This window comes from Coffea arabica, chromosome 8c (genome assembly GCF_036785885.1).
Source record: "Coffea arabica cultivar ET-39 chromosome 8c, Coffea Arabica ET-39 HiFi, whole genome shotgun sequence".
Classification (NCBI taxonomy): Eukaryota; Viridiplantae; Streptophyta; class Magnoliopsida; order Gentianales; family Rubiaceae; genus Coffea; species Coffea arabica.
This window is the reverse complement of record NC_092325.1, coordinates 41,630,020-41,750,014: the sequence shown is the minus strand read 5'-3', so window position 1 is coordinate 41,750,014 and position 119,995 is coordinate 41,630,020. Positions and strand designations below refer to the sequence as shown.

Below are 119,995 nucleotides of genomic sequence, written 5' to 3'. Positions count from 1 at the left end.
GAAATCCCACATCTTTGTTGAGGTTCAAATGTAACTGACAGTGCAGGCAGGGCTGTCTTTTGTTGGTGGGAATTGGACCAAAACTACTACTACTACGACCAAATTTCCACTTCGTGTATGGAAGTTAACCATCATAAGTTTGATTACATCGTGTTCTGTTGGAGTTAGGTGATGAAAATTTCGATATAAACAACAGTATGAATATTGCTCTTTTTCATATGAAAATGGACCAACTTCTTGATCAATTGTTTTTGTTCACGATCCAAAAGTCTTGTATAATTTTGAATTTTCAAGCAATTGAAAATCACTTTTGAGACAGAATAATTTATATTATACCATATAATCAATGGGGCCCCAAAATCAATTTGTTTTCCCTTAGCATGCATGACCTTTGTCTCAGACTCTCTCGCAGTAAGTATTTTAGTTTGTAAACATAATCAAAAGAGATTAAGAACAAAAGAAACATGATTGCTTCAAATTTATCCATTCCTCTAAGAATTGAAAAATTGGCTTCACGGAAACCAACATGTTTGAACCTCTCAAAACTAAAGCCTTGTTTGGATTGCTGTTTTCCATCGAAAAATTACGTTGTTTTCCGTGAACACGTTTTCCTATTACCTTTTCCCCTCACCACATCAAATCGTTACAGTAATTTTTCCATGAAAAATGATAAAAAATGCAATCCAAACGGGGTCTAAATCTTCATTAATAGCCGAACCTATCTAAGATCAAAAAATTATTTCATTTTCTCCTTGCGTTTCGAATTTCCATTCTCAAAATTCTTCTATTAAAAACTTCATGTTTTCTCTAGACCACTGTTTCCATCTCGTACATTCATCAATTCACCCACGAAAAAACACCTCGGGGTTTCCACCTATTCAAATGCAAAAATCTAAATAATGATTCTAATAAAATAGTTTGATGACCTTGTCCATTAGGCTTCCTTAAGGATAATATACATCTTGGCATGATTTGGCAGGATTTTGCAATTCTTACTATATCTATCAATCCAAGACCATGGCGATTCCGATGATGAGACTCTGAAGAGTTCCCGTTCCAATTTTCCAAGCTTGCTCCAAGCACAGAGGTACATGGAAATGGAGAAGGATAGTGAGAGTCTCATCACTGTAATAGTTTTCGGAAGGATCGTTTGAATTTGAATGGGACCGTTGGCTCCTTCCCGCCTCTTTGAGGTTAGGTACGGTTGTACGGCCCACCCGCCACTTTCCCTTAGCAGGTGAGGCTACAGGCAGGGGCAGGTATATTAAGTCAGACGGCGTCGTACGAAGGGAAACTATTCGCTACTTGTCTTTTCTTCTCGCCACATACGACGAAAATACAAATCAAAATGAGGAGATAAATACATCAAGCCCAAAAAAGAAAAAAAAATAAAAATTCAGCCTTCTATTTCATTCTTAAATTATCACGTTGATGAGTTCATAAAATATATTATTAATTCTATGAAAGAAAATAAATATTATTAATTCTAGAAAAATCATTACACCTGATAAAACCACATAGGACCTAAAATAAGAGTGACAAGCTACAAATTAAATTTTCTAGTTTTTTTTTTTTTGCTCAAAAAGAAACATATAATAATATTTGTGCTATTTTCAATATTAACCAAAATATGTTGCGTCTGAAAGGACCAGAATACGTAGGCAACACTAATAAAGCAGACACAGAACAAGAAGAACATATAAGACCTGAATCACTTCTTGCCAAAGGAAAAAGAGAAATCAAGAACTCATCACTAAAACAATTGCAGTAGCTGTTATTTCCAGAAGTGAAAACTCTTTTAACTCGTTTGTCTGTAAACAACCCATGTCAGCTAGGCATTCATAACATAAAAGCAAAAAGAGAAGAAAACAAAGAAAAGCATTTTCAGACATTTCCTCCCCTTGTTCAGTAAGCAACTTACAGAGACTAGTCTGACATTCAAACAGGACAGTTGAAGTTTTAACAGGCTAATTGACATACGTTGTGAATTAGCACCTGCACATTGGACATATCAATAACAGAAATTTGAAGTCATGAGAGTAGATCATATACCAGTTGAGAAATTGCCCCCGTGGTATCCCCTTCGTCATAAAGTCTTTAAGTTACAGTGCATGAAAAGATGGAGTTATATCACAATGTCAGGATTAAATCTCCAAAGTCACCAAATTTACCTTTTATGCAGAACTGTTAAAGTTAAAGCAATAACAAGAGGTTCTTCTAGCAAACCATCAATTACACCAAGATAGCTCGACAAAACACTAATGAGAAGTTATCTCTTGTTTCTGACTACAAATAAACCGAGTGTAGAAGGTCATCCTTGTGCCAATCAAAATCCCAAAGCACTGAACTTGAACCTCACTTTAAATGACAGATGATACATTCAACAGAACAACTCACATTAACATTAGCCCAACTACAAATTTCTATTCAACTACACATCTAAAAGTTTCAAATGCATGAAGCATAGACTTCAAATCCATCTAGGCTGCGGAAAAGTCATACCCTTCCTCTTTGCCGCCTCCAAGATATCTACATCTTCACTTGCATCATTCGCCTTTCCCAAAACAACTGCCACAGTATCCAAAAGCTCCTTCCAAGGTGGATTTTTCACGTCCAACTTACCAACCCTCTGCTTTCCTCCCACATCATCACCCTTCTCCCTCAATGATAATGGCAATTCACGCCTTCTTTGAACAACTTCCTTTGAGCACTGATTCCCATCATCGCCACTACCATGGTACCTGAACTGCTCAATTTTCCCCATGTTCCTACAAGCTAAGACTTTTTCACTACTTCTCTGCACCTCATCATTCCTATTGTTCCTATTCCCTTCCTCAGATGCCTCAACCACCAAATCTCCATTTACCAACGAACTTTTGTTACCGCCATCTAAACCAACATCCCTCTCCTTCCCTGGATCATCAACACCACTTTTACCCGTGTACTTGAACTTTTCAATTTCTTCTATGTTCTTACCACCAGAAACCCCCTCACCCTCCCGCAGCTCATCATTCCCATTCTCCCAGTGCCCTTCCTCAAATCCCTCCACCACCAGACCTCCATTTATCATCACATAATTTTCACCGTTATCTAAATCACCACCCTCCTCCTGCTCCCCCGGATTACCAACACCACCATCGTGACCACAGTGAACCTTCTCCATTTCTCTCTCACTATCATTCTGGCCATCAGAAATCTCCTCAACATTTTTCTGCATTTCAACATTTTGACGAGCCCCATCAATTCCCACAGATTCGTCACCCGAATCTAGATCAATTACAATTTTATCCTCATCAAGCCCTATCCCCTCATCATTCTCATCGACATCCAAATAAAAAGGCACCTGCTCATCGAGACCATCAACCTTCTCTGTAATTTCTGTCTCATCAATACACACAGTTTGCCTCTCCGAATCCCAATTCTCCTCCCAAACCCTACTTTTCTTCGACACGGGTTCATCTAATTCACCCTCAAAACCCCTAAATTTCTTCGATTCCCTCTCAATTCCTTCAATTTCCTCAACCTCTCCTTCCAATTCCTCCGTCTCCATAAGCCCTAGACTTTCCCCTCTTGCTCCTAATACAAAACTAGCCTCATTCTCACCACAACCAGCATCAATTGCCACCATCCCGACATCATCTGAGCCGTCAACTCTCTCATCAACGGTTGTCATGGGTGTAGCAAGTTTCTGGGGTTCTTCTTGCGAGGATGAGGCGGATATATTATGGTGCTCAGGAGGGGTTTGGAATTCTTCATTTTCTTGAGGATTACTATCGTAAATCGAAGCCTTGTCGTCATCCCCATCCTCGCCATCGGTTTCGGGAGGGGAGACCATAATAATTCCCGGAGGCTCCGACGCCGGAGGGTTTGGGGAATATTGTGACGGCAAAGAATCGACGGCGTCAGGGAACTTCTCGGATTCTAGAGCAAAAGGGCAGTTCTGTAATTTCAGTTCCTGGGAGGAAGTGATTTGGCAGAGCTTGATGAGCGAGCCGAAGGGGTCTTCTTCTCCTCGTCTTTCCATTTCTGCAACTAGAGCACTCTGTGTGTTGTGCTTTTACGGTTCATTTTGGGAGCTTAAAGCCAATATTCTCCCGCCATTGGAATTTGGAGTTTCATTTGTCTTGGTTTGTTCCAACTTCATTTGTAGCTTCTTCCAGAGTGATTTGAAAAATAAAACCAGCATATTTTCATATGAATTTAATTGCATTTCAGCAATGATAGGGGAAGTTTTTGGGGCCTATCTTGCATTTCTCTAGGTTTTTCTTAACCATTTTTGGCCATGTAAATTTATCTTACCGATAGTTCAATTTAGGGGTGCAAACGAGCTGAGCTCGAATCGAGATTTGATTAATCGAGCCGAACTCGAGTTAATTTTGTGAAGCTCGAACTCGAGCTCGAGTTCGACGAGTTCAAAATATCAAACTCGAGCTCGAGTTCGAGCTCGAGCTTAAAAAATAAAAAATAATTATTATTATTTTATTTTTAAAAAATAAAAAATAATTATTTATTTTTAAAAATAAATAAAATAATAATTTTTTTAATAAATAATAAAATATTAGGAATATATATGTAATTTTACTATTAAAATAAAAAATAAAAAATATATATAATTGAGCTCGCGAGCCAACGAGCTTAATGTTTTTGAACTCGCGAGCCAACGAGTTTAATGTTTTTGAACTCGATCTCGAGCTCGAGATCGACTTAATTAGCTCGAGCTCGAGTCGAGCTCGATATTGACGAGCTCGAGTCGAGCTCGTATTCGAGCCACTCACGAGCAGCTCGATTCGCGAAACACCCTTAGTTCAATCGGTTCAGTCGATTTTCCGCTACACTATGTGACCGACAGTTCAATATTTGGAAAGTTATTTTCCATCAAAAAATTTTTACGTTTTTCGTAAATACATATTTTAATTACCTTTTTACCTCACATATATCAAATTGTTATAGTATATTTTTTACAAAAACTTCAAAAAATTGCGTGGACGATTACTTTTGCGCTGGAAATGTTTTAATTGGTGGTGCCATCGTAAAAGGATTTAATTGGATACAAAATTTAAGTTAAAGATGTAGTAAATTGGGATAAAACAAAGTTAAGTGACTAAATCGACATAAGTAAAATGTTGAAGGACTAAATCGCTATTTTCCCTCTCGGCAATTTTATTATTATTATTTTTTTCCTAACGATAACAATCCTCTCGGCAATTACAGGAGAAGTTTATTGGGTCCTTCTTCCAAAAATGTAGCCCACATATCTGATGTTGCAACTGCCAACCAAGTACTACTACTTTTTTTTATTTTTTTTCATTTAATCCTTATATCTCATTTTAGACTTCATATCTACCTAAAATTTATGCAATGTCTATTTTTGTGTCATTTCACCTTTTAAAAATACAATTTAGCTCTAAATTGTTTAAAATTTCAAAATTTCTTACTAGATTCTGTATTTCTGCCTAAAAAATGTTATTACAATTATACAATTTATATTGTAGCTTTATTTTTATATAAACTTTTCAAACTTTATTCATAAATTCACAAATTTTTTTCATTTTTAATATTATTACAATTTCATGTTTTAGCACAGTTAGTTCTTTTTTAGTTTGTAATGGTCTATATAATAATAAAAAACATATTAATTAATTATGACATAGGTCAATAATGACTTAATCACAGTTAGTCCAATGGTTAACCTAGTAAGATTTCCGGTTCATTGAACGGTTTGAATTTTAAAATCTTGATCACTTGTGTGCCAAAGAAAATAAGAAATTTTTTAAAAAAACTTTGGGTGCAATTTCATGCCAAATATGCACATAAACTATTGGGTAAATATTTTTTAGGCTTCCAAAATCATAACACTAATTAATTAGCAATTGAATTCTAACTAATCGGACTTACCACTAACAAGGAAGTGTTTGATAAGTGCTTATGAGGGGCAAAAATAGGTGTCAAACTACTCAATGGTATCCATTTCTACTGCTTCGTAGTTCACTATAGAAATGATTAGGAACTCCGTTGTGTAATAATCTATTTAAGTTCATTAGGGCAGGGGGTAGCAAACCGTTCGAGATACTAAACAGCTACAGAAACCTTACATTCAGAGAAAAGACGGTCCATAAATTCCTTACCTCCTCTACAGGGTACACAAACAAATAGTCTAAATAAACATTCTTAGTCCTTCATCCTATTCCTAGTGTATAGCCGTCTTCCGCACAGCATCCAAATTATACCAAGGCATTGGACCAACCTGCCTAATTGCCTTCAAGGGAGTATCTGAAACAGTAAACTCTCCACTAGTGCTAGATAACAACAGAGTGGAAGCCTGCTCATCTACTAAAGGAATAGATTCACATGATGTGAGTTACTTCAAGTTCTTAACTTCAATAGTGCATTTCCTTCCTCCTGGCAAATTCCACTCATTCCCTTGAATACACTTAGCCACAGAATTAGAGAGGGACAATCCAAAACATCTGAGCAAGTTTCCAGTAAAGTGCAGATATAATGGCCCTACTGGATGCCATCAATCATACCAAAAAATTGTGTGTTAGTTCTATTTCGAATCACCTTCTTCGCAAGAGGCAGGGCCAGATGTCTTGTCTTGGGCAGTTTTCTCCACACCAATGAACAGTTAGCAAGCACTGAAACTGCCCATAGAGATTTTTGTTTAAGCTGAAACATGTGTATTGACTCGAGCCAAAGAGTGTCCTTCTTAGCATTTAGATTCCATAGAAGCTTGAGAACAAGACAAGTATTCCAAAGTGCCAAGTCATGCACACCCAAACCCCCTTTTTCGAAGGTTTACACATATCTTTCCAACTCACTCTAACCCCATAATGACTCATTATTTCACCAGTCCAATGAAAAGAAGACATAATGCTTTCAACCTTTCTAATCACAGGTTTAAGCAAAATAAAGGCAGGGGACTAGTATGGCTGAACATCACAAATTTAGTAAGCTGCAAACGGCCACTATAACTAAGCTTCTTGTTTGCCCAGCCATTCACTTTCTGCTGCAGTGTAGCAAACAAAGGCACATAGTCCTTGCAAGACAGGTTTAGGCAAAATATTATTGTAATAACCAAAACCTATATATATATAGTGGGAGAGATACTAATACAATCTAGCTACATCCTAAGGTCGGAATAGCAAGAGTGTCAACGAGTTTAATCAAGCATCAAAATCAAAATTCAATATAAAAGGTGTGGTCAAGCTCGAGACAAGTTTGCTCGAGACAATTGATTGAGTTAGAGTCTTTACTCGAGATTAGATCAAGCTCGGGCTGAGTGAAAGCTCATATGAAACCTTGAATCATTATTTCTAGATCAAACTAAATTATTCTACATGTGATGGTTAGAGTTTGAACGAAAACGGAGAAATATCATATCATGTTTATAAAAAGTTATAGTACTTTGAAGATTGGAAATACAGAAGTATAAATTCTTGAAGTGCCTGTTTGAATTGGGTACTTTTAGATAGAATTATGTTGATATTTTTTTTTTATAAAAAATCATACCTAAATGTGATTTTTCTAGAATAATTTTGGGGTAACTTTTAAATAGTTCAATTTTGCCCTAAATTGATTGAACGATAAATGTCGAACTGGGCTGTGAGCAATGAGAGGTTAGGGAGACTTGGCAGTTCAAATTGTTCTCCTAAGTTTGCCATGTAGAATACACAATGTAGTTGTATCTACAATGTTACAAACCATTTTTTCTTTTAAATTAAATCGACATCAGTGTTTAATTTAGATAAGTCCAATACTTTTGGTAATAGTCACCACTATCAATATAATATTTCATTCTTAAGGATGTCAATATAATTTGACAAAATTTGAGTTTGTATCTAAATATATAGAGGTAATTTACAGGGATGTAGGAGGCAATATAACTAAACAAAGCAATTCTATAAAGTTCTGGGGTCCAACTGCAAAACTAAAAATTTTGAGAGCTTTAAAGCCTATTACTTATCTAAGTTCATCAAACGTGACGGAGCAATTGCCCACCCTGAAGATTATTTGGCTCCGTCCTTCCTCTAAGTTTTTTCTCAATTTTCAAATCCTCAAAATTTCATCATGGATACTATTGGCATCATCGTTTTTTTTCTTACATTAGTTATAAATATTATGTATTTATGTCATCTTTTTGTCACAATGAAAAAGAATACATACCTCACCTAGAATATTCCGTTATTTTATAATTACAGTGGAATGATCACAATAGTCATAGATCAAAGGTGATGATCTTCATTGCAAATTTGCTTTATCATACTATTTGGGTAATTGTTGTCAGCATCTCAAGTCTAAATTTTAGAAGAGTTTCTCCCAATATTTTCACAAATTAATTTTGAATTGGACACAAATCGAATATCCATATAGCTAATCCAGTAAATTCGAATATCTAAATATGCGAATTTTTGTTCGGAAAACAAAATTTCTGATCTGCAAAATGTAGACTGGATCAATATTTTAGTTGGGGAATTAGATATCCAATTAGTGTGCACTCCTACCTAACATTTTTTTTTAATCGATTAGTACTTATCTACCATATACCTGCTCCTACTCTACTTTAGTCTATTCTAAAGGAAGGGTCCAATTTGACCTACCGAAAAATCGACGATGATTGAACCATTATCTAATCAAATGGATGCACTAGACACTAGTATGGATTTAAATCATTTAAAGTGACAAGTCACATGTAATGGCAAGTAGTGGGAGACAAAGCTAGAACCTTTAATCTCCTACCCATGAGGTGGTGTGAAAGAAAGAGGTGCTACACTACGAGATTGAAAGAGACATAATAAAGAGAAGGGGAAATCGTTCAAAACGTCTCTCACATTTTACAAGATGATTTTTTTCGTCCCTTATTTTTAAAAGTATAATTTTACGTCTCTTACAAATTCACATTGATCAAATTTGGTCCCTAACTAGGTTTTCGACTGGTTTTTGGCCGGAATCCACCACGTGACTTGCATATGATCATTTTTTAAGGGCAAAATTGTCAAATCAAATTTTTATATAATCTGATTCATAGTCCCTCACATTTCACAAAATAAATTTTTTCGTCCCTAACATTTTATAAAATGAATTGTTTCGTTCCACACATTTCAAAAAATGAATTTTTCCATTCCTCACATTTTTCAAAATGAATTTTTTCACCCCTCATTGATCATGTGTATGAATAGCTTTTTTTCTATAAACCCACGTATATGTCTATTTGATTTTATCTGAACAGTACGAATAACATATAATTATCTCTATTATATTTCATCTAAACATGCTAATCGTAGTTATACATAAGCTATTCAATAGATATATATAGGAGTTTTAAGCTAATAATTTTGTTTGAAACCCATGTATATATTTATATGATTTCACCATTTGAACCTATTCAATATTTGTGGCCTTTCTCTTTTGGTAATAATTTATTTATTGAGTTGTATAATAAGGTCATCTAATTAATGGGTCCTAACTTGAATTCTATAATTGTACTAACAAATTTCAGTTTCAATTTGAATTTCTACTCGACACTTTTAAGACCAACAGTTGAATTACTTGCCTTGTGATTGTCTTAAAATTTGAAAGTGCCAATCACTTATTTCTTTTTGTCATATTTTTCTTTTGTTTATTTTTCTGTCCAAATTTAATTTGATATAAACACTCGATAATATTTAAGATTAAATGTCTTCTTTATTTTCAAATTTTGAGTAAAAGAAAATGAATATAAGTGAAAAATTAACAATTTTTTTAAACCCATGTGTATATCTATTTGATTTCACCTGAACGGTATGAATAGCATGTGAAATCAAATAGATATATACATGGATTTAACAAAAATTATTCACACACATGATCAATAAAAGATGAAAAAATTCATTTTGAAAAATGTGAAGGATGAAAAAATTCATTTTGTGAAATGTAAGGGACGAAAAATTTATTTTATGAAATATGAGGGATTATAAATCGAATTATATCAAATTTAATTTGATAATTTTACCCTTAAAATATGATCACGCGCAAGGCACGTGGTGAATTTCGACAAAAAACTAATCGGAAACCTAAGTTGGGATCAAATTTGATCAATACGAATTTGTAAGGGACGTAAAATTATATTTTTAAAAGTGAGGGATGAAAAAAATTATTTTGTAAAATGTGAGGGACATTTTGAACGATTTTCCCTAAAGAGAATTTCGGATTGGGAAAGTGTGTTGTGCGCGCTCACCTCGGCCCTCCTCGGCTCTTCAGTGCAATAAGGGAGAAGGTTAAGGACAATGGGAATTAAGCAAGGATTAAGGAAAGGCGTAAAAAGGGAATGGTGATGGAGCGTGTATTGATATGTTTTGTTGTTGTTGTTGTTGTTTTTGGTTTTTTTTTTTTTTGGTGCTTTCAGGCCATTTTAACTGTATCTTAGGTATTTTTTAGTGTTATTTGCAAGTATATTTTTGAAAACAAATGAAACCAGATAGTCAACAGTTCTTGGACATAATCTTTCTTTTTGAACTTTGTATGCTTAAAATTGAAAATTAGGGAAAACTTAAAAATTTGGTAGGCCTTGCAAACAAATAGTTAACATTAAAGTCATTTAGTGTTTAATGTGTCTTCATATCCCTCTTTATACAAAGTGTGAATATTCTTTTGTGTTAAAATTTTTTATCACTTAAAGTGTCTAAAATATCCTTCTTCAGTACTTTAATTGATGCATCTCTCTTCCTTTTTTTTTTTACCCACTTCTCTACTTCTCAATTTTTTTTTGTCTTAGTGATATTTAGTATAAGTAGAAAACTTCCTTCAAACTGCTAAGACACACACAAAAATGAAAAACATTTTGCAAGCTTATACTAACATTATATGCATTAAACAAATATGTACATACATTGAGTGTGTCAAAAACACTAGTATTATCTGAGTCTCCACTTATATTGTTTGTATGCCTAAACTATCTCATATAAATTATAATTAGAAACCTCATCCTAATGGCATCCCAACTAAGGGATGGCAATGGGGTTAGGGATCCTTCCCTCGTCCTTGCCCCTGTTCCGTGCTTTAAAATCTTCCCTTATTCTTGTTCCATCCCTCGCCTGATAATCATCAATATTTATTTAAACAACTTACAATATGTTAAAAAAAAAATTGAAGTAAAGTAAAAACAATCAAATAATGACTTCTATCACATAAATTATGATACACAAGCATACATAATACGTACACACGTTATTGATATGTAGTTATAATGTGTATATGTACAAAACTATATAGATATTTATTTTTTTTAACTTTATATTAGTAATGAAGACGGGTGACGGTATCTATGTCTCCTGCCCTGTTTAAAATCGCGTCTACCTTATGACTCCTCCCGCCCCTCGTCCTCCCGTCCTTCGTCTCGTTTAAAATCGCACCCACCTTATAACTCCTCTTGCAGCGGAGCAGGCATTCGCCCCCGTTACAATCTCTATCCCAACTTAAACATTAATTTGGAGGCTTGTTTTGGGGATATTTTGAAATACTTTCACCAAATAATCATTTTATGGATCAAGATTATGTGAGATTAAATTAAATGAAGTTTTTAAAAAGCATACCATACAAAAATTATTATGTGCATCAAAGCTTGTACCTCCCATAACGTGTAGCTTCTTAGCATTTAAATCCGTAATCTATTGTTATGGTAGCGTTGACTCATGAGTGTACTTGAACTTTACACTCCGAGCTTAGGCCGCTGCCAACGATGTTGAACCGCCCTCTCCAAGCTCGTTCGCGCCACGACCGAACAAATTGGACACGTCTTCACTCTCCCCGTTCCGTTTCCCCAAATACCAATCTTTTTACTGTTCACAATTTCCAAAAGTAAGTCATAAAAAAAAACCAAAATCCTCCCAGAATTATTCTTTCATCTTCGTCACCTCACTCTTCTCTGCACACAGCCAAAAGAACACCGAAATGGAAAAAGCAGAAATGAAATTAACCGCTGCTAAATCAAATAGAATCCCAAAATACTAGCGCCTCCTACGAAAAATCCAAAATCCTCTATAGATTTCACATGAAAAGCTGAAGCGAAATCAAAGGTAACAGTTGTTACTTCGTCTTCTTCTTCTTCTTCTTTTCTAAGATTTCTAGATTTTGGGTGAGTGTTACATGCAAGGCTCAATTTGTGGAGATTTCTTCGTAAATTATGTATTCGTGAATTTTTTGGTGTAATAGTTTTTTTCTTTGTTATTAGTCCTATTTTATGACCTTTTATGTTGTCCCCTTGATTTGTTTCTCGACTGTTTTTGGCAGTTTTCTGACCAATTAACCGGTGGAAATCTCTTGGTGGGTAGCTCAATTTTGTGCTTAATCAGGTATTTTTGCCTTTTGTTTTCTAAATTTAGTTTAATCTCGTTTGCTTCAATTGTCTACTGCATGCATATGAAGCTGTAAATTGCTTTATTTCCTTTTTGTCTGTAGCTGTATATGTTATCTAACTTAGTAACTTTAATTATATTGGTCCCAAAATTGTGGATTTTTTGAAAAATACATTTACAGTTTTCTTAACTAGGTGGTAAACTGAAAGGGAAAATGGGGGGAAAAAAACCCTATTCGGTATTTGTTGGTTTTTTTTTTCCCCTTAATTGGTACTAATTTGAAGTATTGACCCTCTTTTGAGATACATTCTAGCATACAAGTTTTGTTGTCAGTGAATTGTCCCCTTTTGTTCTGAGCAAGGAATGGGTGGGGTTTAAGAAGGGCAAAGGGGGAAATTGAACCCTCTAATTCCTCAAGCCTCAACCTTTTTTTTTTTGTTTGGGTCCCGGGGGGAGGGAGTTGGTATATATTTGTTCCTTTTGAGCCCTAATTTTCGTACTCTTTCAATGTTATTGGGATTTTTATGTTATTCCTTTTGCTTGGTTTTTCTGCTTCAGAACTCAGAAGAGTGTTTCTTTTTTCTAGTGATTGAGATGGTGTGCTTGTTGAATGGTGGATTGTCTGACGGGAACCCAAACAAGCGGTCATTGGAGAGTGGGTATCACCCTTCGAACTCTGGAAATGCATCTAACTACAAGTCCAGGAAGGTTTCAGCTGTTCGGGATTTTCCTCCTATGTGTGGTCCAAATACTCAGCCTCATTTAGAAGCCAAAGACAATAGTGCGTTGCCAGTTAGTGATGTTGCTGTTGGAGAGCCTAATGGTGTTAAAATTGAAACTGAGGTCCAGAATCAACCTCATGAAAGGATGAAAAGTCCAGCTAGGGTGGATGCGAATGGAATTGGGACATCAACTAATGGCGTTCATAGTGAAACTAAGGTTGAGACTCAGGCTCATGAATTAATCAAGATTAAAAATGAGATGGAAACTGATCAATCTGGAAAGCTGTCCAATTTGGAAGATCTAGAAAATGGGGTTTTGGTGAGCAGTGATAATGCTCCTGCAGCTTTAGAGGCCAATTGTGTTAAAGATGAAAGTCAGGTGGATACTCAGTCTCATGAACTGGGAGGGGGTTTACATGGGGTGGAAGGGAATGGATCTCTGGATAAGTTGGTGGAAAAAGTGGTGGCTGGCTTTACTGATAGTTTGGATGATGGGGTCAAGAAAATGGCGTTGGATGTAAAGCCTGCAGGAATGGAGTTGATGAAGGAGGTTGAAAGGAAAACCATTTTGGTGGGACCCTCAAAGGGAGAGGTAAATGGAAGGGAGGCTGAGGCAGCAGTGATGGAATTGGACAAGAAAGATATTACGACTTTGGTGAGGAGCATAGGTGAAGATGTAGTAAAACCTACTGTTGAAATTGATCACGTGGTTCACAGGGAGGTTTCTATTAAAGATGGCTCTGTCCCGAGTCCAAAGAACAAATTCCGCACAAGAAGAGTTTCAGCTATTCGTGACTTTCCTCCATTCTGTGGAAGAAATGCTCCTGTACCGTCTATGCAGGAGAGCCTAAAAATTACTTCTGGGGAGAGTTTGCTGGGGATGGACAAGGTTAATATGGAAAAGAGGATGATGGAAGTGTCGAAGGATGGTGCGGATAGCAAGGCATTGAAGGATGGTGCAGATAGCAGGACATCTGTGGAGATATTGCCTGCTAAGGTACAAAAGGACACATTGGAAAAAGTGGAGACTGGTGTTGAAGTTGCTGCTCTAGAAGAATCAATCACTTTTGGTGGCAAACCAGCAAAAGGAAATGTTCAGGTTGATGATATCCGGGGAAGTCAAGCAAGAGGAGTGGTGTCTCTGCCCAAGGATGTTTCTGATGCTACAATCCTTAAGGAAGCCGCGGAAGGTCAAGGCTCTATAAGTAAGGCGCCTGATCTGTTTGAAGGTGAGAACACCCGTGATAGAATGGCTCTGGATGATAGCACTGGTTCAGGACATGAAGATGATCCTGCAACAGTGACTGGTCTGCATGCTGCACCACATTGTCCTTTGAGGCTGGGTAAAGTGCCCCTAAGTTCTAGTGTTGAAAAAACCCGAGGCAAGGATAATGAAGGCAATTTAACATGGCGAAGCAAGGCCAAAGCTTTTGCTAAGAAAACCATTGTCAATACTGAGTCTTCAGAAAGGTCATCTCTGAAGAAGGTTGCTGTTTCTGTTCGCAAGGGTGCAGATGGTAATTTTGGTGCAATTGTTAGGGATGAGGGAATTTATAGATCAGAAGATGATAAGTCACCTAAAGGTTCTACTACTGGTTCCAGGGTTGACGTGAATTTGCCTCCTTTTGGTCCAAGTTCAAGCAATGGTGATGCTCGTAATAGAGTTAGAGAGACCCTGCGCCTGTTTCAAGCATTGTGTAGAAAAATCTTGCAGGGAGAAGAGTCGAGGCCGGAAGAAGATGCAACATTGAAGCGGCCAGAGAAAACCAGGAGGATTGATCTTCTAGCAGCAAAGATTATAAAAGAGAAAGGAAAAGAAGTTAATACTGGCAAACAATATTTGGGGGCAGTTCCAGGAGTTGAAGTGGGTGACGAGTTCCAGTACAGAGTGGAGCTTGCCATTGTTGGGATTCATCGTTTATACCAGGCTGGCATAGATTACATGAAGCACAATGGAGTGCTTGTTGCAACTAGTATTGTTGCATCAGGGGCATATGATGATGATATGGAGAATGCTGATGTCCTAATATATTCTGGGCAAGGAGGAAATATAGTTGGCAAAGATAAGCAACCAGAGGACCAGAAGCTTGAAAGAGGTAACTTGGCATTGTGGAATTGTGTCTCCACTAAAAATCCTGTGCGTGTAATTCGTGGATCCAAAGAGAAGGCTTCTGATTCGCTGGACTCAAGGGCTAAGGTAGTCACGTCATACATTTATGATGGCTTGTATACTGTGGAGAAGTGTAGGAAAGAAACTGGGACATATGGTAAACTAGTGTTTATGTTTGAATTGAAGAGAATCCCAGGCCAGCCGGAGCTTGCATGGAAAGAGGTAAAGAAGTCCAAAAAATCTAGAGTGCGGCAGGGGGTTTGCATTGATGACATTGCAGGGGGACAGGAGACATTTCCCGTATGTGCTGTGAACACAATTGACAGTGAGAAACCCCAACAGTTTAATTACATTAGAAAGATGAAATATCCTGATTGGTTCCGGCTAGTTTCTCCTAAAGGCTGTGATTGTACTGGTAAATGCTCTGATTCTCGAAAATGCTATTGTGCACAAAGAAATGGAGGAGGGATCCCATATAATCGTAATGGGGCTATAGTAGAAGCAAAACCTCTTGTCTTTGAATGTGGACCTCATTGCAAATGCCCTCCTACATGCTATAACAGAGTCAGCCAGCATGGTATCAAAATTCAGCTTGAGATCTTCAAGACTAAGTCAAGGGGCTGGGGAGTAAGGTCCTTGTATTCTATTCCTTCAGGAAGTTTTATTTGTGAATATGCTGGGGAGCTTCTTGAGGACAAGGAAGCTGAACTAAGAGCAGGAAGTGACGAATATTTGTTTGACATTGGAAAGAATTACAGCGAGGGTTCAATCAATTCCGATGGATTAGGAAATTCAAGCGAAGCTGTAGAAGAAGGTGGCTATACCATTGATGCAGCAAAGTATGGCAATATCGGGAGGTTCATAAATCATAGTTGTTCACCCAACCTTTATGCTCAGGATGTGCTCTATGATCATGCTGACAAAAGAGTGCCCCACGTAATGCTTTTTGCGGCGGACAACATTCCTCCATTGCAGGAGCTAACTTACCATTACAATTATGGTGTGGGTCAGGTTCATGATTCCAAAGGAAATATCAAGGTAAAGAGTTGCTATTGTGGTTCTACAGAATGTATTGGTAGGATGTATTAGAAAGCTTCTAGTCGCAGAGAGTTGGGACTACAAAAACTGAATGACATTTTGCATGTATGAGCTCTCTTTATAAATTGTCGTTCTTCTGCCTTCAAATTTTGGAAACCTGAGTGGTGACCATCTTGATGACAAATTCAGCTTGATGTAATGTGCTTCTTTCACGCTCATATGGCGGAAATGATTGAGTAAGAAACTTAAATATTCCTATAAAATGATCAATTCTAATGTTGGTGCTTGTATACATTCTTCTAAAAAATGTTTATTGAAGTTGTATATATATATATATATATATATATATATTTTTTTTTTTTTTTCCGGCAATGATAATAATTGTATAATTTATTCTATTCTAATTTACAGGAAAAGGGAGTTTAAAGAGTTTTGTGTGTTAGGGACCAGTAGATATACAGATCTGACTAGATCAAGAAGGTGCTATAGCACTATCTTTGGATTTTTTTTTTGTTGCAGGTGGGATTTGAACCCTTGAATTTTTTAGGCCAAAAGGATGCTATGGCACCACTTTGAAGTTGTATATTTGACTCTGGTAGTTTTGTAGAAAAGTACCATATTTTGATGTATAAACAAACGTCTGGTACATTCTTCTTATGTACCATATTTTGGTGGGTAAACATCTAGTACAAGGCATAGTTGTCAAAATCGCGATTCGAATCGTAGGATCGTACGATCCTACGATCCGGATAACCAAAATCGATCCGGATCGTATGCAGAGTCGCAAATCATATTAATCTTTGCAGGATCGCATAGAATCGTAGCAGGATCGGTAGGATCGTAGGATCTTACGATTCTACGATCCGATCCTATGAAACTAAAATCGATCCTACGTAGGATCCCGATTTTACAAACCTTGGTACAAGGTTGCCGCAAGAAGTGCAACGACGCATTTATTTTTTAATTTTGCATTCTAGTCCCTAGGGACTGGCATGTGAATACATAATTTTTTAAAATTACCATTTATTTTTTATTTTTGATGGAATGCAAATACATTATTTTTTAAAAAATACATTATGACGTGTGCTGACACTGTAGTTTGTGACTTTTTTTTTCGCATTATTTCTAGAAATTGCCTTGGAGATTTTACTGGTCCTTTTTTTTTTCAAAGCTTGAGTAAAGCCGCACCAAGTACACCCAAAAAATTATATTATATGTTTCATGTTGAACTCACAAATCTTCTCTTTTCTCCCTCCCACTTGCAAGGTCTTCCCTGGGAGAAAAAATAAAGTAAAGTGTGGATTTACTGATATTGTGAAAGGAACACAATGGCTTTGATATATTATTAAACTAGCAATTTGAAGAGCCTCTTAATCACTGCATCTGCACTTCTGCGGGTTCTTGAAAAAATAGCGCCTGGGAGAAGGTGGAAATGAGACCATCGACTGAAGGGCTAACCTCTCTATCTGTCAGTGACGCGAATGAAGAAGAGTAACAGGGACAGATATATCTGTCATTATTTTTTCTTTGCAGGGAAAATGTGCTTGTTTGTGTTCTGTCCATTGGTTGTGCTTAGAATTAAGATTTGTGTTCCATCTATAAAATTTGATCACATGTTCAGATTGTATTACAGTGAATTACTCTGCAACACTCTGATCCTTACAGAAATCCATTTATGTGATGGATGATACGGTGTTGTTCAATACATTTGGTTACTTAGATCTAAGGAAGGTAGTATGGAATGAGGTTTCAGTTTGTCAAGATCAGCAGAACTGCAGAAGTGGTCAATGCTTTTGGCGTTTTAATTTAGCTGCATCATTCTGTTAAACCAAAATGTGAAGGATCTTTTATGGGGGAAAAAAAAAACGCCTTATTCATATATAATCGCCTCGGTACAAAGTTACAGATATTCCATCCTGAGCTGAGGCAGATACTGACTACTAAGACTATAGTAGCTTGATAGTAATAGATCTTATTCCTTATAAAATACGTGGATTCTAGATATATGTATATATATGTATGGTAGTTTCAGTTGAGCTGCACAGCCGTGTCAATGATAATCCCTGCCCTCCATTCACTGGGAATAACCTTTTTCGGCTCCACCCATTTTACTCCAGCGCTGCCACTTGCTTGGAACCTGAACGTAAGTGCACCTTTGGGTGGGTTAGATATGTCCCATACTGCTCCAAAGGCCCTCCTCATGGCCTTCCATTTCTTGCTGGATTCCTGCATCCAAAGGTATCGATCCATTTAGCTGAATACCTTATTTCATCTTCAAAGTGCGAGAGTGCAACTTGATTCATGCACCTTTTGCTCACTTGTTTTGCAGAACCCTTTTGATTGTGTTTGAATTTAAGTGTTACTTGGTAGATATTTATATAATATCCACTCTCAAAATTGTTCTTAATTGACAAAATCGTGGTGCCTAGTTGGCCAAACTGTTAATCCATCTGACAGGCTGTTGTGCTCAAATGAATGAAGAATCAAACAGAGCTTTTGTAATTTCAGTATTCAAGTGTTTTTATCATAGTCAGATAATTTAGTTTCATCTGATAATGTAACTGGAGTGGTACCTCATAGATTTCAACTGCTGTGATGTCACTTTCGCCGCCTTGATACAGGATGACAATGGCAAGGTAGTCAGGGTATCTGCTTTTCTCATGAACCTTCACCTTGACATTGGTCCCTGGGTATTGGCAAGGAACCCTTTTGTATTCTGCATCAATCACCCCAAGTGCTATCAGCAGTCTACCCATGTTTGTACGTGCCAATTTTACGAAGGCCTCAAAGCTTAGGACAAAATCTGTGCCGTGTCCTATTGCAAAGTCTGTCACCACCACCGTCGTTCCCTCTTCAGTGCAATATTGTGGATGTTTGCACCTCACCTACATTAATTGTTGTAAGCTACAAGCATTCAACAACTCGTACCCATTTGAGGCACAAGAAAGAAAGTAGTACTAATCAGCTTCACATTCAGCCTTACTAAGCCAAAATTTAGAAGGCAGTCCCATCTGAACCACACCCCTTTTTTCATCTTTCATGTTTTTGGTTTATCTATAACCTCGTCAATGATATGGTAACTGAGGAGCTAATCGATTGATGGTTACACAAGTGAGACTGAACTGGCTTTGAAGTTTAAAATTCACCTGATAGCATGCGCCACAGCCAGTTCCATTCTGGTATAGCTTGGAGACACCACAAACCTCACCATTGTTGACTGTTTTACCATATTCTCCAAAACCACAAGCTCCAGCTGATTAGTGGAACGAAAGAAACAAGGATTTAGGATCATAATTAACTGAAAAGAACATAAAAGTCCCGTAAAACGAGTGCTTGAATGTGGCAAAATCACAAGACAGTCATACTAAGTGGTGCTATTTCATACTCTAGAATTATATAAACTGCATATGCTTAGTAAGGACAGATGGAAATAAGTTACATACATGGAGTCCCCAAGGCACCAGCACTACCATAAAAAGTTGCCCGAGCGGATAAGAATACATCACCGCTGTAACAGGTAACTGGCAGTAGTACCAATATGCAGAGGAAAATGCAGCAGTGACTGAGTGCAAAAGTCATTTTTTCAATAATTATAGTATTGCTAACTGCAGAAAAATGGATTAATCTATACTACAGTATCAGCCAGGAAATGAGAATACGCTGAGTATGTATTGTGAAGTTGTGGGATGGACAAAAGGGTATTTATAGTAGGGGTCCTGACTCCTGAGGGCAGACGCAATGAGGAATGCTGCCACCTATATATCTTCCACTAGAGATTGTGGAAGCCAAGTGTGGATTAAGGAGCAGGTTACTTATTTTTCCAGAGAACTACTTTCGAATTCTAGAAACAGAATTGACTTCTGCGACTGGGGAAAATGATGATGAGGATTGGCGTGTTAATTAGTTTGTGGATTGATTCGTAATGCCTAATGGCTTTACAAATAGGTTTGCTCAATCTGTAGTACCTTTGCCATCTCTATCTTTCCACATGGAGCAAAATAAGCATTTCTTCCTCCAATTTAGGTATAATCTTGTTCCTAGTCCACGCGTGAACAAGTAAAGATGTGTGCACTTGATGGCCAAAGTATTTTTCTTTTCTCAAAAATACAGGAAAAAAGGTTTATACTTCAACCAAGCTTGTATATGGGGTCGGAAAAAATTTCATCTGACACAGAACCAGCAACTGATTGGCCTAATCAATCAATTGTTTCAGGTGAATCTCAATTTGAAGTCCAAGTGCAGTCGAGAATGTGCTACGTTGCATGTGGAAATTAGCATTTGCATTAATACAGATCGTGTTTTAAGGAATGTCCGCACTTGAGGACCTAAGATATGTAAAATCTTTGCTTGCTACAAATTTTACTCGTCAAAACTAATTTTCTCCCATAAAATTTAAGCCTTCTAGCGTTCAAATCTTCAGTAACCTTCCCTGTTAATTCAGTGTTTAGAGTTCATTTTTGCCTGTATGGCTTGTAATGTTAATTTCAACTTCTAGAAATTATCCACTCTAAAAATTGACAAAGTTTATCGTAGTATAAGCATTCATACCACCACCAGTAGAGAAAATAAACAACATAGACAGAATCTGACAACGAGCGATGACTATTGTGTATTATTTATTGGAATATACCTCGAAGAATTACTATCAAAACAAAAAATTTTTTAAAAAAAGCACGTTGTAATGGACGCAAGATCAGATTAATAGTACAATCTTCAGTCTCTCTTCTGCTGGAACTTCTGCCTAGCTTCCACCCTTAACTGCAGCAATTGGGCTCCTGACTGAGTATTTTGCCGATTTCCAGTTAAGAGATCCTTGAGACATGGTAATATTAGCCGATGCTGATGGGCTAAATGTGATTTCATATGTCAACTTCTCTTTCATCTTTGACAATCTGCAAGTGTACTTAGCTCCTGTCACATTAACAACTGCAGGTGGAATGATGTCAGGAGTGTATACTGAATTAGCCTCACCAACATTGGTTATCGTCCTACTATACTTACGAATTGCTGATCTATTGATTAATGGACGGGGATATAGAATATTATCCGTGGATGACACCCCAATGATGTAGATAAGCATGGAAATTAATCCCCAAAGATAGGATACATGAGTAGTTTATTATTGCAATATTTATGCATGCTAATACAGGTTTAGATAAGCAGCGACGATAAGACTTTTAATTAGTGCATTCTAATGCAGGTTGTGATAAGTAACGGCTATGAGACTTGCAACAACTGTTGTGCACTAGAAGTCCACGATATGTGTTTTGCTACGCGTATCTAATCAGATTAAGATTAAGACTCAAGAGACTTGACCAAGGTTATTATTAACTTCTTTTGGGCGATGATCGAGAATGATGCCATATCATGGCACCATAAAGTGCAAAATGAATTGACTATAAATGGTTATTGACTTTTTTATGTTTTGTCAATTAATTACTGTGGAATTCTCTAGTTGAGATGATGGAGGAGGAAATTTCTGATTTGCCTCCTAAAGGCTCTTCACTGGTTCATCCCCTCAATCCCCCATTTATATTGGTACTCAAAGAAAATTGAGAAAATCTGATTCAGTGATTCTTTGCTGTGCGTTTTGAGAGCGTTTGAACTCCAAATCCCAACATTAGGTTTCATCTGTTCTAGCCACGCCCTAGACAAGGATGTTGTTCTTGGTTCCCTGGCACCTTTTTTTTTTTTTCCAAAGATGGTTCCATGGCACTTGAAGATTAGCTTTGGCAGTTCACAAGAAAGCCCTTAGTTAAGATTGCATGAATATTTAACCTACTTCATGTAGTAACCAAAAAACTTCCTTGGGTTTTATCAGAAAGTTTTTCATTGTCACCAACTAAAAGCAAAGAACAAAGATGATGCATCAATTATAATCTGCTATGACTTTAGAAAAAAGGCAATTCAAGAACAACAGATTTTAAAGTAAATTAATGCCATACATTTTTACTCACCAGAACCATCTCATGATGATAATATACAAACTCCGACAGCGGTCCCTCATTGGCTGTCCATATCCTTTTGTAAACATGCGTCCTTGGAGCTGGTCCAACATACCTCTTGTCCTCCCAACCAAAAAGTTCTACAGCCTCATTGAACTCTTCAGCATTCTTCACATCAAATCCTCTCAGAAGAACAGCACTATTCTTGATGATCAATTGCTCAAACCACTCTTTGTTTTTCTTCAAAGCCCCTACTAATGATTCAAGACCATTCTTGCTTGCCTCTCGGGGTTGTAACATTAGTGGCATAGTTTCGCCATGTGCCAATTTTTGGCCCCACCTTAAACTCTTGGCTAGTGAACTCCATCTCTGGAAATTAAGGAAGGTATGCACACTTGATTTCTCACAGAATAAGCTAAATCCACAGCCGTGACTTTATGGCCCGCTTGCTCCAGCAAAGTCGCCAGCTTGTATCAACACCATGCTCCATGCCCGCCACACGGGATCCCTACACTTTTTCAGTGACAAGTCATGCCTTCATGCTCCATGCCCGCCAAGAGGAAGTGTAGGGTTATCCACGCGAGATCCTCAGTGTCACTTTTTCAGTGACAACTCAGTGTCACTTCTATATTTATGCCAAGTGTCCTATTTATTTAATTTGTCATGTGCTATTTATTTAAATTTCTTCTACCATCACGTGATAAGTGGTATTGGTACTGAATTTGGCACCGAGTAGTGGCATAGAGGATCCCAGCTGCGTTATGACTGCCTTTTTTTTTTTTTTTTTTCTCTCTCTCTTTCTGTATTACTGAATGTAATCTGATTTTCCAAAAATAACCCTCACCAATCAACGAGAGATGTAAAATTTGGTGGCGTTGCGGCGGAAGTCCTATATTAGAAAAGGAAAAATAGTTTAGAGACTGAATTGGTTAAACAAATATAAAGGACAAAATTGCTTTTCGATTAAAATTTCAGGGACAAAAATGGCGAATTTCCCTTGAATGTGCAATGAAGTAAGAATGGGGAAAGTAGGGATAATTTCAAAAATCTTTCTTGAAGTTTTGAAAATATCACAATAATTCAAACATTTTTGTAACATGTCAATCCTAATTTTAAAAAATTGAGAATAAAATATTAGTTTTAGGAAAGAGAATATATTTTAATCCCATAAATGCCCTTTAAACTTATAGTGTCATTAAATTTCTTCAAATCTTATCTTTGACTTAATTACCAATTATCCTTTTTGATTAGGGATTGATAGTAATCTGATCTATGTACTCGAGAAATACACACATACCTGGTGATGGCTAACAATCAAACACGTCGGGCAACCTTTAGCGTATGAAGGTTGTAAAATGATAATTATACGTTCAAGTAGTTAATTCTCGTCCTATCCTTGTGCTGCCAAACACTTGCAGTTTTCTTCATATTTCTTTTTTCTTTCTTCTGCGTCCACCACATATGCTCTTGTTTTCTTTTCTTTTCATGATAAATGTACAAAAGTTCACATTCCTAACCCAAGTTGTCCTCTTAGCTTTGACTAGATTAGCATGAAAATTACAGACTCAGGTATGACTGAATTGGTCGACGGGTTCACTTACTGACCATTTTTCTCTAAATAGTGGCAATTGCTATTTAGTATAATCACTCCCGAGTCCTTGTAGCATAGCATATGTATGGATATATAAAGTCATTGATTATCCCTTTCTCCGTTGCAGATAATACGCGAGAAGCCAAATCATGTTTGAATTAAATTATTTGTTCTAAATTGCCATCCTTCAAGACGGCGTTTCTTCCACTTTGCTTTCAATTACGTGCCCATATGGGTCGTATTAGTGTTGTTGCAGATAAATGCTTATTCTACTTTGTAAAGAATTTTGGACTGAAACGTGGTGGAAGCCCGTTAGTTGTTTTTTCCCCTTGATACTCTAGAATTTCTATTGATTTCAGTTTTTTTTCCCCTTACGAAGAGAAATCAGAAACCAAAAACCCAATTGATGAGATGGATTTGTTGAAATCTGAATGTCCGATGATCAACGTATTATTCATGGTACGTAGCTAAATTTACACCCAAATTATAAATATTACACTACGCTAAAAGCCATTTGCTTATTGACACTAATTGATGATGCAGCAAACACATATTTTTCGTATTTCTAGTGGCTTAATTGGGGGAGAGGAATTTGCTAAACTAGAAGATATCACATAACTAAAAGCGCTGGATAGCCAGTGATGATTTGCTCAAGTGAGCTGAATAGCTGTGTCATAAGCAACCCCAGCCTTCCATTCACTGGGGAGCACAGTGTTCGGCTGCACCCACTGCACCCCAGCACTGCCACTCACTTGGAACCTGAAGGCCAGTGTTCCCTTTGGAGGGTTAGCTATATCCCATACTGCGCCATATGCCCTTCGTAGACCCCTCCACTGCTTGCATGATTCCTGTATCAAACCAAAATATATATATATATATATATATATATGAGTTAAGTAGTAGCAAAAAAATAGTACTTTTGATTTGTACAGATTTAGCTGAGAAAGTTATATAAAATCCACAAATTTTACACTCTCAAACTGCTACGTGTACTTGTGACTTTGTGCGTCCTAGACTATAATCGTGACAAATTCATCAAAAGAGTCATCTCCAGAGTTGTGGGATCTGAATTGGATGCATCAAAAGAGAAAAGTAAAATGTAAATTTAGACATACTAAGTTAGTAACTATTAATTCGTTGCTCGAATTTTGTAGACGATATGTGTTGTATATACCTCATAGACTTCAACAGCGACGATGTCTGATGTACCACCCTGGTACAGTATTACTATGGCTAGGTAAAAGGGGTACTTGCTATGTTCATGAACTTTAACCAGGAGATTGTAGCCTGGATAACTGCAAGGAATTCTCCGATACTCGACTTCAATTACGCCGGCAGCAAACAGCTCTGCGACCACGTTTGGCTTGGCTAATTTGGCATAAGCCCGGACACTCAGGATGAAATCTGTGTCATGCCCTTGGCCATAGTCCGTCGCCACTACTTTGGTCCCCTCCTCACTGCAATATTGTGGATGCTTGCACCTAACCTGGAATGCAAATGTATCAGAGAGAAGTTACAGTCTAGTAGCAAATGAATTTCTTGACCATTTTTGCACGTAATGAATTCCTCAATTAACAAGAACTCAATTGACCATGTAGCCACGCTATTTCAGTTTTGTTTCTTTTTTATTTTTTCTGGTTATTTATTCACGTTTATTGCTGGAACATAGATGCCTACCTGATAGCATGCACCACAGCCACTGCCATTCCTGTACAGCCTAGAGACTCCACATACTTGAGCATTGTTTACCGTTCGCCCATATTCTCCGTATCCACAAGCTCCAACTGCAAATTAATCATGATATTATAATTAATTATCAATCTATTCTAGAGACCAATGTGTCCCTTAAATTGAAATGTACTTACATGGAGTCCCAAGGCAATCAGGGCTGCCATAATATGTTGCTCTGGTGGTTACATAGGCATCTTGGGCCAAGCACAATTCAGAGAGTAGTGCTAGCGTGAGTAAGAGAAGAAAATAGTGTTGAGGATTGAGAGCCATGCCTTTCCTTGAACAAAATCCTTAATAAAAGATGAATCAAGGTAGGAATCCTGAATGAAAAGGTCAACCAAGATGATCCACTATTTATACTTGAAGCGTCGTGTAGAGTCTTCCGGGAGGAGTATCCCACCAGGGCATTATCACTCGCCATTTATGCAAAATGGAATCCAGGTGGAGCTTGAGGAGAAGCAGTTGCTCAACTTTAGATGCATTACAGTAGTTTCCACATAAATTAGTGGCTGATTCATCCTAAGAATTTTGGACGAATAATCATTTCTTTCCTGGTGTAGATTTTGTTTCCCCAGCATGCAAGTTTAAGCAGGGCTTCCTCAACCGGATGTAGTGAGTTCAACTCACCCCAAAGAGAAAAAAAAAGAAGAGACTTTAGGGCTTCAGACTTTGGGCTCAAACTAACTACTTTAAAGTTCATACTCGAGTCACAAAATTAGTAAATTAAATTGGTTCAACCAAACGCATAATTATTTAGGTTTGATATTTGTGTACTATTATATAATTATCTATAAATTATCGATTTTTTTAAGTTATAATACGTATAAAATTACACACACAAACTCTCTCTCTCACACACACTCTTAAATACACAATTATTTAGGTTGGGTTTTAATTGAGCTGTGTTTACTAAGGTCCAGACTCGACTCATATTTAATTTGGGTCTAATATTTAGATCTAAATGCTATTCTATCTAGTTAAATATAAGACTCAATCTTATTGTTTCGGCCTGAATCTGAGATAGCCCAGCTCTGTTAACAATCCTAGATCATTTGAGTAGTTTCTAAGGTAAGGCAAATACTAAAATAACTAATATGTTAGAGCGCTTGTGAATAATAGTGTAATTCATGAAAAGATTTGAAATGGGGTACCAAATATTGGTTGAATTGGAATCAATTGACGATATCACAGCCTATATATTCGCCAAATAAATTGATTACATTAGAACACTCGTTTTAGTTTATTGCTATATATTTGGAACGACAGCACTCACGATAAAAATTTACTTGGACCAGAAAATTTGCAGTGAAATTGCATTTGGACCATGTATTAGATGTTTCTGTTTTGTAAATCAATATTGGTACTTTTCTGCATAAATATACAGCTTGAAGATACAATTTCTAGAAGAACGTAAACATGCAAGCAACAGTAGAATAGATCATTATTGGCAGACGAAACACTGGCAGATTAACACCTGTATTCATTGACCTCCCAACTGGTAATCTCTCAGGATTGCAGGTTTATTACGCACGCACTACAATTAGTGCTTTCGTTTTCAAACCAAAATGCTGTAAGGTTGTAAACAACTGGATCGGATTAACCTAGTAGCAAATCGTCTTTAATTTGACATATAATTGAACTGACTGACCAAGTGCTATAAAGATCAGGTAATGGCTGTAGATCGAACTGAAAGGAAAAAACTTTGCGAGTCTAAGTAAGAGCAAAGTGTTATTTCTGTACCAAAAAATGGCGTTTGGATATTTTCCTCAGTATTGGGTTGTTGCCTACTGATTTTTGCCGTCCATTTGGCCTTCTCAAGACCAAGTGCATTTTACAGTGCTCATCATTCAATTGCTAAGTGTCGAAGTATTGTGGTTCTGTATAGTCTATCCTGATTTCCACTTCTAGGTACTAGTGCTGCTATACACGGTAATTAACAAAATGGCCCAAAGGCACCTCAAACTCTCATGCTATTTGACTAATATTATCTTGTCAAAGGGTTCCGGACACCCGTAAAGATGTATTTCAAATGTTAATTTTTTTGAAAGGTAAAAATAATGAGGGAAAATATATAAATATAAGAAAGGATAGTAATTATGTGTATGTACTTAATAAATTAGGTGGAATATAGTTGAGTACCCAATTAAAAAGAAAACCCCTTGTTTAGAACAGCTATTCAATCAAAGAAAGGTAAAGAACAAAGGCCGCGAAGTGAAATTAAGTAGAGGGTGAATGACGAAGGGCCAAAGGGTATCTTGTGCTTAATTGTAGAGCTTGTATCTGCCAATCTAGCCATAATTCCAAATTCTTAGGCATAAAATAAAATACAAAGTTGTCGTTTAGATTTCGCATTCCGATATCTGAATTCTACATCTTATCAAGTGTTTGAATTTTTGTCATTCTACCTTAACTGTTTGGTTTGGACCATAATGGTTTCATTCAACTAATGAGTTACGTGAGGAATTATAGAGAGAAAAAATCTAATATTTTCATGCGATTAAATATAATTTCCATGGTAGTCTACCAAATTATAGGCATAGGCGTCATTGATTGTAATGCCCATTCTTGACCTTGAAACCCATTGAAGGATAAGTATGACGGATAAGTATACTATCTACACCTCACTCAACATTATAAATAACAACCAACGCTTTCAAGTGGAAGAGTACAACCTTGAATGTAAGTCATTTAGTCTCATAATGGTTTGTTGTCAACATCTTTCCTTACATTAATTCCAAATCAAGATGTGTAAGAGTACTCTTTGGGGTCTCATTAGCCATATTGAGTGGTATATGTGGAGAAAATTCTCGTACATGTGGGCACAACAATACTGAAGAAAGAAAAGATTGTGAGTGAGATAAATCATAAAAGAGAGATGGGTTCAACTTCAAGAAGCTTATTCTCATCAATCTTCCTTTCACTTGTTTTTCTCTTATATTGCTCTACTGTATTGGCAAAATCAAGTAAAAAGGGAACAAATGATCGGTGAATTCTCTCATCTACACTAAAAAAAAAAGGACAGAGTTTCTCTCTCTCTGTCTCTCTCTTTTTATGCTATTACAATGAACAGGCAACAGTAGGGGTAATGCAGACAAATTACGACTCAAACAAGATAAGAGTTTCTCCACTGCACTAATTTCTGTTGCTATCTTAAGTTATTAATTTCATTAAAAGAATGGCATGCTAAAAGGGATAATTCTAGACGTCTCCTCTGATATACATTAAGATTTCATTCAACACCTTGAGATTTTCAATATTGCACTTTCCTCTCTAATAAATTATTCTGTTCTATCAACGATTCCACCAAAGGAGCTCATATGTTGAAATTCAAGGGAAGAGAGCCAAGTAATTAACAGATGCGGTAATGAAAGCACTAAACCACGGTGGCTACTGAACTGTGCAGCTCATCAGCTTAACCATGGTATCATTGAGCAATTTTGCCAAAGGATATTTGACATAAGCATGATTTTAGATAATAAGTAATTTAAAGCACTAAACATTAACTAGATACTTCTCCACCGACCGGATATTCTAAGATTTTAGTGCTTTTTGCAAGTTCTTGGACAAAATATAAAGGAGTTGTTTGGTTCAACTTTCTTGCATTTCTCTACTCTAACAAGTAGCAGCTGAAGGTATTTGCTTAGACTCCCAAGCGTCTTCCTTTTATTTTAGTCCATGACCATTGCCTGATCTTTATAGCACTTGGCAATTTAATTCAATTATATGCCAAACAACTCCTTTAAGTAAAAGGGAGTCTAAGGTCCTATATGATAATTTAATTTAGCGGTTAAATTTATTGGGTTCAAATCTTAGCATGTTCCGATGCATTTGATAATAAAAAATAGAACATCTAACTTAATTAAGTAGTAATGAATTTTTCAGGCAAAACTTGCTTAAAAAAATTAGTGATAAGTTTAAAATGACATACACTCAAATGTATCAGATTTAGTACTTAATAATTCAATAACTTAATGAATTAAGATTTCAAATTTCGAATTTCAATTTTCAAATTTCAATTTTATTAAACACGTCCTAAGTTTGAAGCGGAAATTTTAGAAATACTAGTACTGGGTTTGTTTAGATAGGGTATTGTTTGAAATATTATTTGGAATAATTACTGTAGCACTTTTTGTGATGTGATGTATGTGAGATAAAAAGATAATTGGGAAGATAAAAAACTGTATTGAAAATTATAATGGTGATGTCAGCAAATATAGTTGACCAAATAATCTACTGCCCAAACAAACCCTAAGTTCACGTAATGGGGTACAAAATGTGAACTTAGTATTGATGGGATGGCCTCTTTTCTCTATTTCCGTGATTGCAAAGAATCTATGGGTTTGTTTCGATAGAGTATTATTTGAAATAATTACTGTAGCACTTTTTGTGATGTGATGTATGTGAGATAAAAAGATAATTGAAAATATAAAAAGGTGGATTGAGAAATGTGTTTATGATGCAAGTGAAAAGTATGTATGTACTTTATTCTCATTCTTTACAGCACTATAGTATATCATTTTTTCCTTTTAACAGATGCTCAGTAGATGTGCATTAGCACACTTAAATCATAACCAAATTACAATGTGAATATACACAATAACAATTATTACCTTACGCTATATTTATTCACTTACTCAACTTTCAATTTTCAAAATCTTAACACCTATTCATATTCTAACAATTAAAAGGTCAAAGTTATCCTATTATTCGTGAAACCTTTGGAAAGAAAATATAAGTTTAAGGGAAAGTTATCTATAAGTTTATATGGTAATAGATCTATGTACTTTATTCTCATTCTTTACAGGGCTATAGTATAATTTTTTTTCCTTTTAACGGGTGCTCAGTAGATGTGCACTGGCACATTTAAATCATAACCAAATTACAATGTGAATATACAAAATAACAATTATTACCTTACGCTATATTTATGCACTTACTCAACTTTCATTTTTCAAAATCTTTGAATTTTTTTTTTTACCTTTTAACGGGTGCTCAGTAGATGTGCATTAGCACATTTAAATCATAACCAAATTACAATGTGAATATATACAATAACAATTATTACCTTACGCTATATTTATTCACTTACTCAACTTTCATTTTTCAAAATCTTAACACCTACCCTCCATCTTAGGCACTTGGGCCCTAATCAATGTATGTATTTTATTTTCATTCATTACGCTATTCATGACACGCAACTAACTGCTATATGTTCTGCCTTTCCCAGAGCTAAAAGGGTGTAAAGATAAGGAGACCTACTCCTATAAATTGGACAGCCAGTTTTGTGCAAAAACAAGAATCGGCTATCATTTCCACAACAATTTTGTCTCAATGGCAAAATCAACTGCCATAAATCTTGGAACTATGTTTTTACTTCTGCATTTGGCAATTCTACCGAGCCAAGTCATGCCTTCTACACAATCTATTGGTAGGAATATCATTCTCCCTCTTTAGTTAAATGTATCGTAATTCTTATTCTAATGTTCTTTATCCCTTCTTGCCTATGATAGGGACTGGGCAATTTTGCCCAACTGAATTCAAGAAAGACGGTGGGTGCGGAACAACTGGCGATCAAGACTGTTTTAATATAGGGAAAGAGATTTTTCCACCGTTCCTTTATTTGCTTCGAGACTGTCATTGTGCACCTTATACGGCTAGCAAAAGCAGTTGTCATTGCAAAATAATTTGTCAACCAACTTAATTGCCAAAGCAATGGCAAGAGAATACTATTTGAAACTTCATTCCTTATAAAGTTTGTGGGCTTTTGTTCTTTACAGATTGTTTTGGTTTCGATGTGCAGTTGGGCTGAATATCTCGTTCATTCTTTTGTATGATTTCTTTTCCAACATGATTTCAAATCTTAGTATATGCAAACGCGTTTGATAATAAAAAATAAAACATCTGACTTAATTAAATGGTAATAAATTTTCTAAGCAAAACTTATTTTAAAAAATAAGTAATAAACTATTTACTTATCATTTAGTATGATATACACTTAAATGTATCAGATTAGTATTTAACAATTTAATAACTTAATGAATTCAGATTTTAGACTTTGAATTTCAGTTTTCAAATTTTAGTTGGGAAATTTGCCAAATTGGTCCCTAAAATTTTTCAAAAAAACTTTTTTAGTCCCTAACATTTAAATTCAGCTAAAATTGTTCCTAACATTTAAATTATGATCCATTTTGGTCTTAATGCTTGTATTTGCTAATTTTTCCGACTGAAAATAGCCTGCCTCTCTCATGTGGGCATATTTCAAGGGTAAAATCGAAAAACACACTTCATTTCTGGTTGAGTAAAGCTATCTTTTCTTCATATTTCCCTATTTGTGTCCTAATTACCTCACTAAAAGAACAAAATTGAAGAGGAAAAATGTAGCTGCAACTAGACGGCTGTGTAATGGAGGAAGAATAGCAAGAAAATCTAAAGAAGAAGCTGACATTTTGATCCAAGTACTTGTTGGCCAAATATGTCACACTTACCAGTAGGGCTGTCAACGGGCCGGGTCCGGGTCGAAATTCATTATTCCGGACCCGGACCCGAATTACTATACCGGATCCGGATTCGACCCGTTTATCCAACGGGTCTTTTATTCTATGTTCCGGATCCGGGTCTACCCGAACAAATTTACCAAAATTTATAATTTCTAATAAAAATGAGAAAAAAATATATTTGTAAACTAATTTCTAACTAATGCAAAGAAAAAACCAAATAAGAAAAGAAATCAAATTAACTTTATTAAAATACATCACCCTAATCAAATTATATTGATAAATATATATTTTTTAAATTATTAATTCATTTATATCCGGATCCGGGTCTAATACGGGTCGGAATACTATATTCCGTATCCGACCTGTTTTTTTGTTTGACAAAACGGATCCGGATCCGGGAAACGGAATTAAATCCCTACCCATACCCACAATAATTTCACGAATTCGATCCGGATCCGGGTTTAGACCCGACCCGTTGACAGGCCTACTTACCAGGCCAGTAGTAGAGACAATGTTCAAAGCTTTCTTCACTACCACCGCGAAATAACCACCAGCATCGACAGTCTCTACCCGCACCTCCCACCACCTCTAACTCCGCCGCATCACTTCCCACCCCTGTATCCTCATCTTCCTTCCTCCCTTCTCCCTCTTCATTTGCAATTCTTGTTCCGTCCCCACTAGCATGCAATTGACCTAGCCCCTGCTTTCTCAACCAATTTTCCAACTTCATTTGGCCCCGTCTTCTCAATCAACCTGGCCGCCCACCTAATCACCTCATAGGGCACTATCTAACCACCAATAAAACCATTGTCATAAAAAATCCAAGCTTTGGAGCCTTGGCTATACTTGCCTTTGCCTCCTAGGGCTCTAATTGAGCCTGACTCATATTACTAGCTGTAACAGTAGCGCCGCCCTCTTTCCCCTCTCCTGCCTCAAATTGAGAGTTATGTAATGAATTTTTTATTAGCAATGTGTTTAATATGTCAGCTTCTTCTTCATATTTTCACTGAGAAAATATGAAGGAAAACCGGAAATGAAGTGTGTTTTCAATATTTGCCCTTGAAAATATGCCCACATGAGAGAGGCGTGCTATTTTCAGTTGGAGAAATGAGTAAATACGAGCATTAGAACCAAAATGGATCATAATTTAAATGTTAGGGACAATTCTGACTGATTTTAAATATTAGAGACTAAAAAAGTTTTTTGGCAAATGTTAGGAACCAATTTGACAAATTTCCCATTTTAGTTTTATTAAATGCGTCCTAACTCCTAAGTTGGAAGTGGAAATTTTAGAAATACTAAGTTTACACAATGGAGTACGAAACGTGTAATTATGGACCTGGCCCATGCCCGCAGATGGATTGGAACTGATTTGGGTTCATTAACTGGGTTTGGGTTAGTATTAGCATATTACTCATACATGTCCACCTAAATTTTATAAATAGTCATTCTATTCCAAAATTTTTTTTCTGTTCATTTTTATGCTTCCTTTCGATAGAATTCAATGTAGGCTAAAATGGTATCCATGTAAACACAAGATTGTAAAATTTCTCCTAAATTACTTTTCTTTTGTTAATTTTTAATAATTTGATTTAATAATAAGTTCATTATCTATTAGTTTGCTTTAAAAAAAATTTTTGGTGGCAAAAAAATCAAACATTAAGTGCATTTATTTCCTAATAAATCTTCTTTATTATATGTTGACATGCCACCATTAATTAGAGTAAACATAATTGAATCATGGGATAAGATTCTATTGAAACTAATTATTAAGTTAATATGAATTAACTATTTTTAATCTATTGAATTTAAATATTTGTCTTACAGTTATTATATTAAATTTTATAAAATAGTATTTTTAGGTTATTTTATATCAATTTTTATTCAAAAAATAAAAACTTTAGAACATAAAAAGTGCCGTGTAAATGCCCGGGTGAAGCACTAGTATACTTAATTAAATTGGTATTTCTTTCTCTTATGTTGGACGAAGATATTCTTCTACTGTTTGGTTTGAGTACATCAATGGTTCATGCACAATGGCTTCGTTCTAGGAGGAATTTTTTTAAATTAAAATTCATAACTTTTGTTCTTAAAACCAGTTACGTTTTTTTTTCAGTTACTTGTAAAAGATACCAAAGACTTATTTTAGGAGACAAAATTTAATGAAACTCCTAATTTTCTTTTCTACATTGATGGGGCCACTTTTTTTTTTTTTCTATTTCTGTGAGTTTTGCGAGCCACAAAAAAGAAGGATTAGATTACTTACATGTACTATACAGATAGTGATTGGAAATCATCCGAGTTAAAAAGGAAGAAAGATTTTTGTTTTTTTAAAGATCGACACTCATTATTTCACTTAAATTACACATAATTTATTATGTGAATACATTCACTCATATTTAATCCGCCCGACAATTTTCTAAATTAATTTAACTTTTTGTCAAAAATTAATATGTAAGACCCTCTTAACGAATGTCCTAATGACGCCTGTTAGCCTAACCCAAAGAAGACAACTGCAAGTAGCTCCTCCAATTTACAAATTTACAATTTCAGCACCAAACAAATATTACAGAAAGAAATATATATGTGTAGCAAGAATAAATCTTGAATATCATGCTTCTACTTAATTAACAAAGTACAAGAACATGTTTAGTTATAGTAAAATGTTGAAGAAGCGCTTGATTATTTTGGATGGTGTTTGCATGCATAATTACACATAGAGTTCAATGTCATTGAGCTCTAATTAAGAGGAAATGCCAGTGTTATAAGTGAGTCCAGCTTCCCAGTCTGTTGGAAGCACATTATCTAGTTGCACCCAATAATTGTAGTCTGCAGAGACAGTCACTAGGAACCTCAAGGTCAAGGCTCCTAGTGGTGGATTTGTTATGTCATATACAGCTCCATAGGCTCTATGCATTGGTTTCCATTCATTGCTTTCCTCCTAACCCAAAAGGACAAAGCAAATTAAAAGTATGCAGGGATTAAAAGGGTAATGATCTATAGAAAATTAATCTTCAGTTTTTTTTTTTTTTTTAAATTGTAGATCTTTAACTGGAGAGACTTTTAGGATGTCGTAATTTTTGAAATTTTCCATGGGACAAAAGCACAGTAAGGGGCAACTGGCACATTTAATCCTAACAACCTTGTTGGACATGATGCATAATTGCATATTCCCATTGATACTCCATAATTTGATTCAAACTCTGTTGTTGATGAAAATTCTAGAATTTGTTGAAGAAATGCAAAACAAGTAAGATAAAACCTTTTTTCTTTTGAACTTTCTAAAGCGCAATCAAAATTTAGTGACATGCGTTAAGGTTTGAGTCAATTACAATAGTCCCACTTAGTTTATTCGAATTAAGATTGTGTAGTTTTCTTAAGCCTTAATTTTTACCTGCCAGACTTGGAATGCAGTGATATCATCTGCACCAGGCAAGAACAACAACAACACGGCCAAGTAAACAGGATACTTGCTAGTCTCGTGGACTTTTAGAAGCAAATCGGCATCATAGAGACATGGGATTCTATTGTATTCTACCCCAATTACTCCATATGAGAAGAGCTTTGAAGCCGTATCTGGAAGTGCCATTTCTGCAAATGCATTTTGACTCAAGACAAAGTCTGCAATATGTGCACCTTCACCATGATCTGTTACCACCACCGTGGTTCCATCCTCACTGCAGTAAAGTGGTACCTTGCACTTGACCTGAAACGAAAAAAAGGAAGTAGTAATTGGGAATATGTTTTAGGATTAAGAAATTGTCTGTTCTTGCTAGAGAAGATTAACCTGATAACATGCTCCGCAACCAGCTCCATTTCTGTAGAGCTTGGAAACTCCAGTAACTCGACCACCATTGATTTTACGCCCATATTCTCCATATCCACAAGCTCCAGCTGATTCATTCAACCACAGGACTAATACTTATTTTCTGTAACAACTGAGGTTTGTGGACAATGATCCGCAATGTAAATAATAGCATTCTGAAGCTGAAAATAAATTTCTGTACAATAACGTTATATATAAGGTGATTAAATGAGATGAAGCATACTTGGAGTTCCAAAGCCATCAGAGGACTTATAATAGGTTGCTCTTGAGACAATTCCTTGGCTGTGGGATTCTGCAACCAAAAGCAGCAGAATACTCGAAAACAAACAACTTTTGCAAAGAATGGATGAACCCATGTTACATTCCATATTAATTTGTCCAATCACAGTCTGGGTTCAATTAAAGCCAATTGTATTTGGGATGAAAGTTCAGAAATAAGAAGCCAACCCTTATACTTTAAAATTGAACTCTTCAGAGAAACTTAGCAATGTAACTAAACCTTATCTGAACATCAAAGCAAATTGGCCTTGGAAGGTGTTAACTTACCAGCATTGTAATTACGCTGCATAAAGCACTAAAATCTTAGAATATTGGGTTGGTGGAAAAGTACATTATCCACTTACTAGTGTTTAGTGCTTTGAATTGCAAAATATCTCAAATCATGATAGAATTTCATTTTGCAAACTGCTGAATGATGTCACCGTTACGCTGATGAGCTGCATATACACTTAAGTAATTATGATTGTTTCGTTTCCACTTGTTACTTGTCTCTTTCCCCACTTTCAATTTTACCAGATTTCTAACCAGCCACTGGACCATCCCATGCATTAAGCCGCTCAAACAATTTCTCATGATTCAAAGTTTTCTTTCTTTTATGAAAAGAAACAAATTTAACATGAATTAAGGTGTTAATTCTTATTGATTAGACACACAATGAGATATAGTGCTCTGCAGTAACACTGTGATTATGTACAGTTCGGGACAGCTAGATCTGATTTGAATTGAAATTCCTAGCAAACCCTTAAAAGTGGACCTCAGACCATTGCACTCAATGCATTTGGACAAGGCATATGACACGTATTTGTCCTCGAACTTAAATTATTTTAGGTCCTGATTACACAAATACGGTGTTCAATGTCATTGAGATTTAATCAAGAGAGGAAATGCCGGTATCATACGGAATTCCAGCATCCCAATTACTTGGGAGCACATTATTTAGTTGCACCTAGTAATTGTGGTCTGCAGAGGCAGTCACTTGGAACCTCAACGTCAGGGCTCCTGGATATGGGTTTGATATGTCAAATACAGCTCCATAGGCTCTGTTCATTGGCTTCCATTCAATAGTTTCCTCCTGAACCAAAAGCAGAGGCAAATATGAAAGTAGGTGAACATTAGTAGGGCAATTATATATAGAGAATTAACATTCAGTTTCTGATTTTGCTTTGTAGAACTTATATATCTTAGCTACTCTTACAATGTCTCGGTCTCGGCTGAGTCATCGTCGGAGTGGGACTTTCTATTCTGATACCAGGACGAGATGACTCCGACTTAATGGATCGCCGAGAACTCGATCGAGACGTCTCTGAGATGGATAGAAACGGTCGAGTCACCCGAGTTATCTCAAATCAACTCAAATTTTTATTAGTTTTGTTTATCATATTTTTTTTACAATTTTTAGAATATTAAATATTCCAAAAATTTACGTCTTATCGAAATCACGACCAATATGCTGAGATTAATGTAGAAAGGTCTGCACAACGACCGCGACTTTGAATTATGCTTACAACAGCTACTCTTACAATGTGATGACTTTCGCTAATTTCCTAAGACAAAAGGGCACAAAGGGCAACTGGCACTTTAATTACAACCATTGTAATTGTGAGACCTTTATTAATTTTTTTACTTAGGAATAAAGGGTCGGCACTAAAATACCATAATAGTGTTTGGTACGTTAAATTACTTAAATATCTACTGATGATTATGCTGTATAGTTCACTAATTATTCTTTGCCACTTGTAATCTGTCTCTGCCGGTGGAGTTCCTAAGATGAGGATTGTCACATTAAGCCACTTTAAGAAAGTTGTCTCATGACAAAGACTTTTCCGAAAAATGCAAAAGTAACAATTGTTTACCATTCATATTAATCACAAACACAATAATGTGATTGTAACACTTGTGATGATGCACTTCTATCAAGCAGCCTCTGTCATCAGTCAACTTTCCATTTCATAATCTTGCAGACTTTCGTGCAGCAAATTCACCTCCGGTCTCTACCCAAGTTCAACAGGATTGTCTTCTTTCATGGTCTGCATGCCCCACCTGCACCTCATTTTAAGATCAATTTTGCTGCTTCTGTTTCCACGTGCTCAAAGGTTTTTGGTCTTGGGAGTCCTCATTCTCAGCCACGAAGGTGCGTTCATTGCCAGTTTACTGTCTAAGAACTAAGCGACATGAGGGCCTTGTGAAAGCAGAACTAGTCGAAGCTTTATATATCTAAAGAAGCGGTCTATCTTGCCAAGACTCTTAAGGATTCCAATTTCCAAGCTTTATCTTGCAGGGTGACACGTCCTCGGCAATCAAGCTTATTAGCGATAAAGACGACATTCTATCTACTAGAATAGACTCGATAGGTGAATGGACTAAACCTGTCGTCGATATGTACAGAAATGGAAATGTTTGTTTTTTTTTTTCTTCCGCCCCCAAATGTAGAAGAACAACTTGACAATTTAAAGGGCCTAAGAGTATCTTATACTGAATTACACCAAGAAAAAGAAAAGCAACATGAATTACACGAAGAAATCCCTTGGCTCTCCTGCTCTTATATCTAAATTGCATTATATGAGATCAAAATCATTTACTACATAATGGGAAAAAGAGGTTAATTCTGACGTTCAAAAGCTGGGTTGATGCTTCCCATGTACTGCCCAGAAAACTTCATTTTTTTTTTTAAAAAAAATTCAATTTCATTCTTAGAAAAAGCATTAAAAATTATTTCATTCGTTACCTGGCCATTCGGTGCTTGGCAGGCATTCACAGAGAGTTTGAGGAGGGCGATTTTGATTTTGAATTTTTTTTGTGCTCTCAACTGTTTATTTAATTCTTGACTTTGATTTTTTTTTTTTTCTTGGTAGCCTAAAAAATTTGAAAATTAGAAATATCTATCTTTGGTGGTTTTTTTTTCTTAAAAAAAAAAAAATCCTGACTCAGTTTTTACATAATCAGGAGCATTTGAGAACAAGGTCATAGTACAGTAAAATAAAACACACTTAGTTATTTATAGAATCACTTCACAGATTAGATTTTATTTATGATATCCATGGTTACTAACAAAGACGTACAGCTGGGGAGATTTATACATGCCCTAAAAGAACCATATATATGTGAGGGGCATGGTCTCTGAAACAGCGTTACAAAACAGTACACAGTGAAAACATCCTGCAGCAATACCATATATGTATGAGGGTTATGGTCTCTGAAACAGCAGTACAAAACAGTACACAAGTGAAAACATCCAACAGCAATACTACGTACTACTCCAAAAGCAGCTCATAAGTTGTGGCTGCAGAGACGGATCATACGTACGATAATCCTGAGTTTCTGAGAGATTAAACTATCATGCTGGAATCTCAATCTCATACGCGTGTCCAGCTTTCCAGTCACTAGGGATCACTTCGTTCAATTGCACCCAAGACTCGGGATCTCCATAGTCCACAGATTTGTACCTCAAGGTTATTACACCCAATGGAGCATCTGTTATATCAAATACTGTTCCATAAGCCCTCCGCATTGGCCTCCATTCACCGCGATCCGCCTGCATCAAACTCAGCAAAATCAATCACAAGTCGTTTTCTTAATTAATCCAAACAAGCATCCCCGCATGCATGCTCTATATATGCTTGACAAATTTTATTGTTTCAAAGCGTTCAATGCATTGTGTGGGCTAATTTCTCTTGCAGTGTGAGTATAAAGTTTTTTTTTTTTTTTTTTTTTATCACTCTAGCCGTATTGGATATATGACATACATCCAAGCTTGTTAATGTAAAAAATAAAAAAATAAAAAAATTTTTTTTTTAATGTATGAAAGATTAATTTCTTGATGAATTTGCTTGCTGTTCAAATACTCGAATATTTACCTGGAATACTTCGATAGCAATAATGTCGAAAGTACCAGGTTGGTACAATGGTACAATGGCCAAATATGCGGGGTACCTGCTCTGTGGCAGGACTAGGAATATAAACCTTCGATAATACAGACAAGGAACTCTCTTGAATTCTACACCAACTACACCGTAGGCAAAAAGATGTTGAGCCTTGTAAGGACGAGCCAAACCTTCGAAGGCAGCTTGACTGAGGATGAAATCTGTCTTGTCTCCTTCACCATAGTCAGTCACTACTACCCTTGTTCCCTCTTCACTACAGTCTTCTGGAATGGTGCATCTTACCTGAAATTCTCCACGAACATATATATATATATATATATATATACTCTCGTTAATGACCTTAATCAACAGGAAGGAAAATTAAGGGAAGTTTGAAATGCATCGTCATTATTGAGGCATGGATCAGTTTACATATATCTACTTGGTTTGCCAATTCAAATCAATAAAGGAAAAAAGAAATTAATTTAAAAAAGGCCACATCACTTTCATGCACTCGTGAAATTAATTGCAATAATTGAACACATCAAATTGTATAATTAGATGCTGCTTTTTTAAGAGCAATGCATTTTTATTTGATTTCTAATCTAATTGGGTGAATTGCTTATTTATATAGGTGCCTGTTCTCCATACTTGATGGCTTATTATTGCCTTCAAACGTTAATGATGATACAAAATGGCTAGGAAGACTTTACCCGATAGCATGCACCACATCCAGAGCCACCCCTATAAAGCCTGGACACTGCAGTAACCCGACCATCGTTGACAAATCTCCCATATTCACCGAACCCACAAGCTCCAGCTGATTAAATTAGTCCAATTTAAACAATTAAATTTCAAATTGATGAACCATAAATTCTGATTTTGCTAGGGGAAAAAAATCCTTCACAAGAGTGTTCAATATATATAGAAACAGGTTTTGAACGCAGGACACAAGTAGCAATTTTGTAGTAACAAACATTCATGGCTTTTTTTTTTTTTTTTTAAAGGATGATTATTCAGAACTAGAGGGAAAACGGAGATAATGATGAATTAAGTAACTCTAACTGGTTTAGCTACATTAGATAGTATACACCATTTATCTATGATAAGCATGAGCAGAAAATATTTGTGATATAGCCTAGAGGGGCTGGCAAATCACAAATGAATAAAATTAAAGAAACACGTACTTGGTGTCCCTAAGAAATCAGGGCGGCCATAATAGGTTGCTCTAGAGTAGTCTCCACCGTAGTAGCATAGTGCTGCGGGTAAGAGCACTGTGGTGCAAAGAAATGCTGCGTAGTAATAATTCATACTACTTCTAAAGCCCATAAATTAAAAAGTATCTATCTACTATAGCAAATTGAACTCAGTAAGTATGGAATAGTAGAACTGATAGAGATGAGGAATGGGAAGCTTAGAAACGAGGAGTCCATATTTATAGACTTAGTTTTTTTTTTTTTTGGTTAGGTAAAAAGTTTCAAATCTGGAACGTCTTATTAACAATCTTTACCTCCGTAACACCCAACTCATCCCCTCTCTCTCTTAGGGTGTGTTTGATTAAAATGAAGTTTGAAAACTGAAATCTAAAGTCTATTCTATTAAGGTACGAAATTGTTAACTACTAAATCTAATACATTTGAGTATATATCACATTAAATACTAAGTGAATAACTGATGACTTCATTTTTATTTTTTTTTGGAACAAGTTTCATCTAAAAAATTCAGTGACAGTTATTTAGATGCTTTATTTTTAATTATCAAACGCATCTAAATAAATTAAGATCTAAATTCGTTAAATTTAAGTGCTGAATTGAGAAATTAAATAGGACCTAAAGTTGAATTGATCTTGGTAGGTAGGGTATGATTTTGTGATATTAATTTGAGGGTTTCTCTACTTGTTTTCTTTTTTCCTTCCTTCCACAATGGATTCTATGGGAATCCGAGTGTGTCAAGGATTGGATTGGGATTGGACGTGTACAACTCGGACCCGTCGTGGAGACCTTCTAACAATCTCCTTCTTCTATGATTTGTCTTCGTATATATAATTCGATATACCATGTGGAGTGATACTTTCAAGTGCGGGAAATACATGCATGCACTTTTACATTCTTACGTGCAATTAAAGTATGTACTGAAATCTTGCCCAATTTTGTTGTAATTCAGATTTTGCATATTTTGACAAATTTCTGGCATTTATAAAACGGTTAAGCAAGCTGGAAGAGAAATATGGATTTTGAGTCAAGTTAGCATTTGGCACAATTAACTGAGCATCAATTCTTGTACTTAAAACAATAACAAGGTGCAGACTAGCATGCAGTGTTTGGAAAAGTTCTAGGCTTCGAATCTTTTTCCTGCCTTATGAAATCCCTATCGAAGTTCTTTCGGATATATTTGACCCCCGATTAAAAGAAACAACATCATTAGTTTCTTCTATCCATTTTCCTTTTTACTGTGAAATCAGGAATTATAGAATTCTTTGCTTGCAGCAGTTTATTTGCCAGCAGTATTGCAATCTCAGCCAACGGCAACGGGTTGTTGAAAATCCTAGCATTCCATGCTTGTAGCTTACCCTTCTGTAGCCATCAACTTTTGGTTCCCCACAAACGTTATTTCATAATTCAGGTAAGTGAGAGGAAATTGCTGGGTAGTCTTAAGGCACCACTCACTCGGCCGCCGGCACTGGCGCATATTCACCGAGTCTTTTCCCTTCTTTTACTCCAATCGAAACGGTGCCTCAGATAGTTAACCTTCTGCTTTGTCAAGATGCAATAAATAATGGAGATATCTGTACCTGCTGATCCCATCATGGGCTAATCTTTTCTTTTAAAATCAAATGCAGTTTCAGCGCACTCTTTCGAGGAAGGTACTGTGATCCAATACGCACAAACTTAATTGGTCTGCGAAATGATTTAGCCATGGATCTTGACTGCTGACTAAGAAACTCTCCAATAAGTAACAAGTATTATGCGTAACTGGACATAGGTTCAGATCAACTTGCAGGAGCCTAGGACACTCATTCGCGATGGCTACCTGTGTATGTGCACGGGTCAAGGTTCCATGAACTGCCTTTTATGGTTGAGATGGGATATTTTAGAATTGGACAGTGGAAGTTAGATGGAGGACACTAATTTTAGTGGGTCAAACAATTTTATTGTATTTTTGATATATTAGTGTCTATATTTATTATATCAGTCTCTATATTTGTTATATCAGTGTTTAAGTCTCTTGAGTTAGTATTTGCTCTGTACCTGGTGGTGTCACAAGGAACCCTGATCCATAAATGCACTAGGTGTTACACCTGCATGTTTGGCTTAATTGCAAATTGCCCCCTTATAATGTTTGGCGAGTAGCAAGTTGCCACTTATAATTAGAAAACATGCAAATTGTACCTTGAAGATAAATGGTCGAACGCTTAGTTTATATTCTAGGTGTGAAAAAACAATTACGCTCTCACTTGCATAGTGCCTTGAGAGTTTCAGGTTAAGGGAATTATGTTATTATATTTTTCTTATTAAAAATCATTTTTTTTTATCTAGAAGATGAATACACAATTATAGACGTAAATAATTACAGACATTCCATGAAATATTTATACTGAATAAGTTTTTTAGTTACTTATGATAATTAATGTTATTTAAGTATTTTGTTCATTAGAAAATATTAATATGCATTGAAACACCGAAAGAAATTATTAATTGAAAGCAAAATGCTTTTATAAATATTTAATTTTCATTTGTAACAGAATACTTTTATACAAAAGGGGAATATACGTTAAACAGTTAAATGATATGAAGGTTATAAAATAATTCTATGCAACAGATGGTATCAGTTATCCCTGAATGAGTCGGAGGTGGGTTTGTAGTATTTCAGACTTGTTTATCCCTACAAAAAAAAAAAAAACTTTATTTTAGCAACTATATAACCCTACTCTCTCACTATAACATAATCCAAATTTTGGACTAATTTGTTCCAATTAATAATATAACAAAGTTTTGGGTTCATTTGCCCCTTCTAATAACACAACTAATTTGTCCCAGTTAATAACAAAACTAAATCTTGAATTAATTTGCCCCTACTAATAACAAAACTATATGTTTTTGACTAATATGCCCTACTCATAACATAACTAAATGGAATAATTTCAGAAATCTCCCTTGAGGTATTTAACAATTTCATTTAGCTTTTTCGAGCTTTTAAAAATTACACATACTTCCCTTATCATCTAAAATGACAATACTACTCTTAAATATTTTAATAAAATTCCCTTGTTTGGTATGCTTATACTTAGAATGACTTTTAAAATTATTTTTTGTTATTTTTTGTTCTTATTCATTTTTTTTTTGCCAATAAAATTGTAGAACTACTACTATTCCCTCTAGTTTCTATTGTAACCAAATGTCAAACTAGTAATTTTTTTGATGAGTTAACTTATATATAATCCAATGTTTTTACTAATCTTTTTTTCTATTTTTTTGGTATTAAAATTAACAATAAATCAAAAATAAATTGCCAAAAATCACTACTAAATTACGATAATCTCACTATTCAAAAAATTTATAAACTCTAAATGAATTATTTCAATATTTTCTTTTCTATCTTATAAATCTAAATCCATTATAAAATACCATCAAAAGTATCCTATCATAGTGATAAAATTATTATTAGAGTAAATCTGATATACACTGAAAGTGTATACACTATTACAATTGAATGCGTGATACATATGCAAAATTTGGGTTTCAAATTGAAATTTGAATAAATGATGAAAGTGTATACATTGTTAGTGTATAAAAGATTAATTCTTATTATTATAGTTATTTATCAAATAGTAGGTATGTACATGAAAATTTTGGCACATTTTTCTTATAATTATACTAGATAATCATATAATTGTACAGCAAAATGAATTAAAACTTATTAACAAGGACATTTTTTGGTATTCATTTAAAAATTTGACAAAAATTTGACCAAGTCAATATTATTTTAAGGCTTTGTTACTAAAACTATCAAATCAAGGGAGGTAGGTATAATTTGTCAAATCTTAGGGGAGATCAGTGAAATTATCAAAAACCTCAGGGGAGGTATCTGAAATTATCCCTAACTAAATTGCAAACTAATTTACCTCTATTAAAAGCAAAACTAATCTTTGGACTAATTTGCTCCTACTAATAACAAAATTAAATTTGGGATGAAAGGTCAAAAATAAGAAGCCAATCCTTATACTTGGAAAATTGAACTCTTTAGAGAAATTTAGCGATGTAACTAAACCTTATCTGAACATCAAAGCAATTGCCTTGGAAGATATCTGATTACCAGCAATGTGATTAACGTTGAATAAAGCATTAGCCCTGGAAGAATATGGGGTCCGTGGAAAAATACACTATCCACTTACTGGTGTTTAGTGCATCAAATTCCTCAACTCATGATTATGTGGAATTTCATTTAGCATATTGCTGAATGATCTCATGGTTACGCTGATGAGCTGCATATATAATGATGTCATAGCTGTTTCGTTACCACTTGTTACTGGTCTCTTCCCCCCTTGAATTTTACCAGATTCCTAACCAGCCATTTAAAACCTTTCTGATGCTGATGCTAAAAAGATGAGCAAATTCAGATATGATAGATGAGTCCTCGCTGGAGCAGTCTAGATAAAACAACTAAAGCTCTTGATCCAGCTGGAGGTGATAATATTGAACTTCTTTGAAGATGTACTCATTTTGATGAATATAGCCTGCAGCAGCAGGTGTTCAAATACCAAGTATAAATTCAAACAAACAACAGGACTTTTGTGCCTGGAGAAGGCTCTAATGCTTAAATCAGCACTGAGATCAGTATTTAGACTTCGGAAAATTGATTCAGATATATAAGTAGTAATTTGTATTAAGAGAGTGTAGAATGGAATAAATGACCTTGCATTTAACTATTTATGCTGGTATTAAAGCTAACGGATTTTTTTACTGAGTTTCGTCTCCAATAATGTTACCTGCTGCCGCGCAACATTTAAGTGCATCTAAAGAAAAAGACAAAGAGGTTGTCTAAATTGTAATTTTTTAAGAGATTCTGAGGAAATATTAGCGTAGCACATTTTAAAGTGTGATGTATATAAAATAAAAAGTGGTTGAAAAATATACAAAAGAAATATTCTCAGAAAATGTAAAATTTTTTTGCCAATAGGTAGCTAAGCCCTTCAACTGCCTTGCTCTAGCACGACATTCTGGATCTACAGGTAAAATTGTAGGACCTCTGGACACTTCGAGTTTGAATCCTTGTTGCGAGGTGGAGCACGTTAAACCTTTGTTTCTTGCAAGTTGAGCTTGTAATCACTCAAGCTCTCTTGCACGTTAAACCAATAGCCAAGAACATGGAAGCTTCCTATCCGTCGGGGAGAAAACGAGACTTATTAAACTGAACATCCTAGTGTTTAAATTTGTTCGATTATTTTAACGAGTTTAAAATTTTGTTTAAATTTGATTTGTTTCTTTACCAAATCGATTTTGAACAAGCTTTTTTAATCAATTTAAATATTATTGAACATAAATGCTATTCAAGTTTAATTTGACTAATTAGCAAATCAAACTTAAATGAGTTTTTATCAAAACGAACTCTATTCAAGTATTAACTAGTATGATTCATTTTTCAGTTCTATCTACCCGTTGCACAACGCGTCATTCTTAATAACATTTATGGGGACTTGGAAGTTAGATGTCCACTTATTAATATTGCTGATGTGATAAGTAACATTGAATGCATATTTAGGTGATGTTTGGTAAATGAGTTTCAATTTCAATTTTAGCATGGACGGCTTACTTTCTGAATCAACATGACTGCACGTAACTGTACCTCTGATAAATTCAAGGATCTCATCCTCAAATACTTGTCTAATCTCATCTGAATTATGTGGCGTGAAATTCCAAAGTAGAAGATTATGGGTACAATTAGGCATAAACAAACATTATTTATGAATATTATTGAATTTGAAACCCATTTACCAAACACCCCCTAAATATGCATTCAATGTTATGTGCTACATCAACAGTATTAATAAATGGAACTACATAGTTTTGTATTGAACAAGAAAAATAGATAGATATAATGGACAGAGAATCTCGTCTGATCTAAAAGTAGCATATACTATAAGCTAAGGGTAACATTTCGACACATTTTCATACGCTGTAATAAAGATCATATATAAACTATTTTCATTTGCAATAGAGAATCTATCTTTTACCATAATCGGTTTTTTAGAGCTCTCGCCTTTACAGGCTCCACCATTCTTTCTTTTCTTATCACCTTTCTCCTCTATCTCTCTCTTCTTTTCCTCTCTTGATCATCTGCTTCAGCATGTTCTTCAACTCTCTGAAAGAGGTTCTTGAAAGTTTTGGGAGTCTTGTGATTTATCTTCTCGGAGAATTTTCTTGCTTTGGTATTGAAACGCCATAATTTGCATATCCTCATTGGCTCTAGCATGTGCTTATAGTTTCATTCTTGAACCCAACATACTCTAGAAGGGTTTCTTCCTCTCTCTGTTTCAATGTCATCAAATGAATACAAGTCCTCCAAATGCGTTTTTGATTTTCAAAGTTAGTGAGAAAAAGATCAAATGGTTGATCCAAACTTTTGTTGTTTCCCTTCTTATACTTGCGAAACCAATTGGAAGCTGCACCTTTCAACGTGCCCGGGAATGGGAAACCTCGACAAAAGATAGCATCTCTTGTGCGGTTAGCAATATCGGCTGATTTGGCCGAGTCGTAACCGAAATAGATGAACCGGTACGATACTGATTCTCGAATTGCGGATATTACTATATCCGCGGCAACTCGTTCTGAGTAATCGATATTGGTCGATTTGAATAGGTGATGCATAATTTTGGCCAATATATCCGAGTCAACTCGGATATTTTTTCAGATTGTGCCTTTTTGGCATTTTCTAATTTTAGTAATTTTTCAGATTTTTAAAAAAATTTTGTGTGCTATAATGTACGTAGCACCCTATATTCAACTGATATGCTGCAATGGATGTGGTACAACCGAAACCACGATGTAATCTCGATCTGTGATGCCGAGCCATGCTTGTGCCTTAGAAGCACATCTTGGAGCATATGCATCCAATATTCTCATGCATCTGTCGTACCATCATAAGAATTGAAGAGATTCCAACATGATTTCAATATGCGAAAGGCATAGAGTTGGATAGCAAATTATTTACATAAAACTATCTGCTTGTATCATAAACATATCCCATTGCATGACAAACCATTTCTTTTCCAACAAAAGCTCCAACCAATCGAAGCTTTCTTAGGTTGAGAAAACTTTTTATTTCTTATATATCACATCAAAAAATTATTTTATTATTTTTTTTTAAAAAAAATTTCCCAAAAAATCTCCTATCCAATCACACTAGTTTGTCCCCTTTCTTATCATTTATCTTGTCTGCTCGAGCTTTAAACTTGTCAAGTTTCATCATTACATCCTCCTCCTGAGCGGGTTCACTATGAGAAACAGCAGTTCTCATCGATTCACGCGGGGTAGAAGCATCTCCTGCTCTTCATCTCATTGGCCTAATGGTGGGGGGCTTCCTATTTAAAACTCCTGCTCTCCCATTTTTGTTTTGTCCTGTTGAGTCCCATTTGAGGTTTCTTTTCCTTAGTTTTCAAAGTGCTGTCTTTGATCCTGAATCCATTAATTAACAATCATACCTGTGAGCACTTCCACTTGCTGCTTGAACCTGTGCATCTCGACGTCTTTGTCTTGGTTTTGGGAACCGGAATCCCTCTCGCTTGCCCCTAGATCAGTAAGCGGTTTGATCGAGAGACTTTGCTATGGACCAAATTTATCTCTGTGAGAATTATTACAATTGGTAGGAGGAGTACTAAGCGCCATTTCAGGTAGCTAATAATCAATCCCCACAGAAGACATCAAATGTTCTTGCAAAATTGAGCAAATTCCAAAATGACAAATAAATTCTCGCTAGAGCCGGAGTCGATGTATAGTAACTGAGGTTCTTGGTCTGACTGAAACGATAATATTCTAAACTTTTTCACATAAACAATGGGCACTTTATTTTCAAGGGAGCCTCCGACTCAAGTTTTGGAGAGAATAATTCAAATTTCAAAATACTAAATTGCATTAAGAGAGTCTACAATGAAATAATTAACCTTGTATTTTAACTATTTATACCGGAGAGCAAACGCGTTTTTTTTTTTTTTTTTACTGAGCGAGCCATACTAGGTTTTGTGGGCTAGGCTTGTAGTCAATTGAGTTGATCGAATAAATTTAGTGTTTGTATCCTTCAATTGCATTTGATATGTTTAATTGGCCACATATCTTTTACACAACCACCCCAGATTTGAAGTTCTCTTTCCTTTTCAACAACAAAAAAAAAAAAAAAAAAAAACAAATTTACCATGAATCAACGTGCTAATTTCAATTAATTGAACACATAAGGACACATGGTAATTTGCATATGACCGGACGATGTACAGTTCGGCCCTGCTAGATCTTCTTTCGAATTGAAATTTCCAAGCAAACCCTTGAAGGTGAATTTCAGATTACTGCATTCAATACTTTTGGACTGCGCATATGAAAATCGTACTCCCAATGAAATTTAACCCAGTCTTGATGCACTTTTTTTCTTGTTTTGCCATGCGGTTTTCAAGTGGGACAAAGCAATTCTGCTCAAACAAATGCAAATTTACAAAGTTCTTGCGGTACTTGATTAATTCTCCTTGAAATTTGAATGGTCTTCTTCCCCCCTTTGCTTCTTATTCACAAAGATTATAAACATGGAGCAAATGGAAATTATTCAATTTCATTATTGTTTGTTACAGTTTTCCTATCTGTATTTACTAAAATGTTCAAAATTCATCTATATCTCTTGATCCTCTATGCAACAAGGTAATAACACAAAGGGAAGAACTATATACTTTAAGCCAAAGAAAAAAGAAGAAAAAAAAATAGAATCTTTGGGGGCAAGATTAAAAATGGATGCCAGCAATAAAGTTGCATGTGCTTAATTAATGTACAATATTTTAATTAATCAGCAATAAAAGTGTAAACAGTCTAGTACTTTACAATCAAGTAATTTGTAGGGTGATTAAGCATACATAAAATTCCAAAGCCATCCGGGGACGACTTATGGTGGGTTGCACTTGAGACAATTTCTTGGCTGAGGGATTCTGCAGACAAAACCTACCAAAAACGGATGAATTCATGGTACAGTTGAGATTAAATTTGAACTGATGGTAGAGTCAAGAGTGTCTCTTATTAAAGCGTAATCATATATGGGGTGATTGCTTAGAAATCATAAGCCAAGTTTTATACTCGGAAAATTGATCTACTTGGAGGAATTCAATTAAGCGAGTTGGCCCTGAAAGGTGAAAGCATTGCAAAAACACCATATGGTAAATTAAATTACTTAAATATCTCCTCAACTCATGATTGCGCTGCGTAGTTCACTAATTGTTCTTTGCCACTTGTAATCTCTCTGCCAGTGGAGTTCCTCAGAAGTGGATTGTCATAGTAAGCCACTTTAAATAAATTGTCTCATGATTGAGAGTAAAGACTTTTCCGAAATCTGCAGAAGTAACAATTTTTTTGGTTTACCATTTTAATGTAAATTCATATCAATCACATAGGCACAATTTACATCGACTTTTCCTAGTCAACATGGAACTGGGATCACTGCATTCAGTACTTTGGGCATCAGCATCTGATCCATACTTAACCTGGAACCACTTTCATCAATGTAAGAGTTTGCACCGCCACTGTGACTTCTGTGGGCTAAAAGTTGAATCATTCAGATTATCAGTTCATAGTCATTGAGAGTTAAATGAGCTTTTCAAGAATGGCTACCATATCAGTTTGCCATCGAGGCCGAAACAATTGAAAGTAAATGACTAAATGCCGACTGCCACCACAATAATTAATGGTAGAAAGAACTAAGTATTGTGCAGTACATGAGTACATTTAGGTCCTCATAATCAAATTCAACATTTCAATTTTATTTAAGGAGTTTAGCTTTTAACATATTCAGACGTGTTTAACATCTTAACTAATTAATTAAATGACTCTGAATTACCTATGCAAAATCAAAAATAATAAGTGATAAGCCATTCACTTTTTATTTAAAGTTGAATATGCTCAAATGTCAGTACTTAACAATTCATTAATTTAACAAATTCAAATTTTAGATTTTAGATTTTAAAATTCAATTTTATCATGTGAGCCCTTAAATACGCTTCAATTATTTTTATAGAATCACTTGACAGAATAGACTTTATTTATGAAATCCATGGTTACAATAAAGAAAGTTGAGGAGACTATATATGTCCTAAAAGAACCATGTCTATGAGGGGCATTGTCTCTCAAACAGCAATACAAAAACAGCACAAGTTAAAACATCCTACAGCAATACATCGTACTACTCCACAAGCAGCTCATACTTGTGGCCGCAGAATACTTTGGATCATATTATAATCTTGAGTTTGGGAGAGATTAATCATTAATCCATCATGCTGAAATGCCAGTGTCATATGTGTATCCAGCCTTCCACTCACTAGGGATCACATTAGTTAATTGCACCCAAAAGTTGGAATCTCCGTAGCCATACACAGTCCCTTGGAACCTCAAGGTAAGTGCACCCAATGGAGGATCCGTCATATCAAATACTGCACCAGAGGGCCTCCGCATTGGCCTCCATTGCTTGCAATCCTCCTGCATCAAACAAAGGGACATAAATCACAAGTCATATCTTTTTTGTTAATTCAAACAAGACTTCCATTTACATGCTCTATGCTTCACAGACTTTTACTATTTCACAGGCTCAATTTATTGTATGAATTAATTTATCTTACATTTTCAGTGTAAAGTTTTTTTCTCTTGTACTAATGCATTTGGTTGCATGACACGTAATATTTATTTTACTTTTACACATGCGACACGGATTCAAATGAGTTAGTATGAAAAATACTTCAATGTTCGACGTAGAAAAGATTAATTTTATCGATATAATTGCCTGCTTGTTAATGCTCAATACTTTACCTGCCACACTTCAATAGCAGTAATGTCATAAGCACCAGGTTGGTATAACGGTACGAGTGCCAAATATCCGGGGTACCTGCTGTGTGCCTGGACTAGGAATAAAAGGTTGTAACTATATTTGCAAGGAATTCTCTTGAATTCTACATCAACTACACCATAGGCAAAAAGATGTTCAGCCATGTAAGGACGAGCCAATCTTCCATAGGCAGCTGTGCTGAGGACGAAATCTGTTTTGTCTCCTTCACCATAGTCAGTCACTACTACCTTGGTTCCCTCCTCAGTGCAGTGCTCTGGAATGGTGCATCTTACCTGAAATTCTTAATCAATAGTCATCATGGATGAACTTAGTGAACAAGGAAGATATGCAATGCCAACGTCGAGGCAAGGATTAATGTGGTCTAATTTTGAAGAAAAAGAATTACAGTTTTCATATACCCGATTGCAATTCAAATCAAAAATTGGAAAGGAAAATTAATCAAATAAAAAAAAACCCTGCAAGTGGATGTCACTTTCATTCTTTCTGAAAGTGCAATGATATTGTCTAATTAAATTTTGAACGTTATCTACCAATAGTTTTTTTTTCTTCAGGAGCAGTGCATGTTTATTTTATTATCAATCCAATTTTTTTTTTTTGTCGAAATATTATCAATCCAATTAGGTGATGATAATACTTGGAAAGTTTACCTGATAGCATGCCCCACATCCAGAGCCACCCCTGTAAAGGCTGGAGACTCCAGAAACTTGACCATCGTTGACAGTTCTTCCATATTCACCGAACCCGCAAGCTCCGGCTGAGTAATTGTTCATTAGCCCAATTCGAACAGTTAACTTACAAACTAAAGTATATATTCAGATTTTGCTAAGCACCAGAAAAAACCCTTAACAAGATAGTTGAATATTACACGTTTTTGTAAAACTCAAGGGTCAATTTTTCTAGCAACAATTTTTTTTTTTTTTTTTTTACTTCTAATGTTTGTTTAAAAGTAGAGCGAAATGAACATGATGATGACCTAACAACTCTCAATTCTGCGATCTACATAAGAAACGATGCCACATTTGCATGTAATTGCATGTGTAGAGAGAACACGTGAAATATAGACTACAGTAAGAAGGGGTAGGCAAATGAATAGAAAACGAGAGCAAACGTACTTGGAGTTCCTAAGCAATCAGGGCTACCATAATAGGTTGCTCTCGAGGAGTAATAATCTCCCCCGTGGCATAGTGCAGGCAAGAGCACAATGATGCAAAGAAATGCTACGCAATAAGAATTCATGAAACCCATAAGTTATAAACTATCTATCTTCTATTGCAAATTAACTATGGAGTAGTGGAGTTGATAGGGATGAGGAATGCGAAGCTCAGTAATGCGTAGGCCATACTTATAGTGGAAGTTTTGATAGGGAGAATAGGGCTGTATGATATTTGAGGGTTCTCCATACTTGTTGCCTTTTTGCTTTCCTTCCACTATGGAATTTATGGGGGGCCAAGTCGACTCAAGGATTGGATTTGGTTGGACATGTGTACACCGAAGACCCGTAATTGACTCTTGGAGACCTTTCAATAATCTTGTATTTCTTTTATATTATAATGTGATTCAACATAAATACATGTATGTACCTTTACATTCTTACGTGCAATTAAAGTATCAAATGAAATCTTGTCCCATTTTCTGTAAATTCAGATTTTGCACATTAATTTTGACAAATTTCTGGCACTCGAAGAACGGTTTAGGAATGCTGGAAGAGAAAAATATAGATTTTGGCCTACTACTTGCGAGTACTTTGTAGTTTAGCAAACTACTTTCATTTTTATGAAAAATGAACACCTTAGACCTCTCTTAGTAGGCGTTTAGAGTGCCATTTAACTGACTAAATAAAATAGAAGTTTGTGTATACTTTGCTGTGCACTAAATTTTTTTATTAAGTGGCTATAATGTTCGTCGGACATTATTTCTTAGCATGCCCTCCAAAGTCCAAATCTTGGTTCCACCGGTGCTTGTATGTGAAATGTTTTAGATTTAAATCTTTTTCTATAATTTAAAATTCCGATGGACGCTACAACCCACAACCACCACCCACCATTGCCACCACCTCCTCCCTCCTCCTTTCTCATCTCCATCCCTCTTCATTCTCCTCCTCTCTTTTTTAGTGACTAGAGGCCTTGATCTGGTCGAGGCCAGATCGAAGGAGAGGGGAAGGGCAGGGGGTGGTGGGAGAGAGGAGGGAGGAGAAGAGGGGAGGGTGTAGGAGAGGAAGGAGGAAACAGATGGGGGCAGTGGCGGGTAGGAGTGGTGGTGGTGGTGGGTGGTGGTGATAGGTGGTGGTTGTTGTAGAATTTATTTTTTAAAATTTTTTTATATTTATGAGTTGTTTTTTATATAATGTAGGAATGAGATATTTTTGAAATTATTTTTGTTTTTGTATTACTATAATACTGTATTTCAAAAACTAATTTTTGAAAAATAAGCCAATCCGAACAGATGGATTGTTGAAAATAAGGAATCATAAAACTCTTTCCAGCGGCTACCATCGAGCTAGCAGCCTTGCAGGACCTGCTCTATTTGCCTGTAGTATTGCAATCTCAGGCAATGGGTTGTTGAAAATCCTAGCATTCCATGCTTATAGCTTACCCTTTGGAGCCCTCAACTTTTGGTTTCCCAAAATCAAAGGAATTGTAGGCAAATCGGCCTCCATGCAAATAATGACCTTAACATTCTGCTTGATTTGTCAAGAAGTAATGAATAATCAAGATATCTGTCGATCCTATCACAAGATATGGGTTAATGTTTTCTTTTAAAATGAAATGCAATTTCAATGCACTCTTTTTAAGATGAAAGTGTGATCCAATAGGCACAGATTTAATTGGTTTATGAAATGATTAGCCATGGCTCTTGACCGTTGACAAAGAAAAACTTTCCAATAAGAAACAAGTATTAGACGAATTGATTTTGGCTTCTCATCAACTAGTTGGAGCCTTGGACGCTGATCCTACACAGAAGACAGTGTTTTCCATTTTTTTTTTTTTTCCTAATGAGTAACCTACAGATAAGTGACAACTTTTACAGAAACAGTAGAATCCATGATGGAAATCTGGGCAGTACATCGTCATGCATCATGAAAAAATATATACTCCCTGCATAGACAAACACAAATATAGAGACTCTAGTTGGTGATTTTCCAACAGATAAATCCCTTAAAAGATGAACCTCCCAGAAGACAATTTTAATTTAGAGCTCATTTCTGGTTTCAGATCCTGCCTTGTTTGGTAACTCAAAATTAGTTGTTTTTTTGTTTCCCCTTTGAGCTAAAGCTTATTACGTTCCTCTGGATCATTCTATGTATACGACATTCGGATGGGAATTCCTGTTAGGGCCCTGCCCAATTGCCTATAATTTTACCACAAGATATGCAGAAGATTCACCCACAAATTGCACAAGCTCTATGAAAGCAAGTCAGATGATAGTTCTTAGGGGATGTTTGATTCAAGAATGGATTCCACTCCCTTATCCCAATGATCTTCTCAATGAATTTTCTTGATTTATATGTTATATTACATTTCTGACGATCGACTTATGAATAGCAAATAAACATGATACTATTGTTGCATTTTGTTAGAATTTTGCTAAGCCCTCTTTTCTTCTTGAAATGCACAATTAATTGAGTGATACAAAGCTTTGTGGAAAGAAAAAGATACTTCTATAATTTTCCCAAAAGACTAGAAACATAAGGAAGTGTTTCAAACAGGATGGTGATACATTTCTTAACTTGCTAATTAAATCATGTGTTAGTACCCTCTATCACATATAAAGTAGAGGCTAGTTAAAGACAAAACAAAACTAGAGGCCATTTCAGCGACTGAATTATACCCACAAGGTGAGGTTGGGTCTGATTGCACTATAAAGTTCGTCAAAGCAAACAGACGACATTCATTCTGTATATGTCACTTGTTCAATCTGGTGCAAAAGCACTTGTGAATTTTTTTTTTTTTTTTTAAATTTTGACTCATAATTACATTCACATGGCTCCATTCAAGTACTCTAATATTGAAACTAAGACCGGCCTGAAAGTATGCCTTTTGAAACCAAGTCTACATGAGTTGTGGTTGGTGGCTTCCAATCTTGCCCGTTCATCCGCAAATTCGCTTTATGCTTATCTTAAGCCCTAAAAACTAGCATCATCATGACGATGCAACAAGGAGAGCTTAAACAGGCAAGAGTAAGAGTTTTGATCCAAAATATCATCACTAGGACATGTGCTTGTTCTTATGGTGACGGTCTAGAGATTTCTTCACATTAGCGGGTTTGAAAACACGTTAATTTTAGGGGTTGATCTTAACTTTCGTTTGATTTATCAAGGAGATTATCTGCACTAAACCCATAATACTAGGACGTCCATGCATCCCAATATGTCGCCAAAACCATTCAAGAGAAAATTTGAACGTATTTCTCGACATATTTGTCAATGTCAAATTTTTGTCGATCTGACAAGGCAGCTTGGCTGGTCGGACGAACGCCCCCATGTATACAGAGGGACAGGTTCCTGATGCACTGAACAAAGAAGTCGCAATCGGCTTAAAAGCAAAACAATAAGAGAACGAACAATCAGTGGGCTGAAGATGGTGGAAGCATGCTCTTTCATTTTCTGGGTCCAGACCACTTGGAAGTTAGAATAGGAATGATGGATGGACAGAGTTTGAAGTTTATGTTAGGCAATTCTATGATTAGCAGCAGCGGAAGTGGAAGTGTGGAACCACTGCAATCTCCTTGCTACACTTGTACAAAGGCCGAAGAATGTGGGGGAAGTGCAAGCCAAGCATCAAGAAAATTAACATTACACCAACAAACCAGCAGCTCTAACTGATAAACCAAAAAAGGGGCGTGCAAAAAGTGATCACAAACACAACATATTGTCAAATCACCTATGTCCGAAACTTTCCAGATGTCCCAGTGACATAAATCTGGGAAAAGTAGTAATTCAGGATAGTGGACTACAGCTCTTACGCAATCTCCATATAGCGCCTATCATGACAATCAGCTCCAATAAGGCAACAAGTACTTCAACAAAAGCCACAGGCGAATATGGAGATGCGGAGTGAATATGCTCAGTAGAGAGAGAAACTACTGAAAGTGCCAAAACAGTAGGCTTTCTTGTGTCTATAATTACAGACCCTCAGTGTTGATATGATCATATGAAGTACTTTTTGCATCATCAATAAGATAATTGTATCATTAAGGTACCTTAAGTTTTAAAGCTCTACAAGGACACAGCATCATATTTCTGGAATGCTCAAGTGAAGGACTGAAGTACACAAATTCTCTGAACTCCAGGCAAACATCTGAAGGAATGTTGACAATAATTTTTTGAAACCGAGCTGTAAAATCCTTTGTAACCAAGTGATCGGCTTACCGAATCACAAGCAACAGGAAAGCAGAACCACATTAATGATACAGCGAAACTAAGTATAAGCATGACAAAGGAGTTCATCCAGAGAAATAGCCTTGTTCATGAATTGCCGGAAAAAGGTGAATGCCAGAAGTAACTGTCACTGCAGAACAGGTGTGCTATCCGTGTATGAAATTTTCATATATTCTTCACTAGAAAATTTACACCCTGAAGGCAACTTGAAGCTACCAACTGTTTCACCGATCCTTTTTACAATGGCTTCAAATAAGTTGTGCCTTCCTCAAGTCAGATACAACTCCTCTATCTTCGCTGCCCCTTTCATTGTAAAGAACCTTCACAATAAAACGAGATAATGTACTATTAGTTGCCCGAAAGCTAAAAAACGAATTACATTAAAAGTCAATTGGTTTTCTCGAGTACCTTATCAATAATTCCATATTCAACAGCCTCACTTGGACTGAAGTACTTCGGCCGCCTTATGTCAGCTTCAATCTGCTCAAGCGATTTTCCTGTGTGCTTTGAATATAGTTTGACCTTCACAAAAAGGTAAAAGGGACAGCATGTTCAGCCGCAAGAATGTAGTCTAATGAAAAACCATGAAGGTAGGCACCATGTTGCCATCACATATGTCAGTCTGCTGGAATTAAAAACATCGTGATATGGAGAGTATAAAGAAAGAGCAACACGTAATAACTATCTATACAAGTGCAAAGATAGAAAGGAAGAAAGCTGGACATCAGGCTAGCTTATTCAACTTTCTGCATTAGAGATCTCAGATGACACAGTAAACATGAGCTTGCCAAAATAATGGTACTAGAGAAGACACTCATAAAGGCATGCCGTTTTGGCACACAAGTGAGGAAGTACCGCAAAGTAGTCCCGTCCAAAGGTGTCCAATATGTAATAACAGACAAACAGGAGAAACAATGACATAAATGAGAGTCTATTTACCAGCTCCGCCTTCACATTCTTTACTTCTTTCCTCATAAGGTCAACATCTGTTGCTTGACCTTGAAATCTACCAATTGGCTGCAAACAAAGATTAAAATATCTTAATTTCATCCAAAAGGAAGTATAACCAAGCTAAACTATTACTACCAATAACAAGGCTGATAACCATTTCGATGACACTCGGGCACAAAATATAATGTACTAATTTTGCAGCTACAATCTCAGAATAAAATCTTTTCTCTTTTTCTGTGTCTTACAGATATATCAATCAGGAAGCACCACCTAGAGCTATGACAATTAATATTAATAAGATAAGGATGATGACAACGACTATCTGCATGTTGGCACAGGAAAGTATTTACTCATTATTCATGCTACAATCTCAAACTAATTTCCTGTTCTTGTTACTCTTTTCACATAGATACATTTCGTATATAATTACACAGAAAGACAGAGACAGACGCAAAGGTAAAGCTAGAATGTAACAATAGAAAAATGAGGAAAGAAGAAAAAAGGGGTACGGAAGCCATTAAAATCTGAATACCTGCTTTATCATTATAGTTGATGAGGGCAAGGCAGAACGATTTCCCTTTGCACCAGCAGCCAAGAGCAATGCAGCCTCTCCCCAAGCATTGCCAACACAGAGGGTGAAAATTGGTGGCTTCACATACCTGTGCAGAAAATTCAGACCTGCCTAAGAATCTAAAGGAGACATGTACGTTCAATCAGAAAAGTTTCTCCAATCCCCATTTGGTACTAATATAGAAACTTTGGGTAACTTTGTACAGTCTCACTTGTTTCATAAAAATAACAAAACTCCACATATGCAAAATCACCATTTCTTAAATTTAAATGAGTTACATTGAATGCCCAGCACAAGAAATAAGCATGGGCTTTGAGTGCAATGGCAGGATCAGATGCCACAACTACACCCATGGCTATCAATTACTCATTAAGTAGCAGCAAGAGTATTGAATTAGTTAATACTCTTTTGCACTAATTATTGACATACTATTTACTGTCTTATAATTGAAACCCATATGTTGCATTAAGTTGTGCTCTGCAGAAGGCATTTCTGAAACGCATGCAAATTTAAAAACTCATTACAACCTTATCAGAACATTTTGTCAATTAGGAGCAGCTAATGATTTCATTACCCCATGACATCATAAATTGCAAAAGCCTCTGTTTCATATCCCAGCTTCTCTCCATCCTGCAACAGAAAGCACACACTTTCAGTCACATTGCATATTTCTTCCCTGCATTTTCATTTCCAACTTTTACATGAGTGTGCTAAATTTCAGCGAGCCCAAAAGTTCCCAGATCCTTCAAGCCCAAGTTCGTCATAAATGCATATTAGTCAAGCAAATTACATTTTTACAGAATGGGATAAAGAATCCATCCAGAAATGGCCTAAAATAGAAAAACTTTCAGATTCCGAACCCTCCAAGAAGAGTCTGAGTTTTACTAAGGTCCAATCATAAATTTAAAAGTATGTATAAATTTTTTAAGATAGTAGGTACATCAGGTTCTAACCTTGGTTGTCCCCGTTGAGTTTATGTAAAGATAAATTGGCTTTTGCTCATCTTCATACTGAAGGTAAAGAAATTCTGCTAATATAAGTTCAGTGACAGATGGAACCAACGACATGCCCAAGTAGACAATACGATTCTTATACAAGTAAGATGCTAAATCTGGTGGAGGTTGCTCCCATGCACTTCCCCTTGAAAATGGAATGACCTATATGAAGAAATAAGACAGGGTAAGCATACAAAAGAGCTAAGACACTAACATGGAGATCAAATGCTTTGTTGCTTAAATAGCTATTAAAGGTGACAACAAAAATTCAATAATTCAACCTAAGGATCTGAAGCTATCAAATCACCACAATAACCATAGATGGTGTATTCGATCAACAACTTGGATGCAAAAAGACTTGGCCATCTCACAGAAAGAGGCTACAGCATAACTTCTTTTCAAATCATGTCATGGTTCCGCCACTTTACTCTTGTTTGTGTAAAAGTTTCTCAATTTCTCTGATTCTACATTTTAAATCAAATTTCTTGAAAATTTCCGTAACAACTAATTGTCAAATAATAAAAATTTCTACAATTTGAAACGTGCATATTTCATTCAAAAATCCACAATTCCTGTTCAAACACCTTTTTAACATCTCCTCAAACCTATGCCATGTAAAAAGTAAACAACAGAAGTAAAATGCTGCAAGTTCAAACCAACAATTCATTTTCAGATACATAATTCACGAATAGTGGAAATAATTACCTTTTACTACTTTTCCAAATTGTGCCAAAAAATTCACATATTCCACCTTCTCAAAACTTAAAATTATGCTAAAAATGAAGACCACCTTCAACAGCATTAGAGTTTCTGATCAATGCCACGTTAGCAACTACAGCATAAAAAAATAGATAAATAAATAAATAACAATTTAGAAGAATACATAGGGAAACAGAAGGGAAAAACTTACCATGGTCACGACGCCGCGTTTGCCCCCGCGAGAGTAGGAGGGTGAATAAGGGTTGAGAGAAGCGGGACGGATCCTAAGGCCGGAGAAGGCGGCGGAGACGGAGCCGCCGATAGAGGAAGAGGAGAGAAAGGGAGTAGATGGAAGAGAGGGTTTAGTAAGACAAGAGGAAGAAGAAGTTGGAGCGCGTGAAGAGCACGTTTGCGATAGCTTCAATCTTGCGAGTGGGAACGAATGAGAAGCCATGGTAGCGACCTCCATAGCAGTAGCAGCCGAGAAAGAGGGAAGCAAAGTTGTGGAAGTCTACATTTGGGCATTTTATGGCCCGATTTGGCAATTAATTCGGGTGGGTCGTTACCCTATATGATATCTGCCCCCCGATTAATGGCCCAATTGCGCATTTTGGCCTTTAGTCAAACTTTTCAATTAAGCCTCTAAAAAAAGTAAGAAATTTAACTTAGCCCTCTAAAAAGTAAGTGTGTGTCTATATATATATATATATATATTGGCCTATTTAATCTAATGTTTTCACCATTTAATGTTTAAATCATTTAGGAAGAAACTGAAACCTGGTGAGAAAAAGGTTCAAAGGTACTATTTTAGCAATTTTTAGTGCCATTTTTTTTGGCTTGCGTGATTTTCCAAGATAAAAATATTAACTTACAAGATTTTTAATTTGACCTTTTTCTTTTTCTTGAGCCTGGAAAATATTAGTAATAGATAGTCGTGAATGTGGTCTATGCTTTGCGTTACAACTTACAAATGTCTTGCTCTTAAGTTTTTCTTGTAAATTTCCATTGCCTGTAGATTGACAGGCGTTGAAGCTAGCGCTTTTAATGAGCCAAATTGAGCGGAATATTTAGTGTTTAGACTCTATTTGTATATTATATGAATAGGGTTTGAGTTCGACTTGAATATTAAATAAATTATAAGTGTTATTTGAATTTAATTCATTTATTTGTATAAATATGTGAATTCCAGTTCGAGCTTAGCTCGTTCAACTAAACAAGCCGAATTCGACCTTAAACTCGAGTTTGAATTTGAGTTTGGAAATGATTTAATTATAATTTTTAATAAATAATATTTCTTTCATCCCATTGAATGTATCGTGTTTTTCTTTTTTATCTATCCCAAATAAGTGACAATGAAAACTTTCACACATTTCTGTTCCATACCCTTCAACGTGGCAGCCTTTTTTATCTTTTAGTGGGCCCAATTATGCACTTACCAAGAACAAACACTGCACTTAATAGTGCATGACTCCCACGTAAAATGCAAAATAACAATCGTGCATGACACTTTCCTCTAAAGCAATTAGCAATCCCACATCGGTATTGGGGGGGAGGGTTGGGGTTTAGGTTTATAAGTCCCTCACAGGACTCCAAAAGTTGCCGGCTTTTGGAGTTACTGTGGGGAGTTAGATTTGTTTGCCAAAAATTCTTACTTTCGTAAGAAAATGTCAGAAAAAAATTAGCAATCTAGAGACATTTTATTCTTTTGAAGCTCACATGTCTTATCATCATTCATATAAATATATTGAAAGTCAAGCGAGGTATTATTGGAACTTAAACCCGAATCACTTAAAAGTCTGTAGTTTTGATAATAATTGCAAGTCCCGTAGTGCAACATACATTCTGAAACAAGGGGAGTAGTACATTATTTACAATAAGTTTAATTATATTTTTTGGTTTTTAAAAAATAAATAATACTATTATTTATTTTATGTATAATTATTTTTTTAGAAAAATATAATATCTATATTTAATAATATTAAATTTATTTATATTTATATTTATTTATTTATATAATTATATATGTGTTCACAAAATATTCAAATAGCTCGCAAACAAGTTTGTATTCAACTCAATTATTAAATGAGTCTAATATTATGTTTGAATTCCATTCGTTTATGAAACAATCGACCTTTTTTTAAAAAAAAAATTCGAACTAATCGAATATCAACATCTTCGTGAATAGCCCTATTAGTTGAAAGCTCAAATTGAAGCCATGTACATTTCTAACGTTGCTAGCTTGACTTAAATTCTCTTCCCAACCCATGTACTTGCTCAAATTTGAGGGTTGTAAGTAATGATAATATTTTCAAACAAATGACATTTTAGGACAAAAGTCCTCAATAAGAAACTCATGAAATTGTGGTAAAAATAAAAATGTATCCAAATGGCATGAAGATACATAAAGAGTGATAAAGTACGCTTTCTCTTAGTCTGCTTCAACTATTCGATCCTGCTGTTCCACTCGACTTTGTCGGTATATATTACTTAACTGTGTTCCACTCAAAGTCAATCACTCGACTTTTGTCGGAACAAAGTATGTGTTCCGGACAAGCCATAAAAAGGTAACTAAACCACTCCATCCGGTAAATTGTTCATTAGTAAACCAGTTTTGGTGAAAGTTACGCCTCATGTAGTTTATCTTGCGCAAAAAATTATGGATCCGTTTGGATTGGTGTTTTTGCGCTTGTTTTTGAAAAACTGTTTTTCACATTCCAAATGCTACAGTAAATGGGTATTTCAAAAACAACTTAAAAAACACCATATCCAAACAATATATCAAAAACAACTCCAAATATATTTCAATTATGCATATTTAATTTGTATATTTTAATAAGTATATTTCAAATTGTATATTTTAATTATGTATTTTAATATGTATATTTCAATTATATTTTAATATATTTTAATATGTATATTTCAATTATGTATTTTAATATGTATATTTCAATTATGTATATTATATATATATATATTATATTAATATAAATATATTTATTTCAATTATGTATAATATTATATATATTATGTCAATTGAAATAAATATTATATATTTATATAAATACATTTATTTACATATAAATTTATAAATATATTTATGCAATTTTGTTTTATAATATATATTAATATGTATATTTCAATTATGTATATTATAAACAAATTATATTAATATTAATGTATATTATATATATTATACATTTCTAATATTATATATTTATACATACATATTATAAATATTTTATTTTATTTAAAATATATTTTTATATATTTATAATATATTTACATAAATATTATATGTTATATAAATTATATATAATATAATATATTATATATTATACATTTATATAAATGTACATTTATACATAATATATAAATATTTATGTATATTTATAATATACATTTATATTATGTATTATATATAATATAATACATTTATAATACATTTATACATTTATATTAATATACATAATATTAATTTTACATTTATACATAATATTAATACATGTATACATTTATATTAATTATATTAATACATTTCAACATAATATTAAAACATATTTATAATATATTAATTTATACATTTATATTAAATATATTTATAAATTTATATGTAAATAAATGTATTTATATAAATATATAATATTTATTTCAATTGACATAATATATATAATATTATACATAATTGAAATAAATATATTTATATTAATATAATATATATATATATAATATACATAATTGAAATATACATATTAAAATACATAATTGAAATATACATATTAAAATATATTAAAATATAATTGAAATATACATATTAAAATACATAATTAAAATATACAATTTGAAATATACTTATTAAAATATACAAATTAAATATGCATAATTGAAATATATTTGGAGTTGTTTTAGATATATTGTTTGGATATGGTGTTTTTTAAGTTGTTTTTGAAATACACATTTACTGTAGCATTTGGAATGTGAAAAACAGTTTTTCAAAAACAAGCGCAAAAACACCAATCCAAACGGATCCCAAAACTTTGATACTAATATCTTTCGCATGATGGACCCAGTTACCTCGTGCTGCTATGTTTAGATTATAGTTTTATGACAAAAAATTTTTTATATTTTTTATGAATATATTTTTCAATCACCATTTTTTATTTCACATACATCAAATTGTTATAGTAGTATTTTTTTTCCTACGAAACTCTAAAAAAATAGCAATCCACATCATTTCAAACGAAGATTTAGCATAACATTCCTCTAATTTGAAACTGGTATGGAATTGATTCAATTATGGAATCATGAATAGTTATTGGTTCAATTAGTGCATATACATCATGCTCTATACTTTTTTTTTTTTTATAGATAGATATAGATCAATAAAGATTTTTCTAAAGAAGTTTTAGTAAGACCTCTATCAAAGAGTCCATTTAACTTCTAAGGGATCATTAAAAATATTTATAATTTTAAAAAGCATTCATAATTAAAAAAAGCTCATATCATTATTTGAATAAAATTGACAAAAAATACCACATTTGATCATCGTAGAAAAGATAAGTCCTTCTTATGGAGTTTTTCAGTTCATTTCCAAATTACTAGACAAGGTACCTATGTACTAAGCTTGGTTTTTAATGAAAACAGATGACTCTTATGTACAGCATACAAAACATGCTGATTACATGGTTTCTCTAAAAAGTTTCTCAATTTCTCTGATTCTACATTTTAAATCAAATTTCTTGAAAATTTCCGTAACAACTAATTGTCAAATAATAAAAATTTCTACAATTTGAAACGTGCATATTTCATTAAAAAATCCACAATTCTTGTTTAAACACCTTTTTAACATCTCCTCAAACCCATGCCATGTAAAAAGTAAGCAACAGAAGTAAAATGCTGCATGTTCAAACCAACAGTTCAAGCTCATTTTCAGATACATAATTCACGAATAGTGGAAATAATTACCTTTTATTAATTTTCCAAATTGTGCCAAAAAATTTACATATTCCACCTTCTCAAAACTTAAAATTATGCTAAAAATGAAGACCACTTTCATCAACATTGGAGTTTCTTATCTATGCCACGTTAGCAACTACAGCATAAAAAAAAATAGATAAATAAATAAAAAACAACTTTTAGAAGAATACATAGGGAAACAGAAGGGAAAATTTTACCATGGTCACGACGCCACGTTTGCCCCCGCGAGAGTAGGAGGGTGAATAAGGGTTGAGAGAAGCGGGACGGATTCTAAGGCCGGAGAAGGCGGCGGAGACGGAGCCGCCTAGGGGTGAGCAATTACGGTAATTACCGAATTACCGACCGAAATCGATTTCAATTTGGTAATTCGAATTCGGTAATTCGGTAATTAGGTCGGTAAATCGGTGGTATCGAATTAGTAAGAATCGAATTATGGTCGAATTTGGTTTTGGGGTTTTTGAATTCGGATTTACAGAATTCGAATTTAATTCGGTAAAACGGTAAAATATTACCATTTTCAAATTCGAAATTCCGAATAATATTATACCTCAAGCTTTTGTCGGATGTTCCAATTTCAGACTTTCAGTACCCTAAATTAGCATTCGTTGTAATTTCACTATTTCTGCTCTCCTCTTTCTCTCGTTCCTTTGCGCCGTCGCCCACTGAAGTCTAAGCCAAGCTGTTTGCCTGTTTCTGAGTTTCTTCTCTCCTCAACTGAAGATACTTTCTCAGTTTGACAGCTTCTCCTTTCCTCTCCTCAACTACAGAAGCCTCCTCCAGCCGGTTCTCTCCAGTCTCCATACTCACTCCTCCAGCCTCCTCCAGTCTCCAGTCTCCAGTCTCCTTAGCATTCGTTCCAAGATTTAGGGTTTGTTTCCTCTCCCTCTCTCTCTTTCTCACACATTTCTTTTGGGGCTCGGCTTGTTTTGTCCATTTTGCTATTTTTTCCTCTATTAAAATGGAAACTAACAAATGAATTCTGCGTGTAAATTTACCTTTGTATCGAATTATTCTTCCTGGCTGTTCCTTTTGTTCTATTGAACTGATTTTTTATGGTTTTTTCTTCCTGGCTGATGCTCCACTATTGTGTCGGATTAATCATTTATGGCTTTTTTTTTAATTTTTGAAGTGAGAGAATTTAGTTAATTACTTAATTTACAGTTACATCGTCCATCAAGTGCACGACCTTACAAATCGAACTGCCATCACTGAGTAGTAGATTCTGATTGTATGCAGCCTATCTATTGATTCGACAGTAAGGCCCCAAATTAGATTTTTCCCCTCTTTCAATGGTGATTCTTCTCTCATAATCAGATGTAATGTAATATGCTTCGGAAAAAAAAAACTGGTCTGAAAGTTGCAATTTCACAAAGTAGTTCTGAGCTATGGTCGTTGTGCAGTTCTGGTTGAGTATGTTGATTAATGTCTGAAACTTTGTTCTGGTTTTAGCTTACTGAACTCATCTGATGCATGAAACCAATGATGGTTCAGAATCATGTAGTATTACATATTTATCTAATAGGTTTAAGATGAACACATAAATTTTGATGGATTAGTATACTTTTAGAGATTATTCCTACTTTTCCACTTTGAATATGTGAATAATAGATTTCAGGGTCGTATTATTCTTTAGAAGCTATGAGCAAATTTTCTCAAAATATCTTGGATTGGATATGAAATTAGACCTACTGAGGTCAGTGAGAAAAAGCAATTATATACCTTTTCTGACTTGTGAAATCTTTGTGCTGTGTCCTTGTTCTGGCCAAAGGTTTCAAGTGCTGGCACACTGAAGCTATGTCTACTACTGAGGGTGAGAGTAATCCAAGTTGCAATGAGCTGGAACAAGAAGGATCATCTGGAACTCTTCCTCCTAGTCCTACTACACAAAGCTGCGAAGAATCTGGTTTTGCCAAGAAAAGAGGAGAGTACAAGAAGAGGTCCAAAGCTTGGGATCATTTTCATGTAAAGCATGTGAATGGAGTTCGTCATGCAATTTGCAAGTACTGTGACAAGGACATAGCTGCGGATCCCAAAAGTCATGGTACGACTCCCCTTAATACTCATGTAGCTAAATGTCCTCTAAATCCTAAAAATAAGCACACTGGCCAGGCTACTTTGTGTTTGGGTGAAACTGAAACCTTAGCGGGAGAGGTTAAAGGGGCACTCATAAGTTGGAAATTTGATGCGGAAGCGATTAGAAAAAGCTTAGCTTATATGGTAATTGTTGATGAGTTGCCATTTAAACATGTAGAGGGTAGAGGCTTTCAATATATGATGCGGACTGCTTGTCCATCATTTAAAATTCCTTCGAGATTGACTATTTCTAGAGATTGCTATCAGCTGTATTTAGATGAAAAAACTAAGTTGAAACAACTCTTGAAGAATAACAGTGGCAGAATTTGTCTAACCACAGATTCTTGGACATCCATTCAAAGGATAAACTATATGTGCCTCACTGCCCATTTCATAGATAATGATTGGAAACTGAACAAAAAGATCCTAAATTTCTGTCCTATTGCTAGTCACAAGGGAACTGAAGTTGGTAAGGCCATAGAAAAGTGTCTACTAGAATGGGGAGTTGATGATATCCTAACTGTCACAGTTGACAATGCAAGTTCCAATGATGTAGCTGTCCACTATTTACGAGGAAAGCTTCAAAATTGGGGAAAAGTTGTGTTAGGGGGGAAATGGACTCATGTGAGGTGTGTAGCTCACATAGTGAATCTAATTGTTAATGATGGCATCAAAAAATTTGGGGATTCAGTTGATTGTATCAGGGCAGCAGTTAGATATGTTAGACAGTCACCTTCTAGATTGAAAAAATTCAAGGAGTGTGTTGAAATTGAAAAAATTGAATGCAAAAGATTGCTCTGTTTAGATGTACCTACTAGGTGGAATTCTACATATCTAATGCTAGACACAGCTCAAAGGTTTGAGCGAGCTTTTGAGAGGTTTGAGGAGCAGGATCCTTATATGCTTCAAGAGTTAGAAAATCTGCCAACAAAATCTGATTGGACAAAAGCTAGATTCTTGGTGATTTTTTTGGAAAACTTTTATCAGCTAACTGTGAAGGTTTCCGGTTCCAAATATGTGACTTCAAATAATTTTTTCACTGATATTAGTCACATTCATGGCATTTTAATTGAAATGACAGCAAGTGATAATGATGAATTGAGTTCAATGGCAAGATCAATGAAGGAGAAATATGATAAGTATTGGGGAAAGATTGAAAAGATGAATATGCTGATTTTTATTTCCTCCATTCTTGATCCTCGAACTAAACTTGAATACCTTGAATTTGTGGTTTGTCAAATGTATGGTGAGTCCGATGGTACAACAATAGCTGGCCTTGCAAAAGATGCAATGTTTGAGCTGTTTAATGAATACAAGATGCTCAACACACCCGCCTCTCATGCTTCTTCACTTTCAAGTGATTCTCCAACGAGTAAAATTACATTTCATGGACATGGGAATGCCTCTAAAACAATCACTGATAGGTACAAGTTGGAGTTTAAGAAGAGAAAAATGGAACTTGGGGGTAGGGATGCAAAATCTGAATTAGAGAAGTATTTGAATGAGGATTGTGAGGAAGATGATGAGAGATTTGATATCTTGTTATGGTGGAAGACCAATAGCCTTAGATTCCCAATCCTTTCCAAAGTTGCTCGTGATGTGTTAGCAGTCCCAATTTCTACCGTGGCCTCCGAATCTGCTTTTAGTACCGGAGGTCGTGTTCTTGATACATTTAGGAGTTCTTTGACTCCTAGAATTGTGCAAGGTTTAATATGTGCTCAAGATTGGCTTCGGTCCTCCAAGACAGAATTAAATGTAGAAGAAAATCTGGAAGAGCTTGAAGCCTTCGAATCTGGTAAGCTATCAAAATTTTTATTGCAGAATTTGAAGTATTTCTTTCTTTCTAATAATTGTCTTTATGATACTTTATGAATTTTATTTGTTCTTGCAGAGTTGCTGAAGACTGGAGCTGAACCAACTATAATTGACCTTTGAGAGGTCACAAATGCTGAAGTTTGCATTTTGAGGGTTGAACCAACTCTTGTTGCAAGTTGCAGTTTCAGCGTAATTGGCTTTCTGTATTGCAACTCTTCTTGTGGCTTTCTGGATTCTGGATTGTGGATTGCAGTTTCTGGATTCTGGATTGTGGATTGGAGTTTCTGTATTGCAACTCTTCTTGTGGCTGAAGTTGCAGTTTCTGAATTGCAGTTTCTGGATTGTGGATTGCAGTTTGTGGCTTTGTGGCTTTCTAGATTGTGGAATGTGGATTGTGATTTTTGGACAAGTTAATTTAGACTTTTATTTTTGTTTCATTATGATTTCTAGATTGATTTATGATTGTGGATCAGTGGAATTTCTGATTTGTAGCACCAGGGCAACAGTGTGATTTCTGGACTTGTGATTTGTGATGTCTGGATTTGTTTGTCATTTGTGATTTGTTTGTGGATCAGTGTAATTTGTTTGTGGATTTGTTTATGATTTCTGAATTTTAATGATCAATGTGAATTGTGTGTTGTTTTGATTTCGAATTTCTGGAGTGATTTGTGATCAGTTACATTCGAACAATTTGTAAGTTGTGGCTCAGTTCAATAGCATTGCTATTTGCTGATGAAAAATGGGCCGAAGAAGCAGTTTTCTGAATTCGGTAATTCGGTATTTTTTTTGTTTACCGAATTGAATTCGGGTTGAATTCGAATTCGGTAGTCTCTAATTCGAATGCGAATTAGGTCGAATATTTCCAGAACCATTTACCGAAAATTACCGATTTCAAGCTACCGAATTACCGAATTCGAATTCGCTGCTCACCCCTAGAGCCGCCGATAGAGGAAGAGGAGAGAAAGGGAGTAGATGGAAGAGAGGGTTTAGTAAGACAAGAGGAAGAAGAAGTTGGAGCGCGTGAAGAGCACGTTTGCGATAGCTTCAATCTTGCGAGCGGGAACGAATGAGAAGCCATGGTAGCGACCTCCATAGCAGTAGCAGCTGCGAAAGAGGGAAGCAAAGATGTGGAAGTCTACATTTGGGCATATTATGGCCCGATTTGGCAATTAATTCGGGTGGGTCGTTACCCTATATGATATCTGCCCCGATTAATGGCCCAGTTGCGCTTTTTGGCCTTTCAAAGTAGTCAGACTTTTCAATTAAGCCTCTAAAAAAGTAAGAAATTTAAACTTAGCCCTCCAAAAAGTATATATGTGTGTGTCCGTATATATGTGTGTGTGTATATATAAATTTTGGCCTATTTAATCTAATGTTTTCAACATATAATGTTTAAATCATTTAGGAAGAAACTGGAACCTGGTGAGAAAAAGGTTCAAAGGTACTATTTTAGCAATTTTTAATGCCTTTTTTTTTTTTGCTCGCGTAACTTTCAAAGATAAAAATATTAACTCACAAGACTTTTAATTTGACATTATTCTTTTTCTTGAGCATGCAAAATATTACTAGTAAATTAGTAATAGATAGTCATGAATGTGGCCTATGCTTTGTGTTACAAATGTCTTGCTCTTAAGTTTTTCTTGTAAATTTCCACTGCTTGTAGATTGATAGGCATTGAAGCTAGAGCTTTTAATGAGTCAAATTGAACCGAATTTAGTGTTTAGACTCTATTTGTATATTATATGAATAAGGTTCGAATTTGACTTGAATATTAGACGAATTTCAAGTGTTATTTGAATTCGATTATTTATTTATATAAATATGTGAATTCGAGTTTGAACTGAGCTTGTTCAACTAAACGAGTCAAATTCGACCTCAACCTCAAACTCAAGCTTGAATTTGAGTTTGGAGATGACTTAATTATAATTTTTAATAAATAATACTCCCTTGTCCAATTTAAAGTGTTGTACTTTTTTTTTTTCCTTTTTTATCTGTTTCAAAATGATTGTCACTTACCAAATTTGGCAACGAAAACTTTCACACATTTTTGTTTCATACCTTTAATGTGCCCACTCTTTTTAATCTTTTAAAGGGCTCAATCATGCACTTACCAAGTACAAACATTGCACTTAACAGTACATAACTCCCACATGAAATGCAAATAACAATCGTACATAACACTTCCCTCTAAAGTAGGAGACATTTCATTCTTTTGGGTCCCACATGTCTTATCACAACTAGTGACCTTTTTATCATTCAACCACATATGAATACATTATTGAATGTTAAGCAGCGTATTACCGGAACTTAAATCCGAATCATTTAAAAGTTTGCACTATTGATAATAATTGCAAGTCCCGAAATGCAATACTGACTCGATCCCAAAACTACATACAGAGGGAAGGAGCATAGGAAGAGAAAAGAGCCGTTAGGCTCAAAAAATGCACAGCCAATCATCCAAAAATTACACGCACTCACACACTAATCAAAACAACCAGAAACACAAAATGCATCATTACTACTTAAGACCTAAGAGATGGGTTTTAGTGTGAAATTTGATGGTATTTGACCGTTAATATTTCACAGAAGAGAATTTCAGCAAAACAAAAACTTTGGTTGAGTTTTTTTGGAGGGAGGGAAACGAGAGAAGTACAAAGAGGCATGTGACAATAAAGACTGAGACAATGTACTTTCTCGGACGGAAGGAGTAGTACATTATTTAGAATAAGCTTAATTGTATTTCTTGGTTTTAAGAAAATAAGTAATACTACTATATATTTTATGTATAATTACTTGTTTTAGTAAAATATAATATATATATATATATAATAATATTAAATGTATTTATATTTTTATAATTATATATGTATTCACGAACTATTCAAATAACTCATGAGCAAATTTGTATTCAACTCAACTATTAAATGAGTCTAATATTATGTTTGCATTCCATTCGTTTGTTAAACGATCAACCTATTTTTCAAAAAAAATTCGAACTAATCGAATATCAACATCTTCGTGAATAGCTCTATTTGTTGAAAGCTCAAATTGAAGCCATGTACATTTCTAACGTTGCTAGCTTGCCTTAAATTCTCTTCCCCAACCCATGTACTTGCTCAAATTTGAGGGTTGTATGTAATGATAATATTTTCAAACAAATGACGACATTTTACGACAAAAGTCCTCAATAAGAAACTCATGAAATTGTGTTAAAAACAAAAATGTATCCAAATGGCATGAAGATACATAAAGTACGCTTTCTCTTAATCTGCTTCAACTATTCGATCCTGCAGTTCCAAGATTCGTATATATTACTTAACTGTGTTCCACTCAAAGTCAATTACTCGACTTTTGTCGGAATAAAGTATGTGTTCCGAACAAGCCATAAAAAGGTGACTAAACCACTCCGTCTGGTAAATTGCTCATTAGTAAACCAGTTTTAGAGAAAGTTACGCCTCATGTAGTTTATCTTGCGCAAAAAATTAGATAATTAGCATTGCGAGCAAACGTTTTGACATATCAGAATTGCTCATAGCTGCTAAAAAAGCAATGGCAATTTGCATGGCATGACAGGAACAGTAACAATGAAAACCAAAACTATGGCACGACCAACAAAAATGAAAACCAAAACTTTGATACTAATATCTTTCGCATGATGGTCCCAATTACCTCGTGCTGCTATGTTTGGATTATAGTTTTCTATCAAAAAATTTTTACATTTTTCATAAATATATTTTTCAATTATTTTTTTTTTATTTCACATACATCAAATTGTCATAATGGTATTTTTTTTTCCTACGAAACTCTGAAAAATAGCAATCCACATCGTTTCAAACGAAGTTTTAGCATAACATTTCTCTAGTTTGAAACCGGTATGAAATTGATTGAATTATAGAAATCATGAATAATCATTGTTTCAATTAGTGCACATGTACCTCGTACTTTATGCTCTTTTTATAGATAGATATAGATCAATAAAGATTTTTCTAAAGAAGTTTTAGTAAGACCTCTATCAAAGAGTCCATTTAACTTCTAAGGAATCATTAAAAATATTCATAATGTTAAAAAACATTCATAATTTAAAAAAAGCTCAATCATTATTTGAATAAAATTGACAATAAGTACCACATTTGATCATAGTAGAAAAGATAAGTCCTTCATATGGAGTTTTTCAGTTCATTTCCAAATTACTAGACAAGGTACTTACGTACTAAGCTTGGTTTTTAATGAAAACAGATGACTCTTACGTACAGCATACAAAACATGCATGCGCCGCAAGTGATTGCTTTATTCTATCAATCCGTACCGTTATCTTTATCTTTATCCATATCACACGCATGTGTAATATTCTATTATGAACAGGTACTATAAATATACAACTTCTAATCAATGTATAGAGCGTCTCCAAACAGATATCACCAGTTTTATAAGTATACTTTGCTGCTCCTTAATTTGAAACTATTGTACTACAGCCTAGTCATAATTCCATATCTGGCCATTCTTTTTCTAGACAAGATATAGAAGCCCATATTTAGAAAGAGTGGAATATTCATGGAGGAAGCTCTTAACGCTGCTCGCGGAGAAGCTCTTAACACTGCTAGTAGAGAGGGCAACGTTGATGCCTTGTATGATCTGATTCAGCAGGCTCCTGATTTCTTGAGCAGCCCTTTGCACGAAGCTGCAAGAGCGGGGCAAACTAAGTTTGCCATTGAACTGATGGCATTGATGCCGTCATTTGCCAAGCAGCTGAACCCTCAAGGGCTAAGCCCTCTTCATCTGGCAGTAATGTCAGAAGCACATGAACTCGCTGAAGAAAGGGCCAGGAAAAACAAAACTGCGATGGCGCTGATAAAGCTAGACGCCGAGCTGGTCCGAGTAAAAGGGAGGGAAATGATGACTCCTTTGCATTATGCAGTCAGAGAAAATAATCTGGAACTTTTGGCTGAGTTCTTGTGTGCTTGTCCGAAATCCATCAGTGATTTGACGAATGAGCACCAGTCTGCTGTTCATATTGCTGTACAACAGCGAAAGTTCGATGCATTTAAAGTCCTCCTGGGATGGCTCTCGAGAAGGAACAAAGAAGAGGTGCTCCGTTTCAAGGACAGTGATGGAAATACTGCATTGCATATTGCAGTAGCAACGGAACAGTTTGAGGTATACATGTTTCTTGTTTTTTCCTATAGCATCCAAGTATGTAAAATCGATCATGCAGCAACCACTAAAATTATGTGCCTACCAGAAAACATGTTCATGTATTGTAGCAGCCTCAGAACCCTTTAGCTGAGTAGCATTTAGCAATATATGTATACTCAATTCCAACAGTACTGCAATCTAATTTGAATAGGGTGGGTAGAGACCTCATTTCATTAGGTAAAAATATTACTGGATGCAAAAGGCTTTGACTATGCGGGGACAAAATACATAGCTATGGTCATAGGCTGGTATTATCGGCTTCTGTTTATATAACGTTATTAGGCCTAATAGATGAAATTACTTTTCCTTGTACAGGTTGTGAAGAAGTTAATTTCAAAAGTCAAAATAAATTCACTGAATTCAAAAGGATGGACGGCTTGGGACATCGCACATCATAATGGCTCTGATAACATAAAAGAGTTCTTGAAACATCGAGGAGGTAGATCTAAAAATACGCTCCCTGAGAAGGAAGCCCTCCACGAGTTTCTGAAATTAAAACAGGGTTACTTTGAGAGACCAATCGGATTCCTAATTTACGTGGACAAGGAAATGTCCCTGGAAATGCGCAGCTTTATCTTAGTTGTAGCAGTGTTAATTGTCACAGCTACTTTCCAGGCAGCACTCCAGCCTCCAGGTGCGTTTTGGCAAGGGGATGGAGGCACGAGTCAAAAAGTCTCGACATTCAATCGATCTAATAACAGTGCCAAATTCGGCCTACATAATTTTCGAAAACAACAACACAATATGACACGTGTGGTTGGACAAGTTGTCATGAGCCCCAGAAATTTCAGGGCCTTTATGGGAGGAAATACTGTGGCTTTCGTTTCTGCAACTGTGCTGATTTTATTGGTACTCCCTGCTCGGTCTTATATATATAGTCTTCATCTTTCTCTGCTTTTTCTGACCTACACCTATCTCACTGCGGTCGACATCATAGCAGGCCACACTTTGCTTACTAAGTGCTTCATCATTGTTGCCTGGTTATTCATTTGTGGTGTACTTACGTTGAGATTTTACATGCACATTGCCAAGTCAATATTCAATGATGCATGGTGGCTGCCCTGGTTGTATGTACTAGCTACAAAAATTTTCTACCATGTTCCTCCAAACCCGGTGGCTAGAAGTCTTAGTCATTTCGCTAATCGGCTTATGATGCGCCGTAAAGTGAGCGGATTAGAACTGAAGTAATTGACTGAGATGGCAACCAGTGAACCAGGGGATGGACAAAGAGTGGATATTTGATCGTAACATCATGAGTTCCAAGTTCGAAAATTTCCATTCCAGCAGTGTCTCCAGCCAGTGGATGTGTGGGTAGTTTGGTATGTACAACCCTTAATTTGCTTGATGAAATAAGAGGAGAGTGCGATCACTCTTTTAGTTGATTTGTCATCATTAATGTAACAATGCTAAGAAGTGAAATAAGAAATAGGATTAATATATGGATTGTATTTGCAGACTTGATTTGTATCCTCTTCTATATCAATAAAATGCTGGAAAAAGAGTTGGTGTTAACACTCTAAAACAAGATTGAGAATAAAAGAAATTAAGAATGACAGAAAGAAAAAGAAAATTATGACTTGAGCAAAAGTGCAATTATAACACTCTAAAACGAGTATAGTTTACTATTATTGTTACAATCAGGGTTAATTACACTGTGCCCCCTGTAGTATGAAACTTGTTTCATTTTGGCACCTTGAAAAATTTTATCATCACTTGCCCCCTATAGCGAGTGGTCAAAAGGAAATGTTAGTGTAAGTCAAACAACAAGACTAAAATAACCTCCAATCTTTAGTTGAATATTATGTTACCATTCTGGAGTCAAAGGAAAATATTTATGTTGTATTATTACCTTTCTATTTGAGAAACTAGTAACATATGAGCTAGGTGGGAAAAAAAAAAGAACATAGTATTTTTGCATGATTGGATCAAAACATGAGCCACGACGAATTAAACTTTATTCCTCAAATCTTGCTCCAAAGTATTGTGATTCCCTTGCAAGCCTCTTTAGCAAAGAGATGCAGACATATCTGATCAGTTAGAAAAGGAATTGCTGAAATGACAAGCTTATATCATACTCTGCCCCTGCATTTGATAATCTAGTTTGTTGTCTCAAGTTTTACAAGTTCTCTTTTCTTTTTCTTTCTTTTTGACGTGTGTTGTAATAGTTTTTTTATGGTGTAATGTATATAATTTTAAAAAGTTGTTGAAAATGACCGATGATTTCCAAAAAAAAAAGAAAAGAAGGGAGAATATAAAATATAGTGCTAGAATGACACCTATGACATGATTGATTTGTGTAATTTTTATTACATTTGGTGTAAAATTATACATTTATTGGGTAATCACTAATTTAGTTATAAGAGTTGACAAATCCAAGTTTTCATTCAAAGTTGTCCAAGTTCCAAAAATTATAAAAGAATTACATGAACGGATTTGATTGGGAAAAACTCAACTTGTGAGGGCATGATCCATGGACCATGAGTTATGACTTTGACAAAGTAATTTTAATCGGCCAACCTTTTACAGCTCTATTATTGTCTTTATCCCTCCCACAAGCAAGTTTAATATTCTATTACGAACCAGATACTAGCAATAGTTGTGGAACACTACTATTTCTTTCCTATACTTTGCTGCTTTTTCTAAACCATACTACTGATCTATCATACTTAAATTAGGCTAAGCAACATCTATAGAAGCCCGAAGTAGTTAGGAAGAGAGAAATAATTCATGGAGGAAGCTCTCAAGGCTGCCAGTGGAGAGGGAAACATTGATGCCTTGTATAAGCTCATTGAGAAGGATCCTGAAATTTTGGACAGCTTCAACAAAGTCCAATTTGTTCACACTCCTTTCCACGAAGCTGCAAAAGCAGGCCAAGTCGATTTGCCATTGAACTAATGACATTGATGCCATCATTTGGCAGGAAGCTGAACCTTCAAGGCTTGGTTCGCCATCGCGGGTCCTGGTCACATTGCGATCGTGGTTGTTCCACATCCGTCACGGTATATCGGTCATATATCAAGTGATACGCACGTTATAGTACATAAAATTTTCAAAAAAACTAGCAAAATTATTTAAAAAATAGAAAATAACGTAACAAGCACAATTATCAAATTAGATTTGATGAATATCCATATTATCATATATATACAAACTAATATTGAGAAAAAATGATGCTAGTGTAGCCATGGTCTCGTAGCATTAAAAGTAATAATTATAGTAGCAAAAGCACCTTGTACCCCAATTATCATTAACAAATTAGCATTAAATAAAACACCAAATGTAGAGTTTAAGATGAATCTAGTTAGCAAGGATGAAATTGACAGGAGGAAAAAGTGATCATAAAAAATATACCTACGTTGTAATATAGTTTAAGGAACTTTTGGGGCAGATTCATAATTTTAAAAAGATTGATGACAGGTTGTCAGGCTGTGCAATAATAAAAACATGCTCAACTGAAATCAATTTTTGTAAATAGTGGTAAGTAGGGTCGAATCCATAGGGATTGGGTGTAACTGTTTCTTTTCAAATTCACAGTAACAAAGGGGGTGTTTTTGTGCAGAAGGTGACAATCAAAGAAATTCAAATAAAATCTAAGAACCTACTAAAAATTAAATAACAAATTACTAAAATAAAATGAGTGATAATTAAGAGTCTAGCCGAGAAATAACTTCAGTAATGGTTCACCTAATTGATCATCGATGCAAAGCCAATTCCAATTATTTACTAATAAATAGGTTATAACTACCAAACAAGCGATGACAGTGAACCCCTCCTTACTGTGTCGGTGATTAAGGTACGCCCGTTAATCATTACTCTAATTGAGAAATAATCCTAGGTACGCCCGTAAGATTTAATTTTCCAATTGCCTTACGTATTAGAGGAGCCTTATTCTAACCAAATAACACACTACCAGGGTTATTTCAGATTAGCCCGCATATCCCCCTGACACAAACCCAATCATGCGAGCTGTCACTATTTCAAGGCAATTAAACAATTACGAATTTAATGTCCTAATTGACAATAGATTACCAAATTAACTAATTTTCTAGATCCAAGACAATCAATTAATTAAATAATCATAAACACTACAATCAAGGAATATGCGAATACCAATAAATAAAAGAAAAAGATAAAATTATATCGATCTTACAATTTTAGCCTATCCAAAGCCTCCGTTGTCCTTGACTAGACAATGGAAATTAGTTCATTCTTGATAAACAAAACCCACGCAAAATTGCGGCAATAGTTGCGGCTTTCGTATCCATGAATTGGACAAATTCAATTCGCTCTAATAAGAAAAGCAAGCTATAGGAATTGATTGATTGCTTTTACTCTTGTCTGACATACGAAGGAAAACAAGAAACTACTAAGAGCTAAAAGAAAGTAAAGTCAAAAGCTCTAAAACTAAAGGTAGTGCTGTCTAATTCCTATCTAAGACTACCTACTCCTACTGTGCGGCGTCCGCTGCCTGAAGAAGAAGAAGCCGACTCAGCCCTTCATTTCTTTCCTCCTTTTATTCTATCTTCCACAAATTATCAAAAAGGACTTGTATCTCTTTGTTTAAAAAATATCCCTGAAGACCTTCTATTTGAATTCTTTTTCGATGACTGTCGATTGTGATATTTTTGTTCTACTTCCTGAAATAAATGTAAATTATGAAAAGTGAGTAGAATCTAATAATTAGTCCATATCAGGTCGGATAATAGAAAAAATTAATAATAAAATAAATGATAAAATTGCAACCTATCAATTGAGGAGCAACTTATAACTCTTTTTCTTTTCTTTTCTTCTTCCTCAACGTCACTCCTCATACTACTACCATTGTTGTTGTTTCTATTTATTTCCTCCATAACCATTGCCAACCACCACAAAGGCCGGTGGTCTCTTCCCTTTTTATTCTTTTTTTACCCTCTCTCTTTTACATACGCCCACATTAACTCTCACAATAGAACTACTCTTCTCTCATTTCTTCATCTCCCTGTTAGCTGCAGCTTTTGTCCCTCTACAGCCAAAAATTTTTTTGGTTCCATTTTCAATACAACTCAATCTGACTCGCCGATTTCTCAACGATACATAGCAAAACCGTCACAACTCAAACGATATCGGCCGAGTTATTACGAGTCATCTCGGATATAGTTAAATGTGCGATTCGGGGATTGGTATTGTATTGATCCCATTGTTCCAGTCATGTACCGGCTTCATGTGGCAGTTATAGATGAAGCAGAAGAACCTGAAGAGAGGAGGAGAAGGAAAAATGAAACTGCACTAGCCTTAATAAAATTAGACGCTGAGCTCATCCGAGTAAAAGGGAGGGAAAGGATGACTCCTCTGCATCATGCAGTAAAAGAAAATAATTTGGAACTTTTAGCTGAATTCCTGAGTGTTTGCCCAAATGCAATTGATGATTTGACGAATAAGTTCCAATTGCTGTAAAAGAGAGAAAGCTCGAGGCACTTGACGTCCTTCTGGGATGGCTGTTGAGAAGGAACAGGGAAGATGTGTTCGGTTTCAAGGATGAGCACAGAAATACTGCATTGTATATTGCAGTTGAAACTGAACAGGCTGAGGTATTCTTCTTGTTTCTTCCTTTATCGATTATCTAATTATTTAGCTCTTAGTATCTCTTTCTTGCCCATATATATAGGTTCACCACATCACAGTGATATAAATCGAATAGTATTGAATGTCATTTCATTAGATAAAATTATAGGATACGAAAGGATTTTAAAAATAGGTAATAGAATATATGGGTATGGTAGGCTAGTTAAATGCAGACAACCTTACTATCTGCACCAGGCATTTTTTGTGCACACAGGTTAGGGACTCTCGGCAGGCAAAGCTGCGGTTTTGTTACGGACATGCCATGTTGCATTTTGTACATAATCTCATGTTGCATTTTGAATGTGGCCTATGCTTTGTGTTACAAATGTCTTGCTTTTAAGTTTTTCTTGTAAATTTCCATTGCTTGTAGATTGATAGGCTTTGAAGCTAGAGCTTTTAACGAGTCAAATGGAGCCGAATATTTAGTGTTTAGACTCTATTTGTATATTATACGAATAAGGTTCGAATTTGACTTGAATATTAGATGAATTTCAAGTGTTATTCAAATTCAATTTATTTATTTGTATAAATATGTGAATTCGAGTTTGAACTGAGCTTGTTCAACTAAACGAGTCGAATTCGACCTCAACCTCAAACTCAAGCTTGAATTTGAGTTTGGAGATGACTTAATTATAATTTTTAATAAATAATACTCCCTCGTCCTATTAAAGTGTTGTACTTTTTTTTTCCCTTTTTTATCTGTTCCAGAATGATTGTCACTTACCAAAATTAGCAATGAAAACTTTCACACATTTCTGTTTCATACCCTTTAATGTGCCCACTCTTTTTAATCTTTTAGGGGGCTCAATCATGCACTTACCAAGTACAAACATTGCACTTAATAGTGCATGACTCCCACATGAAATGCAAATAACAATGGTACATGACACTTCCCTCTAAAGCAGTCGGGAGACATTTCATTCTTTTGGGTCCCACATGTCTTATCACAACTAGTGACCTTTTTATCATTCAACCACATATGAATACATTATTGAATGTTAAGCAGCGTATTACCGGAACTTAAATCCGAATCATTTAAAAGTTTGCACTATTGATAATAATTGCAAGTCCCGAAATGCAATGTACTTTCTAGGACGGAAGGAGTAGTACATTATTTAGAATAAGATTAATTGTATTTCTTGGTTTTAAGAAAATAAATAATACTACTATATATTTTATGTATAATTACTCTTTTAGTAAAATATAATATATATATTTAATAATATTAAATGTATTTATATTTTTATAATTATATATGTATATATTCACGAAGTATTCAAATAACTCGTGAGCAAGTTTGTATTCAACTCAATTATTAAATGAGTCTAATATTATGTTTGCATAAAGTACGCTTTCTCTTAATCTGCTTCAACTATTCGATCCTGCTGTTCCAAGATTCGTATATATTATTTAACTGTGTTCCACTCAAAGTCAATCGCTCGACTTTTGTCGGTATATATTACTTAACTGGTGTTCCACTCAAAGTCAATCACTCGACTTTTGCGGGAATAAAGCCATAAAAAGGTAATTAAACCGCTCCATCTGGTAAACTGTTCATTAGTAAACCAGTTTTAGAGAAAGTTACGCCTCATTTAGTTTATCTATAATTAGCATTGCGAGCGACGTTTTGACATATCAGAATTGCTCATAGCTGCTAAAAAAGAAATGGCAATTTGCATGGCATGACAGGAACAGTAACAATAATGAAAACCAAAACTATGATAAAATCTTTCACCAAAACTATGACACGACAAACAAAATGAAAACCAATACTTTGATACTAATATCTTTCGCATGATGGACCCAATTACCTCGTGCTGCTCTGTTTGGATTATAGTTTTTTAACAAAAAATTTTTACATTTTTCATGAATATATTTTTCAATTACTTTTTTCATTTGACATACATCAAATTATTTTTCCTGTGAAACTCTAAAAAATAGCAATCCACATCGTTTCAAACCAAGTTTTAGCATAACATTCCTCTAGCTGAAAACCAGTATGGAATTGATTCAATTATAGAAGTTGTTTCTAAAGAAGTTTTAGTAAGACCTCAATCAAAGAGTCCATTTAACTTCTAAGGAATCATTAAAAATATTCATAATTAAAAAAAGCTCATATCATTATTTGAATAAAATTGACAATAAGAACCACATTTGATCGTCGTAGAAAAGATAAGCCCTTCTTATGGAGTTTTTCAGTTCATTTCCAAATTACTAGACAAGGTACTTACGTACTAAGCTTGGTTTTTAACGAAAACAGATGACTCTTACGTACAGCATACAAAACATGCATGCGCCGCAAGTGATTGCTTTATTCTATCAATCCGTACCGTTATCTTTATCTTTATCTATATCACACGCCTGTGTAATATTCTATTATGAACAGTACTATAAATATACAACTTCTGATCAATGTATAGCGTGTCTCCAAACATATATCACCAGTTTTATACGTTTATACTTTGCTGCTCCTTAATTTGAAACTATCGTACAGCCTAGTCATAATTCCATTTCTGGCCATTCTTTTTCTAGACAAGATATAGAAGCCCATGTTTAGAAAGAGTGGAATTTTCATGGAGGAAGCTCTTAACGCTGGTCGTAGAGATCTTAACGCTGCTAGTAGAGAGGGCAATGTTGATGCGTTGTATAAGCTCATTGAGAAGGATCCTGAAATTTTGGAAAGCGTCAACAAAGTCCAAGTTGTTCACACTCCTTTGCACGAAGCTGCAGGAGCTGGGCAAACTGAGTTTGCCATTGAACTGATGACATTGATGCCGTCATTGGCCAAGAAGCTGAACCCTCAAGGGCTAAGCCCTCTTCATCTGGCAGTATTGTCAGAAGCAGATGAACTCACTGAAGAGAGGGCGCTGAAAAACGAAACTGCGATGGCGCTGATAAAGCTAGACGCCGAGCTGGTCCGAGTAAAAGGGAGGGCAAGGATGACTCCTTTGCATTATGCAGTCACAGAAAATAAACTGGAACTTTTGGCTGAGTTCTTGTGTGCTTGTCCGAAATCCATCAATGATTTGACGAATAAGCACCAGTCTGCTGTTCATATTGCTGTACAAGAGCGAAAGTTCGATGCACTTGAAGTCCTCCTGGGATGGCTCTCGAGAAGGAACAAAGAAGGGGTGCTCCGTTTCAAGGACAATGATCGAAATACTGCACTGCATATTGCAGTAGAAACGGAACAGTTTGAGGTATATGTGTTTCTTGTTTTTTCCTATAGCATCCAAGTATGTAAAATCGATCATGCAGCAGCCACTAAAATTACGTGCGTACCAGAAAACATGTTCATGCATTGTAGTAGCCTCAGAACCCTTTAGCTGAGTGACATTTAGCAATATATGTATACTCAAATCTAGCAGTACTACAATCTAATTTGAATAGGGTGGGTAGAGACTTCATTTCATTAGGTAAAAGTATTACTGGATGCAAAAGGCTTTGACTATTAGGCCTAATAGATGAAATTACTTTTCCTTGTACAGGTTGTGAAGAAGTTAATTTCAAAAGTCAACAGGAATTCACTGAATTCAAAAGGATTGACGGCTCGGGACATCGCAGAGCATAATGGCTTTGATCACATAAAAGAGTTCTTGGAACATCGAGGAGGTAGATCTGCAGAATCGCTCCCTGAGAAGGAACCCCTCCACGAGTTTTTGAAATCAAAACAGGGTCCCTTTGAGAAAGAAACCAATCGGATACCTAATTTACGTGGACAAGGAAATGTCCCTGGAAATGCGCAACATTATCTTAGTTGTAGCAGTTTTAATTATCACAGCTACTTTCCAGGGAGCACTCCAGTCTCCTGGTGGGTTTTGGCAAGGGAATGGAGAACCGAGTAGAAAAGTCTCGACATTCAATCGATCTGGTAACAGCACCAAATTCCATGTGGTTGGAAAACAACACAATACGACACATGTGGTTGGAAAAGTTATCATGAGCTCCAGCAATTTCAGGAACTTTATGGGAGGAAATACTGTGGCTTTCGTTTTTGCAACTGTGGTGATTTTCTGGGCACTCCCTGCTCGGCCTTATATATATTGTCTTCATATTTCTCTGTTTTTTCTGACGTACACCTATCTCAGTGCGGTCGATGTCATATCAGACCAGAATTTGCTTACTAAGTCCCTCATCATTGTTGCCGGGTTATTCATTTGTGGTGTACTTGTGTTGAGATTTTACATGCACATTGCCAAGTCAATATTCAATGATGCATGGTGGCTGCCCAAGTTGTATGTACTAGCTACAAATACTTTCTACCATATTCCTCCAAACCCGGTGGCTAAAAGTCTTAATCGATTCGCTAATCGGCTTATGCTGCACCATAAAGTGAGCAGGTTAGAAACTGAAGAAAGGGACTGGATGGACAAATAGTAGATATTTGATCGTACCATCATGAGTTCAAGTTAGAAAATTTCCATTCCAGCAGTGTCTCCAGCCAGTGGATGTGTGGGTGGTTAGGTATGTACAACCCTTAATTTGCTTGATGAAATAAGAGGAGAGTGTGATCACTCTTTCAGTTGATTTGTCATCATTAATGTAACAATGCTAAGAAGTGAAATAAGAAATAGGATTAATATTTGCAGACTTGATTTGTATCAATAAAATGCTGGAAAAAGTTGGTTACTATTTTTTCTTAAAGAATGGTTTCCCAATCACCAAAAACCCTGATTGAGAATAAAAGAAATTAAGAATGACAGAAATAAAAAGAAAATTATGAGTCGAGCAAAAGTGCTTTCATAACACTCTAAAACGAGATGGTTTACTATTATTGTTACAATCAGGGTTAATTACACTGTGCCCCCTATGGTATGAAGCTTGTTTCATTTTGGCACCTTGAAATATTTTATCATCACTTGCCCCCTATAAATAGTGGTCAAAAGGAAATGTTAGTGTAAGTCAAACAAAAAGACTAAAATAACGTCCAATCTTTAGTTACCATTCTGGCGTCAGAAGAAAATATTTATGTTGTATTATTACCTTTCTATTTTGGAAACTAGTAACATATGAGCGAGGTGGGAAAAAAAAAAAGAGAACATAGATTTAATTTGTACCCCAAAAGAAGAAATACAAATAAAAGAAAAACACTAATGCTTTCATCTAGCTCAATTTTAAGCCTTTGGTCATCACACCGTTGCATCTTTAGTTAAAGACGGTGGCAGTAAAAGTTTCATGTTCATTTGCGCCCTTGAATTTTGAAGTAAAATTCATGAATCCAAAAAACTATTTTATTAATCTTACTTTTGAGTGTTGTTTTTCCTTTTATATAACAAATTCATATTTCTTAAGATCATTAAACCCGAGGACTTAAATGAGAAATCCACTATGTACACTTGTGGAATGATACTTGAAGTTTATGCAAAATGTTTAACTTGGGTTGGAATAAGTAACTTCTTTAATTTACAAGTGATCTCTTGGGTAAATTCTTAGTAAATTCTTTTCTAATAAGACTTAAAGTAAATCTTCCATACCTTATTAGTGTAAATTCTTTTCTAATCAAGCAGCTTTACACAAGTAGTAAAAATCATGAGTTCATATTACACCCGTGGTGAATGCTTAACCATATCATATCAGTAAACGTGATATATACAAAATCAACTCTACGAATTTTTCTCTTTGGAAATAATTATTCATAGAGTAATGTAGTTTTTAACGTTATCTTGACATCATAAAACTAGTAGTAATAAACTTCCATAAGAACACTAAATGGTACTTCATTTAGTATGGAAGATTTAATTTGAGTCTTATTTATCTCTATTCTACTCAAAGTCAATTATTTGGAATTTTGGATCACTAAAAAGTAAATGCCGAATGACTCATTAGTATTTTGATTTTGGAACACTGTTTTCACATATTATACTTGCTCATAGCTGCTACACAAACGGTTGTTTGCATGATAGGATCAAAACATGAGCCACGACGAATTAAACTTTATTCCTCAAGTCTTGCTCCAAAGTGTTGTGATTCCCTTGCAAGCCTCTTTAGCAAAGAGATGCAGACATATCTGATCAGTTAGAAAAGGAATTGCTGAAATGACAAGCTTATATCATACTCTGCCCCTGCATTTGATAAGCTAGTTTGTTGTCTCAAGTTTTACATGTTCTCTTTTCTTTTTCTTTCTTTTTGACATGTGTTGTAATAGTTTTTTTACGGTGTAATGTATATAATTTAAAAAAGTAGTTGAAAATGACCGATGATTTCCTTAAAAAAAAAAAAAGGGAGAATATAAAATATAGTACTAGAATGACACCTATGGCATAGTTGAATCCTATGCAGCAAGGGATAAGGGGCTTGCACAAGTTGAATTCTATCCAATCCAGATTGATTTGTGTAATTTTTATTACATTTGGTGTAAAATTATACATTTATTGTGTAATCACTAATTTAGTTATAAGAGTTGACAAATCCAAGTTTTCATTCAAGTTGTCCAAGTTCCAAAAATTATAAAAATTACATGAACGGATTTGATTCGGAAAAAGCACAACTTGTGAGGGCATGATCCATGGACCATGAGTTATGACTTTGACAGAGTAATTTTATTCGGCCAACCTTTTTCAGCTTATTATTGTCTTTATCCCCCCCACAAGCAAGTTTAATATTCTATTACGAACTAGATACTAGCAATAGTTGTGGAACACTACTATTTCTTTCCTATACTTTGCTGCTTTTTCTAAACCATACTACTGATCTATCATACTTAAATTAGGCTAAGCAACATCTATAGAAGCCCGAAGTAGTTAGGAAGAGAGAAATAATTCATGGAGGAAGCTCTCAAGGTTGCCAGTGGAGAGGGAAACATTGATGCCTTGTATAAGCTCATTGAGAAGGATCCTGAAATTTTGGACAGCTTCAACAAAGTCCAATTTGTTCACACTCCTTTGCACGAAGCTGCAAAAGCAGGCCAAGTCGATTTTGCCATTGAACTAATGACATTGATGCCATCATTGGGTAGGAAGCTGAACCCTCAAGGGCTAAGCCCTCTTCATGTGGCAATTATAGATGAAGCAGATGAACCTGAAGAGAGGAGGAGGAGGAAAAATGAAACTGCACTAGCCTTAATAAAATTAGACGCTGAGCTCATCCGAGTAAAAGGGAGGGAAAGGATGACTCCTCTGCATCATGCAGTAAAAGAAAATAATTTGGAACTTTTGGCTGAATTCCTGTGTGTTTGCCCAAATGCAATTGATGATTTGACGAATAAGTTCCAATCTGCAGTCCATATTGCTGTAAAAGAGAGAAAGCTCGAGGCACTTGACGTCCTTCTGGGATGGCTGTTGAGAAGGAACAGGGAAGATGTGCTCGGTTTCAAGGATGAGCACAGAAATACTGCATTGCATATTGCAGTTGAAACTGAACAGGCTGAGGTATTCTCCTTGTTTCTTCCTTTATCGATTATCTAACTATTTAGCTCTTAGTATCTCTTTCTTGTCCATACAATGATATAAATCGAATAGCATTGACTGTCATTTCATTAGTTAAAATTATAGGATCCGAAAGGATTTTAAAAATAGGCAATGGAATATATGGGTATGGTAGGCTAGTTAAATGCAGACAACCTTACTATCTACATCAGGCATTTTTTGTGCACACAGGTTAGGGACTCTCGGCAGGCAAGGCTGCGGTTTTGTTACGGTCATGCCATGTTGCATTTTATACATAATCTCATGTATACTCGTATAATTTTATTTGTGCACACCAATTCCTTTCATGAGTGCAATCGATCGTGTCTATAAGAGAAATATCAAATTTTAAGGAAAGTACAACTACAACAATTGCACCAGCCAACTCTATGTACCTGTCCCATCCCAGATGCTGTAAACCCCTTGTCAATATTCAATGCTTTATAAATGAATCTGGCATAATTTGCTTTCTTGAAGAGAACCGAAATGGTACATCTTTCCTAGCGCAGGTTGTGAAGAAGTTAATTCACAAAGTCAAAACAAATTCGTTGAATTCAAAAAATTTAACAGCTTTGGACATCGCCGTGCAAAAGCAAAACCTTCAGATTAAAGAAATCTTGCAACGCGGTGGAGGCAGATCTGCAGCCCTCATCCCACCAATGGAAGTTCTTCCTCAGTTTTTGAGATCGAGAGAGGGTTTTGCTGAGAGACCACTCAGGCTACTAATTTACATGGAAAAGGAAATGTCCTTCGACATGCGCAATGTTATACTAGTTGTTGCAGTTTTAATTGTCACAGCTGCTTTCCAGGGAATACTCCAGCCTCCTGGTGGATTTTGGCAAGGGAATGCAGAAATCACCAATCAAACAGTCTCTAGAATCAATTCCGCTAATAACAGAGCCAATCTTGACGTATATGATCTCCGAAAACAATTCCAGGCGAAACAAGTGGCTGGAAAAGTAGTTATGAGCTACCACAATTTCAATGAGTTCATAGCTGGCAATACCGTGGCTTTCGTTTTTGCAACTATGGTAATTTTCTCGGTGCTCCCAGGTCGGCCTTATATATTAGGTCTTCACATTTCTCTAGTTTTTCTAACCTACAGCTATCTCAATGCAATTCAGATCATAGCAGAGCTGAGTAAGAGTACTAAGTTCTTGATCATTATTTCCTGGTCTGTCATTTCTGTTGCATTTGGAGTGAGGATTTTTCTGTTTATTGCAAAAGCTTTATTCTATGATGCTTGGTGGCTGCCCAGGCTGTCTCTGCTAGCTACAAACTCCCTTTACCAAATCCCCATCAAGGGGGTAGAAAGAATTATCCAGTTTGGTTACCGGCTTAAAATGCAACACAGAGTAAGCAGATTATGAACTGAATAGTAGATCAAATCATCCGGTCATTAGGAGCTCAAGCTAGAGAATCTTCCAATCCACCAGTGTCTCCATGGCAGCGGAAATGTGGCCAATGCATAACATGAATCAGCTTCGTGGAATGCATGATGACTCTGTCATGGTTTTGCATTTTGTTCTAAATTTGGAATTACATTTTGGTGTAACCTAGTTTTGCTCAATTGATTTCATATAATTAAATCAATGTTTATCAGAAGGAAGACGTTGCACGTTTAACCAGATTAAGAGAAAGCAATTCCAACTCTTGAAAACGCGAGTTTGTTTTTAGTCATTACGCCTTCATGCTTTCGGTGGTAAAGTCGTGAATTGCCAAAACCATAAACTATCCAACAAATCATGCTTCCTTGTTTCCATTGTTAAAGGCCCTACTGGAACTCTTGCAGAAAGAGATTTTATTATTATTATTATTATTATTTAACCCTCCCACCCCTTCCCAGAACTCTCGTATAAAGTTAATTCTCATGCCATCCTTTATTTTGGGTAAAAAAAATTTAGGTAATTTTTGCTCCGATTCGAGTATGTGTCAAGGCATATTTCAAAACAAAATGTCCCTTACAAGTACTTAAAAATTATTATCAATGTAATCTTCATATTGACAACGAAAGGAAGTGATTCTTACCAACCAAACTACGAGTGTTGATTCTGATGTCATTTTTGCTCGTTTGTCTTCCTCCTTTAATTGTCTCTATATACTTTATGATCGTCTTGTAACAAATTGCCTCTAATTTGTTGCCAAGCCCTAAGCTCCAAGTCGGGTCCATACAGGCAAGTAGCGTCCAGGATTGTTTGCTTCCTCCTTGCTGGCAGACAAAGAAATTCAAAATCCAATGAAGTCGCAAACTGGAGGACATAAATTATATATCATACAGTTCTTGGAAAGAAATCATAAATGGCACCTAAAGTTTATGTCGTACTGTTAAATGAACAGAGCTGTTAGGTAGCTAAACTTGTTTAGACTCTTTCATGTTCGATAATGGTTGGTTCGAAATTTTATATGAGTCGAGTTAAATAAATATTCTAACTCGATAAGTAATCGAACAAATATGAGCTCGTTCGTAAATTTAAACGATCGTTTGCGAATATGGGTTTAATTATCATTTCACTAAATTTAGGGTTCGTACTGTATTCCTAATTCCTATTCCAGGCTTTCCAACCTATGTATGTCTCAAACATGATATTCCTTGATAGTTAATGCTATAGACAAGCAGATTGAATCAAATTTGTGAGAGAAAGAATCTGGGTTTGAACTTCTAAAACTTGTTCGCGAACAATTCGTTTATGTTAAATGAGATGAATTTGAACTTGAATTCGAATTAGAATTTTAGTTAATGAACCGAACCTAACATAGATTTGGAGCTCCAATATTATTGAACAACCGTGAGTCTTATTCGAGTATTTTAACCAATAGAGTTCAAATATGAGATACTCGATTCCACTTGACTCATTTACAACTCTAAATTTACGCAAATTTTCATTATGATCGATGAAGTTTAACTTGGATAAAAAAAATAAAAAAATTTTCTTTTTACAGTTCTTGGAAAGAAATCATAAATGGCACCTGAAGTTTATGCAAAATTTCACTATCTTGATAAAGTTTAACTCGGATAAAAGAAAATATTTTTTTTTTGTGCAAATTCGAAACTTTCCATTTACACTCCCTTCTCCCGTACCATTCAATTCATCTCTTTCCCCCACAAATAAATAACTTCTTTTATTGCATCATCAAGTTTCTTAGGATCCAAAAACTCCACATAGTGGTTTTCCTTTCGTGCTCTTATCTCAAACATTGGCCATATACTACTCATGTCTAAAATGTATAAAATCTAACTTCTCAGTTTTTTTACCAAGCCAAGAGCCGAGATGTCTTCAAGTCACCAAGTTTCATTTCATAGATAATTGTTTTTATCATGATAATGGTCAATAAAAAGGAAAACAAATGTCGATTTTTTGTGTTAAATCCAATCAGACTTACAAGTAAACCTTATATATTTTATCTGAAATAATACCAGAGTTTTTTTTTATAATGTGATGTACGTAACATAAAAAGATGATTCAAAATTGCATTTATAATATAAACAAAAAATATATATATATATATTTTTACAAATTTTGATAACCAAACAGACCCAGAGTACTACGAGCTATGAGTTCTTTTTTATATGAAAAACTAGTAGTAATAATAAACGTCAATAAGTATATAAAATGGGACTTTAAAGTCTATTATTCTATTGCTACCTAGAGTAGGAAAGGAAATACTACTGCTACCAGCTGGTAGCAAAAGCCAAGATATAAAACTCCCAAAATTCTGCGGCTAAGGATATCCCATAGATCACAATGTTCTGAACTCACAACTATCCCCTTTTCCCATTTCCCTCTGCAAAACTTGCTTCCACCGTTCTGTTCATCGTTATTAACAATGTCCATCGCCTTATTCTCATCTCCGCCCGCAACCCACCTTCCATCTCCCTCCTCACCACATTCTACTGCCAAAACCCAATTGGCCCTGAGGCATTTTATCTCTTGGAGACCCAAAAAGCAGCCCCCTTTTTGGGTATTTGCTGAAAATGGAGCTGGTTCAACTTCTACTGCTGCAATTGTAGAGGAGGATAAGGCTGCTGCTGCTGAAGAGAAGGTTTCTGAGGATAAAAAGGAGGAGTCTTTGGGGTCCAATGGGTCGGTGGCAGTGGATGCAGCCGCTGCTCCGGCGCCGGTGACTGCTTTTCAAGACCCCAGATGGATTGGTGGGACTTGGGACTTAACCCAATTTCAGAAAGATGGGAAAACTGATTGGGATGCTGTAATTGATGCTGGTGAATTTCTTACCTCAAATGTGTGTTTTTGCAGGCAGGGGTGCTTGGCTGATGATAATTATCAATTGATTTTTCTTATGAGTTTTATAAATGATTCTCTGTCTAACAAATGTTGAATTTGGGAGGTTGTTTCTTGTTGGATGTAGAAAATGTGTTAGTTTTATATAGTAGAAAATAGAACAAATGAATTTAAGAATTGTACTATTAGTTTTTGGATGTTTGCTTTAGTCTGAGTTTATATGATGCATTTTTAGCGGACAGGTCATACAGGCAATTACAGAATTGAACCCGTAGACAAAATATTTGTATTTGGTCATTTGAATTTTCTGTGATCATCCGAGGAAATAGCTTCACTAATTCAGTTACTATTCTGGTTCATACGATAAATTAAGATGAAGTAATGTGATGTTGTTTTTCAAAGTTATATCCTGCCAAAGTGCGTGTAGAGAAGATGGCAATTTTGTGAAGTATACTAACAAAAGTATCATTCTTTGCAATTTTATCCTGAAAATATTCTGGTGCATTTATGATAATTATGATGTACGTTTTATAACTTAATACAGTGGAAATCTCCATGTATATTACGTGGTATAGAAAGATAACAGAGCAATAAGGGGGAATGAGGTAAAATGACCAAAGTTTTCTAGGGGGAATGAGGTAAAGGACCATTGTTTTCACTGCATCTTGCCTAGTTTTTGAAGATTTAAAGTGGTAAAACTTTGAAGCTCAAGATGTCAGGATTTCTTCCTCTTGCATTCTTTTTGTTTGCTATTGGATAATGAGAAAGACTACCTTTCAAAAAAAAATATTCATGGTTTGAGTGCAATCTCGCTTGGTGCTGGTATTATGATTGCCATTTTTCAATCCATTCTGTCTTGAGAAATTTTATATACTTATGGATGCCCTATGAGAAATAAGCTTGGATGAGGAAAAAGAAATTGATCTGTGAGAAGAAGATATGATCTCCTATGTGCAAATGCATTAACATGCTTTTAACAAATTTTAATTATTAGCAGGTAACCGTGGAAGTGACAAATATTTGAAAGATAGCTTGTATAATGCTTTAGTGGGCTATTCTAAAGTGCCGCACTTTTTTCTCATATCGAGTTACAAATGCACTTTCTTAAGAGCACAAGGAAAATCATCGAATCTGCCAACCAAATGAACCCTGGTACTGTGGGCAATGCTTTTTTTTTTTTTTCTTTGAGTCTACATTTGGCAAATTCTTTGCAGTGTTTGACTATTTGGATGTTTTACAAGATCATCATAAATAATTCTAACCAGCTTTTGTATACAGTACTGTCTTTGCAAGAAAAAGAAACAAAGTTTGGATGTGTTTTCCACTTTAAAGTCATGCTTTTGATTTACCTGGTTACAGGTTGCAAATCAAATGTTTTTATTTAACTTCTTTTTTCCTATACAAGTTAATCTACTTTTTCAACCGCAAGAGGTCCATGATATATGTGTGAGCTGTTGACATTTCACTTTATTTGGTGTATCCTCCAACCAACTTTTGCTCCATGTAGTCTCAAAGGGAAGGAAATATTTTCCTACTTTTATGGTGGCACCTGCTGGGGTTCTTTTGCTCCGTGTTCTTCTTCAAATTGTTTTACTAATCTTCTGCAGAGGCTAGGAGAAGAAAATGGCTACAAGATAACCCAGAATCATCAAACAATGATAACCCTATAGTTTTTGATACTTCCATTATTCCGTGGTGGGCATGGATTAAGCGGTACCATCTTCCTGAAGCTGAACTGCTTAATGGTGATTAGTCTCCATTGTACACCTATCTTCTGAGTTTTGATAATTACACAGAAATCAAAGCATACTAGTTGACTGTACTTATAACTGATGGTGCTGTACAAAATTCTTGCAGGTCGTGCGGCAATGATTGGGTTCTTTATGGCTTACGTGGTGGATAGTTTAACAGGGGTAGGACTTGTCGACCAAATGGGCAATTTCTTCTGCAAAACATTGTTATTTGTAGCTGTAGTTGGTGTTCTTGTGATCCGAAAGAATGAGGACATAGAAACAGTTAAAAAGCTACTGGAAGAATCAACATTCTATGACAAGCAATGGCAAGCAACTTGGCAAGATGAGACCTCAAGCAGTTCTATGAAAGACTAGTTGATGTTTCTGATAGCTTTCTCCTTTTGGCATCGCTTTTGTCCGGCATTTTGCGTCTTTATGTGCTGATGGAGAACCGAAGTTCTGTTCTCCCCATTTTGTTGTAGGTAATCTGTAATGTCTAAAAATTGCTGCACTTTCCCAATATAAGAACCTTGATATTCTCATTGTGTAACATTTTTATTTTTAGCGAGTTAATCCTTCACTATATCTTGGCTTGAAACGCCTCAAAACCTGTCAGATTGTGACCTCTAATCTTAATCCTAATATGGAGAAGTAAAGAGTGCTTACTCAAATCTGGGATTTACTACCAAATTCAATCACAGCCATTGAATTCCAAAAAAAAAAAAAAAATACACCCAACCCTTGAAGGGCACAGTAAAGTTCCGCCGGCAATTGTAATGGTCGCTTATCCACCAGGCGGATGCCTAACTTTTCCTGTTTCCTCAATTTTTTGACCATGCATTTATCATTTTATCATGTTGCCAAAGGGTTGTTTAAAAATTTTTAGTTAAATTAAACAGTAATATGTATAAAGAATATTTTTCATGTTTGAAAGCAAAAATGTTGGTGTCGGCAAATAATTTTTGAAATGGTTCCAAAAAATTTGGGTGGAGCATTTTAGAAAACAGAAATGTCAATGGCATTCCGTTTTTATGGAGTTGTAATTCAAGAGGAATGCCATCAACAGTTCCCTCTAGAATACACAAAAACTCACTTAATTTTCAACATTTGGTAAGATGTGATGGAGTTTCAGCCCCTTGCACAAAATGAGAATAGCATTTTACCTATATTTCCAAACAAAAACTAAAGTCTATACTTCATATTCATAGGCAATACAAAAGTTTTCTATATGTTGAAAGGTGACTTGCCATCCAAATCATCAATGCAGGTGAAAAGGTAAAATAATGGTGGCATGTAATATTACAACCCTTTAGAAGGAACACTATGCACAGTCATGAGTAGAAATCTTTCTCTATCTCTATCCTTGATAATCTTGCATTGAAAGGAAAAGAATTGTGTGTGTTTAAAGGCTTGAAAGGAATTTAACACACAATATGTTAGACAAGATACTTCAAATTTTATTTTCGAGAATAGATCAGGCAGATGATCTAATTCAAAGTTCTTGGTAAGAGATGTGATGTTCAATCACATAATTTTGTCGGCAGAGAGACCTCGTAATACCAGCATTGCATATTGAAGTTCAGAGTTCATCCAAAAATAATCATGATCATGTGTAAAGAGGGTCCAACTGTGGTCAAGAGAAATCAAATTCTTGAACTTCTTTTTCTTCTTTTCCAAATATTTGGCAATAAATTCTAGTAACATGGGATTAGTAGAAATAAGGTGTCAATTTTCATTCCAGTAACTTAAAATATATGCAATAAAAAATTTACAGGTGAGGGGCAACAATGTTGCTGGAGGTGATTTGTCTGACAACAACAAAATGACGTGTGGAGTTTGCTAATGATGATTGGCAACAAAAGCACAAATATAATATGGTAGCAAATATTGAGCAGGTCAAATATTCGCATTTAAAAAATATTCATCCTCTTGTTTTAGGGTTGCTTTCGTTGATTCCACTTTCTTTATATGCTTCAACTTTCTATTAAAGTTTTCTGATTTCAAACGTTTTCTATTAAAGTTTGGCTCTCATGTTTGGAGGAACAGATAAAGAAACATCTGCATTCGGTTAGATATGAATCAATTAGGTTGGCATTATCACTAGGCCTGCAGGGTTTTTCCATATAATCCAATTCTTATTTCTCATTCTTTGCACCATCTCTTCCTACAAAGCATAATTTCTTCATCAAACCATTCCTCCGATCCTCCTATCCCATCTCTCTATGGTAAGTTATATGATCCCTTCTTTTTATTTTTTCATCATGAATCTAATTCTCTGAGATGTTGCAATGAGAATCTTTTGATCATGTTTTGCACTACAATTTCTGTAGGCAACATTTGGCAGACAGAAAGGAGTTTGGGTGGCAGTATATGTAGAGAGGCCTAGATCAAGGAGAAGATTGTTATCAAATAGCCGCCAGCCTCAGCACCATCATCATCATCACCAACACCTTCACCTTCATCAGGATTGTAATACTAGAGGATACAATAGGAAAGCTCAGCTTCTCGAGTACTCAAGGCAACTTAGAGAATCGGCTCGATCTCAGGCATCTTCTCCCTTGTTGCATCCAAAGCCTGTTGCCAATCATAACCACCACCGACAACCTATGACTCAGGTGACACGTGAAACTTTAATTTTATTCAATCATCATGCTGCTAAAGCATAGGAAACATCAAGCTCCAAAAAAAGATGTAAAAAGACAGCATTCTTGGAGTTGATAAAGCCAAAGACTGTTTCTAGAAAAGTATAGGGAAGGTTCTTTAAAAAGAAAGACAGGTGGATACTGAGATCTCATGATAATCTTTAATTATTTCCAGATGGCAAACGTATAATCTTCCAAGAAATGCATGATAGAGAGTGTAATTCTTATACTAATTTCCATGACAAACTACTTTCTTTCACTAGCATTTTCTTTTTCAAATTTCTATCACGTAATCCTTGAAATGGCAGGTTATCACTAAAAATCAACTAAGCTGCAACCATCTGTCACTTCCCCAGTGGTATTTTGTATCTTATCTCGTTAGAAGCTCTTTGAGTTCCATTTATGTACATATAGGTGGAGATATAAATGTCAACCATTGTGATTTCTTGACAGATGATTGCTGTTCAAAAGATGAGAAGACATGCAGTAACTCCAACTTGCATGGGAAACTGGAAATTGCTGGTACCTGGCTTTTTTAGATCGTTGTTGATGCCGCACAACAAGAAACCAAAGAACAAAAGGAAGAGAACAAACAATCGATCCACGGCTACCAAGATAAAAGCTATTATGAAGAGCTTTCAGGTATTTGACCATCAAAGGAACATTTTATCAGCTTGTTAGTTTCTTAAAAGCCATCGAATTTTGGGAAGTTGGCATTTGGAATTCTGGAAAATATTGAGCTGTTAATATCCACCCATGGTTGTCTATAACTCTATATTCAACTTAGAAGGTAAACAGAAGTTGCTCACTTGGGCAATAGATTATTGTTCGGCAAATTATAGGATTTCCCCAAAATGTGAGGACTAAGCCTCACTTTCTCAGTGCCTTCCGGTTACAGGTGAACAGGAGAAAGGGTTTTACGTCAAAAATGTTTGCAACACTACGGAAACGTCGCTAGAAATATTCTTCAGCAATGGAAGTGTCAATTGTAGCTTTCAATAAATATCTATTCTCAAAAGTGTTCTTTTCTTGCTTTGTGATATTTCTCCTCCCAACGTCGATGTATGACTCTTTCTACCTCCTCCAATCCAGACCATTCATTTTTATTTAACCCCTCATGGATTGTGAGGGAGGGGTTTAATGGGAAGGTACAGCGTTATAGAAGCTTGATCTGTAATAGTTCGATCCAATAATTTCAATTTGGATGAATGAAATTTTACACAATTTTCTTGTACTCTCGTTCCCAGAATTCAATTGATTACAGAAAGTGAAAAGTTCTGCATCTGAGATACATTTTGCTGATAAGCATTAAAACACAGTCTAACAGGAATGTTCTTACAATCTTATTCATTGTAAGGAAAGGACAGTCAGAATGGTTAACTGGTACTAAAGGATAAAGGGAATTGGATAATTGGCTTTTGAGGTAATAATTTTCCTAATACTATGTGTATAAGGGGATTGACTTCATCATCCTATAGTGCTACTTACATAGACAGCCATAGGCACTCTTACAACATGCTTCTTTTCTCCCAGCATCAGTATTTCACCAAATGTGTAAGCATTTGTTGCCTCAGTTGCATTAAACTGAATTGTAATACGTCTTGAAGCATTGACACTGATCTTAAAAACCTGTGGTATCACTGTAACTTTCACCCCTAAAGGCTCTTTTACTATCAGCATATACTTCTCATCTGCATTACCAACATTAGTTACCTTTCTGAGAATCCTCCTTGATCCAATCAACTTGGAAACTGTAACACTCGGTGTATTCAGATCTGAGCACCATGTCTTCTGAATTGGACATGAAACGCCAACTGTTTGTCTAACAGACATGTCATCAACGCCTGGAACTGAGCATAAAAACTTTACATATTGCATGAAGTTGATGTTGAAAACAAGTCCAGGATCAATTGCTCGAGAGGGGTTGATAGCACCACCTCCGAAGTCAAAGGGGGTTGCAGCAGATATCCGATTGGTTTTTTGGGCTAGTATAGGAGCACCTGTTTGATCAGCTATATCCGCTGTTGTCGTCATTGCTGATATAATAGCTGAAGGATTCCAGTGTGGGTGTTTTTGCTTAATTAGAGCTGCAATACCAGCAATATGTGGAGTAGCCATGCTTGTCCCGGACAATAGTGCAAAATTTTGACCTGGAAAGAGGATCACAATTGTAGCATGTCACGTGTCTTGTTAAAAGACTAGTTTACATAGACCAAATTAGGTTGCCTGTTTATCTATACCATTTTGCAGTTCTAATTGCCAGGTGTGTTTTAATAAATGAAAGGAAGGCATATTATACAAGTTAAACCATTGGTTACAAGTTTTTATCTGAAATAAGTAGGCTGTCCATTACCTAGTTTCAGCTTCGAACTTAGCTAAAAGAGTTGAGAATACTGGACTTCTGCATACCTTTGATGTGAACATCTCCTTCACTGTTTGGGCTCCAGGCAGCCCATATTGAGGAGCCCGGAGCCATGATATTTGGTTTGAGGACATCAGCATTCTCTAAGAGTTCATTATTGACATCAGGTCCTCTTGATGAATATGATGCCACTATTGGAGCCTGCCCTGTGTAAATTGCTCGCCTCCCATCCAAAATTCTTGCTGTGGCTCTGAAGCCAATGGCTCTTCCATTTCTGCTTCTTATTGTATTTGCATTGTAGTACTCCCAGAGTGCCTGTAATACAAGATGTCTTTATACAACTTCTGCAAATCATAAATTCACTATTGCCAAATTACTTCAGTAAACAAATAAGTCCCGGATTGACTCACACATTGCAAGAGAAGAAAGAATATGTTTTCCTTTTCTTCTTGTAAAATATATGTCAACAGATTCAATTCCATCTAAAAATTTTTGAGAATGGAAGAAGGTCTTCATTTAAAATCAGATGCATTACAATGATAAGAAATGCAATTTTATGCAATAAACTGGGCTTTAATGTATGTCGGATCATCCTTTACGCTTGTGAGTTGTCAGATGCTAGAGTAACGAAACGTTTTCCATACAAGTACAGAAAGTATACTTCAGTATTATAAACAAATGTTGATTGAAGTACCGAAGAGGCTTCCATATTGTTCAAGATGACTCCAGGAACTTGTAAGGTTACTGCAGCACCCTTAATCTGCTCAAAACCAATATCAGGGTTCCTTGTTAGTATGAAGCCAGCAGCGCCAACTTTACTCATGGTGTCTGCAACTGTAGCAATACTAGATGCCTCAGAGTCGAAATCAAGTGTATATGTGCAAATAACTATCTTCCCCTGAACTAAGGAGTGGACAAATTGCTCCGAGCTTTGACAGCTATCAATCGTCAGAAGACCATCAGTGGAGTTTATTTGCCCAACATCTGCTGCTGCAGCTAGAGGGAAGAACACTTCTCCAACTGTTGGAGCTGCTAAAATGAAAATCAGTGAGCACATCTCCTTGTTAAAATTGCTAGAGGATGCAATAGTAAAGATTCATCATTTTAGATAGTGTAGACAAGCAAATACACAACATTAACCATTAACAACAAACCTACGTGCAAGTCCTGTGCCAGAAAAGCTTTGTCCATTGCCCAACCTAACTGATGAGTTGTATCTGCGATCAGTTATAGAGGCAGCGACACTTGTGATCCATGGGCTAAAAGAAAGCATAGAACTGGAAGAAGGCCCTCCATTTCCAGCAGCTTGAACAACAAGAACACCAGCTTTTGTGGCAAATAAAAGCTCCATCTCTAACAGGTTCAGAAAAGCAGAAGGTCCAGATGGCACTTTTGATGGCCCTATAGAAAGATTCAGTATGTCAACTCCATCTTCCACAGCCTGCACAAGACAATAACATTACAAGTTACTTTAAAGTTGTTTGATCAAAGTTCCATGTCAAATTAATTGAGAAACAAATCAATTATCTATAAGAATTTCGTCATGTGCATTGACTCCTAAAGTAGAAACCTGATCAACAGCAGCCACAACATCAGACATATACCCTCCAAAAGCATACAGAGCTTTATAAATAGCAATCCTGTATAAGCAAAAGAGAAGACTTGCATATTACATATACATTTATAGAATTTGAATAAAAGGGAACCTTTAGGATTTCCTTTCTTTCAAAATTTTTATAAGAGAACTGTATCAAAGCAGATATTTTTTACCTGGCTCCTGGAGCCATGCCACTGGCATAACCATAATTGAAGTCATTTGCTATTACAGGAATTTGGTGGTTTCCTGCTGCTGTTGCAGCTGTATGGCTGCTTAATTTGCACCATTTCCAATGAGTTAAGAGTACAGGACTAGTATTGTTATATAACTGGACAATTCAAATATTAGAAACCCGAAATATGCACCTAGTAACAGATTCTGCTTGAGCAAAAAATAATGACTTTAAGTAAAAATCATGTCAAGATCCAATAAATATGCAGATAATCCTCTATTGTAGTACTTGCCTCCCATGACCATCAGCATCAAAAGGGGAGGCATAGTCACGGGTAGCATTGAATTCACCGGCAGCAACTGCAGCTCTTGCAAAATATTGCGCCCCTACTATCTTACCATTGCATGCTGTTGGAGGGAATTGCTCCCCAGATGCACATTTCCCTTTATATTTTGTAGGTTTTGAATATATTCCCCTACTCGTATCTGTTGATGATTGAATCATGAAGCTTGGATGGAAAGGATTTATCCCCGTGTCAATGAAACCTATCACCACTCCATCCCCTGATGTCCGAGCTCCTCCAAGTGTTGGCCAAACCCCAGTAGGAATCCCTAAAAAGTCAGGCGTATGTGTTGTCATCTTCTCCATTTTCACATCTTCATGGATTGTCCTAACTCCTTCAGCATTCCGTAGGGTGTCAATGTCCTAGGGAATATTTACATGTTTTAGTATTGAATTATTGAGCAAGTCATGTCAAACAAAACCAAAAAAAAATAAAATTAATGCAATTATTCTATCCCATAATGAACAGCTTTTTCTATTGGCAGCATAGTTTCAAATTTCCACATAAACAGATGATACGACTGCTCTTCTTCACACATCTGCATTCATGGTTCGCATATATCACATAGTCATCAAAACAATTGAACATGATGTACGTATGTCTTGCTGAATAAGAAATGGTAGAGCAAGAGTGTCCCATCTATATGTATTAAGTATACATACTATTAATATATATATATATATATACACACATAAAAGCATGCCTATCCAAACTCAGCTATGGCCTCAGATTACAGACCTCCTTAGATGACACCTCGATCGCAAATCCATTGAGGAGATGGGTGTAGCTGTACAGTTTCGTATAGGCACTTCTGGATAACAGAGATTCAAGGAAAGCGTCATGCTCTTGTGCCATCTTCTCTTTGAAACTGGCTATTTTTTTCTGATTCCTACCATGAAGTTCAGCAGATGATTTGACTAAGAAGTGAAGCAGAACATCCCATAACTAGCAACAGAAAGAAAAATGAAAAGAAAGAGATTTCTTGTCTATGCTTTTGAGCAGATCATTTGGTACCTCAACAATAATTTTGTGTTCTTGGAGGAGCCACCAGAAGCTTTGTCCAGTAAAACCATGTAAACCTTGGCCTCACTTGTAAAGGTCATAAAAGCATTCATAAAGAGGACGAGTAAAATGAAAACGCTAAATGAGTCCATAGTTCTACAGAAGTAAAGGAAATGCTTGATGAACTGACACATACGATGGTATCTTAAAGATGCAAAGCATGGTTCCTAGTCTTTTCTCTGCCCCAGTCTACCGTGTACCTTCTATGATCAATTAGGTAATCGATTTCATGCCTTCAGCAAGACCATGCACACCTTTCTCATTTTTAAACAACCGCATTCATGCAATTGGCTCCTATTTTCATCCCCTTGACCACAATGGATGACTGAGACTTAGCTTACATCAGTGAAATATTTGCGAAGTGACATTCTTTCAGGATCCTGTTAGGAAGCATCAGCTGAGCTCATTGTCTAGAAACAAAAGTAAACATGGTGGTATTCTCCGTTTGCCCGTAATTTCCTTTATTCGACAATCATGTCTACACAGATAATTAGCAAACCAGAGAATCGCAGACACTAGTATAAAAGCAAAGAGATTTGAATTCAAATGATAAGATCCTTCTTCAAGTATCTCCACTCCTTCAGCCAATTGAAAGAGAAATTCATGATATGCATTGCACAACGGTATTCATCTGCTTCTATCAATTCTAAGAATAGTATAACTAAAACTAACGTTGCCTACATGAAATAGAGATGAAAGATCACAGAACACGTTCCGGCACTGTACACTTTTGTGCAAGTATAGCAAGTGGCCATACTGTAACCAATATATATCATCAATGTACAAAATGGATCTGTAAAGGAACATGAGAGCACTGGCACCAGACTACTGGTCAGTTACTCCACCTGAATGAATACAAAAAGGCTCGTAGTGATCAACACCATATATACACAAAGAAATTCCGCTGTCTAAATCCTATCCTACCATGCAAATTTCTTCCACAAAGCAGTGAGCTTCAATCCCTTTCATTTAGATATCATACCCACTTAGGCAAGCAAGATCAATGGGACCTTTGCTGTCGGGTATACTCCCACAATGCAATCGCACCACTGACGTGGACATTGAGTGACCTAATTACTCCCATCTGTGGGATCTCAATGCAAGCATCCAAAACATGGATTATCTCTGCAGGAATACCCTCCTTCTCCCGGCCAAGGACTAAAACAGTCCTTTTAGGAAAGGCATAATGGTCGAGAGGTTTGCTGTTTGCAGTCTGCTCCAGACCTAGGATGGCAAAACCCTCTTTCTTTTTCTTTTCCAGGAAATTTTTCATGCTACTAACTGGAACTTCTATTATTGGAACCCACTTCTCTGCCGTTACACTGATAAGTTGGAATTGCTTGTCACTCAATATATTTTTGTCTGCTATTGCCAGTCCTGCTGCTCTAAATACTTCACATGTCCGTGCCAATCCAGCAAGGTTTGGGATTCGATCAACCAATGACGCTACAAGGATAAACTGCTGTCGTCTTGCTTTTAATTTTTGCATCGCTAGATTTCTTGAATGTAGCAGCTGATCAAGTAGTTCATCTTCCTTCTCAATAGCAGCAAGCAATTTCAACGACTTGCTGTTGTCTATTGAAAAAACAGCAGTAGTTTGTGTTTCCTGATCAGACAGGGTAAACTTCTTCTGGAAATCCAATGACACATCTTCCTGCAGATGGAAGGAAGGTTGTTCTTGATTGGAATTTTTTGCTTCTTTAGGAGAATTGCTATAATCACCAGAAGGTAAGCCCTCATATTTGATAACAGCTGCATCCCTGGCCATTGAACATCTGAGTTCATCACGCGTATCATTTAAAAAGCAGGTCACTTGATCCATTAGAGTCTTTGGGACACATTCAAATTCCTGTTCCTCCACCCGGCTTGCAAAAATCCCAGCTGGTGTGACAGAACTTTTTGGATCAAAAGCATCAAGATAACCCTCCATTGATGCTCTTAGCCGTGCACAGTCTGGGTTTTCTGTCAAGTACGACTTCAAATCCTCCAGGCACCTTTTCTCCAGTGGCATGACAATGGAGGGACCAGCATCAATGCCAGGCAATAATTTATGGAGAACTTGATACACTAGTAACTGTGTAAACCCACGCAAAGTATGATGATGTGAAGTAAGCAAAGGCATTGTAGGAGGTAGTAATTCATCAAGATGCCCGGACTGATACTCTTCACCAGCATGCAGAATAACATTAGCCGCTATGAATACATATGAAGATAAAGCCTGAGGACGCACATCATAATTATGGAGCTGAGGAACTAACTGTTGGCCAACAAGTGAAGGAAACTTCAAGTATATATGGATTGCAAATGTTTCCTGGTACTGACGAACTGAGGGCAAATTGTTTCTTTGAAGTGCTTTATGCAAGCTACACATAACTTCCTCAGCAATATCTTCATAAACAAATCGTGACAAAATGCAAATCATCTGCCATGCACGAATTTTTCGTCTGTGAATTGAACTATGCTTCTTATACAACTCTTTAGCTAGGTCCTTGTCATTTAGCACAGACTGAAGAAGCTCTAGCAAAAAGATTTTGCCAGATGCAAGGGCTGCCAGGCTGTTTCTGCCTCCATTACAAAAACCAACCATATCAGCCATGTCTGCAAGTTTGTAAAACAAAACGGCAACAGAGACACGTGCATACAGCTCTGTATTGATAAATTCTTCAGTTAGCTCAGGATCTGGGCTTTGGGCTAACATTGATACTTCACTTTTTGCATCCTGATTTTCGGTCAGTTCGGCTTCAAAATCTTCATCAAATGCAACAGACCCATACAAGGTTAAGAGCTTCAGCTCTCTCAAATAGTATTTTATGGTCATGGGATTTGCAAGCAACAGCCCTGTTAAATGTAATGCGGCAAGACGAATTGTGCGTGGACTTTTCGTCCCTTCCTCAAGAATTTTCTCAATGAACCACTTAAAAGGCCCAGGTGCACCATCAATTTCATGCATGCATTCATCACCAAAAACTGAGTAATGCAGAACAGAAGATAAAAGAGCAGCAATCGGAGCAACCCGCCTTTTATTGCAACTCACATGCAATATCCAAGAGGACTTGACCAAATCCCACATCATCCGGGTATTCATGCCATCAGAGGAGGTAACAACTAAACCCTTTCTGTCTGAAGCAAACAGCTCCATAATCAATCTAACTGATCTTAGCAGGGGCAGTACAGACACTTCTCCAGCATTTTCAAGGCTATCAACAAGATCACTAAAGATCCAGTTTGCTGTAACATCTGATAGGAAAATATTGCAGCTTCTAAGATAAACTCCTTTCTCAAGCACATACTTAGGAATTAATAACAGGCATTCTATGCAGATCCATTTCCAGTTAATCAAAATTGCCCGCCGAGTTCGTACCAAGTTTCCAGTTTCAATGAGATTATTGACACACTGTAGAAAAGTTTGAACCAAGGTATCTAAAGTGGGTCTATCATCTGCTTCTGACACACAAGATTTTCCATCATCCACGACAACATCGAAAGACAAAGGAGAGAATACAGACACCAATTCTTTTAGGATATGGGCCAATGCTTCATATGACCCTAGTCGTATCTCTGCCTCTGTTTCTGATCTACCTGATGGAGTGGTAATTATTTTCCAGCAGAAGCTCCACAGAAAGGTAAGAGCAGAATTAAGTGACGTAGCAGGTGTAAATTGTGCACACCACCTTGAAATGGATGCCACAGACTTCAAAGATATTATAGCTTGCAAAACAGAAGTAGCAATACTAGATGATAACCGGCGTAGACTTGGGCCGCCAAGTCTCCCTCTAATTGAACTGGGAAGAATGCAGTCGTATTCCACCTGATTGGACCAGAAAATGGAGCATGAGGATTTGGCAAATGAGATGAGCTCCTCCAATATGAGCAAAAAACATTTGGCAAACTTCTGAAGAAAACTTGATTCCACAAGGAAATCTGTATAAGCAGCTGTCCCAGGAAGGTGAATGTTGGCCTTGATTCTTTCCCTGATGGGACCTTCAACTGTTCTATCTTGGTTTATTTGAAGTTCCTGAACCAAGCTAGAGACCAGAATAAGATATTTCACAGGTACCCATTCCAAAAGGTTTTGCTGCTTGCAGACATTTTTTCCATGGTCCCGCAGAAAGGTAAATAAAGTTTCCAAATTTTCCTGTTTACTCAGAAGAAAAATCACCCTCACCCATCTCTTTGCTTCATATTCCCATTTGTCAATGTCAGCATCATCAAAAGTAAAACGTGCTTCTACTGGATAACTATAGGTAAATTTTTTGGGGAAGCCATCAAGAGCTGTCAAAAGTTCCAGATTCGGAATGCGACAACTGGCAGTATAATGTTTGTCATCAGACTTAATGAGCCATTTTTGTATTTTGAATCTCAAGGGCCCTGGATTCAGAAAATAGTATGTTAGTAGGCATAAAGGAAAGAACAAGCGAAGAAATTAGCCCTCTGAATCAGACAAAGAATTATCACAAGAAAGTTCAAATTAAGACAGAAAGTACATCTAACTCATACCACCAAAATCAGTGAACTCCCGAGGAAGGTTTGAAATGAAGTGCAGAAGTATCTCAAGAGGAATGTCAACAGCAGCCATTACAGAAGTAGCAGCATCAAGCATCCTTTCACAAACTAAAAAACTCAAAAAAAGTTAAGGGCCTTCACAATTTGGCAAGTTCATAGTTGAAGATGATATTAAAATGTCCAATTATTACCTTGAAGACGGTAATTGGCATTAAAGTGTTGTTTACTGCTTTCAATAATATATCGCAGAAAATCTAGTAAATCCACTTTATCATCTTTCCAGGAGCTTCCTTGACCAGATTTAACTTGGATCATGTTCAAGGAAGCATCATTAAATCCTGCAACTCTAGGGTTGTTATGTTGCTCAACACCACAGGCAGCTGAAGCAATGCACTCAACAAGACACATTAATCCAGGTCTCCCAAAAGAATGCTTTTTAGCAGTTGATGCTAAGTCAATCAAGAATTTAATCTGTTTCCTGAAATTATTAAAAAAAGATAAATCATTAGAATCATAAGATCAACCCTCAGCAGCTCTAAGTTGTTGTTGCATCAACTTATCAAGACAAGGACTATAAATAGGCATTTAAAAATCTGACAAATTAAATAATAGTTTACCTCGGATCAAGATAGAAGCAGTATTGGCACAGAAAACTGGCAGCAGCATCAATTGTACAGGAAGAGTAGACTCGTTTCAAACCTAGAAAATGTAATACAAATATATTTGAGAATTAAAATCTATATGTGATGCCTACTTAAGGTACAAGCTGACAGGACATCATGGAGACTAGCTCACTAAGTTCTGAAGAAGCTAGTTGCAGTATACAAGATAGAAGATTGATTCATGCTACATTAACCTGACTTTTCTGTCACTCTTTAGGTTATTTGGACAAGGATACAATAAGCATTGGAAATAGATCTAGAACTACTAGCACATAATAGATCCCCTATAATAAGACAAATGTATCCTTTTCTCTCGAATAGCCTCATTGAAAATAACCATTTATGAAAAGTTAGTTCCAGGAAGTGAACGTACCGAAATCCTGATGGTGAACAGGATCATTCAATCCTTGCATAAGTGGACCTAGTATGAACTCCTCTGGCACTAATCTTACATTGCTTCCATAGTCCTTCCATGGAACACCCAAAAATGATTGCATGATCAAGCACCTCACTACAAAATTCAGACAACGCAAATTCATCATCATCATGAAGATTCAAAGGATAACCAAATACTCCCTCCATCCAATTGATACTGTCATAATTTCCTTTTGGGGATGTACCAAACTAATGTCACCAAGTAAAATCGGCAAAGGACTTTTCATTCCATTTCAAATTTTACCCTTGCATGTTGCTGTAAAAAGCACAAAATCTATGATGATTCATGTTTGGTCTATTATTTCTTACTAAGTGTTTACCAAGTTGAACAAGAAAGTGTGATTCCACCAGTGAGTGGAATTTGGAAAGCATGCAGCTCAGATGCCAAAGCATGTGGGCCCTGTGTTTTGTTCCTAATGTCAGATCCTTTGGACTATTAAATTTCGTCCACTAGCTTGGTAGAGTAGAACTGAAAAGCCAGTTAAACTTCATGCTTTTTAAAAAAATTGGGACGGTGGAAGTACAAAGCAATTTGACAAAATAAAAAGTACTATGAGGCTATTCATTGTAGAATCTCAATGTTACCTTGAGGATTATCATGACAAAATCCTCGTTCCCACAGGACAGCCAACCACTCATAAATTTCCTCCAAATTTTCCATCCAATTTTGACGGAAATCTCCACCATGAGAACTCACTGAATTCTCCAATGAAAGAGAAGACTGGAGTAACAAATTCATCTGATAACACAAGAAATGCAACTCAATATGTTTTAGAATATATATGATATCCTATATGTTGCAGTTCAATAGAACATTGAGAGTTATGACATACTTTAAAGAAGAGGAATTATAGAACATATGTGGTTTTAGGTCATCCATCATCAGTTGCGAGAAAAAAAATTTTATTGGCTCAATGTTTCACAACTAATCTGCAAGTAATCCTTTTTCCAAGACTAGCAATAATCTGAATTATTCAACAGGCCATTTGATAAATACCCGTCCCAACAAGAACAGCTCATCTTTTACAACAGTATTCTGTGGGTGTCTCGGGGGTGGGGTAATAAAAAATCAAGAACTTAAAGCTCAGTCACTCGTAAAACCTGGTGATGCCATGCTGCTTCAACCAAGTGAGTACCATATTCTTCAAGCATTTCATACAGCAAAATAAAAGCTTCCCATCTCTGCCGATTGTCCAAATGATGATCATTTAAATTATAGAGTTTCCCAACACCCAGGGACTTTGCTTCCTCTTCAGCCCACCTTTCCCTTTTGGTCATACCACAAAGATCTAAACTCTTCCTGTCAGTTATAGTATGTGAAAGACCAGGGTACTGACAGCTTTCCGCCCTCAGGTTTAATATACTTTTTAGCACGTGTAATGACTGTTTCCTGGTTAATGTCTCCTTATCAACCTAGCAGCACAAGAACACAAGATGAACACAAATTAAAATCAGTAACAAAATTTTTCTTTCGCAAAATCACAAAATTCCAGATGAAATTCACTTTATGATAACCAAACACTATTTACCAAGCCTCTTTTAATTTCATCCCAGAAATCATTGTCAACTGTCAAATCAAATGTTTCTCTGGTGACAATTACATTCCCATCTTTAGTTCTCCTATTAAAAGCACCAGTTGATAGGGAAAGAGAAAGTATCGTATATGCATCTGTTCTCTCTGAAAGCCCCATTGAGAAAAGCTTCTTGCAGCATTTCCATATTTCCTCAAGAAGATGCTTCCTGGAAGCCAATGTCAAATTTTATAAATAAATCCAAGTATTGATGATGAACATGTAACTAACATGCATTAGACTTCATAAGAGTCAAAAGCAATGGTTACAGCACCTGGTTAGTATATGGCTTTTTACACCGCTTGAGACTTCAAAAGCACAATGTGAAGCTAATACTCTAAGAATAGATGGAAGAAGAATGCTAAGTGCAAAAGATCGATGCTCAACACTGTGTAAAAGCATCTGAAAAGTCAGGTTACAGAGATCCCAGATCAATTTCTTAGCAAAAACTTGCAAGCTACAGGTACAATCCACCACATGTTTACATTGTAAAGAAGCATCCAGTGTTAAGGCCAGGATATAGCAAGATATTGGTAATGGAAAGTAGTCAAACTGAGACTGTATCAAGTCCCTGTTCAGCTCATTAGTTGGCTTGTCACTGCATTGCTGAAAACAATGCAGCCTAGGCTGGTGGTCATCAGAATCCTGAAGAATTGGGCATGAACTCCATTCAAACATGGCCGACTCTTGGCTTTGAATCATCCCCATAGATAGACCAATCAATCTGAACAAAAATGGAACCAAGGTTGCTTCAACAGCATGCCAGCTGTTCATTTCAAGCACAGCGTCAAAGAACATACTTGCAACCTAAACTTAAAAGTCGTCCATAGAAAAGAAAGAAAGCATGAGAGACATAACAGACAGGTTTTGGACCATCCACAGATCACAAGATACATAATTTGGCATGCCCAAGGCATCCGACAATACCCAGACATTTGTCAACTTACCTCATTAAATATGTCAAGATGAGATGATCGTGCCAACTTCAGAAGAGGAATCAAAATTCTGCATACAAACAACTCTATTTCACTGGTAATTGAACCTGCATAAAAAATCCAAACTAACAATTACAACAACTTGCAAACTAACAATTCAGCAAGAAGGACTTGAACCACAAAAATAACAAAAAATCCAAAAAGTACAACCCATCCCCAACATGGCTTCTCGTCATTTTATCTAAAATGCTGAGCCTGAAAATCTAGAATGGCACTGATGATAATCCTCAAATAATACTCATAGAATGTAATACTGCCCTCAATTCTACATTTGTCCAAGGATTGAGCCAGGAGGGGAAAAAAAAGCAGCAGTATATTTTGTCATGCAACCTATTAGCATCTTCAACCTTCAAAACATGGTGAATAACAAAAATGATAGCCAAAATTGAATCAGAACTCAAGCAAACCTGATCTTTTCAGAAGATGACATAGAGCAGCCACGTAAGATACAATGCAATAGTCCCTCTCTGCATCCCTCTCATTGCTTCCCACCATTCTATCCTAAAAATCATATTAATAAAGCTTTAAAATCGAAATTTCGTTCACTGCTAATAAAAAGATGGGCTTTCTCCAATTGCTTAAGCAAGCAATAGAGAACTATTTATGAATAAAATGGGCTTTTCTTCTTTTTTTGTTCTCTTTTTGTTTTTAAGCAAGGAAAAATGAGAGAGTTATTCAAGAAAGAAGAAAAAGGAGCTCTTTTTCCAAGCAGAAAAATGGGGATTTTTGAATAAGAAAAAGGGAAGAAGTTGGTGTTACCTTGGTAATGTTGGGAAATTCATTGAGAAGAGAGGCGAAAAGGGAAGATGGAGAAGAGCTCATTGAAGCCAAGATACAGTCCAGCATCGCCGGAATAGCTGCCGGCGGTACCCGCCGGAAGCTGCTTAACAAGGAATTGAGTATGGGGTCCATCGAAAATAAGGAGAGTAAGGAAATCGGGGAAAAGGGAAGAGGCTTTAAACGGCTATTGTATACCCTAGTAGACTATTAGTACTATTTCAAAGGGTTTTTCCAAATGAAAAGAAATGTTTGGGGTGTTAATTAAGAATTTAATTTTCAATTTGACCCTTCAACTATTTCTTTTTATGATGATAAACCATTGGGTTAATTAGAGTAGAACCCTAAAATATTGCCTCAATGTTGATTTTGACGCTGACATCCATATCTTCTTTGAGTCCTTCCTTTTTCTTGTTTGCTTTGTTTTCCTTCTTTATATCCCATTTATTTCCTACTTCCTTAATACATTTCTATTAGGCATCCATTCTTAGCTAATCATTGAATGCCTTCAATGCACTTAACAATTTAAATTATATCTTACCATGTTTGATTTTAGCTCTTTTAGGTTTAGTTTTTAGTTATTTCTTTTCAAAGTAATGATATGTATTAGTTAATCACTATTTCATCACCTCTTGTTAAATTCAAAAACTACCATTTGGAAAGTGATTGTAAAGGAAGATTTTTTACTCCAACTCTTTTTCTTTCTTTGTGTCTATTTTCTCAATCCTCTCGACTACTTTACCTTTTTTTTTTTCATGAATTCTAGTGGACACTATAAATAATTTCAACTAAAACTTTGCAATATTTTTGAAAAAAAAATGAATGAAAATTAATGTGATCGATCCATGCCTATGGATGTTGCACAATAAGAATATTTTTGATGTGATTAGCACTTAAATGAATAATAACGTATATGGAGGACTAAACTTGCATGCTTTATATTCTTCTATGGCGTAATTCAATTTATTAGACAGACTATATAAATCTCCTGAGTTTTGAATACAAATTATACAATAACTCAATTGAATCAAATCCATATGGTGTACTTTCTAGGGCTATGTCTTTTAACATTAATTTATTTTTCTGCAATTTAAATTTAGATCCAATATTACCTGCCTGGCCAAAAAAAAAAAAGTATCGGGTTGTAAGTGCCATCTTACTCCTATCAAGAGTATGGGGATTGTTTGTTTCATCTCCGATTCCTATTAGACTTTGATTTTTTGACATTAAATTTTACACGTCTTTAATTTTTTCCTTGATTTTAACTAGATATTTTATCTCGTCGAAAAGTTGATTCTTGACTAGATCTACTCTTATAAATTCTTATTTTGCAGGTGTCAAATTTTAATTGAAGTTTTTAAAGAAATATTTAAGATTGCACAAAATAGTGAGGCATTTTAAGTTTCATTAACATTACTTTTATTATTTTATATAACAAGTGTAGCATCATTCTTTTCAATGGGAAATGAAATCAAAGATGTTAGTCGAATTGTTTGCAGCAATTACATGCGCAGCCACGGACAACAGATCAACAATTGACGGTCAAAATCTGCTGTAAGAAATTGGGTTGATCTATGCTATTCATTAAAAATTTATATTAGATCCATGGTCCAAATTTCTTCCAATCCGCTGTGGTAAAATAAAGTCAAGGCATCATTTGCATGGTGCGGTTGCACAATTTTTTTATCCATTTAATACCAAGATCTTTTGCCCATGTAAGAATTGATACATAGGTGATGAAAAATCAATGATACACGAGTCAAATACTCATTTAATTTTTCAGTGTTTGCCCTATGAGTTGCATGAAAACACGAATTCTCAAATATCTTTGAATAAGCTGATGCTAGCAACTCTTATTCCCACCTGAACTGAATCAACAAAGGCTCAGGCAAGAAAGTTGAACATGCTCTTTGTGTTTTTTGATAATTTAAATATTATATCATCGTAGAATTGAAAGGATTAAATTGTGACTTCCTAAAACAAAAAAAAATTAGCTAAATATTTGTAGCACACATTTAGAATGTTCACCTTGTTGATTTAAAAATTTTTTTTAAAATATATTTTTTTAATCACATTTTTACTTCTTCAATTTCATTTTTATCTCATATATATTATATTCTAAAAAGTATTTCAGTATTATTTTTTCAAAATACTTCTAAAAAATGCAAGCAACGATTTTTTAAGGGTATAGGTACCTGAAATGTCATAGATATCTACCTTATATATAAGAAGAAAGGGAGGTTTAGTTCTTTGTCTCCCTTGTTGCCACTTGGCTTCCTAATAATTTGACAAGTTGCCTTATATATAAGAAGAAAGGGAGGTTTAGTTCTTTGCCTCTCTTGTTGCCACTTGGCTTCCTAATAATTTGACAAGTTGCATAACTCTAATATTTTTCTTGCCTCTTGCATATCGTTTTTTTTTTCTGCTCTTTCTTCATGCCAAACCGAGCAAGTCTGGCTCCTTTATTCTCCTTCTGAGCCCAATGAATTTTTTTAATTATTTGATTAAGTGAGTGTACTGTCTAATTCATCACCATTAGATTAATTTTAATAAACTAATACTACATTAAAACCCTTGGATCAATTTTCATTCTGTTCTAATTGTCTACATATTATATAAGAAGACATGGGAATTTAATGTAGCACTCCCATTTCTTGACATATGACATAACTCTCCTTCGAAAAATCTATGATTTTTCTCCTATTTTTTTTATCTCCCTACTTCTATCTTGATGGATCAAGACAAAAGATGTACCATACAGGATAAGACAAAAGATTTCAATTGCAAGTCATTTTGCATAACTTCAAGAACTTGTATTATTTTTATATATTGTCTAATTTATGACTATAGAATCAAGCTTTATAGATTAATGAAAAACTTTTAATCCTTGGATATTGATTAATTATGTTTGATTAGTAGCTAACCAACTATTACATTTAAACAGCTCCTTTATGTAATCAATTAAAGTCTCTTTTTCAATTTCTTTATAAATTGTTTTTAAAGTTGCACAGAAAAATCAGATTTCTTCATTCCCAATTATATTCAACTGTACACCTGTTTCATTGCTTGCCTTCGTTAACTTCAAGATCAGTTATGGATTTAATAGATGTTATGTTTATTGTCTCCTTGATTTAGAAGAGCTAACTTTATAGATGAAATTTCTTCTTATGCTCAATTTTTCTTGTGTTTTTATCTATTATGTACCAAAAACTTTTGCTGTTATATGTTCAATTAAGTTATGAAGGGGGACAAGGACGTGCCTCGCACAGCCGAGATACCTCTAGTGATTATAGATATGACGAGAACTTAATAGCTAGTTTGGGAGGAAGGAAATGGATAGAAAAGAAAGACTTTGTAAGGATTATAAATTCTTTCCATCGTTTGAGAGCCAAAAAGAGAAGGAAAAGAAAGGATTTGGACTTCCTTCACTTCTCTCTGTGTATTGGAAAACTTTCCGTCCTAAGTTGGGCAGAAAAGGAAGGAAGGGACGGTGCTTTAAGTGAATTTTTCAATATGACAATATTACCCTCAAAATCATGATACAAAAATTTTAAATTCCGGATGAGTCCCTCAGCTTACTTGATTCACATTTATTTTCAAAAAGGGCAATTTTGTAAAATAACCTATTTGAGCATCTTTTCTTTTCATCTGTTTTCAACTCCCAAACAAAAGAAAACCACCTACCTTCCTTTCTTTTTTAAAACTCCCAAACAACTTAGATAGAAACTTAAATCCTTTCCCATCCTTTCTTTTCTTTTCTAACTTACCCTTTCTCTTCTTTTCTTTTCTATTCTAAACTCCCAAACTAGCTATAAGGGTTGGCAGCGTTTCTCTTTTTCCTCTTTTTCATGCTCAGAAAGTGTCACTTTTTCCCTGGAGCTGACACAGCTCCCACCAAAAAATCCTAAATTAACACCCGGAGAGGCTGCCAGTGATATGTAACAAGAAGTAGACAAAAAACTGTCAGGAATTGGCGGAGACTGAACTCCACTCACTGGAGAAGCACAAAATCCGGAACCCCAGAATCAACCGATCTCAGGAAGCCATAATCATGCCAAAGATGCTATCTTTCTCAGTATTCTCTGTGCAACTTTACTTGTTTCTTTCACTAATGTTAGGTAAACTCATTTTCGAGCCTTTTCTTTCCAATTTCTTGTCTCTTTTTCTTGGTCAAAATCAGAATCCTACATGTTAATGTTTCTGTTTGTGTCCATTTTCAAATGTTTCTTCAGGCATCTTGGAAGTGTCATTGTCTCAAGAAGGGTTCTGCACTGCACCATCAGTCTTGAAGACTGACTCCAATGCTCTACCACTTTACTGGAAAGTTACCAATCCCACCTTGTCTCCTTCTCATCTGCAAGGTCTGTTATTACTGACTCTAAAGCTGCCACAACTTTTGATTTTTGCGATTCAATTTTTTCATTGAACGTTGCATCAATTATACTGAAATTGATTTATGAACACAGAAAGGCTTAAGCAACTTTTTAGGTTCTGTGGACTAATAATGGTATGAGGCTACTGTAATATGGTATGCTTTTGGTGTCGAGCTTATGTGAGGGAAAGTTGGTTGAGGGATTTTAAGGGAAACTCAATTTATTAGCTAAAGATGATTATTTGTTTCAATACTACTCTGTTGAAAGTTGAAGAAGTAGTAGGAAATTAATCTTGAATTATGTAATTGGCAGACTTGCCAGGGTTCACTCGCAGCGTGTACAGAAGGGACCATGCTCTGATAACTCCTGAAAGTCAAGTGTTCAGCCCTTTACCTGCTTGGTATATTCAGCTTGACTTTGTTCAGCTAGTTTTGTTGATAGCTAGAATTCTTTTAATTTTATTCAGAATCGGCTTGACAGGACAAATACATTGGGTGCTTATCTTATAACACCTGCAATGGGCTCACATTTTGTTATGTACTTGGCTAAGATGCAAGGTATGGTTTACTTGGTATATTGATATGTGATTTTAAGGTGAAAAATTACCTTATTGTTTCAACAAATTGAACAGCTTGCTTCTATGGTCTAGCTACTGGATACATCAACATGAAAATCTAGTTGTAAATTTTATTTCGTATCTTCTGCTATTTATTGTTATTTACTTTTTAATCTTCAACTTGGTTTCTGCATCTTCTTGTCTGCAGAAAATTCAAAGTCAGGGCTTCCACATAGTGATGCTGAGAGGTACATGTTATTATGACTCTGCTGAGAAATCCTACATAGAACAATCATTATTATGTAAATTTCAGAAAAATCAATTTTAGTATTTGTCTCGCATTTTATAAAATCTACCTCCCTCTTTTGGTTTTTCACAATCAGGTTCATATTCGTTCTTCATGGTACTGCAGTTCTTATTGATGCATCTGGCTATACCCATAATCTGAATGTAAGAATACTAAAGATTTTTTTTTCTTTTTTAGATTTTGCAATTAGATTAGCAAGGCTTAACGCTCATGAAACCCTGCACTACTGCTAATTGTGATAGTTTGCATAAGGGACGTAATAATGATGAAGAGGAAGAGCACATCAAAGGGAACAAATATGATGTGAAATGATATATTAAAGTTCTGATTGCTTCTATGCACAATGTGGGATTTTCTGTGTCTGTGGGTGTGCAGTGTTGGGAGGTTTTTGCCAAGTATATTACTTGCAGTTGCTCATGTTCTCTTAATTAATTCATTACTTGGGTTCTATATCATAAATTTCAAATATGAAGTCTGAGTGAGCAACACTGAGTTTCTTTGGATATCTTTGCTGTTCTTTTGCTTATCTGGGGTCTAGCAATTTTTTCAGCTGTTCAATGAAGTCTTGGAAAAACTTGATGCCACTTGTTATTCAATAATTTCATAGTTTATGTAGGTGGATTCCTATGCTTATCTTCCTCCAAACTCAACTCATCACTTGAATTGTGAGGCAACCGCAACTCTTGTTGTATTTGAAAGAAGGTTTGTCTTTCCTATGCATCAAAGTTGACTGACAATTTAGTCAATTTCTTCTTACTCTGTTTAATCACAAAGGCCTATTTACTGTGAGTCGTACTCAGTGAATATATTTTGTAACTCTATTTTTATTTATTTTTTTAAGGCCACCTATTAACTTTTTTCGCTCAATCAACACAATACATGCAGAAGATTTATTGGATTGCTGCATATGAAATCAGCCTGCTATTCTTGCCTTCTGAAAAAATTGCACTGGTTCTCCTATTAAGTGACCAAAGTCTTGTTCTCACAGGTACTCCTACTTGGAAAACTATAGTACAGGGCTAATTGTTGGTACAACAGATAAGCAGCCTCTTCTTGAGACTCCTGGCGAGGTAAATTTACTTTTCTGACCAGTTCCTGATCAATATTCCTAAGAATAGAAGATTATGACTAGAAGCTTAATGAAGTCTCAAAGCTATTAGAATTTTGTCAGATATTTTAAATACTATTAACTGAAATATTACTGTCTTGTTCATTCTCAGGTTTTTGAACTCAGGAAACTACTTCCCACTTCTTTGCCATATGATTTCAACATTCATGTGAGTTGTTACCTTGCATAATCTTGTTGTTGAGATGCATCAGCTGCCCACACTACAGCTCACTTTTAGATAGCAAGATGTAAATTCTTATGTGTTTGAGAACAAGGATTCAGCAGAGCATGTAGCAATTTTGATAGATATTTGTGCTTGAAGCATCAGTTAATGACTATTATACTCCACTTGGCAGATCATGGATTTTCAACCAGGAGAATTTCTTAATGTGAAGGTATACTTTTCTTTGATTCTGCTGCCGCTTTCCTGTTTTGAATTTACTGCCAATATCTCTGGTTATCCTTAGATGAAGGTTTGCATTTTGCTGCCAATTTCCAAAATGAACATTTTATTTGTGAATCATACTTCTGCCTTTTCGGATCTTGAAAGTTTTCCAACCAATTTAGGTTCTTTGCAGAGTAAATTCTTAGCATCTTTGCCAAATACAAGGAATTCATGAAAAATGAGTGCTTTTGGAAATTTGTAATTACTTATTAATATGTGGACCTTATGCATATAAATTTTCATCAAAGACTCTCCATTCTAGACTTCTAGAAAGAAAAAAAGAAGAAAAGAAAAAGACTCTCTGTTGTACAATTAAAATTTTCACTTTTCATTTCTCTAAACTGAAAACTGTGTCTCTGCAAGAGTTCCAATAAAAAACAGAAGCTGCACCTCTTATTCATGGAATTTATGCATGTAAATCCTGCGCAAATTCCGTGAAAAGGATGTGTTCATGATGTTGGCCTTGTTTTGAGCAAAATCATTTACACTATACCAAGTTAAGCCAAGTTTTTTTACCTACGTGTTTGGAATCTTCTTCAAACAAGCATAATCAAACATGGTTGTCATGTTCCTTCTAGTGTATCCCTTCCAGATTTATGAATCCATCTAAAACATCTTCGGTTTTTTGGCAGGAGGTGCATTATAACCAGCATGGTTTACTGCTTTTGGAGGGCCAGGGAATTTACCGCTTAGGTGACAGCTGGTAAGAATTGCAATCTGTCATACAGACTATGAATTCAAAGTAAACATGTTGAGTTTTGCTGTGATTTTACTGTGGTCTTATCCTGATTGGCATACATACTTGGCATTGGCTGCTCTCATGCCAAAAGGCACAATTGGAAAGATGATGGGGAGAGGGTTAAATGAAATCTATTAGAAATTTATTCCGGCCAGACCTGCAACCATAAGCCCCCTTAGAATTAAAGTGTTGCACATTCTTTAAAATGATTAAAGTTCTGTGCTGCTCGCCAGTCGTCGAGGCCAAGGACGGGCTCGATCTGTCATTCCAAGATTTGTAGTTTGATGGTCAAGAAAGGCTTCTTTTGGACTGTAGGCAGCATTTTCGGCCAGACTTTGGATGCTGATCAAGGACATAGCATCACAAACTACATGAACTTGTCCCTTTTTCATGGAGATTTGACTGATCACAGAGATTATTGTTTACTCTAACGAGAAGAGAAACTAATAAAAACTCCAATGCCAAATATCAAGACTAATTATATCTCTTCTGTTTTTTCGTCCGCTGCACTTTATCACTCGCATCTTTTGGCATTCTTAGCTTTTAAGGTGCCTTATAGCCTTTTGTTTGTGTGAACTTGTGCAACAGGTACCCTGTTCAAGCTGGTGATGCCATTTGGATGGCACCATTTGTTCCTCAATGGTAAGTGAGGGACTCTGGGTCTTTATGCTTCTTTTTCCTAAAATAGATACAACCTAAGTTAATAGTGATTCATTTTGCTCCTGTTTTCAGGTATGCTGCCCTTGGCAAAAGCCGAACACGTTATTTGCTGTATAAGGATGTAAATAGGAATCCCATGTAATGGCATGTACTAATATCTGGGGTGCTTGATGGTCTGCTTCTAAGATGACATGTACACATGGCGAAGCAAAATACAAAGTAGTCTTCTTTATACAAGGCATGTCAGTTGCACCATCTGATTTATCTTCTGGATTCATTTCATTGCATCATAACCTAATGGATGGAGAATTTTCAGCTCAGCAAATGTCAATTTTGGTTATTCAGTTCGCCTAACCAGAAAAATCTTGAAGAGAAAGAAAGGGACCGTGCTATTGTACAAGGCACATAATGGCTACAGTCCATATGATGAAGTAAACTTGGGACATTAAAGAGTTCTCAATAAAATCTGAGGAAGAATGTTGTATGCCACCTCATAGTATTAAGTCAAGCGTGAAGTCTTTCCTTGAAAAAATTCCTTGTAGTTAGCAAACCCTTAATGCACCATTAATCCGAGTGATACCACCAACAGAAAGGATCAAATGGACTCTTATCACCGTGGAAGCAATTACTAGTCAGGTGATAGAACTTTTTAGATCTTTAAATTTGTTTTTCATTGTTTCCCTAAATGTTAAAACTTGTAGGGTGAAATCTTTTGCTCCTCTCCTGTGTGATTCAGAAATGGCTTGCAAAACTAAGGATGAGATATGCAGCTTCCGTATTAAACAACATAGTAAATAAACATTTAGCAGGGAACAGTGACTCCTGCAGCAGAAGCAAGAAAGAAATGTACCCTCTTAGAAATGATGGTTCAAGGAATTCACCATTCAAAGCTACGTTGTATAAAACACGGTTGAAATGAGGTAGAAAAGCCAGTTTTCAATCTAGTGAGGTAACTGTAAAGGGTGTTGATTTCCAAACATATATAACTTCCTTCATCAACGTTCAACTCTTTCTAGCTAGACTGTTATCTCTATTCTGCATTTTCTTGAAAGAGTCA

General features: G+C 35.7%; 17 protein-coding genes and 1 long non-coding RNA gene across 29 annotated transcripts; 10 read left to right on the top strand and 8 right to left on the bottom strand.

Moving 5' to 3' along the window:
- Positions 1-11,668: 11,668 nt before the first annotated feature.
- LOC113707196 (uncharacterized) lies at positions 11,669-16,489 on the top strand. Of its 4 annotated transcripts, none has more exons than XM_072062982.1 (3): positions 11,669-12,050; positions 12,265-12,297; positions 12,916-16,489. In XM_072062982.1, exon 3 carries the CDS (start codon positions 12,924-12,926, stop codon positions 16,248-16,250), a length of 3,327 nt encoding a protein of 1,108 aa, XP_071919083.1. In that variant the 5' UTR covers positions 11,669-12,050; positions 12,265-12,297; positions 12,916-12,923; the 3' UTR covers positions 16,251-16,489. The 4 variants fall into 4 exon arrangements, with proteins under 4 accessions (XP_071919083.1, XP_071919084.1, XP_071919081.1 ...); XM_072062983.1 differs by having other exon boundaries at positions 12,888-16,489; XM_072062980.1 differs by having other exon boundaries at positions 12,265-12,326.
- A 1,738-nt stretch (positions 16,490-18,227) lies between these two features.
- Positions 18,228-19,814, bottom strand: LOC113706185 (expansin-like B1). The gene is made up of 4 exons (XM_027228078.2): positions 19,643-19,814; positions 19,346-19,452; positions 18,773-19,084; positions 18,228-18,425 (listed from the first exon to the last, which is right to left on the bottom strand). The coding sequence occupies exons 1-4, from the start codon at positions 19,776-19,778 to the stop codon at positions 18,228-18,230; spliced, it is 753 nt and encodes a 250-aa protein (XP_027083879.1). The 5' UTR covers positions 19,779-19,814.
- A 4,366-nt stretch (positions 19,815-24,180) lies between these two features.
- LOC113706184 (expansin-like B1) lies at positions 24,181-25,772 on the bottom strand. Its single transcript, XM_027228076.2, has 4 exons — positions 25,601-25,772; positions 25,413-25,519; positions 24,910-25,221; positions 24,181-24,583 (listed from the first exon to the last, which is right to left on the bottom strand). The coding sequence occupies exons 1-4, from the start codon at positions 25,734-25,736 to the stop codon at positions 24,386-24,388; spliced, it is 753 nt and encodes a 250-aa protein (XP_027083877.2). The 5' UTR covers positions 25,737-25,772; the 3' UTR covers positions 24,181-24,385.
- A 5,008-nt stretch (positions 25,773-30,780) lies between these two features.
- Positions 30,781-31,240, top strand: LOC113706673 (uncharacterized). The gene is made up of 2 exons (XR_003452074.2): positions 30,781-30,894; positions 30,977-31,240. It is a non-coding gene; the product is annotated as an uncharacterized lncRNA (long non-coding RNA).
- Positions 31,241-34,550: 3,310 nt separating this feature from the next.
- Positions 34,551-36,329, bottom strand: LOC113707370 (expansin-like B1). The gene is made up of 4 exons (XM_027229662.2): positions 36,013-36,329; positions 35,751-35,857; positions 35,358-35,669; positions 34,551-34,904 (listed from the first exon to the last, which is right to left on the bottom strand). Exons 1-4 carry the CDS (start codon positions 36,155-36,157, stop codon positions 34,707-34,709), a joined length of 762 nt encoding a protein of 253 aa, XP_027085463.1. The 5' UTR covers positions 36,158-36,329; the 3' UTR covers positions 34,551-34,706.
- A 2,730-nt stretch (positions 36,330-39,059) lies between these two features.
- On the bottom strand, positions 39,060-41,323 carry LOC113706183 (expansin-like B1). Its single transcript, XM_027228075.2, has 4 exons — positions 41,116-41,323; positions 40,642-40,748; positions 39,923-40,231; positions 39,060-39,600 (listed from the first exon to the last, which is right to left on the bottom strand). Exons 1-4 carry the CDS (start codon positions 41,255-41,257, stop codon positions 39,403-39,405), a joined length of 756 nt encoding a protein of 251 aa, XP_027083876.2. The 5' UTR covers positions 41,258-41,323; the 3' UTR covers positions 39,060-39,402.
- A 9,867-nt stretch (positions 41,324-51,190) lies between these two features.
- LOC113705592 (expansin-like B1) lies at positions 51,191-53,339 on the bottom strand. Its single transcript, XM_027227504.2, has 4 exons — positions 53,119-53,339; positions 52,654-52,760; positions 51,970-52,278; positions 51,191-51,642 (listed from the first exon to the last, which is right to left on the bottom strand). The coding sequence occupies exons 1-4, from the start codon at positions 53,249-53,251 to the stop codon at positions 51,439-51,441; spliced, it is 753 nt and encodes a 250-aa protein (XP_027083305.1). The 5' UTR covers positions 53,252-53,339; the 3' UTR covers positions 51,191-51,438.
- A 3,516-nt stretch (positions 53,340-56,855) lies between these two features.
- On the bottom strand, positions 56,856-61,177 carry LOC140004079 (ATP-dependent Clp protease proteolytic subunit-related protein 4, chloroplastic-like). Its single transcript, XM_072063554.1, has 7 exons — positions 60,811-61,177; positions 59,859-60,062; positions 59,480-59,535; positions 58,867-58,993; positions 58,323-58,400; positions 57,792-57,905; positions 56,856-57,703 (listed from the first exon to the last, which is right to left on the bottom strand). Exons 1-7 carry the CDS (start codon positions 61,066-61,068, stop codon positions 57,632-57,634), a joined length of 909 nt encoding a protein of 302 aa, XP_071919655.1. The 5' UTR covers positions 61,069-61,177; the 3' UTR covers positions 56,856-57,631.
- A 6,190-nt stretch (positions 61,178-67,367) lies between these two features.
- On the top strand, positions 67,368-69,972 carry LOC140013584 (zinc finger BED domain-containing protein RICESLEEPER 2-like). The gene is made up of 3 exons (XM_072062925.1): positions 67,368-69,441; positions 69,715-69,814; positions 69,912-69,972. Exons 1-3 carry the CDS (start codon positions 67,368-67,370, stop codon positions 69,970-69,972), a joined length of 2,235 nt encoding a protein of 744 aa, XP_071919026.1.
- Positions 69,973-73,879: 3,907 nt separating this feature from the next.
- Positions 73,880-76,166, top strand: LOC113705665 (ankyrin repeat-containing protein BDA1). Its single transcript, XM_027227584.2, has 2 exons — positions 73,880-74,615; positions 74,970-76,166. Exons 1-2 carry the CDS (start codon positions 74,013-74,015, stop codon positions 75,840-75,842), a joined length of 1,476 nt encoding a protein of 491 aa, XP_027083385.1. The 5' UTR covers positions 73,880-74,012; the 3' UTR covers positions 75,843-76,166.
- Positions 76,167-77,381: 1,215 nt separating this feature from the next.
- LOC113706182 (uncharacterized) lies at positions 77,382-80,640 on the top strand. The gene is made up of 5 exons (XM_072062924.1): positions 77,382-77,480; positions 77,575-77,653; positions 79,840-79,994; positions 80,093-80,221; positions 80,626-80,640. The coding sequence occupies exons 1-5, from the start codon at positions 77,382-77,384 to the stop codon at positions 80,638-80,640; spliced, it is 477 nt and encodes a 158-aa protein (XP_071919025.1).
- A 2,073-nt stretch (positions 80,641-82,713) lies between these two features.
- Positions 82,714-84,845, top strand: LOC140013855 (uncharacterized). Its single transcript, XM_072064051.1, has 2 exons — positions 82,714-83,455; positions 83,744-84,845. Exons 1-2 carry the CDS (start codon positions 82,805-82,807, stop codon positions 84,098-84,100), a joined length of 1,008 nt encoding a protein of 335 aa, XP_071920152.1. The 5' UTR covers positions 82,714-82,804; the 3' UTR covers positions 84,101-84,845.
- Positions 84,846-87,016: 2,171 nt separating this feature from the next.
- Positions 87,017-89,028, top strand: LOC140013583 (ankyrin repeat-containing protein BDA1-like). Its single transcript, XM_072062923.1, has 3 exons — positions 87,017-87,622; positions 88,168-88,689; positions 88,783-89,028. The coding sequence occupies exons 1-3, from the start codon at positions 87,017-87,019 to the stop codon at positions 89,026-89,028; spliced, it is 1,374 nt and encodes a 457-aa protein (XP_071919024.1).
- Positions 89,029-91,336: 2,308 nt separating this feature from the next.
- On the top strand, positions 91,337-94,181 carry LOC113706902 (light-harvesting complex-like protein 3 isotype 2, chloroplastic). Its single transcript, XM_027228955.2, has 3 exons — positions 91,337-91,877; positions 93,504-93,641; positions 93,754-94,181. Exons 1-3 carry the CDS (start codon positions 91,484-91,486, stop codon positions 94,002-94,004), a joined length of 783 nt encoding a protein of 260 aa, XP_027084756.2. The 5' UTR covers positions 91,337-91,483; the 3' UTR covers positions 94,005-94,181.
- A 1,228-nt stretch (positions 94,182-95,409) lies between these two features.
- LOC113707392 (uncharacterized) lies at positions 95,410-97,505 on the top strand. Of its 5 annotated transcripts, none has more exons than XR_011820252.1 (4): positions 95,423-95,854; positions 95,960-96,244; positions 96,580-96,629; positions 96,725-97,505. XR_011820252.1 is itself a non-coding variant. In XM_027229700.2 (4 exons), the coding sequence occupies exons 1-4, from the start codon at positions 95,852-95,854 to the stop codon at positions 97,227-97,229; spliced, it is 537 nt and encodes a 178-aa protein (XP_027085501.1). In that variant the 5' UTR covers positions 95,445-95,851; the 3' UTR covers positions 97,230-97,505. The 5 variants fall into 5 exon arrangements, 1 of the variants encoding a protein (XP_027085501.1); XM_027229700.2 differs by lacking the exon at positions 96,580-96,629 and having other exon boundaries at positions 95,445-95,854; positions 96,725-96,913; positions 97,170-97,505; XR_011820251.1 differs by having other exon boundaries at positions 95,410-95,854; positions 95,960-96,629.
- Positions 97,506-97,592: 87 nt separating this feature from the next.
- LOC113706179 (subtilisin-like protease SBT2.6) lies at positions 97,593-101,972 on the bottom strand. 2 transcript variants are annotated; one of them, XM_072062293.1, is made up of 9 exons: positions 101,760-101,972; positions 101,484-101,634; positions 100,695-101,107; positions 100,404-100,499; positions 100,204-100,273; positions 99,792-100,074; positions 99,328-99,665; positions 98,681-98,948; positions 97,593-98,421 (listed from the first exon to the last, which is right to left on the bottom strand). In XM_072062293.1, the coding sequence occupies exons 1-9, from the start codon at positions 101,939-101,941 to the stop codon at positions 97,739-97,741; spliced, it is 2,484 nt and encodes an 827-aa protein (XP_071918394.1). In that variant the 5' UTR covers positions 101,942-101,972; the 3' UTR covers positions 97,593-97,738. The 2 variants fall into 2 exon arrangements, with proteins under 2 accessions (XP_071918394.1, XP_027083873.2); XM_027228072.2 differs by having other exon boundaries at positions 99,328-99,662; positions 101,760-101,971.
- Positions 101,973-102,535: 563 nt separating this feature from the next.
- LOC113707145 (uncharacterized) lies at positions 102,536-110,947 on the bottom strand. Of its 4 annotated transcripts, none has more exons than XM_027229311.2 (12): positions 110,733-110,947; positions 110,381-110,474; positions 109,926-110,020; positions 109,253-109,785; positions 108,937-109,147; positions 108,509-108,820; positions 107,993-108,146; positions 107,346-107,483; positions 106,928-107,009; positions 106,502-106,788; positions 106,305-106,418; positions 102,536-106,175 (listed from the first exon to the last, which is right to left on the bottom strand). In XM_027229311.2, exons 1-12 carry the CDS (start codon positions 110,883-110,885, stop codon positions 102,808-102,810), a joined length of 5,541 nt encoding a protein of 1,846 aa, XP_027085112.2. In that variant the 5' UTR covers positions 110,886-110,947; the 3' UTR covers positions 102,536-102,807. The 4 variants fall into 4 exon arrangements, with proteins under 4 accessions (XP_027085112.2, XP_071919147.1, XP_071919146.1 ...); XM_072063046.1 differs by having other exon boundaries at positions 109,253-109,702; positions 110,733-110,901; XM_072063045.1 differs by lacking the exon at positions 110,733-110,947 and having other exon boundaries at positions 102,762-106,175; positions 109,253-109,790; positions 110,381-110,410.
- Positions 110,948-114,598: 3,651 nt separating this feature from the next.
- LOC140013738 ((S)-ureidoglycine aminohydrolase-like) lies at positions 114,599-119,193 on the top strand. The gene is made up of 13 exons (XM_072063809.1): positions 114,599-114,868; positions 114,983-115,111; positions 115,436-115,523; positions 115,604-115,680; positions 115,888-115,927; positions 116,063-116,129; positions 116,603-116,688; positions 116,975-117,056; positions 117,207-117,263; positions 117,451-117,489; positions 118,172-118,242; positions 118,867-118,920; positions 119,011-119,193. The coding sequence occupies exons 1-13, from the start codon at positions 114,802-114,804 to the stop codon at positions 119,078-119,080; spliced, it is 927 nt and encodes a 308-aa protein (XP_071919910.1). The 5' UTR covers positions 114,599-114,801; the 3' UTR covers positions 119,081-119,193.
- The last annotated feature ends 802 nt before the right edge of the window (positions 119,194-119,995 follow it).

Bases quoted from the DNA above. Each gene is read 5' to 3' on its own strand.
- LOC113705665 (XM_027227584.2), top strand. From the start codon at position 74,013: ATGGAGGAAGCTCTTAACGCTGCTCGCGGAGAAGCTCTTAACACTGCT. The intron at 74,616-74,969 runs GTATACATGTTT...TTCCTTGTACAG, and splicing joins TAGCAACGGAACAGTTTGAG to GTTGTGAAGAAGTTAATTTC.
- LOC113706184 (XM_027228076.2), bottom strand. From the start codon at position 25,736: ATGGCTCTCAATCCTCAACACTATTTTCTTCTCTTACTCACGCTAGCA. The intron at 25,222-25,412 runs GTAGGCATCTAT...TTTGCATTCCAG, and splicing joins GCTGTGGTGCATGCTATCAG to GTTAGGTGCAAGCATCCACA. The intron at 24,584-24,909 runs GTATATACAACA...GGTTTGATACAG, and splicing joins TCGCTGTTGAAGTCTATGAG to GAATCATGCAAGCAGTGGAG.
- LOC113707145 (XM_027229311.2), bottom strand. From the start codon at position 110,885: ATGGACCCCATACTCAATTCCTTGTTAAGCAGCTTCCGGCGGGTACCG. The intron at 109,786-109,925 runs GTAAGTTGACAA...TTTTAAGTTTAG, and splicing joins ATCTTGACATATTTAATGAG to GTTGCAAGTATGTTCTTTGA. The intron at 107,484-107,992 runs GTAACATTGAGA...TGAATTTTGTAG, and splicing joins TTGTCATGATAATCCTCAAG to TGAGGTGCTTGATCATGCAA.
- LOC113706185 (XM_027228078.2), bottom strand. From the start codon at position 19,778: ATGACTTTTGCACTCAGTCACTGCTGCATTTTCCTCTGCATATTGGTA. The intron at 19,085-19,345 runs GTGAATTTTAAA...CAATTAATGTAG, and splicing joins GCTGTGGCGCATGCTATCAG to GTGAGGTGCAAACATCCACA. The intron at 18,426-18,772 runs GTACCACTCCAG...CTTTGGATGCAG, and splicing joins CAGCAGTTGAAATCTATGAG to GAATCCAGCAAGAAATGGAA.
- LOC113706183 (XM_027228075.2), bottom strand. From the start codon at position 41,257: ATGGGCTTTAGAAGTAGTATGAATTATTACTACGCAGCATTTCTTTGC. The intron at 40,232-40,641 runs GTAAAGTCTTCC...GGAGAATTTCAG, and splicing joins GATGTGGTGCATGCTATCGG to GTAAGATGCACCATTCCAGA. The intron at 39,601-39,922 runs GTAAATATTCGA...AGTTTGATGCAG, and splicing joins TTGCTATCGAAGTATTCCAG to GCGGATCGCGGTGAATGGAG.
- LOC140013583 (XM_072062923.1), top strand. From the start codon at position 87,017: ATGGAGGAAGCTCTCAAGGTTGCCAGTGGAGAGGGAAACATTGATGCC. The intron at 87,623-88,167 runs GTATTCTCCTTG...TTCCTAGCGCAG, and splicing joins TTGAAACTGAACAGGCTGAG to GTTGTGAAGAAGTTAATTCA. The intron at 88,690-88,782 runs GTAATTTTCTCG...AATGCAATTCAG, and splicing joins CTTTCGTTTTTGCAACTATG to ATCATAGCAGAGCTGAGTAA.
- LOC113706179 (XM_072062293.1), bottom strand. From the start codon at position 101,941: ATGTGTCAGTTCATCAAGCATTTCCTTTACTTCTGTAGAACTATGGAC. The intron at 99,666-99,791 runs GTAGGTTTGTTG...TTTTCATTTTAG, and splicing joins TTCTGGCACAGGACTTGCAC to CAGCTCCAACAGTTGGAGAA. The intron at 98,422-98,680 runs GTATGCAGAAGT...TCCTCTTTCCAG, and splicing joins AGGAGATGTTCACATCAAAG to GTCAAAATTTTGCACTATTG.
- LOC113707392 (XM_027229700.2), top strand. The intron at 96,245-96,724 runs GTGACACGTGAA...ATTTCTTGACAG, and splicing joins ACCGACAACCTATGACTCAG to ATGATTGCTGTTCAAAAGAT. The intron at 96,914-97,169 runs GTATTTGACCAT...TTCCGGTTACAG, and splicing joins CTATTATGAAGAGCTTTCAG to GTGAACAGGAGAAAGGGTTT.
- LOC113707196 (XM_072062982.1), top strand. From the start codon at position 12,924: ATGGTGTGCTTGTTGAATGGTGGATTGTCTGACGGGAACCCAAACAAG.
- LOC140013855 (XM_072064051.1), top strand. From the start codon at position 82,805: ATGTTTAGAAAGAGTGGAATTTTCATGGAGGAAGCTCTTAACGCTGGT. The intron at 83,456-83,743 runs GTATATGTGTTT...TTCCTTGTACAG, and splicing joins TAGAAACGGAACAGTTTGAG to GTTGTGAAGAAGTTAATTTC.
- LOC113706182 (XM_072062924.1), top strand. From the start codon at position 77,382: ATGGAGGAAGCTCTCAAGGCTGCCAGTGGAGAGGGAAACATTGATGCC. The intron at 77,481-77,574 runs GTCCAATTTGTT...ATCATTTGGCAG, and splicing joins TTTTGGACAGCTTCAACAAA to GAAGCTGAACCTTCAAGGCT. The intron at 77,654-79,839 runs GTATATCGGTCA...CCATTGTTCCAG, and splicing joins GTTGTTCCACATCCGTCACG to TCATGTACCGGCTTCATGTG.
- LOC113706902 (XM_027228955.2), top strand. From the start codon at position 91,484: ATGTCCATCGCCTTATTCTCATCTCCGCCCGCAACCCACCTTCCATCT. The intron at 91,878-93,503 runs GTGAATTTCTTA...AATCTTCTGCAG, and splicing joins GGATGCTGTAATTGATGCTG to AGGCTAGGAGAAGAAAATGG. The intron at 93,642-93,753 runs GTGATTAGTCTC...AAATTCTTGCAG, and splicing joins TGAAGCTGAACTGCTTAATG to GTCGTGCGGCAATGATTGGG.
- LOC113705592 (XM_027227504.2), bottom strand. From the start codon at position 53,251: ATGGGTTTCATGAATTCTTATTGCGTAGCATTTCTTTGCATCATTGTG. The intron at 52,279-52,653 runs GTAAACTTTCCA...TAAGAATTTCAG, and splicing joins GATGTGGGGCATGCTATCAG to GTAAGATGCACCATTCCAGA. The intron at 51,643-51,969 runs GTAAAGTATTGA...TGTTTGATGCAG, and splicing joins CTGCTATTGAAGTGTGGCAG to GAGGATTGCAAGCAATGGAG.
- LOC140004079 (XM_072063554.1), bottom strand. From the start codon at position 61,068: ATGGAGGTCGCTACCATGGCTTCTCATTCGTTCCCACTCGCAAGATTG. The intron at 60,063-60,810 runs GTAAGTTTTTCC...TTCTTCATATAG, and splicing joins AACGCGGCGTCGTGACCATG to GTCATTCCATTTTCAAGGGG. The intron at 59,536-59,858 runs GTTAGAACCTGA...TTTCTGTTGCAG, and splicing joins ACTCAACGGGGACAACCAAG to GATGGAGAGAAGCTGGGATA.
- LOC140013584 (XM_072062925.1), top strand. From the start codon at position 67,368: ATGTCTACTACTGAGGGTGAGAGTAATCCAAGTTGCAATGAGCTGGAA. The intron at 69,442-69,714 runs GTAAGCTATCAA...TGTGGATTGCAG, and splicing joins GCTTGAAGCCTTCGAATCTG to TTTCTGGATTCTGGATTGTG. The intron at 69,815-69,911 runs GTTTGTGGCTTT...TATGATTTCTAG, and splicing joins TTTCTGGATTGTGGATTGCA to ATTGATTTATGATTGTGGAT.
- LOC140013738 (XM_072063809.1), top strand. From the start codon at position 114,802: ATGCCAAAGATGCTATCTTTCTCAGTATTCTCTGTGCAACTTTACTTG. The intron at 114,869-114,982 runs GTAAACTCATTT...ATGTTTCTTCAG, and splicing joins GTTTCTTTCACTAATGTTAG to GCATCTTGGAAGTGTCATTG. The intron at 115,928-116,062 runs GTACATGTTATT...TTTCACAATCAG, and splicing joins CCACATAGTGATGCTGAGAG to GTTCATATTCGTTCTTCATG.
- LOC113707370 (XM_027229662.2), bottom strand. From the start codon at position 36,157: ATGGAATGTAACATGGGTTCATCCATTCTTTGCAAAAGTTGTTTGTTT. The intron at 35,670-35,750 runs GTTAATCTTCTC...TTTTCGTTTCAG, and splicing joins GTTGCGGAGCATGTTATCAG to GTCAAGTGCAAGGTACCACT. The intron at 34,905-35,357 runs GTAAAAATTAAG...CTTTTGGGTTAG, and splicing joins CTGCATTCCAAGTCTGGCAG to GAGGAAAGCAATGAATGGAA.